This window comes from Hesperophylax consimilis, chromosome 4, assembly GCF_061612785.1.
Source record: "Hesperophylax consimilis isolate HC1 chromosome 4, BYU_Hcon_1.0, whole genome shotgun sequence".
Classification (NCBI taxonomy): Eukaryota; Metazoa; Arthropoda; class Insecta; order Trichoptera; family Limnephilidae; genus Hesperophylax; species Hesperophylax consimilis.
This window is the reverse complement of record NC_142839.1, coordinates 41,175,498-41,319,676: the sequence shown is the minus strand read 5'-3', so window position 1 is coordinate 41,319,676 and position 144,179 is coordinate 41,175,498. Positions and strand designations below refer to the sequence as shown.

The following is a 144,179-nucleotide window of genomic DNA, read 5'->3' as shown; positions in this document are numbered from 1 at the left end:
GTCGGCAATATCCTCCCAGGCTTTGTTTCTTGCATCTTTATTTTTGTAGAGTGGATCGGATGCATCCCACAATTTCTTCCTCAGGCGAACCTCATCGATAACTCGACCTGTATCCACTTCTCGATTCGCCATGACTGTACACGCGATGACGTCTGCTCCGCTCGACACTAGAACGCTCACTGACGCTCACTGAAAGCAGAGGCGCTCGTGCGATCGTCAGCGCCGACAGCTACGCGGCGCTGACGCGCGACGCGTACGGCCGCGTAGCTATCAGCGCTGACCACCTTGCGCGTTGATAGCTACGCGTCATTCAAATACGCTTCCTAGAAGTTCATATATCTCGACCATCAGCGCCAACGGTGCGCGTGCAGTTGGCGTGACACTAAAATCAGCCTTAATCTGGTACCTACCAGTAAACTTCAGCTGCGGCTGATAGTTAGTAATTTTAGATTTATATATATATATATATTTTTTTTAATTTTCTTTATTCATAAAAATATATTAGGATACAGGTTTTTTACATGCTTTTCGACTACCACACTAGACACATGTCCGTATTATGGTAGTCGAAATTTGTGTATAATTATATACATGTAATACATGATTCATTCAGTAGTAAAATAGGTAGGTATAGGTTAAATAGGTTTAACTGAAAATAAGAAAGCGATGAAAATAAAAGATAAATTAAATAATTATTTTAAAAAGAAATTTTAAACAGAATTGAAATGAAAAAAAAGAATAATAAAGCAAATGAACTTATTTAATGATGTCAGGTATTCTTTAAAATAGTTCTTTCCCTTCATAAATAACCAATACTGAATATATAATATTATGTACATGATCACATACAGGAAAGGAATTGGAGTAGGTGAATCTTGTAAACATAAAGATAAAAATAAAAATAAGATAGGATACAAATAAAAATAATAGATAATGCTAGGGATAATAGAAAATAAAAATAAAAATAATCGCATCAGCGTAATATAAAGTTTTTGTTGAAAGTTAAATTAGAGATAAAATTTTTACTCGAAAAATAGGAACACTATTAAGTTGTAAGGCATTCTTTATAATATTTCCTTCCTTGAGCAAATAACCAGTTCTGTACACTAATGGCATAAAGATCATCAGTTTTCGATGTCTAAATATCAATACTCAGTAAGTTAAACATTTTAGGCGCTATATAAGAGAACTGTCGCTGGGCGAAGGCTGTTTTTGTTGGAGGAATTTTACATTTTTCGTGTGTTGAGTAGCGGGTGCAAATATTGTGTTGAGTTTTGAGTGTTAAATCATTTTTCCTTATGTGTATAAGAATTGTCTTAACGTATAATTGTCTAATGTCTAGGATTGCGAATTTTTTAAAAAGTGGGTCTGAAGGGTGAGATGGGTGACATTTTAATATAATCCTTAGTAGCAGTTTTTGAATTAAGATCATGGGATTAATAATTGAAGCTGCACAGCCTCCCCATCCCACGATACCGTATGTAGCTATTGATTGGAAAAGTGCAAAATATATACATCTCATTGTTTGAAGGTTCAGGATTGATCTGAGAGAGAGAAATATATAGCACAATTTGCGGAGTCTTTTCGTTGTGAAATTGACATGATCCTCCCAACGTAGTTGATCATCTATAACAACCCGTAGATATTTAATTTGGTCGGATTTTTTGAGGTTGGTGCATGAGCAATTATTGAGGAGAGGCGTAGGGGTAATATGGTTTTGTGGGCATGAGTGACTGATAAGATTAGGACAGTTTTGAGGAGTAGTGACTTTGCGTATGGATAAAAGTAAGTATTTTGTTTTGTCAATATTAAGAGTCAGAAGGTTGTCGTCTAACCAATGTTTTACTTTATTTAGGCCCTTATTTGCTTTTTCCATAGTTGAGTTCCAATTATTAGATTCAAAGATGATTACCGTATCATCAGCAGAAGAAATTATAGTTCCATCAATTGCCAAGTTACATAAAGTGTTTATATATATTAGAAAGAGAAGTGGGCCTAATACACTGCCTTGAGGCACACCGTACGTGATTGGTAAACTTGTACTTCTATATTCTTTAGCAGAATTTATAAGAGACGATTGCGATCTATTTGTTAAATAGTTCTCAAACCATTTAAGGGGAGTACCTTTTATTCCTACCTGAAGGAGTTTCTTCAAAAGTATGCGGTGAGAGACAGTATCAAAGGCTTTGGCTAGATCCAAGAAAACAGCAAGGGGCTTGCGGCCTTTATCAAGGTTATCAGAGACTACTTTTGTAAAATTTGCAATTGCATCTGCGGCACTACGACCTTTGCGGAAGCCATATTGATTTCCTGAAAGAATGTTATTGTCTTCAAAAAATTTGTATAGCCTTCGTTTTACCGTTTTTTCAATTATTTTTGATATCGGACTCAGCAAGGATATTGGTCTATAGTTATTCACTGATGATCTGTCCCCTGATTTATAGATAGGAATAATTGTTGAGTGTTTTAAAGAATTTGGGAAGAGGCCAGTTTGAAAGCTTAGATTTATTACATGTTCAAGGGGCTTAGTGATGATTGGTTTGAGGTGTTTGATCAATTTAGTGGATATATGGTCGATTCCAGTTGAATGTGTGTTTTTGAGTGATGAAATAATTTCAGTGATTTCTTGTTCTGTGGTAGGAGTGAGATTAAATGGATCATAACAAAGATTTTCAATCGATATATTATTTGCAAGGTTATATTCTGTCTTTCCGTTTTTATCTAATATATTATTTGCTAAGTCTGATCCGACTGTGGAAAAGAATTTATTGAAATGATTTGCGATTTTTTTTTCATGATTTGTTGTATCTAGTGTTTGGTCTGCAATGGTTATTTTATTTATAGGTGTGGTAATTTTGTTAGTAAAGCAGATCTCTTTGACAATATTCCAGATTTGTTTATTGTCATTGGCAGCTTCCTTGATCTGTTTTCTATAATATTCGTCTCTAGCTCTGCAGATTATTTTTTTACAAGCATTTCTGTATCGTTTGTAAAATAGGAGAGATTCGTGATTATTGGGGTTGTTTTTGCAAAATTTGTGAAGTTTATTACGCTTGTGAATACAGTGTAGGATGCCATTTGTTATCCAAGGCTTAAGTTTAATTTTGCGACTACTTTGTTTGTCGTTAGTGTTGGATGTGGAACTTTTCAAATGGTTATGTATGGTGTTGATAAGAAATTTGCACGCTATGTTTGAGTCGGTGAGTTTATAAAAATTTGACCAGTTTTCCTTGGAAACCAGTTTAAAAAGAGTGTCATAGCAAATTTTCTTCGTGGGTATTTTCGATGCAGGTAATTTTTTAATAGCATGTGAAAGGGAGGTGATAGTGGCGTAGTGGTCTGTAACCGTGCATTGGTATACGAGAAATTCGGTATTCAATTTACATTTAGCAAAAACATGGTCAATGCAACTGACGCATAATTCTGATACCCGAGTGGGGGCCGTAATAGCTGGAATAAAACCTTGTAGAGTTAGTAAGTTCATGTAGTCATTTGCTTGGGGATGCATCGTATTTATGATATTAATATTAAGGTCACCAATAATTAGAACATTTTCACGATCACTCATACACGATAAGGATTTGTTAAGTGAGTTTAGGAATGGTGTTATATTAGACGCACTCGGTGATCGGTATATACATAATATCGTTACACTATTTTCTATTTCGAGTTTAAGACAATTTGAATTTGTGATTGAGATTTCTTCAACAGTATGTGATTATTGATGTAAATGATTACGCCATCATTTTGAAATTTATTATTCTGTGTGCTGTATTGATTATAGTCTTTTATAGTTTTTGGGATAAAGTTATCTTTGATCCAGCATTCGGTCAGGATAAGTAAGTCAAAATCTGAATCAAGGTCTGTGAGTAGTATAAGGAGTTCATTGAAATTTTTATTAATTGATCTGATATTCATGGAAAATATTTTTAAGTTTGATTGATTTAAGATTTGTCAAACTTCTACAGCACTATTTGTTTCGGTACATGGAATATGTGAGATGTTATCTAATAAATTTTTTATGTCTTCCATTTTTTAAATAATGATTTTGAGATAAAAAAAATGTTTTTAGATAAAAAAAAATAACGCACGGTTAAGTAGTGCAAGAAAAAATATTTCCAAAAATTTTTATTGTCCGCAGAACTAAAAACAATATCATTTAAAAAGTTAATTTCACTTTTGTTAGTAATTAAAGTAATATTGCATTTAAGAATGATCGTATCAATATGTCGAATATTATTAAAATAAGTTGTACCACTGGTTTCTGTTGTTGGTAATAGTCGAGAAGGAGTTCGCCAGTTATTAAAAGCAATAACAAAATAAGCAATGACAGTGACCTTTATAGCGATTACAGATATATAATAAGCAATAACAGTGGCATTTATAATGATTATAATATAAAAATTCTGACACTTTTAGTCAATATCATAAATACAAGATTTATATGCAGTAAAACTATAGCTATATGCAATGTTTAAATGAATTTCAAGTAAAGATTTGGTGATAAGAGATAAGGTGAAGTTGATAAGAATAAAGTTGCTGGATAAAAATACAGTATGGTTAAGCAATGTGGGAAAAAAATATTTCCAAAACATAAGTATATAAAGAATAAGAAACGAGAACATAAGCATATAAAGTACATAAGATATATAAGTTAGTATAACCATATTAAGTAAGTAAGACATGAGCTTATAAAAATTATAAAACATAAGCATATAAAGAATATGAAACGAAAACATAAGCATGTAAAGTATACAACAGATATAAGAATTTGGTTGTTGTGAATGTTTTACATATCGATATAAAGTAAATATAACAAAATCATAAGTATAGAGAGTATATATATAGTTGTTAAAACACAACATATACTTCTTGATTCTGTGTTTTACATAGAGATTTATGTGAAAAAGTAAAAACATATGAGAGTAAGTTATATGAGTATATCTAAACGAGCTTTGATTATTGGTTATTGACTGAGGAAGACAAAATGTTTTTGTTTGTTTCGTTAATAATAATAGCAGGTGTTCCGTTGTCTTTGCGGACATATACTTGACCTCCCTTTGTCCAGGCGAACTTAAACCGATTTTCGTGTGTAGCTTTTCTCGCGAGAAACCATAAATGTTTTGCGCGAAAAGTCAGGTGTTCCGAGATGTAAATTTGCGATATATTATGAAAGTGTTTTGGTTTTCTCTTGTTCGGGTGTTTTCTTACAAAGATAGTAGAAACATATGCGTTGTCCTGGTAAGACAGAGATTCTGCGTTCAATTTGAAGTTGAGACCGTTAAATTTTTACTTTTGTGTTTATTTTTCTGTTTCATGTTACGTCTTGATATATTTGTACTATCTTATTCTTTAATAATATAATTATACTTTTAAGTTTTAATTTTATTCGTGATTTTATACTGACTTTTTTTATAATTATTTCAATTTAATGACATCGGACTAAATATAAGTGCGGTTAACTGTCTGGTAGCTATTTTATCCAACTAACCAATTATATTGATATTTCTAAGGTTTAATAAATTTAATTGGTTACCGCAGAAAAGCAGCTTGAAAATGCGGTCTAACCAAAATAAACAGACTTTCATAAAGGAGTAATTCACAGCAGTCGAGAAAAACAAATTTACTGAACTAGAATAATAAGAAAGGTTATTTTTCGGAGCGATTGTGACTACACTCAACCCGAAACGCTAAGCCCGCGAGAGTGTTGTAATTTACTTCAAAGCAAGAATATAACGGAGACGGGTCAAGAAAACATCAGGTTATATGTTATCAATGTAACAAAAACTGGTCCAAACATACTAGATACATAGCACGTAAAGACAACGTCAACTGCAATAAACTCCAAAACAAAAATGTATTGGAGTTCTATGTATAACTGAACAGAATAAACAATAAACTCATATTTTCCTTTGAGTATGCTGAGTTATGTGCGAAATATGATGTTACTATGCACAAAATATGAAACATTTGGAGCATATCCCCGTTTATGCAGTCAAACGCCTTTTGTAGGTACTCTGTGAAACGTAAAAGGACTGGAGAATTCAATTCTCAGATATTTTTAATATTTTGACGAAGATTCAAGTTCCTTTGACTTTGACGTCACCTCGCGTCAGTTGGTTCCGAGGGAATTTACCAATCCGAGAAACATTTTAGTCTATTGTTGGGGACTTGAAGCAAAATTCTCCCTGTTTATCCCCTATAAAGTATGAATATGTGTTCAGGTAGATTTTACCCAATCTTTTATTTTCAAAATATCCATCTTGAATTTTAATCGAGTTGATATTTATTTATTTAAAATTCACGCTTTAAATAAACCATACAAAATAATTGAATATTTAAGTTTACAAGCATAATTATATATTAAAAATATATATTTATTTATATATTTTTTTTAAATAACAATGAACTGTAGCATTTGAACGTAAAATGGCGATAGAAAGTGTAACACTAATACAAGCTCTAGAAGGGCATACAAGTAGTAGATACAATAACATACAGAATATAATGTAGAAGTAGAAGTAGACTAAAGTTAGATTAATATTGATTCTAAAGATACAATAATATTATAGCCTTCTTGTAACTACTAACCGTGCACTTCAATATATCCGCCACACCTGCGTATCTATTACAAAATTCATGTAATCTAGGTACAAGCAAGTGTTTGAAATGCTCATTCCTGGTATTGTTACATTTAAACAGGATTTTGGAACGAGTAGCTCTCGTAGGTGTGTGAAAATCAATTAGGTTAATAAAATCGGGGCTGTCCATGCTACCATTTATACCATAAAGCAGTCTTATTCCATTAACTAAATTAAAAAGTAAACTAACAAAATAACCATCACGCCGTTTCACCGCAGAAGTAGACAGAGAGGACGGACTGCCAAACAACTTATACAATACAACTCATCAAACAACTTATGCATTCAATTCTTGCCTAATTTACATTCATACATCGTCTCACACATACTCTTCTATTGTTCTGACTCTTGACACGTCCCGACTCGAGTATCTGATTCACTTGATCGTGCCATGTCTTCCTCGGGCGTCCCCGACTTCTGCTACGATTCGCATTCGCTCCATATATTCTCCTTTCTTCTAAAAGTAAATTTACTTACAATATTTGAAGGACTTGTATCTAGGGGATACGACAAACGCGTTCCTAACACTTGTTTACAAGCATTTAGCACATTGCAACGTGTTTAAATATATTTTAATATTATTCAACAGTTTAACTTTGAACTTTACATACGTATATATTTTATTTCTCCTACAGCTATTCTCTTCTAGACCCAGGTTTTTTTCTTTAATTCTCTTAAAAATACCATCAACAGAATATTTCCAAAACGAATAACTTCTGTGTAGCAATTTAAATAATTTTAAAACGAGAAGAAAAAAATATATTGTAATTTCATCAAGATTATAATCAGTACACAGGAAGGGTTATTTTATTTTGTAGTTTGTGGAAGTACACTGCTGACGGAGCGGAGTTTAATATTTATTCAGGAAATAAAAAATAGAGCGGGGCTTACGTCAGCCGGATATCGTAGCCGTGACGTCACGACTTCTTGCCGATATTTTAATTCCGAGCTAAATATTTTATCCTCACGTAAATGGATACTACAAATAACATACAGGGTGTTCTTTAACCGGTGATTTCTCAGATTTTTGGAATAATTAATGTACGAGGTGTTATTTTTATTTACGGTTATATATATATATACATATATATATATATATATATATACATATATATATACTACGTATATATTTGTATCAAAATTCTTTCACATGTCGCCATTGGCAATAACCTAAAGCTAGCGTTCATTTGCTACGTGATATAATGTACTAACTAACCGTCACGCCGTTTCCCCGCAGGGGTAGACAGAGAGAACGGACCGCCCAAACAACTCGGTCTTGGCACACGCTTCTTGCCTCATTCATATTCATACATACTATTCTATTATTCTGACTCTTGACATGGACAGACTCGAGTATCTGATTCACTTGATCGTGCCATGTCTTCCTCGGGCGTCTCCGACTTCATCATTCGCATTTGCATCATGTATCCTCCTTACACTCCTATCTACGCGCATTTGCTTTACATGCCCAAAACATCTGAGCTTCCATTTCACAATCTTACTCATTACGCTTATATCAGCCTTGCGCTCTTTGCGGATCTCCACATTTCTCACACGATCATACATGGTTTCACCACACATACGCCTCAGAGATCTAATTTCAATAGCATTCAATCTACTTTCATCCTTTCTCTCCCAGTTATATACCTTTTTTTTACTATCCAATGGTTTGAGAAAGGGACGGTGAATATCTCGTGGTACAAGCGGGTTCGCTTAGGTTTTGTCAATGGCGACAAGTGAAATAAATATATATAATGATATTTTCCTTGTGATTTGAACGACACAGTCAATTAAAACACAATTGAGTTCTCTGTAAGGAAAATGGAGGTTTATTTTGTTAATCTCACAAGATTTACATAAAGAAAAGCATTCAGTAACAAAACATTACCTGTAAGGAAAGAAATGACATTTAATGTTACTAATTGTTATGTCAATTCCTTAATCACAATCACGATAGCAATTACAGATTATTGAAATTATTCCCATCAATCTGCTTTGTCACAACCCATAGATTACTTTTACCTTGTCTTAAACCATAGATTACGAAATATCGATTCGACTGTGTAGGTACTGTGGAGCACATCCAGCCAGTGACAGTCCACGACACACACAGCTAAAATGACGAGACAAGCTCGGCATTGCCTTGAATTAAAGAAAATTATATTTTTCTTTACATATATTTAATTTTTTATACGTAGCAATTTGTGGATATACATGACGTAGACTTGCTTTATTTGTGTAAAATTATGTTAACCTACCGGTTTCAATTCGACCTCAACATTCATCAGAATTTTAAAAAACATTACACGTCATTTCTGTAGAAGAAACTCTCAGTATCACCCTGTTATAAGACTGCCATACAGTATTGAAACGTTGTTTTAAATGGCTTTAGCCGTGTTTGGTGACCAGATCTGAAAAACCAGGTACTTCCACACCTTCCTCTTTCCTTTCTCTTTCCACCAATTTGGGATGCCACAATCTCATTGGCTTCAGATGGTTAGAGCTACTTTCATATTTTCATGGAAATCTACCGGCTAATGTTTGAACGTACAGTTCCGTAAATAAGGTACCAACAAGATTGTATACTGAAGTTTGTTACAATTATTTGTAACAAACGCTGACGACTGACCGGTCAGTGTCTGAGTTGGCATCGCGTCGGTTTCTCACCCAGGCATCAATTAAATTCAATTTCTCGGCTGGCTAAGTCCTTCATTTTTATAGAAAGGAGAAAACACAGGATTGCCGGATTTGACGAGTCCTAGAAACGATCCATTATTATGTGACATATATACAAATGTTGGGTGTGCGTTAGGCGTGTTTGTTTATTTTTATTTTATTTTTTATTTGAGACACAAACAGGATATTTAAAGTACATTCTTGTATAGTATAAAATAAATTTATATACAAATATAAATGTCCTTAGACTAATGTGTCTGCACCAATCACATTTGCACATTCACTCTCAAAACAATATCATTATTTTTTTAATACAAAGCTTAAAAATGACATAATAATTTTGAAAATATGTTTAAATTAGGTATATAATAGAAAATATCAATCCATCAAAAATCAACAAAAAAATATTTTTTAATTTTTTTTAGGTTCAGTATCTCATGAAACAAGTTATATTATTTACAAAAATATCTATGTAAGCATGTGTTTTAGCAATATCGTTGTATGATTGAGAAATTCTAGAGATAGGATTAAAATAACCAGTGTTATTGGTAAAAATTTTGGTCCAAAATATGTTAAGGTTTCTAGTGAATTTGGGCCTGGCGTTTAACTTGATTAGATGGACTATGTTACTATCTACTTGATTATTCCCAATTTTGTAAAAAATTAAGAGGTACCTAATTTATGTTTTGTCTTTTAACTAGACTCTCTAATTTGAAATATGTAAGCCTTTTTTCGTAACCGTCTAGTATATGGATCGATAAGACAAAATCCGTGTAAATTTTCTTTGGACAGATTCAAGTCTAGACACCTGTGTGATACGTGGATTCCAGACTGTTGACCCGTACTCAAGAACACTACAAATTAACGAATTGAATAGAATTATTAGGCTTTTAGAATTCTTGAACAGTGTAGTTGTTCTTAGAATAAAACCAAGTAATTTATTTGTCTTACTTACAATATATTCAATGTGTTGGTTGAACGTTAGTTTGTTGTCGAATATAATTCCTAAATCTTTGATCGATTCAACTGTTTCCAGATTGTGACCACATATGCTATATGAAAATAGGGTTTTGTTGGTGTTCTTAGTGAAATTTATAACTTTTCACTTAGCTATATTCAGTTCCATTTCGTTGTCAACACACCAAACAGATAAAGTGTCTTGTTGTAAGAGTTCAAAATCTTCCATAGTTTTAATTGCTTTATATAACTTAAAGTCGTCAGCATATAGAGAAAAGTTCCAGCGGAGTTTAAATTTAAGGTCGTTTATAAAAATTAAGAAAAACAAAGGTCCAAGGTGTGATCCTTGTGGTACGCCCGACGTAACAAAGATTGGGAAAGAGTTAAAACCGTTAACAGCATCTAATTGACTTCTATGTGATAAACATGATTCTAACCATATGAATATTAGTAGACCTGCCCTAAGTGATTAAAAGCGTATTATCCCCACTCCCCATACCGGTTATGGAACCGAATGGTGGAGCTGGCTGGGCTCGCGTATGGCCTCAAGTGAAATTTGAAAACGTGACGTCATCATTCTTGTGCGAACTATGGTCGAGGCATCATCGGTTCATTTTACGAAATAACACGGCAAAATGTTGACTTGTGATATGAAAACTTGTAAAAATAGATGTGAAAAAGAGAATAAACCCAATTGTCGTATTACATTCCATAATTAAGCATTATTTTACTTTATTTTAAGCTTATTCACACCGTATTATATGGATCAGTTTTAGAAACATATACTATCACATCACAATGTAGCGATTCTCAAGTGTGCTCATCGTTGTTTACTGGGGTAAGTAAATTATGAAACATTTGTAAAAGTGTCTTAACTAAATACTCTGAAACTAAATACGACTCTGCAAACAGAAGAAATTTACTTTGCCGAATTTGGACTTCGCAAATTAGTTCATAACGTGGCGAGTAATTTGCGCTCCCATGTAAAAATGTCTATTCATTCAAAAGCAGATTTTACTTCTAAGAACTAAATGGTGATATTATAATGCGAGATGCCTATTTACTGTCAGATTGATTTATTGACGAATCACAGTCAGCTTAACCCCCTTCGTTCTTCAACAGTTGATTTTACCCCTCGCCATTATCTTCTCGTCTATTAATTCCTATGTCTGTGATTCTAACCAACGAAGCAGATTTCCGTGTATGCCGATTTTATCCAGCTTATTCATTAAGATAGGGTGACTAACTTTGTTACTGAAATCAGTGTATACGGCATCTAATTGTGTTTTTTTATTCATTTTTTTACACAGAAAGTCCATATACTCGAGTAAATTAGTGTTTGTGGATCGTTTAGCTACAAAGCCATGTTGGAAAGGGTTAAGATATGTATTACATGGTTAAATATGGTTTTATATACAATGAACTCGAATATTTTGCCAATAAAAGATAAAAGGCTGATTGGACGGTAATTTGCTACATCATTTTTATTACCAGACTATGCATCAATGGATTATGTCGAAGGGTTCAATGACAATAGTTCCTCAGAGAATCTTCCATTGTAACACTGGTAGAACAATGACAGCATACCCACCTGACGCCTGTGCTCTAAACATTGCAATCCGCATATTAAGATCTGCGGGTCCTGTACAGTATAGCTAACTTCTATGAGGCTAGCTTGACGCTGGTTTCGATAGAACCTTCGTGCTTTTGTTATTTATAAAAAAAATACAACGAAATATTTTTGATAATTTGATAAAATGGACCTTTTAAGTACATGTTTAATTTAAGATTTAAACCAGAATTCGTCGGTTTGATGATATCTCTTTATAAGTATCTTTAGTATTAATAATTGTCCTCATATATATATATATTATTTCTAATGTAAATTTATGAATTTATTACGATGAAGGCCTTCTTTGAAATAACCACGTGGTATTTTAATTTCACTTTGAGTTTTTTGCCATTGATATAAATACGTCTGATATGGAAAAATAATGTTATGAGAAAGAAATCTCCATTATTTTCTTTTCGACCTAATTAGATTTAGTCAACATTAAACATAACATAAATGGTGAATTTTTCTGCACTCATCTTCCTTATTAAGTAATTGATGCTTTTTGGGCTATTTGCGTTTTTGTCACTGGGGGCGGTTTTCTCGGCTACTCGCACGTTGCAAATCATAACATTTTTGGTTTTATCGACAAGAACTGAGTGTTGTTTTGAAGTAACCATTTTAAGGAGATCTAACTACAATCATGTTTCAAAATGAAAAAGAATTATTTTCTAACATGACTCATTGATATAATTATTCAAAAGTAGCTACCTCGCATTCGTACCGATGATGAGGTAATTTTACATTTAACATCTGTGGTAGAAATCCTAAACTTATTGAACCTGTAATTGGTTTGAAACCTTGCTACTTATTAATTATCAGATAATTAATATGCTTTACATAAAATGCTAGCTATATATCATTATCAATTCAGCCAGTAATCAAAACTTTATCTTTAATAAATTAAGAGAGAAAATAGCCAAAGTTAGATAGGTACATTGGTTTGAAAGCTGCAAAAGGCCAAATTTATTTATGCGAACATCCCTCAATTAAAATGTCGCCAGGGGCAACACACCCCCGTCCTGTAGCCTTCTTGCCCGCCACCTGACAACACCCTGACACCCCAACTACCTTTACCTAAATACGTATTTCCTTTTACCCTCCCCTACCTCCCTCTTCCCACTTGCTCCCACCGCCCCATTTCATCCCTGCCATTTTATAACAATAAAGAATATCATAATGAAGCAAAATTTCAATCAAATTTTTTGTCAAGTTTATTAAATTTAAAATACAATTTAAGTAATAATAATACTATGAAATTTATTTTAAGAATTTATGATTACGGTCACCTTTGTTGGTGCGCTAAGCTAAAAGTTATTCAAATATTTAATCAGATTGGCAAAGTTAATTTCATCTGTCAGAGAGTAATTAGTTCAAAATGAGTCCAACACCTCTTAGTGAAAATTGTTCACGGCGTTAAAATTTCAAGCTAAGCTAGTTTAAAATAAATAAAAAATACAACGAGGAAAATATCAGCACTTAGTTCAATAGCACTTTTTTGTTTGGTTGCAGGAATTGTTTCATTTAATTTTGTTTAACGAAAAACAATTTCTGTTAGGGTTTGCATTTTCAATCAGTTTTAAATTTGATACATTTCACTGCAATATTGAAAGATGAATTTACAAATAATCCCAAAATGAATTCACTTGAAAAATTCATTTCTTTCGAACTCACGAACGGCGCCATGTGTGACGTCATGCACATGAGGCGCCTGAATGATTTTAACGGATGCAATGTAAAAAAGAAACTTCATTAAATAAATACCATTCTTCAAATAACACAAATTATTAAAATAAATATACTTGCGCACGGCGAGTTTTGAACACGCGACCTCGAAATTTCTAGTCAAAATACGGGCGTTGTTAATTAAAAGAAAAAGTAATTAAAATATACTGTTGAAACAAAAAAATATGTTTGTAATACGGATGCTGGATTCCAATTTTCGCATAGCGGATGCCGTAAATTCCAAAGCCCGATTTCCACCCGAGGACGGAGGAATGCGGATTTTCTTGGAAACTTAGTCTATGATTTCGTCAAACTTCTTGGTATTTATGGTGAAATTATAACGTCCCTTTTGTTCTATTGTTGACTATAATGGGTAATATATCCTCGTTAAAATTCTCCGATAGTCATCTCAACATTCCGAAGATTCATCATTGATCGATGAGTACTTTTTAAAAAATATCTACACCAAAAAAAAATACTGGCAAATTATAAAATTATTATCATTTGGAATAATTAAAAGGTCCAATACAGATTTAGATAACTTAGAACGATTAATTATAACTACGCTAACAAAGCTTAATTGCTTTCATCCAAATTCAGCTATAGAATGAATTAATTTACCTAGAAATTTAGGAGGTAGAGGTATAGTCAAAATAACTTCTTTGAAACATAATCAGGTAGATATGCTAAGAACTTTTTTCCATAGGAAATCTCATAGCTCAGAAATGCACAAAATAATTTGCAAGGCAGATAGAAACATAACACCTTTAAATTTATACGACGAGAATGCCAAAATTTTTATAAATCCCAACCAGGAATTATTAGATTCTTGGTCAAATAAAATTTTACACGCCAAACACTTCAATTATCTCAACCAAATATGTTGACAAATTTTTGTCAAGCAAATGGTTGAGTATTGGAGAGTTGTCATGCCATTGTTGTTTGTGCTTGCCATTCAGGATAGAGTCATTAATACTAAAAATCATAGGGAGCATATAATCAAAGATACAAATCAAATTGATGATTTATGTAGAAATCTTTTGGGTTTTCCAGAAAATATAGAACATATTATATCGGGATGTTCTGTATTAGCACCGTCCGAGTATACATTTAGGTAAAATCAAGTTTTAAAAATAATTCAATAAAGTTTGATAATTCAACATAACTTGATTAATTGCCGTAATATAATACCATATTATGAATACGAACCAAATTCATTTTTTAGGAAACGAATTTTATAAAATATATTATGATAAAACTATACTAACAGACCGAACGATTAGTCATAATAGACCCGATATAGTTTTACATGACAAAATTAAAAAAAAATACTTATATCATTGTCGTCGCTATTCCAAATTCCTGTAATATTGAAAAATCTGTTAATGAAAAAATAAGAAAATACATAGATTTAGGAAATGAGATAAAAAGAATTTGGCATTCTCAGACTATAAAAATATTACCATTTGTTATTTCGGCTACTGGCATTATACCTAGCTCTCTCATTAAAAATTTAGGCGTATTAGATCAAAAAATTTATATATAAAAATTCAAAAATCAGTCATTGTAAATTCATGTAGGATTACGAACGATTTTTTTAAATATTTATGTTGAGGGATCAGTAGGATTTATAGGCCCTGTTAGGAGTTCTACCGAGCCGAACCCTCTGACATGAAAATATCTGGAGTCGGTGAATTATTTTCCCATTTGATCTGTGATGAGTTGACGTGTTGTTCTTGTATTGTTTTGTATTTATTTTGCTTATATAATGCACTTTCATAATGTTGATTGACTAGATGATCATATGTAGAAAAGTGTGTGGAAGGGTTTAGTTTTTCCTATGGAGAAGATTTAACCCGGACATAAAGTTGGAAATTTAGTAAAAAAAATACATTATCTCAGTTTTGGGAAGAAAATTAGCATAATAAAAAAATATAACTTTTCCAAATTTTCAGCTATAATGTTTTGATAGCTACTTGTTATTTAAAAAAAAGTTTGCATTTGTTCAGTTGCAAGTTATTAATTTAATTAAATGTATCACGTATTCAACCCATTAGATATTCATACATTAAAGTCAACATTACAGTGTTTATTATTTAATCCAAAGAGGATCGATTAATTCATGAATGTACAATACACTTTTAGAATTCCAAGTAAAACATTATTATTAATTTTTATATCTAATACTCGGTAAAATATTAAAATGTAAGTACCGGTAAAATTATGAAAATTTACCAACTTGATATTTACCCGGAATATAAAATAATTATAATTATAAATACTTCGTTTTTGCTACTAAAATAATTCAACGTATATTTTTAATTTGTTTTTATCCTTGGAACTCGCTAAAATTGTGCTAGAGTATATATTTTCACAGCCCATTCTAAAATGATATTATTTTAATTCAGATAAAGGCAACCATATTCCGTTGTGGTAATCCATCTAGACTCGCATTTCAAGAGGAAATGATAAATTGGTTACTTAACAGCACGTGTCGCCTCTTTTTGGATTATGGCAATGGAAAAATCCAGATTTATTGAAATAAAACCTTTCGAAAAATGGTCCCCTAAAAAACATCATTTTAATTTTTGGTAGCGCTTTTACCAAACCTTTCTTTGCAGGGGCAGAACTATCGGAGATAACATAAGCGATCTGCCTTATTATGTGTTTGCGGAACTTTTTCAGGATTTTTTCGTTCAATAGAAATATCGTATTTTTATACATTCTCGTTCATACCACTTTTCCAAGACTGCAGATGTTTTCCTCCTAGTTGTTTTGCCCAAACTTTAACATTTTTTCATTAAAAATTTTTGTTTAATTTCGTGTAGCATAAGTAAGTACTAGTACATTAACCTAGGAATAAGATAGAAAAATCACCACAAGTGTGTATTAAGGAGAGAGAGAGAGGAAGGAGAAATTATATTTTTAAAGTTAATATTTAAGTTAAAATGATATTTTGCTTTTCAACAATCACTTTTAATTGCTTGGAATTAGTATTGAATCGAGATTCGACATTCTAAGTTTCAAATATCTACTGCGTGTTAGGTAACTGTAAAGGAGTTTTAAATATGTACTGCGTGTTAGGAAATTGCAAGGGAGTTTCAAATATATGGTGTGTGTTGGGCAACTGCAAAGGTGTTTCAAATATCTACTGCGTGTTAAGAAAATGCAAGGGAGTTTCAAATATCTGGTCTGTGTTAGGCAACTGCAAGGAAATTTCAAATATCTGGTGTTCGTTAAGCAACTGCAAAGGAGGTAAGTTTTTAGATTCTCACGGCCAAAAGCATTTTTGTTGTTTGTTTTTGGGGTGTTATGCCGTGTTGCGCTAACTCCTTCTTTAGCCGACGTTTCGGACAGCGTTGCAGTGTCCATCATCAGGGCAGATCTGCCCTGATGATGGACACTGCAACGCTGTCCGAAACGTCGGCTAAAGAAGGAGTTAGCGCAACACGGCATAACACCCCAAAAACAAACAACAAAAAAAAACTGCAAAGGAGTTTCGGGCAGGCTAAGATAATTAAGGCATGATTCATCTAAAGCTATTCTCCTATTTTATAAAGATTTTATCTACAAAGTTGCATTTAGATGAGATAAAGCTAAAAAATGTCTCCATATCGGATACTAACAGATTTATTTACTACATCACACATACCTACACATACAAATCGAAGATCACCATCCGCAGAAGAAGAGTTCGAAAACCTGAATGCATTACACAAATGTATAGATAAATGTGTGAAACCGATACAAAGTATTACTAAGGAAAATAATTACTTTTCATGGTTTTAAGATAGTGTATTTATGTTTAAAGTCAGAACGCTGCTCTAAATAATCCGGAGAAGAAGTATTAAATTCCATTCGCCGATTGTAAATTCGACTTAACGACATTTTTAAAGAATACTTCTGCAAGTTTTCCTCCAGAAAGGAAAGCACACTGCAGCGGATGAACCGAAGAAACGGAATTCTGCGTTTAATGGACCGAAAATTCTTGGATATATTCCCGGGACTCCTTCAAAAGGTGAAAATCAACAATCGCGCTTAATATTTATGAATGCAAAGTGATTTCACAAAAGTTACTTGCTTCTGGAGACTAGAGTGGTATTCTTCTGATACAGAGGCAAAAAGTTGAGGATTATTTTCATCTAAAAAAACGTGACCGAGAAAGTTTGGCGTTACGTTGCAAAATTGATGTGAGTACACAAAGAGAAATGTAATATTCATTTATTTGGAATTATCACCAAATTGTTCGTAATTGCGGTTAAAACGGGATTGAAAGCATTGCGAATTAATTAACGGAAAGCGGCGGCTTTATAAATGTCAGGACGCGGTTTATTGCAATTTCCTAAAAAAACTTTTATTCAATTACGGATATATTAGGAATCAGTGTATCGTTAACTATAAATAGATTATTTTATTTTAGATTAGAAAGATTAGAAGTAGTTATTTGTAAAATATTATTTTGTAATGTGAGCCTCACTGGGTGCTTTATCCGCGCTGTGATCCCAATTTAAGAATATTATGAGACTAATTATGTATGTATGTAAATAAAAACTGTATTGAAATTATGTTAACTATGCAAATTTAATTAAAATAAATTAAAGGAAATAAAAAAAAATATAAAGCAGTTTTAGAAACTAAGCAATATGTATATAAGTGTTGATTTATTATGTTAAATATGTGTAGTTATATTTTTTTATATTTTACCCACATATTGTAATATAACCTCTTTTCTTTAATCCATTTCTTAATTTTGTTTGTGAAATGTGTTTTGCTTCCCTGATTTTTTGTGTTGAGTGTAAGATGGTTAATGCTTTTATTGCCTGGTATTTGTGGTTTCTTCGTCCAAAGCTTGTGTTTATCGACGCAGTTTTTATGTTTGTACATATGTATGTTCATCTAACTGATCTATTAATGTCAGATTTGCGTTTATTGAAATTTAGTTTTTTAGTAAAAAATGTACTTGCGTTTTTATTTTTTATATTATTCAAGGAGAATTTTTAAAGGAAAACATAGTATGCTAAACCAGTTATTATCAGAATACAAGGAACAAACAAGTATCTGGCCTGTTTGCTTGGAGATTTTTGTAATATACTGTCAGAGTAGATGCGATTATGGTAAACAGATGGGTGGAAACTTTCCCCAACATCTTATTCTTGCTGTTTCCCCGATACCATATTCTCATAGTTGCAGTTTTACACGGAGAATACAACATGCCTGTTTGATTCACCTCATCATCTTTATTTTAAAGGTACAACCTTATTTTAACTATTACCGAGAATTTTTTTCTTTTCTGCGAATATGTAATTTTATCCACAATGATTATTAAAAAAACACTGTAACAAATTAAGAACAATTAACAACAAATTAACAAAATTTTATTTAGCGACTTTGAAACCATAATTTTTCGTTAACAAGTTAATAGAATGACAACTAATAACTAATACTCATAATTCTTATGTATTAGAGTAAATAAATAAAGTTTTGAATTACCCTTCATTGCTTACCATAGTTTTTAGCCATGTGGTTTGAACTGCTCAACGAGTCTGCATTGACCATCGACATTTTTAACGTAACCTACAGGCAGTTTAACAATTATCTTTTGACGTATGTCACAAAGTAGTGAAACTGACCTTTTTATGTGTTTTGCTATACTTTTTGTCTAATTTGTAATCTTCTCCATAATGTATTGGTGAATAACCGTTTTACGGAGAACATGAAAAATAAATAAATAAATAAATAAATAATAAATAAATAAATGTTGCCTTCCGACTTTTACAAGTATATAAAAGGAATAAAAATAGTCATATTTTCTTCAAACCATACGTACCTACCTATTCATAAATATACATTATTGTACTTTGTCTAGAAGTCTAGACTTCATACAGGGGTTACATTCTGAGAAATACAAGTAATTCTCCTTAGCTGAGTCTCCTTATCTGCATTCTCATTGTTTAATTCTAAGAAAAGGTCTTTTCTAAAAGAAAAATACTACTTTTCATTTTTTCCCTAACTACGTAAGTATAATCCAACGTAATACCTTTTAAAATTTTTACCTCAATCCCAACCGTTATTTATCGACGGTTGTTTGGTATAAAATACCACCGCGCCATACGCCTTCTTATAATAAAACTATTATGCGTATAATACAATATAATACTCATATATATATATATATATATTGTCTATTAACAGGTTTCAATTAATTGCATTATAATGCAAAAAGAGAAGGATCACTTCGTACCATAGACAAAACAGAAATAAACCACTCCATCTATGAAGATGTGAGAATTTATATAATATTATTTGTGGCAGTATCAGTCTCAAAATTGATTTAATAATCGAATCGAGGGCAATTTCTTTCCAGGAGATAATATTTATTCATCACACACGCTCCCTCGTGCTTGAGTCAGATCCATCGAGGACACTGCAGAGATGAAAAGATCGACATGTGTCTGTGGGCGTGTTTTTGTGCCCGAAGTAAGATCAATTTAAAGAAATAGGTAAAACAAACTATCATGTACTTATCAAAATTCTTTCTTTTTATTTAGTTATAGCATCGCATTTCTATATCAAAGTTTTGTGATATTTCAGCTACAGTACGCTTTACTGTAATAAACTTAAATTTGAGTGATTTTGTAATTTTCTTTAAATTACTCCAAAATTACTCCTTACACAATAGTAAAATAACAACAAAAAACTCAAATGACAGCTAAAATATTAATCCTAAAGTGAAAATATTAACCAATCATGAAACACAAAATTGAGATAGATTTTGCTAAAACATATTATATATAAAATATTTATATGAATAACATGTCATGTCATGAAAATATTAATCAAGAACAATAAACTACATTTAAATTAAAAAGAATAGGTAAGTTTTTAGATTCTCACGGCCAAAAGCATTTTTATTGTTTGTTTTTGGGGTGATACGCCGTGTTGCGCTAACTCCTTCTTTAGCCGACGTTTCGGACAGCATTGTTCGGATCTACCGGATCTGCCCTGATGATGGACACTGCAACGCTGTCCGAAACGTCGGCTAAAGAAGGAGTTAGCGCAACACGGCATAACACCCCAAAAACAAACAATAAAAATAAAAAGAATAGCTTTAAATATCGTTTGGTACAATTATTGTATTTGAACCAATTATATGTATGTATGGATTCATAAAAATTATTGAATTTTCTGTATATTATAAACTTTTTTAACAAAAATTAAGTTGTGCAAACTTTCAGCTTTACAGTTTCTGGAATTATAATTTAAGGATTATATGATCAGACTCAGGACCGGTCGGTGGCTGAGTTGATATCGCGTTGGCTGGCGAGTCCTCCATCACAACACAGGCAACATTTTCCGCGTTCTGTGGTGGTAATTGGAGATTTTCAAATATTGTCAGGTTATTTGTAACCCCTTTAAAAAATAATTATAATATAACAATAAATAAATATTCTACCAAATCGAAGATACTTCTAGCGATTTTCGGTTCGGAGATCGAGGTCTTCCTGTCGCCTTTATTGAAAGCCTCTCAGTGAGTCCGGGGGGTGGTGTGTGGTGGGTGGCAATGCCTCAGCACCTCAGTACGCGGCACCTCAGTTGACCAGCGCTGTTCACACTTGTCGCCCTGAATAACGTATGAGGCCACTGACGACGCTTCTCCATTACACACACTTCCCAACTTTCCCCATATCTTTTGCCGTCTTGGCAGGGAGCACGTAGCAGTACGGCTAGCAAAATGAGAATTAAAGCTTTTATTTTAGCTTGGAGCATTAATTTTTATGCAATCTCTTTATTTTATAAAGCTTTACTGTACACCAACTTCCAAAAAATAACAATTAAAACATTTTCTTCAAAACGTGACATTTTTTTTCTTTATTCAGTGTATTATTATTACGTTTGTTACAAAATTTTGAGACCACCATATCAGGCACATGCCCGTGATGTGGCGAGAAGATTTTTATGTAGTGCACAAAAATAAAGAACAAGTAAATAAATTTAAAATAAATTAAATTTAATAATGTTATAATTATGTGTGACACAGTTTGATAATGGCATCAAAAGCCGAAACAGCTGTCACATTAAAAACTGTAAAAATAACAGAAATACTTGCAATTCTTGCAGAACTTAATAATTATTATATCATTATTAAATTTGGATTATTTTTAATTTATTTAAAAAAATTAAATGGAGTTCTACGAATTAAACACCAAAACAATAAATAAAAAATAACAAGTACCTACGTAATACTTATTAGAAATAATAGTAAAATAAAAGTGTTTAAGTATAAACATATTATTGAATAAGAAAATAAGACCAATAAATCTAAACGAAACTTGAAACAGAACATGACACTGAAAATAAAAAAAAGAGATAACGGTCACAACTAGAAAACGCACCCAGGATCTCTTGTTTTACCGGGGTAGCGACTTAATCACTCGATAATTGAGACCTAGTTATTAAACGTCATATTTGTTGATCTAATGTTTCAAATTCAGAATTGACAATATCATCTTGCAATTATTTTTTTCCGATATTTTTGGCGGCTACTTTTTTAAATGATCACAGCGTTCTAATTAATTGGTTTGTAACCTAGATACTGTCTCGGATAAACAAATCCGATTTTTTTTTTTTTTTTTTTTTTTTTTTTTTTTTTTTTTTTATTTATTGTTATTAAGTTTAATTTGTAGAACTCCATTTTATTTTTTTTTTTTTTTTTTTTTTTTTTTTAATTTAATTTTTTATTTTAAATAAAAAAAAAAAAAAAAAAAAAAAAAAAAAAAAAAAAAAAAAAAAAAAAAAAAAAAAAAATCCGATTTTTTTTTGTATTAATATATCATTGAAGAAGAAGATCATGCATTGATGAGTATAACCTTAAAAAAATTAAAGAAAAGGTTGATACTGAATATTAATTTAGACTTATTTTAAACTCAATATGTAACCAATTTAAATAAAAATCGGATATGTTTGTCCAAGACGCTATCTAGGTTCAAACCAATCCATTAGAATGTTCTGTGAATGACTTTACAGAATTTGAACATTTTTTTAAGTTTCTGTAAAGTTTTATTCAAGTTCTAATATTATTTCATCGAGAACTGGCTGTTTCAAAGTACTTGGATAGTAACATAACTTTAATAGAACTTGAATCTTATCTTTTAAAGTTCACGAATTGTTCAAATTCTGTGAAACAACCCATCCTTGAACTCATTAAAATTTTTCAAAATAGCGTCATTTTATGCTGTCTAATTTCTTCCATTAGTAATTCCTTCTGTGTGTACTTCTTACAGTGTAATTAATATTGGTACATAAAATTCACGCCTGGGTAATTTCGTCTCGACACTGGGATGGATACAACAATGAACAAAAAGCGAAGGAGAAAATTTGGGAAATGTAGAACAGATGTACAGTTAGTACATCGCAAGGAATGCAAATCATGTCTTCTGCAATGTACACATTGGAATCAAGTACTCTACTAGGGTGTAGTACTCGTAGGTGCCACCCTACTGGAGCACCTCCACCCTGTTGTGGACGACAGTCACTTGAGTTGCGTGGTGCTGGCACCTTGCCTAGGGTGGATTGATTCACTCTATTATTTGTTCCTCTTCTGGAAAGATATTTTGTTTTCCTAGAATTCTCAATCTTAAAGTTTGGATACTTCCAACGGGAAGTTATAATGAAGACCCGATACATTATTGCATTGTTCAAGTTATATTGCCAGCCTGAATAAATTGCACGCAGTTAGCTTGAATTTATGAACATCGGAAAACGCATTAAAAATAATGAAGCTTTTTATTTCAATTTCCTTTTTTTTTTCTCTCAGATCGAAGAATTATATCGGACTTAATATTTATGTTGAAAATTGTAAACGGTAGTTTAGACAGCCTTGATTTAATTAACCTCATTGAATTTATTATACCCATAAGAGCTACTCGTTCTAAAACCCTATTTAATTGTAACAGTTCCAGGACTGAGCATTTCAAAAACCTAGATTAAAAAGTTAGTAATATGTACGCAGATGTACCGGATCTGTTTAACTGCAAAGAAGTTAGGTACAAAAAGGTTATACTATCATATCTTTTAAATAGTTATTAATTAAACCAAGTCTACTCATACTTGTTCATAACATTTTGTATGTAATTGTATCTCTTTCTAGAGCTTGTATTAATTTTATACTATCCGTCGTCTTTTTATGATCAAATGCCACAGTTAATTGTTATACTGTGACTTGTAATTATTGTGTATTTATAGTTTATTTATAGTGTTGATATTAAAAACATTTTAAATATTCTTCAAACAAATTACCTAAATACTTCTATATTTACAATTAAGTTAATAGAATATTGATTAAAAAACTATAACTTTTCTTACATTAAAAAAGTTTTTCAATAAGTTAAAATAATCTCACGGGTAAATTTAGAAAGAGTTTCTGTTGTTTTTGGTATTACTTGAAACGTTGTTTAGGCGTAACAACTGATTATATTTTGTGGTTGAAGCAGAATAAGCTGAAATGAAAACGGTTCTGAGGTAACGACTTTTTGTTTCGAAAAGTGTAGATATTAAAATAATAAATAAAATCGTCTAAAAAGTTCCCTCAACTTGTTTTGTTTCCTCCTCTAGCTTATGATTTTCTTTGCGTGATGATATTGTGTGGATGAAAGTTGGAGCTTTAATTTGGTCTAAAAACCAGATTACTTAATCAGTATCTGAACTTGCCTACAGGGTTCGATCTCGGGTCTAGTGAAGATAATGAAAGGTTTCTTTTAGAGCAACTTTCGGATAGTTTTCTACTGAATTTTGACTAAAAATAATCCAATCTGTATTAATTTTAATCTTCGAAATTAGGCATTTTTATCAGCCATCCTAATAAATTATGAAAATATATTGATTTCTAATAAGTTTTGTAAATATACTGATCTCCAATAAATAACGTAAATATGTACTGATTTCTAACAAATTACGTAAATATATACTGATTTCTAATAAATTACGTAAATACATACCGATTTCTAATAAATTATGTAAATATACTGAATTTTAATCAATATTGATAATCGTGAACTTATATTTTTTCACCACAACAAATACAATATAGTATAAATAATAATAAATAGTAGCATTAATTTATTTACTAAGAATTATAAATATTACTTTAATTCAATATTAACAAAACATATTTAAATTAATTTTATTAATTAAGTTAATAAATAACAAAACTTGTTTATATATTTTTTCTTTCATTTCAAGAAAAACGTTGACGACTGAATTTTTGAAAACGTATGAAATTTACAAAAAAAATATGTATCACGCTAACGAATATGGGGTCGCTAAAAACACGCTTTGTTGAAATTAATTAGTCAAACTTTTGTGTTTGCGGTATGTAACATTTATGTTCCGGGAAATTGCAGTTTCCATTGAATTTATAATGCGTTTTTTTTTCGCCGCCACTTCGCGTTCAGAGACAAATGGAAAATTTTATTATTGTTCCTTTCATGATAAACGTGCCGACTGCACCCTTTGAGCCAGCGAGGGTAAATTTTTATTTTTCGCAATAAATTTCGGTTTCAAATTTGAAACACGCAGCCAACGATGAATATCAAAGTGGAATCTGGTTATTTTAAAATGCACTTCTTTCACAAATATTATCTATTAGAATTCTCCCTGGATCCAATTTTTGTACGTGGAAATGTTGTTTGATTATTTGCTGAATACCAACAATATATTTTGGTACACATTTTATTTAATTTTGAAGGCTACTTGTGATGTTTTGAATATCCACAAAAATAAACGATAAATAATAAACGAACGTGCTCAAAAAAATTTTGTTTAGACAACGACGGAAGATTTATTGACAGACAGGCCTGGAGTAAACAGATTCCCACGGGAAAGGAGAGACCGGAGGGACAGTCGAGTCTCAAACTTGGGTGCATTGACAGCCCCGAGAAATGGATACAAATCAGAAGTGTTGTTTGAAATTACAGTTAATTATTGAATTCAAATGGTATTAGAGAATATTGCGGAATATTGAATTAAAGTGAAAGATTATTGATCCGGTGTTTGTGTGAAGTGAAAGTGGTTCGACTCAGTGAGAAAACAATTAATAATAATGACAATAATAATAATTGGATAATTTGTAGAGCGCCGTTTTGTAAAAACCCACCTCAGGGGCGCCAGGTGTTGTGCAATCGCGATTGTGTTATAAAGTTGTGTTGATTTAAACGTGATTTCGTATACAGTTCGAACTAGATTGCTTGTCTTAAAAACATGAAAATAATAAAAATAATGATTGCGTTTTTAAAACAGAGTGAATGTACTTAAAGGCGGGAAGTGTTTAATCGGGCTAGGTTATTGATTTGGCGAGATGGCATTCTATCCACGGAGACCGAAAACCAGAGAAAAAAATAAATTATTAACTGTGGGTTCGAATCCTGACAGATTAGGGAGGTACAATTTTATTTACAGGAATATTTAATTACCCTTTTATAAGCGTAGGGAGGAGGTCGAAAATTAAAGTGATTTAGCTATATAGTGTAACCAGGTAAGCTTCACGCTGAGAATGAGAGGTGACTAACTGGGTGAGTTTTTTTATATTATTTATTAAATTCCAGAGGACCCCTTTTAAAAGACGGATACAACTAAGTTTACGACACCTGCCGCCCAAACAATGTTATCATTAAAAGGAATACCCTAGACGGATTGTTAATCAGCTGTGAGTGAGAGACAGGCCAATGACCTTTTCATATATAGGCCGAGAGGCGCGGTGTACAGTCAGTCAAAGGGGGAAGTTTTGCTAGCGTATGCCGTCCCGAATTGAAAGCGATCGGATGCAACCAGACGGAACAAAATGAAAACTTTTCTTCTGTTATTTGACTTTCTAATTTAATACTTTTCATCTATTGTTTGACTTTCTAAGTTACGAATTGGGATGCACAAAAACAAATCTAAAGTCGAAAGAGGGAGATGGTAATCTCCGAAATAAAACTACCAACCGAACAACTTTTCTCAACAGGTACCTTTCGAGAGGTAGGCAGCCTCTTTAAATTAAATGCAAAAATCAAACCAATTATCCGTTTATACCTACCTGAGAGGATAGGTATTCAGTAGGAGTTACCCATACCTAATACACGAGGATGCTAGTAACCTCATAAAATAATTACTAGAACCGAATATTAAAATACAGACAGTCCTCATCCTAAATTTGGCATTTCGAGTAGACCTTACATATATCTCACATGATAATTGGCTGAATGGGTAGGCACACAACCTATCGTTAAAAAGCAGGCTAAATGTCGACAAGATCGTCGTGTGTTATCTATGTATTGACCTAGAAAGGGATGTAAATCCCCGACGGCGTGGGAGTTACAACGTTTTCTAGAGGTGGCATGTAACTTAGGACCTTGCGTGTCACATTTTCGCGACTAGATTCGTGACAAGGGATGTCATGGTTTTCCCCTTCTACACTCAGTAAAGTAGATTTTCCTGGAGGTGTTTGAGATTGGGGCAATTCTGAAATTGGTGATGAGACCTGGTTTTCTTTATTCTGGCGTGAAGGTTGCCGATTTGGAACAAGGGGAGACCCGGCCGGTTGTGATATCCAGACACGCAGATATCGATCGCCTTGCTCAAATTATCATCCATCAGTTTTGTTTGGTAAGAGGAGGAGTCAATCTTAGCTTGAAAAAAATTCATTTCCTTTCCTCTCCTTCCCCTCCCAAAATATATACATGGATGGCGCCGACAACTAACACCATAAACTTATCGTATGTATATCACATATATAAAATCTAACACTTTATTATATTCACATTACCCTACGATAGGTAGAATCGAGTAGCTAGTGGGGGGGGAGCAGGCGACTTAGAAGATAAGGTTTATAAAATGGTTTTAAAACACAGCGGTAATGGATTCAACTCACTCTATCTCAAAAGAACCAAGGGATACCACACATACATAGATAACTAGGTTTCTAAACCGAGAAACAAAAACCCAACACAACGTTCGGTGAAGCCTTTTTATACTGAACCGTCACGTGAAATGAGTACGTTCAAGGTCGTACGTCACGTAGACAAACTAGGATGTACACACTTGAAGGGGTGTGTAATAAAGAAAAGACGGCAGGGAGGACCTTCCTACCCCGGATATATATATAACCAAAGCCTTATGGAAAAGTTACCTACGGGACTTAAGGAAAATTAATCGTAGAAAGAAGAGAAGGAAAAGTTTGAAGTAAAAAGGGTAGATCATTACATACTTCAATGTAGAAAATGCTGGTTGAACACCGATTGATTGTATACGTCAATTTGCTAATTAGAAGTTTTACAACGGGTACAACAAGTTATATTTTCAATAAATGTCAACAGTGTGAGGTTAAAATAATCTATAAATGAAGCATACTGTATTATGTACAAACCAATCATTTTCATCGGCTTTCATTCATTTCGGAAATTACTGCGACAAAGTTCATCCAGTTATTGTCGTACGTTAGTTCCGTGATCTCACCTATTTCAGGGTTCCTGTATTCAAAGTTCTTGCTGCGAATCGAAAAAATCTAATTGTATACGAACTGAAAAAAATCATGTCTAAAATGGCAATGAGTCGAATTTCTTTCATTTTCTTACCGAATATACCTTTACTAAACATAAAAACTAATTTTTGCTTACTGATTCAAATTTCGTTCCAGTTGGTAATATTTTCAAATAGAAAATTGACCATCAGATCTAAAAACGAAGAGTTTACTGAGTGAAAAACATTACAGATATTGGGAATAGAAGACATGTTTGATAAATTTTCTTCTCCCTGTAATGTTATTCAGTCTGAAAGAATCAGTTGAAAAAAACTTCGAACCCAATACAACGACTGTTAAAAATCTTGAACCCAATACAATGACTATTAAAAATCTTGAACCCAATAAAACGACCATTATATTTGAAAATCCTATATATTGGAACTCAATACAACGACTATTAAAAATCCTGGAACTCAATACAACGACTATTAAAAATCTTGAACCCAATACAACGACTATTAAAAATATGGGAAACCCATTACAATGATTATTAAAAACATCCGCAGAAACAATATAATCTTAAATAAAATTAAAACAAAGGGAAGGGGAACATTATTTTTCTAAGAATTCATCAAGTCAGAGAATTGACAAAAAAATGCTGTTTAAAATCCAAAAGATAATCACGTGTAACAAAATATCACAATGTATTTCGTCAATAGTATATACTATAAAGTAAAAATTACTGTTTAAAATTATAGATAGCGCGCTGTATTGTGAATCAGATATTTTTAGATTGACATTTGACAAACTAATGGGACCATTAAATAAGTTTAGTGAGCTGTGTATTATTCGATTTACTTTTGTCATTCAATTTATTTATTTCTAAAAAGAAAGTCAAACATTGCCGGATTACGAATAACCTGACAATCTCCTACCACCACCACAGTAAGCGGAAAATATTGCTTGTGTTGTGATGGAGGACTAAGCCAGCCGAGGAATTGAACACACCACGCCTAGGTGGAACCCTAATGCGATGCCAACTCAGCCACTGACCGGTCACACTTTTACAAATTAAATTACGTCTCTAAATACCGCGTATGTCTTTTTTGAGAAAACATAGATTTTTTAACATAGTTCCACACAGGAAACTCTGAGAAAAATAATTCCCGTCAGGGCCTATGTCATCTTTGGGGATGCTGTGCGGAAGGTGTTTTTTATTTTTATATAAATATATTATATATTTTTAGAAGGAAAGGATGTCAAGGGTAGTGAAAAAGAAAGAAAAAATACATAAAAATGTTTTTTCGTAGGTCGTCTTTTCTACGACGATCTTGACTATTTGTCACCACTTATGCGCAGTAAACACTTTCCTTCTTCCCAATAAGCATTTTTAAAATTTTACACAACTGATAAACATCTATTTACGCTACATTAATGGTAGTTTATCAGTTATGTTTTTTGAAACACGTTTTTAGTATGGCCCTTTATAATTAGGACGTCAACATATTAAAGCTACGACCTACGGATGAATCACTGTGCACCGCAAAGATAAGGATAAACCTAACCACATGAACCCGGGCATCCCTGCTAAGTCAACAAACGTAGCGAACCACTTGGGGTGATCTATGACAGAAGTGTTGAATATCCAATAAATGGTTCCCGGTGCGGCGGTACCCACACCCACATCGAAAATTATAATACTGCTGCATGCACATTTTAACACACTGATTGCTTACTTGGTTTCATCAACAAGTGAAATTTCCGATGCTAATATTCTTTTATTAAAATGTAATATAAAGCAAGAATTAAAAGAAAAAAATAACATATTAGTAGTGATATTGAAAATTTAATATATTTTCTCCATTCTTCTAGTTTCTAAGAAACACCAATTACAAGAAATTTAAATTAAATAAAAATATGAAATCGCAATACGTAAAAATAATACGTATTCGTGTCTTAAAACTTCAGATATATTTGTCACCACGACTGATTCAAGATACCACACGGCAGAACAGATGTTTTAGAACAGAATAGCAATACAAGAGGAATGAAAATTTTCAGAAAACGGCGAGAAACGCCACTTGCGGTTACTTCGTTCCTTTCCCATAATTCCTGTTTCCGCCGTTTGTATAGGATTGGATTTTATTTTAATTTATTAAGTGTTTAAGCAAATGATACGGTATCTGGGTATTCAAAGGGTAATATATATTTGTATATCGCAAAATATGAAAAGAGGGACAAAAATACATTAACTTTGAATAGAAAACGGGATTGATGGCTGTCAGATACTACTTCTACTAGTTCTACTCGCCTACTATTCCCGATTTATTGAATGATTGTTTTGCTAGAACAAGCGCATGTTAGGCTGGTTTATAGGTTGTATACGTCGCGTGTTGTTGGGGTGTTCCATAAATCACGTCGAGTGGGAAACTACCCATCTACTTTAGCAGACCGCCCCGTTTGGACCAGTGCGGTTCACTCTCTAGAATCCACTGTAATGGATACGAAATGTGTTTGTTTTATTACAGGAACAAATGACGGCTAAAACACACCAATAAATAAAATTAATTGCGGGAGGTAAGAGGTTCATATATTAACACTTTTCGGTGTTAATGTTTATTAAGTGACCATAAAAATTACATCTTCAAAAATCCTTAATAACTCCAACGAACGTACACAGGTACTTGTGTAAATTATTTTGAAATTTTATCTAAACATGTAATTGGTTATAATAAAATGACCAACAATAATCTGCTCATAAGTTAACTTTTTATAATTTTGAAAAAGTTCATAAATTTAAAACTTATGATACTTATTTAAAATTCAAAAGTTCACATATTTCTTGTTAATGTTATTTTTGTAAATGTTTTTAGTAAAATAAAGTGACATTTAAAGTTCAGCACCAAACCAAAATGAAAGATTTAAAAAAAAATTCTAATGAAAATATATTTTATGATAATAAAACTGTGTAACGAGAAATCAGGCCTGCAGAATACTGCAACATAAGGAAGGCTAGAGACATCTCTCAAAAGCAACGTAAGAAAAGGGAATTTAATAATGCAAAAAAACTTTTTACGATTTTATTTCAGCCCATCAAAATCATTTTTTATTCAAAAACACTTCTATCAACACAAATTTTATTTTACAAACAAAAAATGCAAAACTCAGTAATTTCTCAAAGGATTATAGTAGCACTCAATAGTAGGAAACGAATAATTATTTGATTTCGTGTTTTATTATTTCATCAATAAAAATAATAAAGTTTGCTTTGAAATCAGAATTATAATTGAGTCTAAAAAAACTTCAGCGTTTTTTAAAGAAACAATAGAAGTTTCTCCCACTGGTCCGGTTGCAATACAACGGGGAATGGGAGGTGGGTGATTATTTCCGACAGAGCTTATTGACTATCGATCCGTTAGCAAGTAATATCTGGGTGCTTTTATTGGGCGGTGACTAAATGTTTTGCTGAACTTTCACCGCAGTTAAAAGTTGAGAATGAAAATATATTGTGCAAAGCATATTTTTTGTTGTTAGTATTATTGAACCGTAATATAATACCATTCAAACATTACTTACTTAGGATCATTAAATGGAATCTGGATAAATTATTAAACGAAATATTTTCAATTTGTTTTGGTTCACTATCTCAATTTGAACCATTTATTAGAAAACCAACACCCCTGCCAGCGGTCACACCTAGTGGCTAGCTACGTTTGGTGACTTAGCAGGGGTGCCCGGGTTCATGGGGTGAGATTTGTCTGGGCGTGCGTTGCGGGTCGGATCGGGAGAGACTAGTTGAGGGAGACCCTTTGACCTCTCCAGGCGGACCTTTTCTCGACACATCGCCTTGCAAAGCAGTGGTAGGGATGAATGTATACGTCCGTCACCCCTGGACGCATTGACCCCCAGATTCCTACCCACCCCTCATACCTTTTACCTTCCCAAAACTTTCTCTCCTTCCTTTCCATAAAATAACCCTTTACATAGCATCCCCAAAGATGTCAAAGGGCCTCTTGTATGTAGCTAATGTAAAAAAAATCTCTCTCTTATTTAATAAATCAATTCCAAAGTGTTCTGCGGAAATAATAAGATTTGTAAGTAGGTTATTAAATATGTAGCAACTTAATTATATTGTACCATATATTTTATGAAAGATTTTCTATTTATTTCAAGTAACGAATTACACAATTTGACTAAAAAAAGGACATTATCCCAATGACAATTCGTTTTTCAGGTAGACAGGTACCATGATGTTAACAAAATTCTAACAATATAGTTCAAATAAATTCGACAATTTTACGTTGAAAAAGATTCTATTCTCAACCATTAAAATGCAAAACGGTCGAGTTATAACAGAACTTGGCATAATCAAAAACTTGATAATCATCATTTGACCACTTGATTTCCCCCAACAAACAAAAAAATATTCGACCCCATCAAGAATAACTTAACGTGAGGTTTTTATCTATCCGTCAAAATGTAAAAAGTGTTCTTGCCAATCCATTTTTTTCAAATTTGGACTCATTCATTTTATATTCTAGAAACGTATCCCCTTTCCCGACCCCTTCCTTCCACTTCCTCCCCCCCCCCTGCCCGGGTATTCACGTGTACGTGTACGGAGACACTGACCGGACTGGAAACTGGCTTTATTTATTGCATCTGAGATAAAATGCTAACTAAATTGGGTGCTTTATTCTCCAGTACCTACAAGAGTGGATTCCATACAAATAATATACTGAATACTGTTTTCCCTGCCAAAGAGTTTTTTTTCCAAATAATAATACGTAACTGTAGTACATAGATATATTACTTTGCTTTTGTTCCAGATCTTTATTTTTGTTTGTGAATACCGCACAAAAGTGCCAACTGCTCCCAATCGTCTGATCCAAGTGAGCCTATGGCATCCCAAATTATTTAGGTATGTTCGGTGGCTAAGGGTAGTGTGGTGGGGAAGGAGATGAGAGGGAGGAAAGTGGGAAAGTATCTGGCTATTTAATCTGGTCAGCAAACACGGTTAAAGCCATTTCAACTCTGAATGGTGGTCTTTCATCTGGGCGAAACTGAGAGTATCTTCCACCATGAAACGTGCCGCAAAAATACCACCTAAACATATATTATTTTAAAGGAATAAGTTGTGAAAATTCACTTGACTTACCCTTAAAATGAATGAACTACCTTTATCAAATAAGATGAACGTTTAACTTTTGTTTTTGTAAATGAGATAATTTTATCGATGTGCTAAAGAATTTTTTTTCTGACCGCACTGGTATCTTAAACACAACTTTCAACATTGTTGACACAATAAAGATGCACAAAATTTGCATTTCTTTAGAAAAACCATAAAAAACGTACACAAAATATATCACACTAGATGCCACAGCGCATAGGCAAATATTGCTGTGTTTTTTGAATGCTTGTTAAGCAGAGAAAACCCTGAACCTTAGGGCAATATGCGAGTACATCTTTTATTTTATTTATTAATTTTATCCAGTTTATCTCAGTATGATTTATGACAAACTAGATAATATTTATCTGCTTCTAAAGATAACGCACAGAATGAGCTATAAAAAGAATTTTAATATCCATCTGATTAATCATTTTCTGCGGAAAATATTATGGAGACCATGTTAATCAAAGTGCTTAAAATTTAACGTAATTTAAATAACCTTCCGTTTGAAATGCTTTTGGTAGTTTTAAGCGGCATCAATGAAACGGAGTCAGTTCAGGAATCTGTTAGCCATAAGTTATTTTACTAATTTGTCTAGTCTATAGTTAGTAATAAGATTCAATATATATTTCCACAGTGCTCTTGAATTGATTTTTCACCAAAGCGGGGATATATAAATCAACCAACTATTATTAATAAATATTTTTTCAGGTTTCGTGTGCTTTTAAAATAAAGATGAAATGGAAAAAATCATCTTTCACCATTTTTCTTGATTTGTAAGTAGAGATTTTTTTCGAATCGGTCAGAATTAGGTCGACCAGACGTTTTTAGATTTCATGCAATTTTCAATCTAGATTTACACATTTTTTTAAATTTGATAACTGCACATAACGTGCTCCCGACAGGTCATAACTCATTTGATTAAGAGCGGGAGCCACGGTACCAGCTCAATATTTAAGCACGGCTGAAAGAGTCAACAAAATTGAATGACAGCATTGAACGGGAGCCATGATTTCAGGGCGTATGAGCAATGAAAATACTGTGCTCGCCCGATATGGTTCCCCGGTAAGGCTCCCCGGTACGACTCCCCCAATGCGGCTGCTAGCTCCCAGCTCCCAGTTTCCAGTTCCCAGCGTATGAATAATCGTTACACTATTGGTACCGGTACGCCACCTCGTATCACGAGAAAAATAAGATGGTACGTAATTAGTAGGTGTAGGTATATATATCCAAGTACATATGTCGAACTTTCGGACTCCGTTCACGTCTCTGAGTAACCAATAACAATAACCAATAAAATTAATAATTGAGCCGTTCATACGAATACGGCCCAGCAAAAAGAGCTAGCTCGATAGTACGGCTCGCTCATGAACCACTGAACCCAACCGTCCAGAGCCAGTGGTACCTGGTCCCTGGCAACTCCAAAAAGGAAATGAGTAAAAAATATTTTGAATTTTGAAAAATATGGTTACTCGTATAATTGTTTTTTTATTCTCAGAATAAATAAATGCTCCATGATTGGTCGAACGAAATCTGACGTTCAATAAACTCCGTGATATGTTTGTACAGTGTAATGACTAAACATCTCTGTACATCTCTTTCTGTTACGTGGCGTACTTTGCAAATAAGATGGATAGATCGCCACAGTTTTGTGTTGTATAGTTTTGTATGCAGGTCTGAGGTTCTGAGATGATTTGTGGCTGTATTTTTAGTTTTATCGATGTTTTAACGTAAATTAGTGGACTGTGATCTTCATGAGAGATAATTAATTTAACAATGAAAAAAACTTCAAAAAAATACTGGTTTATAAGTATTTTTTTAAAGTTTTTTTTTTTAAATACTTAAATATTTAAAAAAAAAAAACCTAAAAATAATATTCTAAAATATATATATTTTTTAAATATACTTAACGGTATTTTTTTTTAAATATATCAAAGTATATTTTTTTAAGTATGAATGTGGACACTGAAAAAAAATAAATAATCGACTCGAATTCCTTAATACGGTATATTGTGCTGATAAAAGGAGTTGGGAGATGGGAAAGGAATGCGAAAGAGGAAGGTAGGGTAGTACCTGGCTATTCAAACAGTGCCTAAAGCCAGTTCAAGCAACGTTTTAAAGTTTCAATTCTGAACGGTGGTGTTTCACTAGAGTGATACTGAGACCATCAAACATTGCAACGTAACTGTATTCTATTATTCAACTTGAATTTAATGTGATATAACTCAAAAATTTATATAAAAATTATTTTTGACCACGGAGGTTATCAAATACCGGCAACTAGTTTTTGTTGTTTTTTTCACATAATATATAACACTAAAATACTAATATTCTGACAGCCAAAGGCTAAATATTGCTTAGAAGATAATTTCCACCTTAAATGCGTAGGCGGATTGCTCAAGGATTGCTCACTAAATGTTTAAGGTTAAAAGCTTATGTCTTGTGCCCTTAAATATTTTAGTACGCCGAGGTTTTGAAGAGTAAAAATTATAACCATAATTATTCTTCTCGGGACACGAATTTGTGGCAAAGGCTATGTTGATGCCTCAGGCATTTTGTTTCAACCGCCTTGGAAGACACAAATTATTGGTCTCTAGAGGTCCTCAAAGTACGAGCAGATCTGCCTGAGGCCGGAATGGTTTTAATCTGCCACTAGTTGCAAGTGCTTTTGCAAGTTTAAACACCTTATGGCATTTCTAATTTAACAGTGAAAATAAAATTGGAGAATTTTTTTAACGTTGAATTGTTAATTATATTGCGTTTACACTTTTGGAAGGTATATTGCACGATCTTTTCTTTAAGCTCCATGCAGGTAATCCAAATAATTTCTCTCAAGGCCTATGTCATCTTTGGGAATGCTGTGTGGTGGGGTTTTTAAGGAAAGATCTTGGTAGGAAAAAAACTATTATAGGGTTGGTAAGAACTAAGAATCTTGGGGTCAGTGTATCCAGGAGTAACGGACTTTTGAATTCATCCCTCCCATTGCACTACTAGGCGATGGATGAGTCCTGCTGGAGATGTAAAAAGAGCTCCATCAACCAGTCTCCAAACCCGTCGCCAAGACATAACCTAACCTAACCTGATCTAACCCCATAAACCAGGGCACTCCTTCTAAGTCACTAAACGTAACGAATCACTTGAAGTGACCAATAGCAGAAGTGTTGCCAACCCATGAATGGTTCCCATACCCGCCTCAAAAATTAAAAAATTTGTTTTTTTGCATCGATATTTTTTATGTAGTAGTTAGTGTTGCTCCTTGTACGTGTTATTAAATTCCTCAAATAATATAATAAGTATGTCAATTTCAATGTTATAACATGTGAAATTCCCAACTTCCTACAGTCATTGTAACTATGACATCTTAACATATATTTATTTATTTCATTTAAACGCCCATAGGGCTTATATTGTGAGGCTAAAGAGAATGGAGAAGAGAAGGAGATGGGGAAGAGCCGGGTTTAGGAATATTTGGCTATTCAGATTCAGTCACTAAACACGCCTTAAACCATTTCAAACAACTTTATTCTGAATGGTGGTTTTTCACAACAGTGACAATGAGAGGAAAATAGGAATTTAACACCCTTAATTGAACTTCTTATGTACATAAAATCAATTCCACCAGCCAAGAGTTAATTGATAGAAGAATATTATTAATTACGTCTGTACAAACGCGGACATTTACCTCTTCACAATTTACGGTTTACGACAAAATCATAATTTAACAACTTCATTACTCATCCACTTTTAAAAATAATATAATTTTGATGAAAACCACTTTACTGAGAAGATATAATATTAACAAACACCAAACGGTTCCGGTACAGCCTGAACCTTCCTTGGAGCTATAGATAAACATACAAATATGTATATATTATAATTCATAACATGTTGAAAAGCTGATGGAGTTATTGAAAGAATATAAAAAGCAGGAAACTTCATGGAAATCCATCTGGAAGCTAGCAGTTTTCTAGCGAGTTCCGGTACCTACATGAGGCATGGAACTGGCAAACGAACGATGGAAGTAGACTAAATGGTGTAGAATGATAAGATACCTGAGGCGTACGTGTGGTAAAACCAGATTTGATTTTGTGAAAAGTGTGGAGATTTGCAAAGGATGCAAGCCTGATGTAATGAAATGAAAGCATAAATAAAAGCAGAAATGGAAGCATAAATGGTTTGGGCATGTAGAGCGAATAAACGGAGAAAGAAGTGAAGGCGAATAAGACAAGACACGATTAAGTGAACCAGATTCTTGTTCGGGTTAATTTAAGAGACAGAATAACAGAAGAGTATGCATGAGACGAAATACGAATGTCAATGAGACAAGGAGTGTATGCCAATATTGAATTATTTGGTTGTTCTTCTTCTCTGCCTACCCCTTCGGAGAAGTGGCGTGAGAGTTAGTTAGTTGGTTGGTTAGGTAAGGTAAGGTTATATAATACAATACAAAAATAACACATCATATGAAAAAATGCAGTTTTTAATGAAATTCTGCATGAAAATAAAATATCATGAATTTTCTCTTGGAATTTATCAAATATTAAATTTATGTCACCTCATTCAACAGAATCGCTTTAAGCTCAACACTCAAATAATGCAATTAGAAATCGGAGTGCTAATAAATTGAATGATCAATAATACTTACCAGTGCTCTCGTAATCTCCAAATTCTGAACTTAGCAGACTTGCTCCCAGGCCGATTGAAACTTTTACTTTGTCGTTCGGTTTTCGGTGACGTAGTTATACAGGTTGTTAAGGGACGTACTTGACTTACTTTAACCAGTGATTTTGAACATTATTTTGAGTGAATGAATTTGGAATCCGGTGACTTTCTTAATGTCTTTTTTTATTCGAAAATATTTTTTAAAAAATAGACAAAAACACCCACATCTCACGTCACTCACCCTGTTCCTAACTGTCCAATAATAACAGACTTTAAAAAAAATGATAAAATGAAAGACACCGGAGCTGGAGACCGAATTTAATTATCACTTTTACTTCAAATAACTTAAGCAATCATTGGTAAAAGTCTCTTTTTTTCTTTTTTGTATTAGGCAATTCACCCTAAAAAGAGTGCTTTGTATTGGTTAAGGTCTCTTATCACCCTGAATAGTAGAAGCTATATCCTACCATGAATTAAGCATGTACGTTAATGTAATACCTAATAGTAGGTTATCACGTTATAGGTATGATAGGTACTATCGTGTGATATTTATGTGTATAAAATGGGTTAATTTTGTATTAATTGTACAATTTTAGTTCACTTTTGGTAAGTGAGGTAGTTGTCCACGTACTATGTTTGTATAACCATATGCAAATACAAGATACTGGCATTCGTCAAATCCTAATTGGAGAACGGATTATGGAAATGTATCGAATTAATATGTTAATGAAATAATACACACTAGAAATGCCTTCCATCGTGTGGTTTGGAATGGAAACCAATGTCTCTACAAACATAATATTGCCTTTTTTATCTTAGCCCATGTTAATGCTTTCTGTCTCTCTTATACTCGCCTGATATAGTAGGTATATAGCCATTCCATTTGAATTTCATAATGATAATGAAACAGAGATTAGTTTCGAAAATTAAGGCCCGATTGGCCACAATTTTTAATTGCGAAACACGCCCACATAACAATTTTGTCTTCTTTTTTTCTCTATGGAATGAATCCAGGAAGACATTATACGTATTCACTAAGATTGTATAAGATTATAATATATTATTTTAATTGTTGCAAAATCAAGTTAACATTATTTTTTTGTTATATCATGTATAGTACCTGCAATGTGGGTAACGGAGCAAAGGGGAAGTGAAGGAGATAATGATGGATACGGTTACTAAAAAAATTGGCTTGCTGAAGGTTGTGAGTGGGTGATAGGGACGACAATGGTTGGGAGGAACTTGACTTTTCAGATCTGGTTACTTTTCTTCCTACATAAGTTGCCATCAATTATAACTATTTCTTAGTAATTAGAAAACCAACAGTTATTATATTTTATAATGGAAAGCAAAATATGCTCAATTGTTCAATAATAATAGATTTCGCTGGTGTATCTTCATTTAGTGAATTTAAAAGAGAAAAGAGTTACATTAGCCGACAGGGATGAGATGTTGGGAGGGAGGGGAAGGGGATGGATCTTGACTGCGTAGAGTATGTATTGTGTGAATGTTATTTATAGATCATAGGTTTGAAAATTTGAGGTATTGTATTGATTTAGTGTTGCATTGAGGGTTGTTAAATGTGTGGTTTTATTCTTGTTTGTCCGATGGATTTGATTCACTTTATTGAATTCTTTCAAGTAGACGTGTTCCTAAAAATCCTATATAAACGCGGCTGACTCCTCATGACACAGATTAGGACGATAGCCCCAAAAATCAATTATTCTTCTTCTTCTTTATGTGCCGTATCAGGTCCCCCCGACGTTGGCGATCACTCTTGAAAATGTCTCTTTGTCTTGCGCTGCCCGGAATAGCTCCTCCACACTTCTAATGCCGGTCCACTCTCGTATGTTTCGCAGCCAAGACATTTGTCTCCTACCAGGCCCTCTGCGACCCTCTATCTTGCCTTTCAAAATTAACTGGAGCAAGTGATACTTCTCCCCTCGAAGTACATGACCCAGATATGAAATTTTCCTGATTTTTATTAATCTAAGCAGTTCTCTCTCTGCTCTAGCCCGCCTGAGAATTTCTGTGTTGGTGATCATGTCGGTCCATGGTACTTTGAGTATTCTCCGGTGAAGCCACATTTCAAAAGCCTCTAACCTGTTCATGGTATTTACTTTCAAGGTCCATGTTTCACATCCATACAACAAGACCGACCACACATAACATTTTAGCATTCTCTGCCTTAGTTTTAAGCTGATATTATCATTGCAGAAGAGGGATTTCATTTTAATGAACGCAGTTCTTGCTGCTTCAATTCTGCACCTAACCTCTACATCTGGGTCAAGAGTCTCCGTGAGAATACTGCCGAGGTATCTAAATCTTTCGACCTTTTCGACATTGCAACCATTTAACTGTATCACTGATTCAGAGTGATCTAGTCGTCCAAAAGTCATCCATTTTGTTTTATTGACGTTGATTGTTAGGCCCAGTTGCTCACCAGCATTATTAACAAGATTTAATAGGTCTTGGAGGTCATCGATACAGTCAGCTAGTTATTCTTAATGATTTTGAACTTTCTCAATATTTTTATTGTGTGATACGTACCTGGAATTCCAGACGTACAGTACAGCTCAATATCCTCGTATGTACAGATGTGTTATCATGATTTCATTTATCACTTTTTTGTTAAAGATTTTTCTGGCGTATAAATAATCCTGTCAGAAAAATTGAAAACGCTAAGCCATGGGTATGAAACAGTTTTATTGTGTGTTTATAGTAATTACAGAGTTTTATTCGTAAAATAATGATGATAGTAATAACTAACTTTATACATCATCGAAAGTCACAAATTTGGTTAAATTCCTTTAAAATTCGTCCTAATGCACTGTGAAAAGTTACATAATATGATTTTTCAAACTACATAATGATGATGTAAATGTATAATACACGTAGCATTTTTCATATAAAATCACATGGAGACATTATTTGTAAATTTCATTTACATAATCTATTATTTATATCACAAGAAATACTCCAAAGAGAGATTAATTCCTCACAAATCAAAGTTAGTATTTTGAAACATTCATAAACTATTTATTTTAAAGTATGCATTTGGATAGATCTAACAGAAAATGTTATTTTATTATTTCTAACATTGTAAATAATATCACTTAATCTATGTGTTATGAACGATTGATCAATAAATGCATGTTTTTATTTTTGAAGATTAAAAATTATTGTGTAATTTTTTGTCGTTTTTAGACAGATATTTCTTGAATTTGTACCCTTTTTTTCTGGGGGCGAAGAGTACTAGTTCCATCTCCTGTGTTAATCTAAACAAAAAAACAACTTATTAAAAAAAATGCCCAAACAAGAAATTTCAATTTAATAGGTAAACCACCTGTATATTACAACAAGTACACCACTTTCATACTACATTTCAGTCCAAGAGATAAAAATATTTGGATTTGGCACGATTTGAAATTGTAAAAATACAAATATTTCGTTTTTTACTGTCCGCCATAACATAGGAACATTCCCATCATGGCGAGTGAAAACATGTTAAACAACCTTAAAATGTATTTTGTACTACTTATTTCTCTAATGAAATACTCAATTGGTCTCAACCTGGCAAACTCACTTTCAAGTAATGAAAAAACATAATAAAGTCGATAATCTAAGCATTTTCACAAAAAAATGTGTATATATACATCAGTGGGTACTCAGAGCCGGCCATGTGCAGGCTCAAATGCCAAGACGTCAAGGAGCCAACATGCTTATAATACGTTACACCTAATTCGATGCCCTTGGGGTTTTTACTGGGGCCAAGCGGCGTTTTGCTCAGGGCCGGCCATGGGTACTCAAAGTATCACGATGCTGTAGAACAACTTTGGATAATATGATATTATTAAGTCATTCTCAAATAAATTATATTATTTTAACAAATTATTACAAGCAATAATTAGTCGTCTGAAATATCAATACAAATTGAAAATATCTCCCGAGAAAAAGTAAATACCACCGGAGGGAATTGAACCTGTGCCTTCTGGTGTCCGGTCAGGTGCTCATCAGAAGGTGCCGGTTCAATTCCCATCGGCGGTATTCATTTTTACTCTGAAGATATTTTCAATTTGTATTGATATTTCGGGCGACAAATTATTGCTTAAAATAATTTCTTAAACTTCGTGCTATTCATAAAACCTTGTCTTATAAACATCAGTTTATCATAAAAAAAAAAAACATTTTTTAACTCTGTACTTAAAAATGAATCAATATACAGGGGGTATATTGAAGAGATAATTAAACAATTTACTGGGGGTAAAATGCGCTAACTTTGGGAGGTGATTCTACATGAGGGTAGTAGTAAAAAAGGTGAAAACCTTTTTTTCGAAATTGTAATGCTTATTTTCCCACACAAAAATATTTTGCCAAAAACCACCTTAACATTGGACTTTCAAAAATGGGAAAAAAAAAGTTGAGTCACTTTACTCCTGCAAACGATTGTCAAGTGAAAGCAATACTGTTCTAACCGCAAAGAACGAAACCGAATCGAAAAGTATCAGAATTTATTCAATGAATGTGAATTTGAAACCCGCTGTCAATTGAATAACAACCAATAATTTATTTTTTTTACTTTAAAGTATGTCAACTCTGACAAAACGCATTCATTTAATGATGAACTATTGATTACGATATGTTATAAAATCGTAAAATGTTTTAAATGTGACAACAGAAAGAACGGACAAATCTTCAATATTGTCATACCATCTTATTAGCTATCTAAGGAAACAATATTTAGTAAATTTAAGAAATGCTCGGTAAGCGGAAGTTTTGATTTACGATCGCACCATAATCTTTTTATTTTATATTCTGCAAAACATTTAGTTTACCATACGCTGTAAATATTGTTTGATATTTACAACGTAATTAATCAGTGTGACTTTAAATATAATTATGCAGGATTAGTGTGAAATTTATTACGGAGAACTGATAGTTGGGTCGATGAAGCAGTTAGCTGCATTATCGGCCATCTACTCGGCAGTTGAATCCAGGGGCGCGCGGGAGAATTTACAGGAAGTGGGCTAACGATCGGACGTCCCGGCGCCCGTTTCCGCGGCGCCCCGCGCTCTGCCTATTACTTCGGCAGCCGGAAATCATTTCATTGCTTTAGGATTTTTTTATTTTCACGGTTAATTTTGGTGTTGATAAAATTTATCATTTCGTAAAGATTTTTAAATATTTAAAAAATTAAAATCTTGAAATTCTATGTTCTGTTGTAAAAAAGAAAGGCTTACATTCCCAGGTAACAATTATCTCGCCAATTGAGATTTTCACCTACGACCATCTTAATATACGGAAAAAGTTTTTGAAGGACAAGCTAGAAGGTGAATGATCACGCTATGCCAGGGTGGGGACCTTATGTTTTTGCCAGTCGGCCACTGACCAGTTAACATTGATACGCTTAAATTGTTAGTATAAAAAGATAAAAAATATAGGGAGATGACAAAATACATCATCATAAAATATGTCATGACTGTCCAGAAATTTATTTAATTTAATTGGTTTTACGCCCAGCATGGCATTTGCACGGACTGTAAGAACATAATATACCTAGTGAGCTATCAAAGATTATACACAAAAAAAGATTATACACATGAAATGTTATACATTAGTAAAACAACAACAGTAACATTAAATAAAATAGAAACAAAAATAATACCAGATTACGACAAATCAGTAAAACTGCAATACCTAAGCTACTATAATTATTAGGATAGAACAAAGTGCTAAACGGAGTTAAAAATATATCAATAGTACCCCCAATAAATATATCAATAGTACTACCAATAAATATATCAATAGTACCCCCAGTAAATATATCAATATATTTCAATAGGGAACTAAGTAAATATATTAATAGTACCCCCAATGAATATATCAATAGTGCCCCCAAACTCGTTGCCGAGATCACGCTTCCTATTGTTAGTGAGTGTGTTTGATAGAACATTGAACGACAATAAATTTAAATTTTTCCGATTAGAGGACTAGAGGCCTCAGCAAAGCACGAATATGTTATGAGGAAGTCGGAAAACGTGTTCTTAAAAATAATAATATTTTCACATCTGGGCCATTATACTTATCCGAACAAGGCCAAGCTTGTTCAGATATCTTCTGAATGACTAATGTTTTATTAGGAAATCATCATTCAGTCACATTATTAAAAAAAATCCACAGTCACTTTTCTCTGTGTAGTGTGGTGTAATGGTCATATTTGGATTCCAAGCAGTCGATTTTGGGCCAGGGCAATTATATATATTTTTTAATTTAATCCTTTTTATCATCGATCCGTTGGAAGAGGTTAAATCAGCTAATTTTAGCTCTTTAAATCCTACAATTATAATATCCCGTGATTTTTCTGCTTTAGCATCTAATAATTAATAATATGTAATTTGGCTCTTGACGTTTTGATTATTATTATGGTAATTATTGAATTTAATAAGAAAAATGACCGAGATACTAATCTTCTGTTGCAAAGCTTTACTAATTTTAAAATTTTCACTAGACAGTTATAGTTGGTTGATGTTTTAAAATTATTTTTTAAAAAATTGTTATGTATATTAGGTCCACAAAGGAGGCCCTAAGGAAAAAATCTCTTTAGGGCCTATGTCATCAGGGGGATGCTGTGTGGAGGGTATTTTTAGGGAAAATAAGTTCTGGGAAGGAAAAAGCATGAAAGATGGGTAGGAATTTTGGGGTCAATGTGTCTAGGAGTGACGGACGTATGAATCTATCCTCTCACTGCGGTGCAAGGCGATGGGTCGAGAGAGTCCGGCTGGAGAAGTCAAAGAATTTTCATTAACCAGTATTTTCCGATCCGGCCCGCCACGCAGTATGTAGATGAATACATCTACCGCCAAGACTTAGACAAACCTTTCCCTATGAACCCGGGCACTCCTCCAAAACCACCAGTCACCAAACGTAGTAAACCACTTTTGCTGTATTTTTTCAATAAAATCTGAGTAATCCTTATAATTAGGTGACCAAATAGGTGAATAATGTAAACTCAATGGTTGTGAAAAATTTAAAGCACGTTAGTAAGGGCAATAATGTTAAACAATAGAACAAGTATACCTACATAATTTGGTTTCAAGTGGTGGAATAGACTTCTGTTTACAGAAAGTGTTACCTGTTGTTACAAATAAAACGACCCAGAATACTATTAGTGTTTTAAAATACGAAATGTAATAACATATCCTAACCATCAACGTAGTATGAAAATTTTCTAATTCAACACTATTAAATAAAATTATTAGAATATTGTCATCAAACTTGCACAAAAATACACTACGCTACCATCTCTTACCTTACAACTTTCCCTTCTCTTTTCATGATAATAATAAGATTCGGTACAGAGTATGATATTGTAAATATGAGTAGCTCATAACGGAATATATATATTTTCATGGAACATATTCCAACATCTAAGCGGTGACACGGTTGAAACTCTAGCAAAAGTTTTACAACTCGGCGATGAAATATGTTACTGAAATGTGACAGCTTTTATGTGGATTATTACATTACACAGGGTGCTTCGTTTTAACCGCAACATTGTAGTATGCGAACTGCTTGAATAAATAAACTCTCACAACTAATAAAATAAACTTATTTCACTTTTGCCACACTCCTCTTTTAAATCAAAAGCTCTGTAATGTGGCTTGTTGATTTTGATTATGTTTAGCATTGCTTAATATTAATATTTGCGTGGAAGAAAATATCGCTTAACATTATGTTCATAATAAAACAATGCTTACAGTACCGGGAGCTAAAATGACTATGATATTTTTAATAAGGAAATGATGCCAGACAAAAAAATGGGTGGGACAGAACAAGGAAGATTTCATTACCTTTGTCAGTACCTAGATTTGGAACTTAGACTTTGTGTGGCAATAGAGTTCTGTGTACACTATACCAAAAGAAATTATTGCTCTGGAAGGTCAAACCTCAATAAATCATAGTAATATTTGGATGATTTGCATAGCGCCGTTTTTATCCAAAATCACCTCAAGGGCGCTCTCAATCGAAAATGTTACCTTCGTATGAAATATAATTGATGTCTAGTAAAGGAACATGGCGGATTACTTGCCCGTACTTATTATATTATGTACACATCACTTACATTTTGTGGTAGATTTTGGGTGAAGAGTGGATTTGTGATCGCACTATGTCAATGGTGCATCACAATGCATTTTGAATTTTTTCTTTAAATTATCTCTGTGCCTATATAATCTTTGGGTTTTAATGTGAGGAAAGTATTTTTATGGAAAGGAAGGAGAGGAAGTGCTGGGAAAGAAAAAGGTATGAGAAATGTGTAGGAATCATAAGCTTAGTATGTCTAGGAATAACGGACGTTATCCAATCCATCACTCCCACTGCGGTGCGAGGAGATGCGTCAAGAGAATCCTCCTTCAGCCAGTCTCTACCGATCCGGCCCGCCACGCGACTGGTGGGCAGAAATACCCGCTGCCAAGACTTAGACAAGCCCCGTGAACCTGCGCACTCCTGCTAAGTCACCAAAAGTAGCGAACCTTTGGATATCCAGTTTTTTTAATTTTTTATTTTGGAAAATTTGATATAATAATAGAATTTGAATAATATTTTCACAGAACGTTGAAATTTGATGAATTGTTCAAACTCTCCGAATAAACCCGTCCTTAGAGTATTTTCCACTCTGGAACATACCCCAAATATACTCTACACATATATATTTGTATCAGAACTCCATAGTAAACTACTCGCTGCTACACTTCCTTTTTGAATTATTCTGGTAAACATTCGAAATATCTTACATTTTCATTTCAGTGATACACATTATTATCATTCTGGGGGTCGTTTAATCTGTTCACCCTGTACACAGTGATGAGTTGATATCTACATGTAGAAAACCTTCCAATATGAAGTAAATTTTTTTATTATTTAAATACTGAATAGATCGTCGAGCTCGAATGACTGATTTGATGGATATACGAGTATTGTAGTGGTGGATTGGGCGATGAAAAATCGGGAAAAGGCTTTTCATTTTTTCCGAAATATTGAATATTTTTGTAATGGTTCCATGTAATCTAAAACCGAATTTTAATGCACTTACAATGTGCAACTGGCTCAAATGGAATACGACACAAATCCGTTTTTATTGTTTCGAACTTTCAATTTATACATGGATTATGATAGATGGTGCCTGGTAAAGGATTTTAAAAATATCAAAAGAATATGGCCCGGTTTCGACAAAGTTGAGAGGAATAAAGGGATCATTTAAAAATATTTTTTTTCCTGTTTTTTTTTCAGCGTTCAAATTGGAAATAGTGTTTATATTCGTATTTCGTTTTGCTTTTCAGTGAAAATACACAAATTAATTAAAAAAACTACCCTGTCTTTAAATTTTTATGTTCGATATAATTCTGTTTAGTATTTGACATATTTTTTTTTATTTTTTTTACTCCACACAAGGGGGCCAGAGGAAAAAAATCCCTCAGGACCTTTGTCATCTTTGGGGCTGCTGTGCATTTTTATGGAAAGAATGGAGAGAATGATCTGTGAAGGAAAGAAGTATGAAGATTGGGTAGGAATCTAAGGGTAAATGTGTCCAGGAGTGACGGACGTATGAATTCATCCCTTCCATTGAAGTGCAAGGCGATGAGTCGAGAGTTCTTCTGGGGAGGTCAAAAGGTCTCTCAACCAATCTCTCCCGATTTGGCCCTCCACGCATTAGGTGGGCGAGCGTAAACGCCCCATTTGAACCTGGACACCCTTGCTAAGTCACCGAGTGTTGCAAACCACTCGGGTGGCCTACGGCGGGGGGTTTTTTGTAACCTAATTGATTATCGGGGCGGCGGTACCCATACCCGCTTCCCGAATTATTTTTAACTAAAAAAAAATCCTAAATGAATTCAAATGGGAATCAAAATTTTCAGAAAATAAAGTGGTGACCAATATACGGTCGCCATTTTGTCAAATGTCGGTGGTCGCCACTTTAAATGATGGTCGTCAAATAGTCCTTGTAATGTAGTATATATATGTTATTCGAATACGTCCAGAATCTCTTAACGCAACAATTTCCTTCTGAAATAAGGTACACAAAATTAAGGCATGAAAACGTTAAAAGTACAACATTAACTCTAATATAATATATTATGAAAGTTAAACAAAACGGTGTAAATGTACACTTAACGACAACCTCAAAGCTAAAAAGCTCAGTTATTTGCTAAAAACGTGTAGGTAAAACTATAGTTTTTTTAATGAATAAATTAGGAATCTAATTACTTTTGAGAGCCCCTTTGGCTTGGACGATGTATATTTTAAAATGATCCCGAAAAGGCTGAAATAGCTTTGTCGTGTCTCGAAATACGTTCAAAATTTTTGCCACACACCTTTTTTTGTTACTCTTAAGTGCTATTCTGAATTACTTTCCGATCAGAATTTGAAAAGTAACAATTTTATTCACGTTTGAAAAAATGAACAACTAAAATGAAGCACGGATTTCGAAATTCAAAGGAACTTTTACAGGCCTAAGAAAACAAAAGAAATACAAAAGTTGGCACATTCGAATCTAGGTCAAGAATAAATTTCAAAGAATATTTAAAAAATTCTATGTTCTTTTTCAAATAATCAAAAATTGCAGTAAACATTTATAATTGTAAATAAATTGTAAGAGCTTTAGCATATTTTTTTAAATTATCAGTGTGTTATTATTTCACCATGAGCCATTGTTTCACGGTACTAGGATAGTAACAAAACTTGAAATATTAACTTTGAATGTCGACGAATTGTTCAAATTCTTTGAAATAACCCGTCCTAAGTATTATGTTTTCATATATGATTTGAATACAACTAAAACAGAAAATTCTCTTAGGTATATTTTTCACACTTTCCTTTAAACGAAAACGTCTAAAACTAAGAATCGAGTGCGGAATCATTTATTTGTGAATCAACCTCAAATTGTTAACCATAAATCGTCGACTAGTTGTGAAATGGTTTTCAAGTTAGCCGTAAAAATCTTTGCCAATTTCCCGTAGGAAACTTCGATACGGATAGAATTTATTCCATAAATCAGGCGTGATAAAAATCTCGTATACCAAATACTCATTCGACAACGATTTCAGGAAAATTTAACCGCCATACGTAGGTAAACGATTTCATATTCTGTTAATAAAACGTATGTTATTTAAATGTGTATGTTTGATACGGAAATAAAGACACATTATATTATTCGTATTAAATATCGTATTTAAAACATAAAATTAATAAAATTGGTTAAAATTCAACCTAACTCCACGAGTTCTACGTAAGTAACCATGTATTTTAATCCTGGCTCAGCAAAACTTAAAGTTCACTTAAAAAGTATTTGAATTAATTGATTATTTAATTATTGAAAACAATATTAGCGATTCTTAAACGAAAATTTGAAACAGAAAAATCAGAAAGCAGATACGGTCACATAGGTCTTGAAACCAGAGCGCTTGAAATTAAAAATTCTAATATTTTCGCTTCATTATTATTGTTGTTCCTATATGTTATTAATGTACTAATAATTTATCAGTAAATGTCACCCTATCACATTTTTAACAGGATTTAAATAAATCAGCAAAAAAAAATTTCTCCCGGCAAACACAATTGTGTGATGACTTTAATTAATCAGTAAGTTTAAAATCGATTATGTGTTTCAAATCTTTTGTTTTTTGGCGGTTATTTTTTTGTTAATACAGATTTTCTCTGTTTAATCTGAGTATTTCTTTAGTGGTGAAAATTCCCTTATTTTCCTTGATTAGCTTATCTTTTCATTCTATGTGTTAAATTTAATTTTTTTAGTAGTTCATTATAGATTTGTTTTTTTAACATATCACTGCAGTCTAAGATCAACATCAGTAATTCAATAGGTTTTCGTATGTCGTCATTTTTCTTCAGCATGATTCTTTGTATTTCAATAGATGTTTCTAGAGAACTCTGCTGGACTTGGTTAACAGATAATTTAATTTTTTTCTTCTATTTCTTACTTTTTTGTATATTTGCATGAATGGTCTAGGTTCCGGTATGGATGTATTTTCACTTTATTAAGTGATCGCTCAGTTTTCATTGGAGAAAGTGATCGTTAATATGATTTATCGAGTCCTTAAAAATTTTACGTATTGTAAAATAAAATTTATAGCATACTTTCTCTTGTAAGCATAAAAAAAACAACAGGTGTATTGATAATAAAACGCATTTATGAATTTTCGTTATGAAAGCTGTAAAACCATTTTATAAGGTCCATCAAACACCCCAATAATTAACGTCTCAACTGACACATATGTTGGCAGCGTCCCTCAAATATTCAGAAAAAACATACATTTTGCTGAAACTTAATTACTATCGAACGGAATGCATTCACAAGGCTTATTTTAGCAGATTTATCTTAACGTAACTAAATGTAATAAACTGAAAATGCTATAGCAGGACTTAGCCGTTCTGGTTTATAATAATCAGTGCAATAAAATCACTGTTTTTAAATGTATTTTTGATTATTAGCTTTTGTTTCGTTACGTCGCGACGTTTGGTCATTTTTGTAGTTACCAGTGTGACATGGTAGCTTCGTTTGGCCACGTGATGCCAACATGGTTTCTGACCGGGTATAGCTATACCTAACATTAAAAATAAAATGTATGTACCTATACGCCACTGGCCAATTCAAAGCAGATTCTAGCCAGAATTCGTTGAAATTTCTTACTTTGAAAGGTATGGATACCGTGCCGCCGACACACTGCGCCTAGTTTAATTCGAAATTACCCCTGTGATAATTTTTTCATAAACAATGAAATCTCTTTTATATCTTGTACATTTCTCCAGCGGCAGTAAAATAAAAAATAAAATTATTTTAGATATACTGCCAATGGGGAGATATTAAATTGTTTATATCAATTAAAATACATGTTTTTTATATTCTTATTTTTATGTTGTAAATTTTAAATTTTTGCCCGTACAAAAATCCAAGAACCTCGTAGCGTAGTGAAATAAAAAAGATTTCAAAGCGCCTCACTACGGCAAACTTCAAAAAATAACAACTGTCAGATTTTATACATTTTATCGTTTGAGGATCAAATTTCTTATAATTTTTTACAAATTTTCTTAAATGTTCTTTTTTTCTGTAGTACTAAAAATCTGGTTAACATGTCTTACTTCTTAGCTCATACAACGTAATAAATAAATACCTGTATTTGTTCACCTGTGTATTTATTATTGTAAACCCATTTTAAGCGACTGCCTTTGAGGAATATTTCGTAAAATGACAAAGTAACATTTTTGATCAGCTTATAAAGCATTCCAAAGCATTAGCAGATTGCCCCACTCTTTTTCAACCGATATGCAAATGTCGCTATCCTAATTAAATATAAGCGCCACATATTGACAAAATAAATCTGTTCAACTTTACCATCCAACAAGTGTTTTACTAACTTACAAGTTACTCTGGAGCATCAGCTGCCTTTCCTCGCCCGTTTCTGCTTGGATCCATCTGGTGCTCTATCTTATCAGCCGGCCCTGTTAGACACACCCACAGTGCCAGAAGCAAGCAGAGGCAAATAACATCCAGTATCCAATACCTACCCAGCGACAGATGCGGAAGGTAGTCAATCGTCATTATCATCTTTGTAATCAGCATCGTATCGTAATCAGCATCCTTTGTAATCAGCATCCTCAACCGGTTGAAGATACGGTTTTGGACTTAAATCTATAGTCTTGTACCAACGCACTACTATTACACTACCCTTAAATGGCAAGTACTCATTTTTGACCTAAACAAGGGTAAAAACACTTGAACACCTAGCCTATAACCTTTCGTAATTATTAAACTACCTGATTTTGGTTTGGTGGTACCTTTGGTCTATACAAAGGGGGTAGTTCCTGTGTCGGAGTCGTTGACATTAAAGTATTTTCTGAAGACCTATCCCGCAAATGGATGCTGGCTGAAAAAAAAGCGGGAATTAAAATCTTTTTTTTTCATATGCACAAATATGGAATCAGCATTTACGTAATATTGTTAGGCTAAAAAAAATGGGAGGTGAAAGAAAAAATCAGGATTGGAATGTCACTAAGCTGCTCACTAAAGTCGTTCAATACCAAGTAACTAAAGAGTGATCTGAGGTATGTTACTTTATTATAGGAAGATATTCAGAATGGCACTGCTAAGAAATTACCTTATAATGATTAATTTAATTACCATCATAATGATTCTGAAAACTGTAAGGTATGTTATATGGCTGTAACAGCTATACAAGTTATCAGATCTGAATAGTTTGTCACTATTATACACGATACTGAGTATCCACCACTCTGGAATGAAATTAAAGTTTAATGAATATTTTGAAATTTTTAGGTGTTACGACAGTTTTGTTTATTCCACACCGGGTGTCGTGTGAGCTCTAATCTGGAATAAAGCAGCTTATTCCTATGCCGTGAAGGTTATCATAAGAGTAATAAACAAAAGAGAGAGCCTGTAGCAGAAATGAATTTGACGGCCGGCATAGTCCAGTGGTAATGCATTGGACTGCCATTCCGAAGGTCGCGGGTTCGAACCCGGCGTGCGCAAATAAATTTTATTTGATTAATTTGTGTTATTTCACAATTAATTATTTAAAATAATATATAGTATATTTGTGGCACGTTCCAGAGTGGAAGTTACTACCAGTATCGCCCTGGTGTAAGACCACCATTCAGAATTGAAACGTTGCTCCAAATGGCTTTAGCCGTGTTTAATGACTAGATCTGAATAGCCAGGTACTTCCCCACCTTCCTCTTTCCCTTCTCCACTTACCTTCAGCCTCACAACATCCCCCAATTGGGGATGCCATAGTCTCACTGGCTCCAGACGGGAGCAGTTGGGACTCTTGTGAGGTATTCACTATAAAAAAAAAAGAAATATCTCTATATCAATTCATTCTGGAGCATAGTAAAAAATAAATTAAAACAATAAATCAAAGTCAATTAATTTCAAATGGATCGTTTATAGAACAAGAGAGTCACTTACTGTCAGAGGCGTTCGAGGCACTCGAGTGCGGCGGGGAGCTGCAGCCCGCCCTGGTTCGGGCTACACCCGCCCCCGCTCCCGACTGCCGCCCCCGCCCGCGCTGGTAGTATATACCGGCAAAGATGATCATGTTGAGCACGAGCAGGAAGCAGCCGATGCCGACGGTGATGCCGAGGGCGGCGGTGTAGCTGGGGGAAAAAACATGTGTTTAGTCGGTTATGATGATATCGAGTTATAATTTAATTGTACTAGGATACTAGTGGTAGGCCAGATTTGAATACTGGTTGAAGGAGATCTTTTTACCTCTATAGCAGAACTTTTGACCCATTGCCTTGCACCACAATAGAAGAAACGAATTCAAACGTCCGTCAGTTCTGAACACATTGACCACCAGATTCTTACCCACCCCTCATACCTTTTTCCTTGCCAGGTCTTTCTCTCCTTCCTTTCTATAAAAAAAGCCTTCACACAGCATCCCCAAAGATGACATTGATCCTTAGGAAAATTCTTTTCCTCGGGACCTCCTGTGTGGAGCTACTTCAATAAAACAATACATGATTTTATTAATTCAATTTGATGTATCTCAAGAGTTCCACCAGGAGAAAATTACATTTTGTAATCACCTTTAATAAATACGTTAAAAAAGAGGAATTGGAAGGAAAATTAAATGCATTTGTTCCGGTTACTGAAATACTTGTATTCAGATAAATTGGTTCTACGCAATGCGATATGTATATTGTGAGACGGCATTAGGTCTAAATTCCATATTAAACAACTTTTATTATGACATTTAAATTATTTTTATTCCATTAAACAAAATAATTAACTTTTTAGCGCTCAAAAATGAAATGATAATTTGATACATTTGCGCTATGCGAGAGTCAAACCCGCGATCTTCCGACTCGAAGCAAAATGATAATTATTTGGTTGAATTGCTTCGTTATGTACCTATACCATAACGGTAATTAAACCTGACAGTTTATTTGCGTTATTTTCAAAGTGAATTATATCTGACCCTTCCTGCCGGTGCAACAAAAACCAATCTGCAGCGGTTTCAGTAACGATACATAATGCACCGACCAATTCCGCCTTTGTGATATTAATAAACACCGTGTTCCGCCCAGGAGCCAAACTAACTTTACAACCCTGTTTCAACGCCGAAACACCTCAGTGAATCTCGGTTCTCCTCATCAACCCTTCATGGGGCAAGTGGTAGTAGGAGAGGAGAGAATAGTGGGAAACAGAGGGAAACAGAGGGGTGCGGAGTAGTGGCGCCTGCAATGAAAGTTCACCCCTGCGATGCAAGTGTAATATCCTGTTCGGAAACGGAAGAACAAGAACTAAACAAATGTTACTAGTGGAACACTTCATGAGACTAGGAAACCAGGCTGCATAGCGCACAAACACGGAAGAGGAACGCTGAATTAACAGAGCAACGCTGTGATTGAGTTCAAATTGTGTATATACTCCAGCAATTTTTGGTATATTATGGCAAGTTTGCAAAAACGTTTTGAGCGATCGTTCATCGAGCGGTTCAGGAGCAATTATTTAATACACTCAATTTATAAAACTTAAAAATATGGGATTAACGGCTAAATCTAGGTGGATTCATTGGCTTTAAAACGCAGTATTTTGAGGTATGATATTAATTAAATAATATGGTAAATGTAAACCAAGAAGTTTGAGTAAATAAATAAACATATATGTAAGGGTTTTGTAAGGTATATACGAAGTCGCTTTATTACATCAACAATATGGATCCTCTTCAATGGGTTTAGCTTCCAAAGTTTTCCTATTTCTTACAACTTACTAAGACGATAAATAAAAACTCTAATCAACAATAATGAGTTAATATTACCTTTGTAAATAAAATTTAGTAGAAATAGATAGATAGCGCTATTTTAATTATTTTACGTAAGTACACTTTTTGTAAATAATGCTTCAAAATATTAGGATGAATTGTTTGTTTACTCCTGTACATGGTAAAGGAACATGAGTAAATAGTTTTGTCCGTATGAAAACTCAATTCTCTCAAGAAAGGCATCCAAATAGATTAATATTCCGTGTATACTAGCGGAAACAAAATTCGTTTTAATATCATAAAGCATAACTTGCAAAACTTATTTTTTTCCTAAAATAATTAAATTAGTGCCATCCATGAACGAATAGTTCATGAATAATTTTAAGTTTACCCTTGAACAATATAATTTTGGATGTGATATATCTAGATGTTCTAATAATTTATGCCGCCGTTCTTACATTAGTAGATGGTTTAAAAATGATCAGCTTAGATGCCTTCCAAACAGTTGATCGGAGTTCAATTGTCGGCCGTAGAAGTTTTTTACTATTGTATTTTTCATTTATGCCTATATTTTTCCAAGCTTAATTATTTTTAATTCGTTAGTTCATACTGAAGAAAGGTTCAAAAATTTTCCTCTCAAAAGTCCAAAAAAATAGGTACGTCCATCATTCACCCATAATCCCCACTTTCATCGCAGTAGAACTCCTTAAAAATTAATGTAGTAATTTAAGTAATTCAATATGATATAAAAATAGTCAAGAAACGCAAATAGAAATCATGCAGCGGTAAAACACTGCACGGAAAATAAAGCAATCCCTTATTGAAAACAAATTGATTTTTAAGCCGACAGATTGTGCTTGGTCCCCCTGTAGCGACGGAGGCTGTGGTTACATAATACCCAATTACGAATGTTCACAGGGTGTATCAGGGGAAACAACGAATCATGTCATTCGCCGGCCATATTATTTTATATACAGGGGGTGCGGAAAACAAACAAGCCGGAATACACCAGGGGTAGAGAAAGTGTAGCTCTAAAAAGAGGTACTATTATCTTTTTAGGTCAGCGACGATACACGGCATAATCGGCCTCTGATCTCGAAAAAACATTACGTGGTTTTCATTTATTTTCAAAGAAAAAGTAAATTTTAAATTACCAACGAAATTTAATTTACGAAGTAACAACGTACATATAGGTAACGAGGATGTGATGTCATGCATATTATTTGCCCCAGTTTTGTTATAAATTTCCAGTATTATTTATACCTGTAGTAGAAGTGTATTTAGTAAATAGGTAGATATCTACGAGAAGCTTATAACAATTCACAAAATTTTATCAAAATGTGCATTCAATCGATTCTCTTGCGTGGTTTAAAAAAATTAAAACTATATTAGAAATAATTTTTTGTAAAAATACTAAACAAGTAAAAGCTCCATTGGTAATATTTAATCATTGAAGACATTATTAGCGAGTCTCAATCGAAAATAAAACTCTTCGTAGATGTGACAGAATCTTTTCATATTTTTCTGTTTCAAATTTTTGTTTGACAGTTGCTAATATTTTCTTCAACGTATGATTATAATAGTAAATAAAAAGTGTATTTCTAGATTTTATTATTTGGTATTTTTGTGTTTCCACAAACAGTTCTCCAAATCCTCGCGGAAGGAGATTTTAGAGAATAAGTTCTTTATTTTGAATCAGAGAATTATTCCATACTTTGCGTATTACAAGAGTGACTTCGATGGTCGACCTAACTAGGTGCTGACTAAATGAGATCTGCACACACAATGTTTTTCTGGAAGCAGCCTAACTGGCCCTAGCGACTACAAACTACTAGCTGCCATCTTGCGGACTTCACAAGCAAGCTCTTTGCACTGCCCTCTATGAGTGCATCTGTGAGGCTCTTAGCTAACTCACTTCCCGACAGGTATATAAAAATAAACAGTCTTTTTTGGCAACTTCTGTTTAAGTCAAGTATGTTCTGACCTCTCTAACTAGTCTCTCCTGACCCATCGCCTTGCACGAAAGAGCAAGAGATAGATTCATAATCCGTCACTCCTGGATACACTGATCGCACTAATACCCACCCCTCATACTTTTTTCATTATCAGAACTTCATCAAATTCCTATCATTAAAAAAAGCCTCCACACAGCATTCCGAAAAAATCCTGTGTGGGGTTAGTGTAAAAAGAAATTATGTATTTTGTATACTGTGTGTTAAATTGTTAATAATAACATATCACTCATGAAACTATTGGAGACACCAGAACAATACTATCTAGCAAAATGAGATCGGAAAACAAGAGGGAAGCTTCTCAAAGAGACAATAACGCATAAGACTCCCGGACAAAGTCAAACAAAACAAGACAAAGCGAACTAGGAATACATCTCGGATACATCCATATGCAATTGAATATAGTGAATTCAAGATGCTTTTAATTATGACTCAAGACAGAAACTGCAGATGTAGTGTAGCAGTAGTATTTTGAAATATGTTATTAGTTCAAAAACACTTTTTTGAGACCGTAGTTTAGTAAATATAAACGGTTTAAATTAAACAGTTGAATAATTTCAGAATAAATTTTTCACCCGTCGTGAATAATTCATAAAACATACAGATTGATTCAAAACTTGCAAAAAGATCTTTGCGTTAAAATTTTCTATAAAAAAATTGGAACAAACCTCCATCAAGTAAAAACGTTTCAATAAGTAACTGGAGAAACTGCCAGCTTGTAACTAGGTGGATTTAGCTATCTATTCATCTGTCCACCCATATTTTTACTTACCCACTATTACTCTCTACATAAAAAAAAATATAGCAAAACGGTGTTTTTTATCAATCGAAAAATTCACACCAGAAAAGGGTGTGCTTTTCACAAAAATGTTAATCATCGTAAGTTAAAAGCCTCAGATTTAAAAAAAATCATCCTTAAAAAACAAAGTTTTTCTTCTATAAATCATTTTTTTTAAATACATAACTTTTTTTCTGGTTTGACTGAGGATTGAACCTTTCTCCCGGGGGGCTGATTAAAATGAGTGAACCGCTTAATCCAATTCCTGATAGGATGTTACCGAGATTTATTTCGTGTATTTTCTGGTGTAAATTTTAATCCAATTCAATCAAATTTCAGAGAAATGCGTGTCGTTGCCGAGTTTCAGTTCGATCGTATGTCGGGAAGTTGGTTAATTTCCACTTCCAAGATTTCATTTCATTCATTAATTTATTTATTTTTCGTTCACGAAAACAAAATTGAAATTCAAGTAGATTAATTAAAAAATAATATCCTTTTCTGAGTTCAAAAATAACCTTTACTATAAAAAGGGTAAGGTAAGTGATTACTGACTTTTTGGAAAAAAAAATCAAAATGCCATGGAAATGGGCGTGACACGAATAATTAACTAAACAATTTACAGTCATAAGCGCGAGTCCCGCGAAACACAAGTATATGGTTAGGAACGGCAAATTCATTTCGCGGTAGTCACATGTGTGTGCGATTGACCAGCTACCAGGGTTAAAAAAAATCTTTAGATCAATCTTCATCTAAAAATATTTTTTTATCAAACACGATAAAACACAATGATAAACAAAAACTGTGAAGCTGCTCAGGGTAGCATTAAAATTTAAGCAAAAAAAGGGTTAACCAAAACGAGCAAAGCTAGATAAAATTCTATAAGTTTTGTACCAAATTTTTTTGGCGCGTGTAAATCAACTAATTGCATTCTATTCCACTCGTATTTAAGTAAATATAATAAAATAAATAAATTCACCCTAAGTAAAATAGTACACAACTTAACTCAAAGTCTTACAGGTACATTTTAAAAAGGACGAGAAGGTTTTTCACGTACGTGGAAGTGACATTCAATATTCTAAAATTCCTATTTTGTCATAAAACTACCAAGTAAGCGTTCCGAGCACCGGGGTCTATTATTATTCCAAAAGCAACCCTTAAATAAAGCCATTAGTCATTCATACGGACAGGAGATTGCTCTCTCTGTGCTGCAGAAGAATGCAATGCGCGGTACATGGGTTTTGCATTGTTTTGGCTTGTTTTGCCGCTTGCCGCATATAGCGATGTTGCATGTTTACTGGTTTGTTCCTCGGGCACTAGGAGCGGAGAAGAGGGAACAGTGCCCCGGGGGATATGATGGAACGTGCTGGCTGTGCCGGGCATGGGAGGAACGCGCTGTTGGAAACAACGAACAGCGGGTAACGAATAACGGTTCCGGCAGCAACAGTACCGCTGCCAAAATAAACAAGTTTCCACGTGTTCGATTGTTATTAGTGCCAGTTTATTTATTTTGGAATAGGAAACACTGATTTCGAATTTCAGATGAAATATTTTCAGTTTTTAATGGAGATGAAGATAAACTAACAATTTTTTTATTTATTGTTATTAAGTTTAATTTGTAGAACTCCATTTTAATTTTTATTTTTTATATATTCAATAATATTGTTATTGGGTTTATAAAAACAGTTTATTTTTAAACAAGTTCTGCTGTGTAATTATTATTACGCGTGACAGCTGTTTCGCCCTCTGAAGGCATTATCAAACTGTGGGTAGCCCACTTACAGACGATACATTTATATTATTTCTAGGTAGGTATTTTAATTTCAATTACTGATTTCTTAATTGATTTTTGAGTAAAATATTAGAAATTATTAATGGTTATTACCCCAGCAAAGTTTCCCTAATTAGTGTAATGTTTAAATTTGACTGAATGTCTTAATGTTAGTTATTCCCAAACGATGACTCATAGGGTTATTTTAATAGCATAATTAAGTACTTCATAGTGTACTCATATTTGCCCTAGGTTTGAAGATATCTAGTAGGGGTGAACGAATTATATTTGTTTGTTCATTAATTAGAATAGCTTTCGGATTATTAGAGTTTTTGTTAATTTCTAACTGTTCTAAAAGATTCAGTTTACGGCCTTTTTTTTGTACGTGTAACGGAGTTGGTTTATTATTATCATTAAGTGAGTGATTTTCATCTAGGAGATGTTTGGCAAATTGAGATTGCATTTTATTATTATTTTTAAAAGATCTTATATGTTCTTTGAACCTAGTGTTAAAGGACCGGCCCGTTTGTCCAACATAAACAGCGTTGCATTCGTCACACTGGAGTTTATAAATGCCACTATTTTGTAATTTGAGTACCTTACTTTTTGAGTTTTTAAGAGATGATCCTAAGTTATTATTTGTGCGGAAGGCAATATCTAAGCCACACTTTTTGAGGACTTTGGCAATTTTATTAGATGTCTGTCCGATGAATTCTAAACACCCGAATTTATTATTCGTCTTATTATTAGTCGCTGGGTAAATTAATTTAAGGTTATTTTTGTGTGACAAGAAAGCATACGAGAAAGAAAAAAATACAATCCTAACTATTGCTAAAAATAATGGCTTCAAGGGTAGAGACATTGAAAAAATAATTAATAATAACAAACACAAAAATAACCTTAAATTAATTTACCCAGCGAATAAATTCGGGTGTTTAGAATTCATCGGACAGACATTATTCGTCTTATTATTAGTCGCTGGGTAAATTAATTTAAGGTTATTTTTGTGTGACAAGAAAGCATACGAGAAAGAAAAAAATACAATCCTAACTATTGCTAAAAATAATGGCTTCAAGGGTAGAGACATTGAAAAAATAATTAATAATAACAAACACAAAAATAACCTTAAATTAATTTACCCAGCGAATAAATTCGGGTGTTTAGAATTCATCGGACAGACATCTAATAAAATTGCCAAAGTCCTCAAAAAGTGTGGCTTAGATATTGCCTTCCGCACAAATAATAACTTAGGATCATCTCTTAAAAACTCAAAAAGTAAGGTACTCAAATTACAAAATAGTGGCATTTATAAACTCCAGTGTGACGAATGCAACGCTGTTTATGTTGGACAAACGGGCCGGTCCTTTAACACTAGGTTCAAAGAACATATAAGATCTTTTAAAAATAATAATAAAATGCAATCTCAATTTGCCAAACATCTCCTAGATGAAAATCACTCACTTAATGATAATAATAAACCAACTCCGTTACACGTACAAAAAAAGGCCGTAAACTGAATCTTTTAGAACAGTTAGAAATTAACAAAAACTCTAATAATCCGAAAGCTATTCTAATTAATGAACAAACAAATATAATTCGTTCGCCCCTACTAGATATCTTCAAACCTAGGGCAAATATGAGTACACTATGAAGTACTTAATTATGCTATTAAAATAACCCTATGAGTCATCGTTTGGGAATAACTAACATTAAGACATTCAGTCAAATTTAAACATTACACTAATTAGGGAAACTTTGCTGGGGTAATAACCATTAATAATTTCTAATATTTTACTCAAAAATCAATTAAGAAATCAGTAATTGAAATTAAAATACCTACCTAGAAATAATATAAATGTATCGTCTGTAAGTGGGCTACCCACAGTTTGATAATGCCTTCAGAGGGCGAAACAGCTGTCACGCGTAATAATAATTACACAGCAGAACTTGTTTAAAAATAAACTGTTTTTATAAACCCAATAACAATATTATTGAATATATAAAAAAAAAAAAAAAAAAAAAAAACTAATAAATCTAAACGTAACATGAAACAGAACAGGAAAAGAAACATAAAGAAAATAATAAAAAATAGCGGTCTCAATTATCTAGGTTATAAAACAATTCTTAAATACTTAGTAATTATTCAAAAATATGTAAAAATTGTTTGCAAGATAACATTTTAAATTCTGAATTTGAAATATGAGATTGTCAAATATTACGTATAATAGTTAGGTCCCAATGATCAAGTTGATAAAGCCGTTGTCCCGGCAAGACAGATATCCTAGGTTCGCTTCCCAGCTAAGACCGTTACCTTTTTATGTACTCTCTCATGTTATGTTTCATGTTTCGTTTAGATTTGTTAGTATTATCTTCTTCTTTAATGATATTATATTTACGGGAATAATATTTAAGAAATATTCAGGATAATAATAGAGGTAACTCTGGCAATACTGATAGACATTTTAAAGTTGTAGTAGCGTACGTAGTTCACTCTCTCTCGCCTACTAACTGTTAACGAGTAAAGACGTCCCGTAATCCTTGTATTCACTGTAATAAATATATGTATTTTATATCGGAGTAATAATTCAAACTACCTCGTCATCCATACAAAATATATATTTAACATTAGCGCAGCCGGTAGAATTATATACCAGCTTTATTACTAATCGGAAGAAATGTTAGATCTGTTTAAGACTCGTTTATTCCTAGAAATGTAGTGAAAGAAAACAATGATATAGTTTTTTCACAAAATTTTAAAGAATGTAAAGCAAAGTTAAACAACATGAGGGTAGAAATAAAATTTGTTTAAATATTGGCCAGAAAGTAATGCCTAGAGATTTCAGATCTCAGGGAAACAGGTTATGGGTTCCTGGGGTAATTGTTAGTAAAATATATTGAATTAAAATTAATAATTCAAACGTGGTTTGGAAAAGACACTAGAATCAAGTGAAAGAATTGCATATTTCTTGACATAAGGAAAATAGCCCAAACTTCAACGCCTCTAATTCAAAGGAACTGGATTCAAACAAGTTGAATCTCGCAGGGATGCTGCGCAACTGAGGTACCTCAAATCCGATTTCTCACTGTTTCAGGTTGTTCCAAGCTAATTGATGGGCGGTTACGTCTGAGAAACAGAAGAAGGAAGCGAACCAGGGAATCCATGTGTATACTATTGTGAATTGAATTATATTATGCACGTAATGTAAAATATTTAAATATTGGTATGTAGATAGGGTACCTTTAATTTGAGTAAAGGAAGATGTAAGAAAACAATAATGGTAAAACTGGCAATACAATTACAGTACAAAATTGTAGTAGCGCAGGTTTTTGCTCTCTCATCTAATAATTGTTAATTTGTTAATTTTTTTAAATTTATTTCAGAGTCATAATTGAAGCTGATCAATTATTGCTGAACCTGAACGCAAAACATATATTCATTAAGTTAAAGAAAAGTTGTTCCAATAAAAATAGTTTTCAATTATGCAAATATATGCATTAAAAATTTGTTTGTTATTTATTCCATCCTCTCTTTTAAAAAAATAACAACGTATTAGCTCACAACTGCTGAAGTAAAAGCACAATTTATTTATGTTTGCGTTGCATTTTCAGATGTTTGCTGGAAACAGTACCTACCTAAAAGTTGTCGCAAAAAAGTTATTTCAACCGCAATCTTCGAAGATTCCTATTAAATAGGCCGACTTTATACCTAATGATGACACATTTTTGTAAACTTATATCATATGCACACTGTATAGAATCTGATGTCAGATAACATTGACTATTCTACAAATATGTCAACACATGCTTGATCGAATATCGAAAGATCTCGGGCACAGATAGTTCTAAAGTTCAGTTGTAGGGAAATATTTTTGAGGTGAAACTTCTTTACGCGCGTTATGCAATTTCGAGGACCGGAGTAAAACCAATTCATGACCGTCATGAAAAACCGTGATCATTTCGCTATAGAAGCCTAGCCAATATTATATACCTACTTTAGGTCACTCTCCAAGCTCAGCTTCGCGGTCTAGAGGCAGAGCGACCGATTGTCGTCGTGAAGAACCGAGGTTCGATCCCCGCTTTAACTATTTTTTTTTTCTTTTTGTGATTTTTTTAATAATGATTTTTTTTAAAGTGATAAAATGCTCTCGTGCTGCGACTTTTAGATATTTTGAATATATGATATTTTGGTCGAATACGTAATAACCGCGGTCTAGAAGCAGAGCGTTCGACACTCGTTATGCAGGACCCGGTTTCGAATCCCATATTTTTATAATTTTTAATTTTTTTTATCAACGATTTGTATTAATGTAGTAAAAAATAAGATAAATTTGTTAATTTAAACTTAATTTACTCTACGGTACCTATATGATATTTTGGTCGAAATATAGCTTACAAATCGAGCCGGTAGAGTCACTCGGTATTTTGATAAATTATTTTTATTTATCAACGATTTGTAATAATGTAGTAAAAAATTACATAAATTTGTTAATTTATCTTTACTTTAATTTACGGTACCTATATGATATTTTGGTCGAAATATAGCTTAAAAATTGAGCCGGTAGAGTCGCTCGTTATTTTGATTAATTATTTTTATTTCGAATCATTAAAATTACTAATCAAGGCCGATAACGCCGCGTCGCGCGAAATATCTCTCCTCGCGGTCTAGAGGCAGAGCGTTCGACACTCGTTATGCAAGACCCGGGTTCGAATCCAATATTTTTATAACTTTTAAATTTTTTTTTATCATATGCTTCTTATAAATATGTCAATAAACAGAAAAAAGAGAGAATGAAATGAAAAGAGAGAGAGAAGAATAATAAAAGTTTCACTTTCGTCGTGCGTAGGCTTGCCACACACTGTATTTTTTTTATTCTAATCATTCTTATATTTTGATTTGAGAATTTGATTTTTTTCCGCGCGCTATAAGTTAAGTAATTTTTGTACCATTATAGATTTGTTGCACCTCACAAATATAATAATATGAAATATTAGATATGTAATATCAATCGTAAATGGAAATAATTTATTTAATTACCTAATCTTGAACGCAATTGCAGAAGGTATTTTAAGTTTACAAAATCCAACGTAAGAGATTATGAAAAATATCGTCGCAGATTTTCAACAGGGTCTTGATTAATTAGATAGGGCGGAGTAAAGGTGTCGTAGTTGCGGGTAGAATCTTCACCTAATTTGGAGTCACAAAGTTCGTGAAAGTTGGAAGAAGGTTTTGACCTTTGGTTCCTACCCTCTGCTTCTAATAACTTCCGTCAGATTTCCAATTAAACGAGAATATACCTCTTCAGAGTGCTCGGTAGGTACTTACCCACTTTATTTACGTAAATCACGATTTAATTAAGGCACGACCATAATTTTTAGATACCTACCTATAAAGGCATTTTTTATTTATGAAAAATTTAAAAAATAATATTATAATTAAAGTCTAAAATACATTTTTTATTTACCCAGTTTTTGGCATACTATGGCAAGTTTGCAAAAACTGAGTGTTTGCCTGCTATAATGTGCCTAACAAAACCTAAAAATACGGGATAAATGGTGAAATCTAGAAATCGTTGACTTTAAGCCCCAGTAACTAGTTTGTATACGTTCCCGATTTGGGAGGCGGAAAAAAATTATTGGATAACCAACACTTCTCGGCATAGTCCAGTGGTAACGCATTGGACTGCCATTCCGAAGGTCGCGGGTTCGAACCCGGCGTGCGCAAATAAATTTTATTTGATTAATTTGTGTTATTTCACAATTAATTAATTAAAATAATATATAGTATATTTGCGGCACGTTCCAGAGTGGAAGATACTACCAGTATCGCCCTGGTGTAAGACCACCATTCAGAATTGAAACGTTGCTCCAAATGGCTTAAGCCGTGTTTAGTGACTAGATCTGAATAGCCAGGTACTTCTCCACCTTCCTCTTTCCCTTCCCCACTTACCTTCAGCCTCACAACATCCCCCAATTGGGGATGCCATAGTCTCACTGGCTCCAGACGGGAGCAGTTGGGACTCTTGTGAGGTATTCACTATAAATAAAAAAAAAACTTCTGCCATAGGTCACCCCAAGTGGTTTGGTACGTTTGGTGATTTAGCAGAGGTGCCCGTGTTTATTGGGTGGAATGTGGTCAGCTGCGTGGCGTGCCGGATCGGGATAGGCTGGTTTACGGAGACCATTTGACCTCTTCAACTGGTTTCTCGACTCATCGCCTTGCGCCGCAGTAGGAGGGATATATTCAAATGCCCGTCACTCCTGGACACACTGATCCCTAGATTCCGACCCAATACTCACACTTTTAACTTTCCAGAACTTCCTCTTGTTCATTTCCTTAAAAAAAGCCCTCCACAAAGCATCCTTACATATGACATGGGCCCTGATTTTTCTCAAGGTCTCCTTTGTAGGGTTAATGAAAAAACAGGGACAAGGGAAGAAAAAATACAGAACGAGGTTCAGTAACACTTTGAAAAAATGAATATGGCATTTATCAGTTTAATGTGTGCTAAATGTCTTCGTGGGATATTATGTGTATCTGTAGCCAGTGATTTTGATTTTCATTTATTACTTATTTTATTTATTTATTTATTAATTTAAACGCCCTGATGGGCTTTTATTTTTATACATAATTTACTGAAATATGATTTAAGATTTTCACGGCCAAAAGTATTTTTGTTATTTGTTTTTGGGGTGTTATGCCGTGTTGCGCTAACTCCTTCTTTAGCCAACGTTTCGGACAGCATTGCAGTGTCCATCATCAGGGCAGATGTGTCACATCACATCACATCTGCCCTGATAATGGACACTGCAATGCTGTCCGAAACGTTGACTAAAGAAGGAGTTAGCGCAACACGACATAACACTCCAAAAACAAATAACAAAAATAATTTACTGCATAATACAGTGACAACAGAAAGTTTTTAATTTATAAAACATCAACACAAAAATAACGTATATTATAAAATATTTCTTTCTATCAACTCTATTACTGAATGTTATAAACTGCAACAAGATCTTAATAGGCTTAATGATTATTGTACTGTCAACTATCTCCACATGAATACTGCCAAATGTTATGTAATAACCTTTACAAAAAATAAAAATAAAATTGAATATAATTACCATATTACAAACAGTCAACCACTCAAAAAAGTCAATCAAATTCGAGACCTCGGTGTACTGATTGACGACAAACTTTCATTCAAGGCACATGTGGATAAGATTGTCAAGAAATCATTGAGCATGTTAGGATTTTTATTCCGTATTGGAAAGGAATTCAACAATATCCATACACTCAAAATTTTGTATTACTCCTACGTCCGTAGTCATCTTGAGTACGCTTCTGCCATATGGAATCCTTTTTATAACATTCACACAAAACGCATTGAAGCTGTTCAAAGAAAGTTTGTACATCACTTGAACCTCAGGAGACAATTACATTATTACGATATGGAAAGCTCTATCAAGCACTGCGGACTTAAAACATTAGAAAGCAGGAGAGACACTGCGGACATGATTTACTTACACAAAGTGTTGAGTGGTCATATTGACTGTCCAGCCCTTTTGTCATCAATCAATATTAGAGTCCCAAGTAAGAAAACTAGAGACAAATCATTGTTTCATATCGAAATTGCTTCAACGAGTCTCAGGCAAAATTCTTTCTTACTAAGAACTTGCAATCATTATAATAAAACTTATTTTGATGCTGATATCCTGTCGTGTACCTTAGGAGCTTTTAAAAAAATTGTTAACAGAGTATCGTAATAATTAACCCTTTTCTAAATTTAATAGATTACATTCATCATTTATTCATTATCACTCTTACATATTATTTGTATTTAATATCAAATGTACGTGTGTGTATGTATGTATGTATGCATGTATGTATGCGTATGTATGTATGCAACTATGTATATGTAGGTGTGTACGTATGTATTTATATGTGTATATGCATGTGTATGTATATATATGTATGTATGTGTTTATACGTGTATATATTTCTTAAGTAACGAATTAGAGTTAAATATTAAAATTCAAGAATACGAATGTATATGTACCGATTCGTGTAACAAAATTATTTCTAAAAACATCAATGATATAATTATTATGCACATAAACATCCGTAGCGCTCAAAAAAAATTAGATGAATTAATTCTAAAAATAAATAATTTAATTAAAAAACCGGACTTTATAGTGTTATCCGAAACATTTACGAACGCTGAATCACCGTCTTATCACTTACCTGAGTACAACTATATTTCTACCAAAGTAGACATCAATAAAAATTCGGGAATAATAATATTTGCAAGCAATAAATTTAGTATTGTTAACATAATAGAACATCCAATACACTTAGTAAACTGCATCGAAGTACATTTCAAACTCGGCAAATCAATATACTATCTAATAGCTATCTATAGAACGCATGGCTCGAGTATTATTACGTTTATAAATGACCTCAAATACATATTATTAAAATTAAAAAATAAACTTTGCTTCGTCGTAGGAGATTTTAACGTTAATATTAATGAAAAAATAGAAAATAATAACAAAAATGAATACATCAATTGCATGACTGAACAAAATTTTATATCTTGCATAAATAAAAATACTAGGGAAATAAAAGAACATACTCCATCTTGTTTAGACCACATTTGGACAAATGTAAACATTAAAGATCTTCACAAAATAAAATCAATTGTTTGGAAAACTAACATAACTGATCATCACTCATGCTTACTTCTGTATAATAATAATATTAAACATAAAAAACATAATTTAATAACCAAAAAATCAACAATAGATATGACTATTCTCTCTGAAAAATTAAAAAAGGAGGATTGGAATAATGTTTTAAACAGTGATGATACTGAAATTTGTTCAACTAACTTCGAAAATATTATGTCACAACACATTAAAAATTCGACAACTGAGATAACAACACACATAAAATCAAAATTAAGATATTTAAAGCCTTGGATTACCAAAGGACTTATTATATTTATCAGAAATAAAGAAAAACTTTACAAAATAACTTTAAAAAATCCCCAAGATGAAAAAGCATATATTTTCTATAAAAAATATAAAAATAAATTAACATCTTATATTAAAAAAAGTAAAGAAGACTATTTTAAAAATAAAATATTATCTTCAGAAAATAACCATAAACAAATGTGGAAAACTGTTAATTTCGCCATAGAAAATACAAAAAAAACACAACACATTAAGTACATTGAACATGATAAAAAAATTATAGATGCCAATATACAGCCTAAACAATGTGCAAACATATTTAATTCGTTCTTTGCAAATGTTGGGAAAAATCTTGCGAAAAATATTCATAAGCCTTCAAACCAAGAAAACCATAAAAATAAAAATATACAGAAACGTAATATACTTTCAATGTTTGAAACAACAACAGAATGTGAAATTTCGAAAATAATAGAAAATATGAAAGGAGGTTCGTCTCCCGGTTTTGATTCTATTACAACACACATGTTAAAAACTATGAAACCTCACTTAATAAAACCTATCACTCATTTAATAAACTTAAGTTTAACAACTGGAATTTTTCCAATGAACTACAAAACCACAATAATCTCACCTATTTACAAATCTGGAGATCCACATCAAGCAACGAATTATCGCCCAATATGTCTAATTTCTAATATAGGAAAGATCTTTGAAAAAATAGTAAAAAAAACAATTGGTAAATTTTCTAGATAATAATAAAATATTACACAAAAACCAGTTTGGCTTTATAAAATCTCTCAGCACACAAGATGCTATTGCTAACGTAACTTCATACATTTCTGAATCATTAGATAAAAGTAAAAAATGTGCGGGTATATTTATTGACCTTAGAAAGGCATTCGATAGCATATCCCATGAGATGCTATTAAAAAAATTGAATAATATCGGCATAAAAGGCAACGCGATTAAATGGATCACCGACTACTTAAAAAACCGTCCTCAAGTAGTAAAAATCAATCGTGTTAATAGTGATCAAGAGATTACAAGCTTTGGAATCCCCCAAGGTACAGTGCTTGGACCAATTCTATTTACTATATATGTAAACGATATTTTTTTTCAACCTTTACATGGTCAAATTACGTCATACGCTGATGATACAGTATTAATAATAAGTGATAAGACTTGGGAAAAAGTAGAGTTAAAGGCCACAGAAGACATCAACACGCTCAAGAATTTTTTCGACATTAATTTACTGTCACTTAATAATGAAAAGACATTTGTAATTCCATTTGCAATCCATACAAATGATACTCCTAAAAATTTTAACATTGTCATACATAATAATACTAAAATTCACAGCCAAAACTATTGCAAATCAAACTGTACAGTACTAAAAACAACAAATAAAATTAAATATCTAGGAGTAATTATTGATAAAAATCTGAAATGGAAGGAACAAATATGTCAAGTAGTAAACAAAATTAGAAAATTAATATATATATTTTTAAGAATTAGAAACTTTCTGTCGATAAAAAATCTATATATAATTTACTATGCCTTAGTTCAATCCACTTTACAATACGCTATTATTAGTTGGGGATCCGCGTATAAATGTAACCTTCTTCCAATTGAAATTATACAAAGAACAATTATTAAAATTATATTAAAAAAAACCCTTTGACTACCCAACAGAACGCATGTTTGAAGAATTTCAAGTACCTACATTTAAAGACCTATATATTAAAAACTCACTAATCCACATTATAAAAGAAAAAGATAAATATCAATTTTTAAATGAAAACAGAACGCGACTTAGACATGTTTTTCTATGCCCAAAACTAAATACGTCTTTTGCACAACATCATTATACTTACCAGGGAAGAACCTTTTTCAATCGTCTACCAGAAGAAATCAGAAGCATTAATGATAAAACCCAAATACTGCTCTCTGTCAAGAGACACTTTAAAAATATTCTGAAAAAAAAACTACTGTCACTTAATTAATCTCACAAATATCCTTAGTTTTCCATAACTTTCTTTCTTTTTTTAAATTTATTATATTAATATATTATCCTTCACTACTATAAAAAAAAATACTACAGCAAACATACATTTATATACAATGAATTATTTAAGTACTAACAGAATGTACACTCCCCTTCCATACACAAGCAAATGCTTTCAATGGAAGAGTAGTAAAAAGACCCAAGATGTAAAATGAATTATGTACCATATATATTATTAAAAATAATAAATAATTATTAAAAAAAAAAAAAAAAAAATATATATATATATATACATTTTCTCTTATTATTTCCTTGTTTTTAACATTTCTTTGTTTGTTTATTGCTTTTTAACCTTCTTTATCTTTATTGCACGATGTGAACATTGGTTATTGGGTTGTAACCTAATTCTTCTACTTATTTTTTCTCTCTCTCTATGCATGTTATGTTATAAACCTGTTAATGTTCCTAATAAAATAAAATAACATTTTTTTAAGTTCACAACATATCTACAAGAAAACAACAAATATACCCAATCGCTCTTTAAATATGCTAAATAAAAATGTCATTCAGGTATCTCTTGAACACAGGCAAACTTATATTAAATATGTCAATATTTGAGGTGAATTTGTTTCTAAGTGTGTGAAAGCAAGAAATAGGTGCATGTATGTGATAATTGGTAAAAGAATTATTGTTGCAGAATAATATATTTTGCCTAGTTGCTCGAGTAGGTACTCTGAAATCTATGAATTGCAGGAGTTCACAACAGTCTAATTTGGAGTTAATTATCTTAAATAAAAAAGTTAGGTCATTTATTTTTCTTCTGTTTTCTAGGGAATGCATTTTAAGTGTATTTAGTAAGAATTTATAGTTTATGTGTTGAATAGGTATGTGTAATTTGAAGTTAATAAATCGTAAACTTTGAATATTGATGGATAAATTATATCGAGAATAAGGGATTCAAAATTTTTTGGAAGTGTTGATTGTATACATATAGGACGGCAGTTTTTTATGTCTGTGTCATCACTTTTTTTGAAAATAGGGGTAATAAAACTAGATTTCCAACGGGTTGGAAAATGTCCAGAATAAAGGAAGTGGTTGAATAGTGCGGCGAGTAGACCTGATATTGCATGTGCGCATTGTTTGAGAAATATTGGCGGTATGTTATCTGGGCCCGCAGATTTGTTAGAGTCGAGGGAAAGGATTTTGTTAAGACATGATTCCCGTGTAATGCGGTAGTTCTGTAACTGTATTGTATTTTGATATACATACGATGGTACGTTGTTATCTGATATTTCGTTTTCGTATACTCTTTGGAAATGATCAGCGAACAGATTTACATTATTAATGGTGCTATTTGCTATTTTACTATCGTAATGCAATGTGGGATGGTAGTCGGTACTTTCATTGTTTATTTTTTTAACAAATTTTCACAGGTTTTTTGATCCTAGGGCTTTTTTTTCAATGGAGGTGATGGGATAGCACAGTTTGGATAGTGATTTGCATTTTTTTCTCGTTTCTGAAAAGTTTAAGTAGTCATCGGTTTAGTGAGTAAGTTAAAAAAATTTATGTAACTGTTTTTTTGTTGTTTGAGTAATAGTAAAAGATCTTTGGAGAACCAAATTAGATATGTTCAGTGTTTTGGTATATACGAGGGGACTTTATAGTCAAAAAGGTCCAATCTGTATTAGTGAGTTGATGGTTATTAGAATCGTAATCGGCGTTTTTGAAGTTGAGCGTTGTTTTTTTCAATGGGGGTTTGTTTGTGTACATATTTACTACAATGTGTAAGGGAGGATGATAATTATCTACTGGTACTCGTTTGACATTTCAACACATAGTTTAGAGCAGTTTGAAAGGGCTAGATCTAGAAGGCGATCACATTCATTGTATACAAAATATATTGGTGTTGATTTAAATAGTTGATCATATCTATCACTTCACGTGCTGGGTCATTAGAAGATTCATTAGTAATGTAGCCACTGTCACTGGAGTTCCATTTCAAATTGGAAAGATTATAATTGCCGATTATAATAATTATTTTCGACATAGGATTTTTTGACATAAGGAATTTAATGTCTTCACAATGTTTCTTGTAAGTTTGAATGTCGGAGTTTGGCGTTATGTTTATAGTTCCAATGATGATTTTTTTTCCATGGGGGTAACAATTTGTAAAAATAATTGTTCTAGTGAAGTATTTTGCGTGTTTAGTTTTTTCGCTGATAAATTTTCCTTTATTGCTATCAGAACTCCACCTTATCTGGATTTAGAACTAGATTTTGAATTTCTGTCACGTCGAATTATCTTATGGTTTGTAAAACCAAGTTCTGGAGATTTTATTTCTGGAACAAGCCATGTTTCGGTAAGTGTGACGGACGTAGTTGGCCACATTATTTTATTTCATAACAAAATGTTTTACATTTATAAAATGTGCCTACCCCACGCCACTGGCAAAATCACCACTCCCCGCCACTGGTCATTTTGTTTCAATTTTCGGCCCAGGCGGCCTGAAAACTTTGACCCCGAACGGCATTGATAACGCATCGCGCGTCTACCATTGCCGAGCGGATCGATGTTACATTTTTTCTATGTAAAATTTACTAGGAAAAATCAATTTTTAAATGTTGCAAATGTCTGTATTTTACTTGTACATCCCCTTGGCGGTAGTTAAATAAACACTATTTGCTATGTATTACCGCTGAGGAGATACTAAAAAAGCTGTTTTTCACATATATGTATAACCATTTTTGAACAATATTTTTTACCTTTTTTGCGTGTACAAAAATCCAGGAACCTCGTAGCATAGTGAAACTTATCTCTTTCTGAGCTATGTTACGGGGGACCTGGGATAAATGCTAACTTAACAATATTTTACAAATTTGATCGCTTTAAGATCATTTTTACACATTTATTTACAAATATTTCTTATTTTTTATCGTATCTTGACAAACAAAAAATCTAGTTGTCAAGATACACATTCTTATAACTACTATGCATTTAAACAATGTAATTGTTATTCATGTAAGCCTTCAAAATCTTTTCTAACTCGCAAATTCAAGCGACTACCTTCGACCATGCTGCCGGCAAAATGAATATGCAACATTTTGCCGGGGCATATAAACACATTACTGGCGCGGATAGAATCCCCCACCACTTTTCTACTCATCGCCCAATGTCGGGTGCGAGTCATGCTTATTGCATATAAGCAGCCACATAATAAAATAAAATTAGTTCATCTTTTCCACCGAAACCAAGCGTTTTATTATCTACAAGTGACTCCTGCCCAACATCTGCATCACCTCGCCAAGTCTTCTGCTCCAAACCTTCTGGTGTTACCTCTTCAAGACCAGCCGGCCCTCCTCTGGAAAACCACCAACGCCAGAAGCGAGCAGAGACGACAGCACACCCAGTGCCCAACATTCACCAAGCCTGGGTGCGGGAGGCAGATTTCATCATCAAATATTTCTACTATCATCATCATCGACCGTAAAGGAGCATTCTCATCGGTTGAAGACACGGTTTGGACCCGGCGCCTAAATCTATAGTCTTGTGCGGACTCCCGTCCAGTACAGTAAGGATAAATATATCGTGTCCATGTATCCACCTTATCTGGATTTAGAACTACATTTTGAATTTCTGTCACGTCGAAATATCTAATGGTTTGTAAAACCAAGTTCTGGAGATTTTATTTCTGGGACAAGCCATGTTTCGGTAAGGATAAATATATCGTGTCCATGTAAAGATACTGTTGTTTTTAGTTCGTGTAGTTTTGTACGAAGTCCTCGAGTATTTTGTAATAGTCCTGGTTGGATAACAGTAAGACCACGTCTCTCCAATAGAAGGGAATGTTGAGAAGCACAAGTATTAGGGACAAATTAAGAAAAAAAATATAGAAAGAGGCTAAATAAAACATGGAATAAAAAAAAATTTTTAGAAAGTCAACTATTAATTACATCGTCTTTGTTTTATTCGCTGAAAAATACAATAATTAATAACTCCGAGACGATAAGAATATTGTTTATAAAGCACAACTGGTAAGACGACCAAAATGGAAACAGGTCGACAATACGCGTGCGAGCCTTTTATACCTTCCTTTGGGTCGTAAATTCTTCAGAGACATACGTTCACTATTATTCCATAGTCTCTGACCTACGATCATAACGTTAATTTAATCTCGCTGGTATTGAAATATTTAAAAGTACCTACTACGGCAGTTAGGCCAACTCCATATCATCAATAAATAATTCCGTTAACGATACGAAACAAAATTAATGCTCTCTTTATAATCTTATTGATTTACATATTTTTAGAAAATTTAATCTAAAATATAGTTTTTTTTTCTAAAATAAAAAGTTGAAAAAAGCTTTTTTTTTAGATATGTCAAACTAATCAAATATGCTGACAAGACTTGCAGACCTCTTTATATAATGTGATATAAAAAATACAAGAATACGTTACGAAGGTCGCAATAAAGAGTTTTTAATAAACCTTACCTAACTATAATAAATCAAAATCAGCAAATGAAAAATCTTAATAAGAAGGTAGTCAAAGTATCATTATTTTTAGCTTTAGTTTTTTTCAGAAGCAATTAAGTTGAATTAATAGATACGTTAGAAAATAAAGTCAACCTATTTATTAGTGAAAGTTAAACATTTGAGCTTATCTCAGCATACAAACTTCAAGGACAATTTTTTTTTCTCAAGCTATAACTTTTCAAATTTAGCAGTGTGAAAATAGAATGGTATTGCACATTTGAGCGTTTTAATAGATGCATCAATTTACAGACTCTGTATAACAAATTATTATAAGCAATAATTTTCGCCTGAAATATCCATGCAAATTAAAAAAATATATCTCCCGACTAAAAATAAATGCCGCCAACGGGAATTGAACCCGCACTTTCTAATGTCTCGTCAGGTTCTCTGGACCACTGAGCTACGTCGGCATATTCTTAACATGGCAAATAATTCAATATGTTTTACTTGTACTTCAATTAACAATTTCTGCTTATTCTGTTTTTTCACCTGTAAACAACGAACTTTATTTTTATCGACGCTATCTTGTGGGAAATTCAGCACTAACAAAGCCTTTCCTACATTTTAGATATTTTAGATTTATATGGATATTTCAGGCGAGTAATTACTGCTTATGATAATTTGTAATTCTTTGTGCTATGCATAAAATATATCGTCTTACAAACATTAGTTTATCGTTAAAAATAATAATACCCTCTATTATTTATAAGTGTCCTACTGTGATCAGAGAGCACCTTACTTTGACACATAATTAATGTGTATTGACTTTGAAATGGTCAGACCCTTTTTTCAATTACGGTTTCCTTCACGCCAGTAGGAGCTTGTTTATTACTTATTGACCCACTAAAGTCATTCATTAATGTAATCACCTGTTTTAAAAGCCCGACAAGGGTCATACCAATAATAAGTTTCTACGCGTCTTTTCACCCTCTCAACATCCTGCGAATTGAGGTAAATAATACGATTTCCTCTGTTTTTATCAGCGAGAAGAAATTACAGAAGGAAAATCCTATTCACTTTTGAATCTTTCGTCATTTACGAAACCTCCAGAAATGCTGAAAATTTTTCTAAAAAAAAATATAAATCTAATCTCTATAAATCTTTAAAACTTTTGAAAATCTTATAAAGGGTGGATTTATGCTCTATACGCATCACGGCTTGGCCTATTTCAGCAAATTTCTCGCCATATATTTCCCATTGGTAGTGCTGATACGCTGAAATAGACACGAGAATATAGCGCGCTTATTGCGTGGACTGTCACAGGCTTAAAACTTTATTGTGTTGTGTTAGGTAAATTTAAAATATTTTTTATATCACAATTTAAATATGTTCATGACGAAACACTGTTTTTCAATTTTTGAAGTGATTATTAATCAAGGAAGAAGAAGGTGTAAGTAAATTCAAAAGACACAAAAAACAAAAACAAAAGTTATGGTATTTGTTGGTATATTGTATATTTAAAATGGCAATAATGAAGTAATACATTTAGAAATGAGATCGATAAAGATGACGGAAAATAAGTAGGTCCCAAAAACTCAATGGTAAGTGTTCTCTCGGTATGACAGAGGTCCTAGGTTATTATCCCCAATTGCGATTTTTACCTATGTATTTTGTGCGTCTTTTCCGTTTCGATAATTTGGGAGGCGGGTACGGGTACCGCCACCCCGGAAATCTTTTATTGGATAATCAACACCTTTGCCATTCATCATTCCAAGTGGTTTGGTGACTTAACAGAAGTGCACGGGATAATGGGGTGAGGTCTGTCTAGGCCTTGATGACGTATGTGTCTGCCTACCTACTGCGTGGCAGGCCCGATGGAGAGACACTGGTTGAGGGAGACCTTTCGACTTCTCCAACATGAATAATAAATGGATTCATACTGACCCCCAGATTCCTACCGACCCCTCATACCCTGTTTACTTCAAATATCTTCCTCGCTTTTAAATTATTTTCTTTGGGACTCCTATGTAGAGCTAATGCAAAAAAAATTTCATTTCAAATCAATGTTATTTTTTTCAATTATTATATATTACATAAATGTATAGACTATTTAGTTGTTCCACTAAATTTAACTATGTCAAATCTCTTAATATTGTGGATTTGTTACTTTCCACAAATTAGTTTCAGCAATATATTAAATAAATAATACCAACATTTATTTGATTTGCGTCTTCCAAACAAAGCCTTCAACACTGATATCGAGTTTTTTGTTTGTTTTCTTTGGTGCGAGAGAGCCTCAGGACAAATTAATGGTTCCCTCAGCCTAAAAGCTTTCAGGTAATTTGTATATGGCACTTACTAACCGCCGACTGCTGCGAGCTGTAAGCACCTTATCCCAGCAAGAAAGAAGCCTTCCTTTCATTTAAAAGCATTACAAATCAAGTGGTTAGACAGAAATAAAGATGAAAAGGATTACAAAAATCTCAATCATGATGATTGAAGTGAATCTTCAAATTTCATAAATTTATCTCTTTTCAATATCTGATATTTTATTAATATTTCAAAAACGTACATATTTTTTTTAAATTTTAGAATTAACCGCATCTCCGGGACCCGGTGTGAGCATTTGGGTATGATTTTTTTTCATAAGTAGATTCAAATTTAAATAAAATACAATATATTTGCATCTCGTTCTAGGAGGAAGGTAAGGTAGCCGTGGTGAAATACCGCTCAGCATAATCTAATATTGAGTACATTACTTTAGATGGCATTATTGCTAGAGACTATCTAATGTAAATCTTTTTCTCCTAGGTCTGAGCAACAAGGAAGATCCCAATGTTTTCTACTTGTAATCCTTTCTCCTTTGATTTCCATATTTCCTTCTTAATTACAAATACTCCAAATTGACCTTTACCTACATTAAGGTAAAAATTACATGCAACCCGAAGGAGAGGTCACTAGGGACCACGAAAAATCGCAAAACGACCCTGTCTCTTAATATTCCTTTCTCAATTTGCATCAATACTCAGATATTATTAACTACTACATACATTCAATTTGGGAGACGACAATGGGTACCCTTGCTCGGGGAACCATTTATTGGATAACGAAAAACCCTGTCATAAGTCGCCTTTCGAAAGTGGTTTTCTATTTCTAGTTTACGCCGGGGTGCCCGGGTTCATGGGGTGAGGTTTGTCTAGTTCTTGGGAGTGGATGCGTTTGATCACCTACTGCGTGGCGGGTCAGATCGAGAGAGACTAGTTGAGGAAGACTATTTACCGCCTTACACCGTGGTGGGAGAGATGTATTCATACGTCTGTCACTCTTGGAAACATTTCCCCCAGATTCCTACCCACCCCTCATACCTTTTGCTTCCCAGAACTTTCTCTCCATCTTTTCCCTAAAAATACCCTCTACACATCATCCCCAAAGATGACATAGTGCTTGAAGAATTTCTTACCCTCAGGTCCTCCTATATGGAGCTAATGTAAAAAATATCGTTTTAACCAGATATCTCTCATCTTCGCCCAACAGTCAATCATTAAGTAACGCAAAACGATTATAGAGAGTACGAAATCGAGCGTAACTCAAGTACAACTGCACTCGTGACTTGTTTGCGAAGAGGAATTTTTTAATAGCGATTTCGGGGGGGGGGAGGTAGTACGGTATTTGATATATATAAATATATTATTTAATTTCTTATCGATCGATTACCGTCTAGCTCTTTATCTAGAATTACCAAAATTACAGTGAATGTGATGAAAAAAATAATTAAGACATCGCACCAAATTCTCGTTTGTGGGAAGTGTAGTACCCCATTTCAGAGCGGGAGCGTTAAATGAATTCCCAATATTCTTACCTGTAATAATGCTTGTTCGCCAGTTTCATGAGCAGCTCCGCTTCGCGCTCCGCCTGCGTGGCCCCGGCTCCATCCCGCCGCGGGGGCAGCTCCCCATCCTCGCCACCCACGGCCTGGTCCACCGCCTCTTCCTGCTCGCCAGCATCGCCGCCTAACGCCAGATCCTCAGCCGTGGGCTGGCACGAAGTGGGCGAGGGGCGGCGGGCGGCGCTCACGCGGTCACCGTACATCTGAGTGAAGGATTCTGGCCGGACAGGACCTGAGAACAAAACAAATATTAATGTAGAAAAAATTGAAGACTGGAAATAGTACAACGCGTATGGTCCGCCGACCGACAAGCTTTGACAAGCTGGACCGATGGTCTTCGTATGAAGCACGTGGCACTACAGTTCTTCATTCATTCACATACTTCATCTTCCAATCACTAAATTTATTTAATTTAACAAAACATAAATCAGTAACGAGTATCAACAACAATTGCCATCTGAAAATTGTCGTTACTTGATGGCACTGACTTGATCACATGGCACAAATTCCGTTCAACATGCATCCCTGTACTTTTGGCACTAATGACGTAATGACCATTCTTAAGAAAGTGATACGTATAGGTGTAACATGACGCCACTATATTTGACTTTTACCAATATTAGATTATTGAAGTGAAACTTCTTTAGGCGCGTAATGAATTTTCTGGGACGGAGTAAAACCGAGTCAGGATCGACACGAAAATGCGGGTACCCCCACCACCGCTCACCGTTCACTGTCCCTCTCTCACCATATGCGCTTGTTGAGGTGGGGGAGCCGCTCACGAACGTTCTCTCCCGACACGGGACAACAATCGATGCAGTTTTTGCACGATTCATTTAGGATTTAAGTGCTCATGTATATATCTCGCACTTTAGTTACCATAACCCAATTATCACGACATTAGGAAATGATATTCATGAAATTGACAATGAAAATGGCACATGATTGGTAAATTGTCATTGTAATTTCTTTGTAATTTTTAATTGTAATATTGTTATTTATGTAATATTGTATACTTGTGAATAAATTGAAAATTTTTGGAACTATACATTAATCGAACGTCATTCATCTATAAGAAAATATTAGAAAAAGCAAATCCATGCTTCGTCGTTGAATTATTTAACCTCTAATTTTCAAACTAACCTAAGAGAGAAAATAGAGATGATGAAATGAAAATAGAGAGAGAGGAATACTAGAAGTTTCACTTCTGTCTTGCGTAGGCTTGACACACCCACTTTCTTACAACAGTGTTGAAAAAAATTTAAAACATCAGTCGATTAGTGGAGTTTAATCCTGGTAATTGGATACTCTAACTTTGGTGTTTTGTTGTCGTAAGTAGCGTTGGTGCAACATCAAGTTATGCGTTTGAGAGTGTTTTTGTCCAATCTAAAGATAAACGGCCACTTTGAACAACAGCCGTTAGATGGTTTGGACACTTAGAGCGAATGGACGGAAAAATATCAAAATATTGTACCAGGGGCAAGAGGATGGAAGACGACGTCGGAGATGTCCCTGTGATCAAGGGAATCTGAAAATCTCAGATAACATTCTATAAATACGATCTTGTAAATTGTAATCGTGGTATGTGGTTAATGAAGGAGTGGGTGTAAAGACAGAGCAGTGTAATATTACATCCTCTCTTCGTTATATGACGTAGTGGTTAATATAGGTTCAATGCTTTTTCTGTTTGCCTACATTGTTATCTGTCTGTATAAACCTCATATATAAGTATACCATTCGAGTCGTACGAACATAGAAGCTATTCGTATTCGATTGTTATATGGGTTTCCTTAGGTTTCCATCTGAAATATACTTAACCCGTAGTTGAAAAAAATATTTAAATACGGTAATTTCGAAAATAAAAAGTCTCTCTAAAAGCAAAGTGTTGCGTAATTAATTTGTCATTTATAGTATGTATGTTTTGAATATTTCGGTCAGAGCATTAACGTACAACTAGATACATTATTTTTATTAACCACCATTGAACTTTGACCACATTTCAGATGATGTGAGAAATTAAAGCTACTTACATATATACAGCGTGTCCTTAATGTAAAAAAGTTATCCAATGGAGAACTGACGAACCATAATGACCACATATATTTATGTCAGTGATTGGACTATTTTACAGTGAAGTTTCGTTTTTTTGCTGACTTTGTAATTTGCCGGTAGCGAGCCCAGGCCTGTACCTAGTCGACCTTATCATTATGCTTACATCATCCCTAAAGTTTTTTCAGATCTCCTCGTTTGCAATAAGATTGATTATACATTGTCGAATCGCTGCCGTATCTTTAGTATCCAAATATGATTCTACAGGCGTCATTATATTGAATTTGGAGTCGTTTCATCGAGCAAGTTTGGTAGTGACACCATGTCTCACATGTATACAGGCCAATACAGAATGCGTTGAAGAGTATTTTTTAACGGTATTGCTGCATTTGCAAAATCTGCGGGCAATCATATTATACACTATGCTTAGGCTTCTCCTTTGTCGTTCGATATCGCCATTGTCCGATAGGTCTTGATTAATAATGTGCCTATTATTTATTCTTGCCTCGTTAAGGTATACGGGGAGCATCTTACTCGTATCTGGATTTTTTCCGTGGTGGAACGCAATCAATTTCGTCTTCTTCGGGTTATGCATCATATTATGCTATTTTCCATATTCTTCACAAATGTTTAAAAGTAATCTTAATCCCTTGATCGACGGAGCCAGGAGGATCATGTCGTCAGCGTAGCTTATATGGTTTATACATACATTTTTCACGATAGCCCGCCCTGATGTCCAGGCGAGTTGACAACTCGTCCATGTATACATTAAATATGATGGGGGACATACGCCCTCCTTGCCTTACTCCTGACCACAAATATATCGGCTGGGAGTGCGTGCTTGCCCACCGTACAATATTTTCCTGCTGGGAGTGCCATCGGGATAGTGTGTTTATATATATGGTAGGTATATTCCTAGCTTTCAATTTATCCCATGACGTTTTATGACAGACCCTGTCGAAGGCTTTACTTAGGTCTAAGAATCACCCGTATTCGGTAGTTTTTTGTTTCTTGTAAAATTCTATTATTTGATTTGCAGTGTATATTGCCGTATTAGTGGATAATCTACATTTAAAGCCTATCTGGTTGTCTTTAGACATTAATTTATCATGTATATCATTTAATATTAACCTTTCAAATAATCTTGCAGTTATAGTTGTTAAGGATATTGGCCGGTAATTGCTGTAGTTATTCATGTCAGGCTGTCCCGATTTCAGGATAGGAGTTGTTTTCGTCATTACGCTCGGTAAATAGTTGTGTTTAAGTATTGCGTTGAACAGTATATTTAGTAGTTTGGGTATGTACCTACCTCCGTATTTTATATGTTCAATACTTAGATTATCATGCCCCGGAGATTTACCAGCCTTAGTGCCTGTTATGGATTTCATTATATTACTTTCAGAGAGGTGAACGTTTTGTCCATTATATTCCATAATATCAGGGACAGACGGTACTTCATTTCCGAAAATATCTGCAAAGGTTTTTCTAAAAGAATTAGAAGTTTCCTCCTCGTTTGTGGATCCATCAATTTGGCTGGCGATTCGAGTTTTTGGTTTGATCAGGTTATTACTTTTCTTCCAGAATTGGGAGAACTACTTTTTTTCAAGTGATTTTACAATATCATCCATCTTTGTTTGTTCAGAATAGCTTTGGCAGTGTTTAAGAGCTATTTTGAATTCCTTCCTTTTTTTCTTTTGTCCGCAATGGGACCATGCAATGGTCTCCCATTTTTAATCTACTCCATCAACGCCAATCTGGAATTTTTTATTGTTCTTTAACTTGTTGATTCCACCCAGCAATGTCACAATGTGTTTTTGGTTTGCTTTGATCGTTCTCCCGATAAAATACAATATTGGCAGCCTTACTGAGGGCTTCAACGATGTCTGTGTATATATTGTCCATGTTGTGTATATGGTCGCATTTGTCACATATATAATCCGAATTACAAATGGATTCGGAGTGTCTTTGATAGATTACACTAAGTAATGCTTCTGCTACAGACGTATATTCACTGATTTTCTTATTATTATTCCTTCTCTGTATTATTTTATTAGGCTATTGCGGAATATTAAAAATGGTTGCCGGTAATTTTTCTTTATTAATAGTGATCGGACAAGTGGGTATCATTGTTTATTTTCAGACTATCTATTTTTTTGATTATTAGTGCATATACAGTGATCCAGCCAGAAAGTGGTATTGTGTGCATCGTTTATATATGTATATATATAAACGATGACACACATATATATATATATATATATATACCAACTGACACATATATATATATATGTGTCAGTCGTTATACTTTCAATATCGATGAAACTGTATTTATTTTCGGTGTAGAAATGAGAGAGTTCTTTCCCGAATATGGAGGATAGGTGTTCATTATCTTGAATGATCGCATGTATTTTGGAAAGGTAGTTGGTGAAGTCGGTAAGGTGGTCCGCGTGACACACCCGCATGTTATCTACTTATATACGGTTATCTGAATACCAGCGATGCGGTCATCTCCACACGGTATTATTGAAGCTTGCAGATCGTTCCTCCAAAGTACTGCGACTCCTCCGTAGGGTCGGCCCCGTAGCGGTCCGTTTGATAAATCTTCAGCAGAGGTACCCCATCCCTGGAAGTTCGGATGAAGTTTGGATAGATTCGCTGTTTCGTTTTGTAATAACCACGTTTCTTGCAAAAGTATTCCATCGTAGAAATCAAAAAATAAAACGAAGTTGACGTTTCGTCTAAAACTTTTGCAGTTAATCGAAATTATCTCAATTTCGTTCTTTTCGATTGTATTTTTTTTCAAAAAAATTACGGAAAACAGTACCAGTCGGCCAAAATTCCAAAATTCTTTGTTCATGTACGTTTTGAAATCCGTACTCGCTATAGTATACTTGAAAGATCTAAACTGCGTGGGATTTCGTTGCATTATTTTTTCCACTTGGATATTACATCCTTTTATTTTGCTATTGATAAAGTTTCAAATATTGTCTTCAGTTACACAGTTAAAGTTGCGTTGTTTTTAACTCAGCTATTTTGAGGGAGTTCTCCATTGCTGTCCCAGTTGCAATAATATTTCTCGAACTCCTTAGTTTTCTTGTAACGGTTTTATAACCATCCGTACTAAAATTAGTTGTCTCTGGTTTAAATGTATTTTTGTGAGATTGTGTGAGTAGAATTTTAGCTGATTCATCCATACCCGGTTGATTTACCTGTGATGTCTGCAGTACGACTTGTTGCTGTTATGTGAGAGAGCTAGACGCTGCTACTTTATTCCATAATTGAGGAGAGTGCATGACAGGTGGGGCAGCTAATGCAAGGGGCGCATTTTTGTCCAAATTTAATTCATTAGTTGGCGACCGTGAGCATGAGCGGTTCTTATCTACCGCTATCGGAATAGAGACCTTCAATTTTTTCAAGGACGGCGATGTGTTTACGTCTTGATTTGGAATACGGTCATTATTTTATTTTTTCATATATACGGCATAACGTTGCCATCAACAAAAGTAGGAATAGTGAAAGTACAAAAACTCAAACAAAAGTATTAAGTAACAAGCATAAAATGTAAAAGTACAACAACTCAAAGAAAAGTATAAAGTAACAAGTATAAAATGTTAAAATATCAAAAAGTATAAAATGTACAAAAAATATTATTTATTTAAAAAGGTTTTAAAAAGTGAGTACTGCTAAGTATGAGCAATGAAGAAGAACAAGAAGGTTATGATATTTTTGTTATTTGTTTTTGGGGTGTTATGCCGTGTTGCGCTAACTCCTTCTTTAGCCAACGTTTCGGACAGCATTGCAGTGTCCATCATCAGGGCAGATGTGTTATTTGAGGTTGTGTTAAAATGTGAGCTTAAGTATGAGGTTGTGATACCGTGTTGCCAGCTCCAACCCTCTGAGCTAACATTAACGTATCATTTTTTTAATTTTTTTATTTAAAGTGGTTTTTCTTCGTTTAGCTCTGGTGTAGCCGTCAATTACCGGATACCAAGAACTATTGAGCTTAGCTCCATCGTCTCTATTAATGTTTACGGGATTTTTATGAATTTCAATGGCTTCCGTAATCAGCCGTGCTCTATAAGTTTTGGGTCTCCCCAGGATTTCAGGAACAAATCCAAAGTAATGCCCGGTGTCAATCAAATGCTCGGCAATTGCCGATTTGTCAGGGTGGCCGAGTTTACAAGCTCTGAAGTGTTCTGAAATCCTTTTGGAGATAGTCCGCTCTGTTTGGCCTATATAGACTTTGTCACATCCGGAACAGCTGAGTTTATACACCCCATCTGTTTCCAGAGGAAACTTAGTCTTTGCAGACCTCAGTAAGTCCTGTATCTTTGTTGTTGTTCCGAAGACAGTCTTGATATTTTCCTTTCTCAATAGCCTGGCAATTCTGTCTGTCACATTGTGTACATAAGGCAGGAAGGCAGATGATGGACACTGCAATGCTGTCCGAAACGTTGGCTAAAGAAGGAGTTAGCGCAACACGGCATAACACCCCAAAAACAAATAACAAAAATACTTTTGGCCGTGAAAATCTTAAATCATATTTAAGGTTATGATAATTTATTTTCAGTTCATTCCTTAGGAGAACCATTTCAGAGCGCAACACTTCCAGATCGCTTCGTTTGGACATTTGTGACTGAATTGTGGTTAGTTCACACTTTAATGCCATGATATTTGTTGGGAGAGAAGTGACTTCTACTTGATCGAAATTGATAGGCGGAAGTTTGTGTAGATTCTGAGCCATAAAGGTTGGTATAGCTTCATTCTCTGTTTCCTTCAGTATTTTAATAATATTATATAAATTCTTACATTTCCTACCTTCACCTTTCCTCATAATCCTGCGTTCAACTGTTTCATTACACAGAATGTCTTTCGCAGCCTCCACTTTGTCTTCTGAGAAATTATTGGAGCATATTTGGATAGCGGTTAGTTCATCTAAGACATCGATTTTGTTTTGAAAAAACGTTAGAAGTTCATTAATAATTAATTTATCACTTTTTTTCGTAATATTCATATTGTTTTCGTAATTGGCGGCAGCGTATGCAATTCGATCCTGCGCACTAGCAGTATCGATCCTGCGCACGAGCAGACCTTTACAGAAAAAATCGCAAATGTTTATCCAATAGACTAGCTAGGTTACAAACCAATTCTTCAGAACTTTGTGATTATTCAAAAAGATATCTGTCAAAATTTGGGAAAAAATAGTTGTGAGATGATGGTGTTAATTCTGAATTTAAAATATGAGATCGACAAAAATGTCGTTAAATAATTAGCTCACAATAGTCACGTGGATAAATAGGTCGTCCCGGTAAGACAGAGATTCTGGGTTTGATTCCCAGTTGAGACCGTTGTCTTATTTTTTCTGTGTCTTATTCAGGAGTTCTGTATCATGTTGTATAGATTACTGCTCTTCCATTTTCATGCACCACTGGCAAAAATCCGAGTTGCCATCAGAACTTCATCAAAGAGTCTCAATTAGCCTCGCTTCCAAATGAGAAAAAAAACAGACATAATAGATCAAAAAGGTAACGTAGATAAATATTATGCGTGGTCTTACCTGTGTAGAAGTGAGGGTCCTTCTCCCTGAAGTGATGATGCCTCGTGGACACGTCTGAAGACCCTGGTTTGTGCAATTGGGGAATCAAGTTCAACCACAGCGCCATCTTGTGACCACGATAGTGACTCTTCATTTTCGGCTTTAGACCTGTCAAAACACCAGATTCAAAATAATCTTGGAAATTTCAGGAGAATCGAAGACGAAGCTCTCAGTGAAATCACTAATGTCGATTAATCTTTCCTAAGAAAGGTTTTACTTTACGAATAACAAATAATATAATCATCAATTTTAATTCTAGTTTTTCCTACAGTTTCGCTTGAGTACAAATATATTGAAATTATAATTTACGTTACAAAAAACAACTTTGTTATTTAGAAAAAATAAATAAATTAATTAATTAATGTATAATTATTTTTTTTTGGTTTGAGTAAGGATCGAACCTTCCTCCCCAGGGACTGCTGTGCACTACACAGAAACTGGAGTCGAAAACTTGGTCTTATCGATATACGAAATGTTGGTCTTATCAAATTCCAGTTTGATAAGACCAACATTTAATGCGTATATTAACTGTTGTAATGTCATCAAATTTTAGACGAATGCGTACGTGTCCGCGTGTGTGTACGTAATTGACACCAATATTTAAAAGAATGTCTTTCTGCTGAGTTTCAGCTAGAACTGATCTCGGGAAGTGGGTTCATCTCTGCCTCCAAAATTTGAATTCTTTCAATACCGAAAACAAAAGTTGAATTCAAATGGATGTATTTAAAAATACGGTTTTATGACAGCGATTATTTTTTGAAAGTTTTCCTTGATGACAGTTATTAAAAAAAAAATCACAAAATAAATATATTAAAAAAAACATATTACTCTTAAATCAAAGATTTCTAGACAGTGCTTATTACCTTTATTTGTGGTGATATATGATATATTTTTGACTTATATACTCCTCTTGAATTCTATTTTAGTATAAAAAATTATCCCACCTCAAAATATTCTTCACAGATTGGGTGAATGAACAATCTACAGGTTCTTCATATCAAATTCTTGAAAACGCAATATCTACAACTTTTGCAAAAAAGAGAGAAAACTCGCATGACTTGGTCGTGTCATTAGGATCGAATAATTGTTCAATATCTTCATAGTCTTGTTAAAATTTTGCCACAAAATGATATGGTATTGTTCGTAAGACACGTTTAGGGTACGTTCTACATTCAGTCAAAGGTAATAAAATACATGAAGAAAACCAACATTAAACATAAAACGAAGTTATCGGAAATAAAATTTATGGTCCGAAATGCTTCCATTTGCAAATCAAATACCTAATTATTTCCTAACTCCAAGAGTATTAAATTCTACCATTTCAACAACTCAAACAATACGCTATGTTTCCTCGGATATGAGATTTAACAATGTGCTGCAATACACGCAGAACAGTGGTGCATTTATTCGTTAATACTCAATAAATTTTTTGCTTGAATTCTGCAACTGAAGCCATTCGACATAATCCTAACAGACTTTCACAAATAGGTACGAGAATTAGTCCCAAAAATGAATGTTTCCCATCTCTTTCGGCAGTTAATAAAATACGCTGCTAGTAGATTAAATAGATTATTTGCTAATTCTGCAGCTGCAGCATTTGACATAATCCTAACTGGCTTTCACAAATAGGTACGAGGATTAGTCACAAAAATTAACGTTTTCCATTTCTATCGGCAGTTAATAAAATACACTGCTAATAGAGTTAACAGATTATTTATATCCTTGCAAAAAGGTTGAATTATTTTTATATCCGATAAGATTTCATCAAATCTTTTAAAAATCATTAAAGTATACATAGCCATACCGATTGCGTTCATTGCGAATCTAAGCTTTAATTCAGGGAAATTCCCTAACCATTTAAAACAGTCAATCGTCATTTTACTGCATAAAAGTGGGGACAAATCACTGATACATAATTACCGGCCTGTTTCCTTGCTCAACTCTGTCTCTAAAATTATGGAGAAAATTGTAAAGAACCGTCTCATCCTTTATCTCGAAAATAACAACATCCTTTCTAGTAGACAATTCGGCTTTCGCAAAGGTTTAAGCACTGAAAACGCCATCGCTAATTTGACAAAAATCATCTCTAATAATCTAGATAAAGGTAGTAAATGCATTGCACTTTTTTTAGATCTAGCTAAAGCGTTCGACACTATCTCGCACAAAATTCTGCTGAATAAACTACAGCGAATTGGGATACAGGGTCAAATTTTCAAGTGGTTTGTTAGTTACCTAGAAAACAGGAGCCAAAGAGTGGATATTAACTGTACTCTAAGTGATCCAGCCAATATTAAATATGGCGTACCGCAAGGAAGTACACTAGGTCCCATATTGTTTAATGTTTATATAAATGACTTATGTAATACTTCATTTGCAGACCACATTATTACATTTGCTGACGATACAGTACTTTTATTCGAAGGCAAAACCTGGAATGAGTCTTGCATTAAAGCTGAATTTGGCATAAACAAAGTTAAACAGTGGCTAGATAGTAATCTCCTCACTCTAAACTCGGATAAAACGAAATTCATCTGCTTCAGTTCAACTCAAGCGGGTCAACCATAAGAAATTATTAACATTAGAATACACCATTGTTACGACACTATTACATGTAAATGCAATACCTTAGAATGTGTGGACAATATAAGATACCTAGGAATTATCATTGATAAATTTCTGAGATGGGACAAACACATAGCCTTTACTTCCACAAAGGTCAGGAAACTTACACATCTGTTTATAGCAATTAGAAATATTCTATGTCTAAATGATTTGAAACGAATTTACTTTGCAATGTGCAATTCCATACTAGACTATGCTTCCTTAGGTTGGGGAGGTTGTGCTAAAACCATACTCGATCCCTTAGCTAAATCCCAGAAATCGCTTATAAGAGTCATACTGAAAAAACCTTTCAGGTACCCCAGCGATTCATTGTTTGCAGAGTTTCGTGTTCTTGATGTAAGACAATTATACATGAGGAAAATCATTTAACATACTCAAAAACAGAGGCACTACTTAGCTTCCGTAAACCACTGTCATAATACAAGACATGCAAAAAAAACCCAACAGTTCCGCCCACCACTTCCTCATCTTTAGCACAGAGACAATTCTCATACTTAGGCCCTAAACTGCTCAATCTCATACCTGATGCATGGAAGGCAAAGAGTACTAATATTCTGCGTATGCAGGTAAACAATTGGCTTCTGGTCTTGGGGAGAGTTGAATGCGAGAATATGCTAAAAAACAGTAATTAAATTGTAAATTTTGTTTTTCTTTACATTCTTCTTTACATTTTAACTTATATTGGTATTATATTAGCATTACAGGAACTGTATTTTTACATAAAGAAAGTTCGAAAATTGTTCAATTCTTCGTGATATTTTTCCTTAAATGAAAAGTTCCTTCTTTACTTTCATTTTTTATTTTTTGTTATTTTTCATTTCCTTGTTTTATATATTAATATTTCTTAAGTTTATTATATCAGCTAAACAATAGTAAAAAAAAATGAATATACATTTGTATTACTTTACCAACAGAATTTCTTCAATTCAGTTTCATTTTCAAATTCATTTTCTTGTTTTTATCTATTAATTCAGCATATGTTATGTTAATTCAGTTATTATGTCAGCTAAACAATAGTAAAATATGTCGTGATATAACTGGAAGTATTCTAGAATATGAATATACATATGTATTTTTTTTAACAACAGAATAGTCAACACTATAATGTACCATAATTTACATGTAAAAACATTATCATATTGGAATGTCCTAAAACGGGCAATCGCCTAGTTGGACATTTTAAGTTAATTAATTGTATTATGTAATATTTACAAACAAACAATAAATAAATAAAAATAAATAAATAAATTTATTAAATTCACAAATTTAATTTCCTGTAATAAGAATAATCAAACAAAAGCGTGGGTTGGAAATTCACAGACAATTTATATTATTATTCAATTTCTAATTTGTAGTATAATCAGTGTGTGTGATTAGTAAAAGGCTTCCCAAGGGTAAATATAAACCCCATTTGTTTACAAGCCTTTTCTAAAAAAAAGCAACAGTATCCTAGTGTTCACGTAGTATTTTTTTTAATCTAGTATAACTCTAGCATAGTGTAGATGGAGTGGGAAACTGCGCCTACCATCATCAGCTATCATCCAAATGAGATCCGGATTTTGCTTACTGAGGCTCCGATTATTCCAAGGCAAACAATGCTGCGAATTATTCATGGAGCCATTGAAAACTCGCGGACGCAATCCGATGATCCTATGGAGCTCAGATTTTTAATTTGAATCTTTGATCAAGAAAACTTCAAACAAATGTCATTTTAAGATAGCGAATACTTATTTCGCTGAAAACTTCGTGTACCAAATTCTTCTATCCAATTGCAAATTTTTTAAAGTTCAAAACAATTTCCATAATTAACTACGAAGTGGGGTCCATGCTAAAACTTTCATAAATGTGTATGGCGATAAATATTAACACATGTCGCAAACAAATCATTTTTAACGAAATAATTTCTAAAGTAAACCAATTAAAATGGTGCTGATTTAACTCACAACGAGCAATTTTACCACCATTAACGGGTCGTCTAGTCCAATGAAATCATCGAAGAAAGCAAACACTTTGTGGCTTGACATTATACAAAATGAAACAAACACTTAGTTTTAAACCACTTTATTTTGAGGTATATTCGTCGACCGGTTTTGATTGTACTCAATCTTCTTCGGGACAATAAAATATAATACTAAATTATAATACAGAGCAAGGAATAAGGTAAACATAAAAGAATAAATTTCGCTAAAAGAAACTATGTAGTAGAGGGAGAGAACATCAGAGACTGGTTGGCGGAGGGGGAGGGGGAGGGGTAGGGGGAAGTGTGTGATGAAAGGCTTTAAATCACAGTGAAAAAAACAGATAAACCATAGCTGCAAAAAAATATACAAATTATTTATGAAAACGGACATGCTAACGACATCTGGCGGAGAAAGAATTGATTCAGCTTGCTTGCAGTAGACACCTGTAATAGTTGGAATTAAATCAAGGTTCCGGGACGAAAGCAGAGAGGTCGTAAAATCGTCTAGCACGAGAAAGAAAACCCCCTTTCTAGGCCTAAAAATAAATATTGAATTTTGTCAACCAATAGATCTGAACAAAGAGCTATAAAATTTTGAGTAACCAATCAGTGAACGGAGGGGCGTGTGTCTACGAAAGACAAAGGAATGAACTATGGACCCGACATTAAAATAGATAATTAACGACATTTCGATTCCCACAGAAATTAGAGGTGAACGCACTTTAGGGTAAGCATCGACTTTCAAGGTGACAAACTCCTGGGAATGTTTACAATAACTGAGAAATTTAGGAGGTAGCGAACCATTGTAATCGAGTGCTTTGAAGTTTTCATGTTGGAAAAACACACACACGAAAATGCAATGAAAAAAATTATAAACGCGATAGTATAAAAAAAGGACGGGAAAGGCGAAGGAAAGTTACTGGCGGAATTTTCAACTGTAGTACAATTATTTATGATAGAAGGAGGGTGTCATGTTCGATAAAAATCGTACTAAAGAGAGGTGAGAGTTTTGGAAACGATGGAAATTAATCGTTATCAATTTAAGATGAAACGGACATATTGGTAAATCAATTTTGAATGAAAATCTCGCAAAAAAATAGACATTTTAGAAAAGTGCGGCGACCGAATGGAAGGATAATACAGAGATTTTTGAGCTGCTACAAAGGTCCTAGGGACATGAAAATTGAGTATCAGAAGAAGACAGTAAAACTAAACATATAACGATAGATTGGATTCAGGAAAAGTAGACATTTTACATAATTATTAGGTTAGATAGATATTAGAGCTACACAAGATTACAGAGGGATCGAAACAAGATAAAAGGTTGACAGTCTCATGTGTATTTTGGAATATAAACAATCGAAATCCGAACATGATTTTTATTTACGTTAAGGTAATAAACGATTGGAGAGACGATTAATTTTAACGTGGACCTTATGGAATGTTTATTTAAAGCAAAATAGATTAAAACTAATGGCTGTAAAATTAAACTAAATTTACGGCCGTAGTACATAAAATCTGAGACGTAAACATATGTCCAGACGTATAATTTATGTGAAATCTTGTAAGTGAGGGATGGAGAATGGGCGGAGATTGGGTCAGACAATAAAAGTGACAGATATCCCAGAGTCAAATTAGGTATATCTCCCATAGAAGTGTGGAAAACTATATATTAATTAATAATAAATGAAGTATGAAATTTTCCTGGAGACCACACACATCGGGAAAAGTGAGAGAAAGATAAAAGAAAGGGTAAAGAACGGAGATAAAGAATAATCCAAGTGGAGAAAAGTGATACAATTCAAATTTATCCGTGAAATAAATAAATACGACTTGGAAAATAATTAGTTATAGAGTTGTGAGAAATAACAAAAGAATAAAGAAGACATTGTGCAAGAAAACGTCGCGGATAAAAGAAAATCCAAAAAGATAAGGAAAAACTCAAATCTGCGACATAAAGATAGAAAGTACGGGTGGAAATGGAAAAGCTCATATAAGTGACAATAAAATTAAGTAGAATTTAAACAAATCGAAATTCAAAAATGCGTAGTAAAGATTTCGACATGGATTTAAACAATTTTCGCACGAGATGCATGAAATTGAGATCTATATATATGTTATTGAGGACGGACCTATCGCGAATTGAGAAAAAAAAGGAACGCAAAATCATGAGATTTTAACTACATTTTGTATGAACAGAGGACAAAGGAAGCTTGGGCGATTAACGCAGGCTTACCCGATTTGGACCCTATCGATTTAGAGTCGTGAGATAAAAATTAACCACCGCCCAGAGCCGGAAAACAGAAGATCGTATGTAGGAACAAGTGAAATTAGGGGGAGATTTGTTCGGATTTGCGAGTTGTTAAAAGACAGAATTGATTATCAAAGAAAATTCAGATACGTCTTTTGGAACCTGAGAAGGGTATAAAATGGCGGTGCAGACCAGTTTTCGGACAATCAGTCGAGATTTTGAAAACGGAGTTTACGTCGCAGTACTACGTCTATTGGTAAAATTCTAGTGAAATAATCTAAGTGTTAAATTTTGAAAAAGTCTAAGTTTAAATTCTGAACAAGTCCCTGGACTTAGGAAGTTTTGTGAAAAGTTAGAAATTTTAAATTCAGTTTAAATTCCTTTGAAAATCCCATCAGTGAAGTTTTGTTGAGTCAGTTTAATTTGGTTAAACAGTGAAAATAAATATAATTTAAACTCAGTGCTTAAAAAGTGTTTAGTGAAGTGCAAAAAAGTGATTATTGAATTAAAAATTAAATCAAAATTTAAAAATAATTATTTCATTCAAAGTGAAGTTTAAAATTCGATTGAGAGTTTTGTCGTTCATTTAGAGTGGATGTGCTCGTGAATTGAAATTTAAAAATAGATTATAATTTAACATCAATTTGAAAGAAAATAAAATAATAATAGTAATAAACATTTACATCTTAGTTTAAAATAAACACAATTTAAACAGTTCGAAAAAGAAATAACAACAAATGCTCAAACCTTTGTTCTAAAAGTAAAAGTTCGAAAAAAATCTAATTTATTAAGAATCGAGTTAATTAAAAGGTTGCGCAATTCGGAAAAATTTTCGTATAAATTTATATAAAAGAAATTTAGAATCAATAAATTGATCGATTAAAACCCATCGTGCGCATAGCGACCGTGTTAAAAGTGTTTGTCGTTCTAATCGGAATTTTAAACATCAAGCCATTATTTCAAAAAAGAATTTGAGATAGCTATCACTCAAAGCCTAAACTAGAAAGGTGTTATTAAATCAACGGGTTTTCTGGATTAGGATTTCGTTCGGAAGAAAAATCAATTATCAGCAAATTTATATGATTCAAGCAAGAATAAAATATTAAATAGGAATAAATAGTCGAAAAGATTTATTTTGAAATTAGTTGGAAAATTCAGTTAATTAGGTAGGATTTTCTTCGGCAAGATTTGTTGTGTGGCACCCAACCGGAAAAATCTTGTAGAGGGTGAGTTTTCCTTTGATAAATGATTTTCAGGCCCAAGGAGTGAGGAGGCACAGCTGATCAATGGTATATCATTTAAATTATTAAAACAACAAAACAAAGAATTACACATTAAAATATGTATATTGTGTATTTGTGTATATATATATAAATATAAAATAATATATTGTATATCAAGAATATATATATGAGTAATGTAATTATATATATGTATTTTATTTATTAATCGAAGCATCGAAATGGTAGCGATTTTTAATACCTACCCGAGGACATATCTATATTATTGAAAAAGAAAATATGTATTTATTAATATTCCAGACTATGTAGAATCATATATTTTATATTTATTTATTAATATATGTACTCTTTTTTTAACATATTTTGACAATCGAGATATGTGTACTGATATATATATATATATATTTTTTCTTCAATTAAACTCTAGTAAATTTACTAAATTCGGAAAATGAAAAATAGTTTAACTTCAATAAAGGAATTAAAAATATTTAAATTAACTATGCACAGTGAACGGTGGCATAACTGAATCACAAGGAGAGCGCGAGATATTTTAAAATAAACAATCTCACATCTGGGTTAGTGGGTCAGATGAGATGTTTACATTGTTCAATTTGTTGATAAAACAAAGCATACACTGAAGAATTGGGTCAGTCAACTGCATAGTTTGAAAACGACCTTGGCCATAACTAGATAATTTTTCAGGGTTATAAGGATAATTACCAGGATGTCATTGTACAATGTGCAGCAATTTTTGCGTATTCACAAATACCTATCATTCACAAACAACAATTGAAAATCACGGGTTAGCAAGATTTATATCGAAAAATTACATGAAACATTTAAATATCATTGATTAGATAGTCGCATAGATTTTTATTAGTTACCTGAAACAGCTGGAAGCTGCGTGCTTACAAATACTTATCATTCACAATCGACAATTGAAAAATCACGGGTTAGTAAGATTTATATCGAATAATTATACAAAACATTTGAATGTTATTGATTGGGTGTTCATACAAAACCCCATCAGTTGCCTGAGACATTTGAGAGTCGAGTACTCTCTAATGTGGCAACCAACTACTTGAAACAATTGGAAAATCACGGGATAGGATGAACAAAATTAATGTTGAAACCTGGAGGTAAAATTTAAAACAAATACAGTTCATCAGATAGGAGGCAGTGGTCGCTCCTACAACAAGACCATTAACCAAACCAAATAGAGATGGCGATTCTCTTAAATAAAAACGTCAAAACCAAACAAACAAAAAGCCTGGAGTTCGATAGCTCTCCAAAACAAACTATCGTAAGATCTTATTTTACTAGTATTTATTAGTATAACCTTATTCTTACGTATATATTCGGTTACCAAGCTAAGAATTGTGCAGAATTCTTTGTGCGAGATCCGAGCTTGGAATGCGAGGTAGATAGCCTCGTATTGCGAGTTATAAACCTTTCCCAAACTGTATGTATACATATATTTATTCGTATGTACTGTTTACTGGAGGATGCGGACCTGCATACAGCTTGCATTTTAGGTCTTCCGGACCACTCTTGCATCCTCTCTTAAACGTGGAATGAGGATTCACGACCCGTAAGTCCACACCAACCGTGAGTATATGATTGTATATAGGACGAAACCGGTTCGCCCTAAGTAAATTGTAGTCCAAGGAGGGGTCGGAATTTGGGGGTATCGGGACTCGAGGGGAAACTTGAAGGCAGTGCATGATGACGTGGAAGGCTTTTTGGGACGCGATAACTTAGGTATCAATCAAAGAGCCGTGTCAAAGGATTGTGCGAATTTCTTGTTGACTCACAATCATCTCGTTTACTTGCAGGAGGATTTGGAGCCAAATTATGCCAGCAAATGGGCTATTCCGAGTTCGTCAAATTTGCAATTAACTAATTACATTAACCTACTAAATCAATCTTTACATGTACCTTATAGCAGCAGAATCATTAAGGAGTGGCGCCAAACTGACACAAGAGTTTACCAAAATCAAATTTACTAACAATTAACCATTTGAGTTATATTTAATTACCTGTCCAAATAAACATGTATAATATCTTTTATCAGCGTTTAACTACGACTTTGTTAGGGTGCAGGGAATCAGAATAATTACAATAGGAAAGTTAGCTCATTCAGGGAATTCATTTAAGTCTAGGTTTGCAATGGAAAGACCAATTAAATTGTGAAACTCGACGCCTCGATCAGAACCAAGGGGGTTACCACAAAAATGAAAGTCATTAAAATCCTATATCATAAATCAAAAAATTACACAACGTTTGATGGAATTTAATTACAATATAAATACGGAAATATTTGCGTTCAAGTTCGTAAATAACGTATTAATTAGTTAAGTACATATGTCTATAAAGATATATAGTACAAGAGAGCTTTAAGTAGCTTTCTGTAGATATCAAAGAAAAGGGTCCAATTTTCATGGAGGCTTATGTGTTGTAGGGGAGGAATTTTCCATCCCCGCGAACACATATGCAAAGCCTTAGAAAAAAAATTAAATATCGGCCATAGCCAAGAGAGAAGAAAATTTTATATTGTTTTAAACAAATAAAAGAATGGCGAAAAGAGGCGAAAATATTACAAGTGTTGGGGCAGGACCAAAGGAAGGGTGGGGGTTACGGGTTAGGTTGGAGCAAGGAAACAACTTTAAAATCGGGCTGTTGGTTAGTTCTATCTGTTTATTTAAAATTTGGGAATTATTTTTCGTTGATTTAGAAATTTCCAAAGCTTCTAAGTTATTCAGGCGTATTCCTATTTTATTTTTATGAATTATTTGGACTCACGTATTTTTATTAAATGTGTGGTTAGTATTGATTAAATGTTCGGCAAATTCTGAGAAACCTATGTTTCTTAAGCACCTGATATGTTTTTTAACTCTAATATTTATATTTCGCGCGGTTTTTCCTATATAGGTTGCTGGGCAATCGTTGCAATTTAGTCTATAGATGCCAGAGTGGCTTAATTGATCCTCTGTGTCTTTAGAATTAATTAAAAATTTTGCTAAGTTATTGTTCAAGCTCTGGAAATATCCTCACTACGGAAGCCCGCCTCACTCCATCCTCCAGCATTGGCGCACACTTGAGAAAAATACTAGCGCCTAATATAGTCACGGCTCCCTAAAGGCTTCAACTTTCTATTATTCTATTAATTTTATTCTATTTTATTTTCAATTTATTCTGTTTTTTTTCTGTTCTATCTTTTTGTTTTTGATCATATATTTTATGAATCTCTATATGGAATGTGTGGGACTACACTAACCTCCCCACATACCGGAATAAATAGTTTATTATTATTATAGAAAAACGTTAAAAAGTTCTAAAGCTCTTCAAGTTACGGTGACCTACTAATAAAGTAATCGCGTTCTCGGATCTCCCCTTTTTACCGAGCAGTTTTCCAACCGTCAGCGCTTTCGTTCCGGGATTAAAATTCCTCAAATATCCCAAGAAAATGGATTAAGTACACAATTTTCGATAAATCAGGAGCCGATGAAATTGGAATTTTATATGAAAACAAATCTTTGGAAGAAGAAAACATTGTTAGAGATTTTATCGTCAGAGTAGACGGTTGAATTTATTACCCGTTGAGCAAATACATTCGATTGATTAATGTTTTATTAGGCAGATTAATAAACTGGTCCATTTGAATATTACATAAATTGAAATCGATTTAAAAATCAACGGCAATCCCTCAATCAGGAATATTTAAATAGGAGGAGAGAATGGTAATCTCACAACTTTTCAATCCCATGGCTAAAAACATAGGCTTCTTTGCAATCCATCTATGAATACCAGTTTTGCACAACACTACTCCAGGTGCACTGGAGTCTAGCTACAAAGCTGAGATTTAAACATTATTATAATTAATTTAAAAATAAAATAACAATATAACCTTAAATAACTTAGCTTTACTTTATATCAAACCAGTTTGCTTTACTACTATTTAGTATCTTAGTACGATATTATATTAAACTTATATTATTATATTTGTTTTTTTTCTCTGTTTGACTTCACTTTATACGTACGACTAATTATTTTTTTTCGAGTATTTGGTTAAAATTTCATTTCCTCTTCACACACAAGTAGTTACACTCGGGGTAAATATGTTTTATTTATAATCTGAGCATTGTTTTATTGTATAAACTTAGCTTAGCTTTTTTAACATTTTAACGAATTTATCTATAGACAGAATAATATTTTGTCTATATATTATGCAGTTAATGAATTTCAATATTCAATCAACGGTTTATATTTTAAAATAGTTAATGACATTGTTTGTCAGTTGTGAGTCGTTAAGATTTTTTTCTGCTCAAAAATCCAAAATGCTACTCCAAAAGCAACGTCAAACTTACTTAGCTTGTATCAGAAAGCTCCCAGCGCTCGCGTGATTAGTCGTTTTTAGTAACTTGGAAAAGGGCTGTAGAGTTCCATCGTAAATAATTAATAAAAATAACTCGCTGAGGGATTTAGTTATAAAAAAGTTAGTTTCAAACGACATTGTTTTAAACGTAATTATTTTAGAATTTATCATAGCTAATTCATACATAATTTTTTATTCAACGCTGCACAACGGTTTTTTTTATGATAGTAGGAATGAAAGTTTCATGTTTAAAGATATTATATGTTAGGTTCTCTTTCCTGGACTGAAATCGTAGCATTATTCGTATTTTAAAATAGCCGAAAAGGTAGAAAATAGAAACATGGCGTGTTGAAATAATTGAAAGAATATTTTTTTCGAAAAACTTTGACATGTAAAAAAAAATAGGTAGAAAAATTGTTCAAATGTGATAGCAGCATAAAATTATTATACGCCATACCTAAGAGTGGCTTAAGGTTTGAACATGAAAATACAATTACTCAGCGACTGGGAGTTTAGCATAACGTTAATATTTCAAGGCTTTGTAAACTAAAAAAAACCTTTATAATAGGGGTGAGAATTGAAATCGCAATTGGAGCCCGAAAAGTCACAATATAAAACTCATCGTAAAGTTGTCCTAGTTTACAAGGAATAACGTCATAGTACAAGTTGTTGCGTAAAATAGTCGTACCTCGAAATTCAAATAAAATATTCAATTCATTCTAATTCTCTATTTTGCTTCCTATTATATAATAACAAAATTAAAATCGTAGTGGAAATTATTTTTTTTTTTTTAAATAAATAGAAAACAAAAAAGGGGAATTAAGTAATGCGGGTTTTTAAACATTTAGAAATCTGCAATTTTTTGGCACGAGAAAATTGAGTGCTCTATCAAATATGAAGTCCGCTAGAGTAACATACATACTTCGTCTTGCAATGTTTTGTGTTAGGGGTTGGCAATCATCACGACAACATTAAAAATGGTATCGGGATGCTCGTGAACTAAAATTAACAAATTCTTCGGATTCATTGTTTTCTTTAATTAACATTTCTTCAATATCCTAACAAAAAAAAACACGATTAAAACATGATAGCTACTTACAAAATACTACTTAGTATGCCTTATAGGGTATGTTGGACCCACGCAGACGTTAACGACTTATGTTTCCTAGTTCCTAGGGCAACATGGGGAAAACTAACTTCTCTTCACGTAATGCTAGCGTGACTCATTAGCGGCTGCTAGTGAAACGCATGACATTCGCGCAAAATATTTTTTAAAGTTGCAGCTTTGAAAATGTCCTGGGTCTGTCAGACCCTACCAGGTATGCGGAGGGTTAAATAAATGACAACGTGTTGATTTTTATATGAATTTATGAATTATTAGCGACAAAACAAATAAATTGTCAGAATTTATTTTTGAAGGATTGATCTATTTATTTATTGATAAAAAAAATCGTAGTTAAAAAATCTTTAACACAAAAGCACACAAGCGCCCGGGTGGGACTCAAACGCGATGCCAACTTAGCCACTTACCGGTCAAACGATGCAGTGTGCAATGTACATAGGATAATATCTGTATTATATAGGAAATATTAGCAGTATGTAGATGTAATCCATCATAAAATGGTTGCAAAATAGATCTTTGAATACACAAATATAATCTTGTGATTACAAATAATGAAAAATATATTTTTTTAATACTAAATATGAAACCATATTAGTAAACTTAACAGTAACATTAAATAAAATAGAAACTAGAACATATTACATATAAAACAAGTCACTAAAACTACATTAAAAAAAGCTTCCAAGGTACTTGGCTTTGTACTTAGAACCTGCAAAAATTTTAAAAAAGTAAATACCATGAAAATGCTGTACTTTGCGTATGTGCGCAGTTCTCTGGAGTACGCCTCTCAAGTCTGGAATCCCATGTATAAGTCACACATAGAAAGGATTGAGAAAGTGCAATATCGTTTTCTACGATACCTTGATTTTCGGGCCTATCGTCCTCATCTGAGTCACGAGGAGTCAGCAGCGTTTTTCAGGATTTCGTCACTGGAAAGTCGTAGAAACTCCGCAGACGTACTATTTTTACAAAAAATTGCCACCTCTTTGATTGCCCGGAATTACTAGAAAGAATTCAATTAAGAGTACCCATCAGACAAACCAGACAAAATCACACATTAAACATCCCTCAATGTAACACGAACTCAAAACAAAATGCTTTTATTCACCGTGCTTCATACAATTTTAACACTTCATACAGTGAATTAGACTTATTTAACTCAGCACCCCACAATTTCAAACCTAAAATCAATAAATAATTATACTATCATTTTTATTTTTTATTAATACACACACGTACATGCTACACATTACACAGACTAGATCCATCCCATACCCCTCCCTTCCCCATCCCATCCCTATAGGCTAATGTAACTTTTTTCTTACATAAATATTATATATATATTCACTAAATAATTAAAATACCTAAGTGAAAACCTATTATTGGTTAAATAACTAACACTTACTACACCATACCTTGTATAACCGGTCAGTGGTTGAGTTTCCATAGCGCTTGGGTCTCACCCGAGCGTCGCGTGTTCGATTCCTCGGCTGGCTAAGTCCTCCACCACAACACAAGCAACATTTTCGGCTTTCTGTGGTGGTAGTAGGAGATTTTCAAACATTGTTGGGTTATATTCGTAACCTGGGAATGTTTGTCTTTCTTTTAAAAAAAAAAAAAAAAAAAAAAAAAATTATTATAACTGTTGGTTTTCCAAAAAAAAAAAAAAAATAAATAAAAAAATAAAAAATTACCAACGCAATATAATTTGTAGTATTGAACAAAGTTCTGGATAGATTACGCTTAATTCTAAATATAGTGTCACTAAATATATCAATAGTGCCCCCAAACTTGTTGCCTTGATCATACACGGCCGGCGTGGTCTAGTGGTATACGCTTTTGACTACAGATCCGAAGGTCGCGGGTTCGAACCCGGCGTGCGCAAATAAATTTTATTTGATTAATTTGTGTTATTTCACAATTAATTAATTAAAAATTAATTAAAAATAATATATAGAATATTTGCGGCACGTTCCAGAGTGGAAGATACTCTCAGTATCGCCCTGGTGTAAGACCACCATTCAGAATTGAAACGTTGCTTGAAATGGCTTTAGCCGTGTTTGGTGACCAGATCTGAATAGCCAGGTACTTCCCCACCTTCCTCTTCCCCATCTCCCTCCCCTCCCCAATACCCTCAGCCTCACAACATACCCCAATTGGGGATGCCATAGTCTCACTGGCTCCAGACGGGAGCAGTTGGGACTCTTGTGCGGTATTACTGTAAAAAAAAAAAAAAAAAAAAAAAAAAAAAAAAAAAAAAAAAAAAAAAAAAAAAAAAAAAAAAAAAAAAAAAAAAAAAAAAAAAACAATACACCCTATTAGTTAGTGAGTGTGTCTGATATTTGGTTGTGTATGTATTACAGAAGAATGATACATTTTGTCTTGTGTTCCTTAATCGGTACATGGAATTTTATAATGGTGACAATCGCAGGGTTGTCAATTAAGTTATTAATAACTCTGTGTAAAACCAGGTCGGATATAATTCTCCACCACAATGTCCATCTATCATAAAAATTCTACACCAATGGCCGAAGGCAACTCGTACAGCCGTGTATTCGCGTGAAATTGTGAAAACATTCATTTTCTAGTAAAATTATCCCATAAAACCGTTATGAACAGCGAAGTTTTTTCTGGCAAAAATCTCGCAGGCTATGTTTTTTCGTAAAACCGTCATAGATCGTTTTCATTCGCATGCTGTGAATGATAGACATCTGTATTAACCAATAGACGTGTGTGTTTTGTGTTGAACGCCGTTTTCAGCAAGGGTTTATTCGTCTGGACTAATCTAACTTCTGTAACTCTCCGTGTGGATGCTATTCTGCTGGGTATTTACTGTTTGTGTTTAGTATTGGCCATGCGGGCCACCTTTGTTTTGGCTGATCACTTTTGAGAGGATTGCTCTATTCGCAGCGGCCAGGGAACACTTTGAATAGGATTTACGGCCTAAAGCAAGTACTTTTAGAATTTCGTTAAATGTTTCAGTGTTTTTCGGAGCTGAGACATCAAAACAAAATGGCTTAGAGTTTTTATTTTTTTTTTCAATTGAAAAAAATAAAGGAAATACATATTTTCCGTTAAATGGTCTTCACCTGAGCTTAAACTCTTCTTTCATATTGTGAAATTAAAGTATATGAAAAAAAAAATATTTATGGATAAAAAAAAGGTTTTCAGGAAAACATTTAACTATCCATCTTTAGATGTGATTACAATTAATTTAAATTACTGATTCGTGTGTTCTTTAATTTTCCACTTTCACGTGTTTAGAATTTGTTGTGTTTGTACAAACAAGTCTCCAACTCGTCGTGGAAGGAGTTTATAATAAAAAAAGTTCTTTTAGATTAATCAGGGATTTATTAATATTCCACGTATTATAATGGTGACTCGATAGTCGACCTAACTAGTAGCTGGCTAATTGGAATCTGAGACAGTAAGTTTCTCTGAGAGCCTTATCACTGGCCCCGGCGACTACAGGCCACTGGCTCCATCTTGCGGACTTCCACGCAAGCTCCATGCACTGCCATCTGTGCGTGCATCTATGAAGCTCTTACTTCCCAACAAAATGCTATTATATAGTATTTTAATAAATCGCATCAAACAGTATCGACATAATGCTTTCTTCTTTAATGATTTATTTAAAGAAGAAAGCAATTTATAATAACAAATCAGTGTCATCAGCACAGGAGCCAATAACACATTATTGTTCAGTTTGTAAACGTTTCTCTTTTATGTATTCAATAATCTTATTATTCAATTTATTAAAAAAAAACAGTTTATTTACAAAAAATTATAATTACGCTTGACATCTGTTTCGTATTCTTAAGGCATAATCAAGCTGTGGCTAGGCCACATACAGATGATGTATTTACTATTTCCAATTAGAATAATATAATGAAAAACAATTTGCCTTTTAATTTGATTACTTATCTTATGCCATTATTGATTTCAGAGTAGAATGTCGAAAATCATTGAAGTTTTTTTTTACGGTGTGTTTAAATTTGACTCGACTTCGCAAGGCGAAACGGCTGCCACGCGTAATGTAAACGTAAATTACATAGCAAATCTTGTTTAAAAAAAAACTTTTTTTTTCACAAATTGAATATTTAAAAAAAAAACTCAGAATCAAAATGGAGTTCTACAATTGAAACTTTATAACAATAAATATTTGTGCATTTATGTATTCTACTTTTACCATTTAACTTGTTTTTCATATATATTTTTTGGTGTAAGTTATTGTTCAATTTAATATTTTGGTTATCGGAACACTCGTCAAAATTACAATTCAACACATTTTTTAAAAGTGATATAAAGTCATGAAAGTGATGAAACGAAAACCATATTAAATAGGTTAGGTTCAAATGTTTGAACTTCAATTTTTGAAAGCGTGTTGAATTGTCCTCGTGTTAAGTAATCATGCAAACATAATTAATAATTATCAGATACTTTTTAAACGTTCACGTATGTAAGTTATGGACATCTTTCCTGTACAAAAATAAAATAATACAATAAAAGGTACTCACCAAAGGACAGATATCTCTGCGAGCTGGGTACATATGGCTCCCACGGCACACCCTTATACCTCGTGCTCTCCCGGCCATAGTCCGCGTACTGCGGTGGAGCGGGGTCGCCCGGCCGCGTGTTGGGGTCACCCGTCTTGGCGTAGGTGACCAGCAGCGAGACCAGCGCCTCGGACACGGCTCCGTCCTGCCGGCTGTAGTTGGCGGGGAAGTAGGGCAGCCCGCTCACCAGGGGCAAGCCCAGCGCGTAGGGGATCTGCTCGCCGCGCACACTGCCGAGACGCTGGAAGAATAAGCTCGTTGAATTCTTCGTTCGAATGATGAAAGAGTCGGTGGCTATTTTTGATTAGGTGGGACGAAAAAAACAATTCATCGAATATCGAATTCTAATACAAAAAGCCCATGCATAATAACATACTAAATACGATGAATTGAAAGTAAAACTTACCTGCGGGTAGTCGCCATCTTTGGATTGGTATTGAAAGTGCAAGAGATATGTGGTGGCTCCTCTCCGCGCGTGCAGTCCAGCCACCCTCAGAAGCGGGGCAGCCGTATGGCCGTCACTCAACGCTTCCATGGTGGAATCCCGTATATTAATGGGATGCTGAATAGGTTTCTCCCAGTCCGTGTATTCGTTCCTTACAGCAGCGTAGATCTCATTCAGGTGATACACGAACGCGTTCCGCACAAAAGTTCTCAACACCCTATTTCTGTAATCTTCCTCAAACCCGTATTGAATGTCCGAAGCACTGAAATCGTAATAACTTTCCGTAGTCGTTACGCCTAAGATTAAACTACACGTTATAAAACTATCACTCTCCACTTCCATTGCGTACACCGGGTCAGGCATGTCTTGCTCGATGGGGTGGAACGGTCCCCATCGAGGTATGAAACTTGCTTCTTCGATTCTTACATCTAATAATGCTTCTAACGGTTTATCTTGAAGGCATGTAGTGATATCCTCGTCCTCGGGCGTCGATCCTTTGGCTTCTATTTCTATATTGCAGCCCAGTTGTTCAGCGACCGCTGATCTCAAGGAGTCGGGGTCGTGGACAAGTGCCCATGGACTGAGAGCACTCCCGCTCAGTAGAACTAGACGGTGGAAGAGCCCTGCAATAAATAAGAAATTATTAAAAAATACTAATTTCGGTGCATGGATGGGTGATTTGAAATTGTACTCATTACTGTAATTATTATTTATATTTTTTAAAAGAAATCAAACATTCCCGGGTTACGAATACCCTAACAGTTATTTTAAAATCTCCTACTACCATCACAGTTAGCGGAAATTATGTTGTAACTTGATGAAGGACTTAGCCAGCCGAAGATTTGAACTCACGATGCCTGGGTGGGGATCCAGACGCAATGCCAACTCTACGACTGATCAGTTCAAGTTTAATGAACTTTTATTTTTCTAATGTATAAATCACATAAAATAAGCGTGAAATATTTTTTTTATTTGAAATGTGTATTTCTTTTGTTTAAATATTTGTCAGATTTGGAAAGAGGTCGTAATTTTTAAGATTCAAAGGGTAAATTTATTCCGATTAAAAAGGCGATGATCATTGGACAAATATTATTTTTTGTAAATACTTTTGGCTTAACAAATCCAACAGTTATAATATCTCGTGGTATGCGTGAGATATTTATATTTATAAAACGATTAATTCGTGGAGGAATTTTAGCATATTGAATATTATAAAACAATTAAAAACTTCATTCTACTTTTAGCGGACTGCTTTCGATGTGCTACGTCACCGTCATCTTTTTATTAATATCAAATTTGGAATGTTGTGATTGGCGATAAATGAAAAAGTTTGTCAAGATTTGCAAATCATTTAAGGTATAATAGGGAATTCTCGTGCATTTTGTAAATAATTTATTTCAATAAAGATAATTATTTTATTATGTGCCTCTTTTTTTCTTTTTATTTTAATGCATTTTCAATTTTTTGTAGTTGTTTTAAAAATTGCGTGCTATTTCGGCTCTGAAAACGGTCATGCGCCATTTTGACCGCTACGTCACAAGTGCTACGTCACACCTTTGCCGCTGCCGCCGCCATCGGTTTGCAGGATCTACTCGGGCCGGTCAACAGTGACGTCATCGTTCGCCCTTGAACGCTTGATCAATCACCGGGCGTTTTTAGCTGCATTGAAATATTTCGTTCGCGCCTGTTTTTAAAGTCATTATAACTTTAATAAATGATTTTTGAAAATTATAAAAACTATGTATTCTTGTGTCTGAAGTGTTTCTACATGTGAATAATTAATAATAAGTGATTTTTTGGTGTGAAGAGAATTCCCTACTGGCATAGAAATACTCAACAACCAAGGCTACCCACATTCCTATAACAATTTCCAGATCTGAATAATCATTGGAATTCAAGAGTAAATGTCAAGTCAGGGTACACAACTGTTAAAAATTGAAAAACTGAAGAAATGTTATGCAGGTCTATATTATTCAAAAGCTATTATTATAAATACTGACCTCTGGCTTCATTCATTAGCAGCAATAGATTTGCGAGCGCAGCCCCATGAGCGTGCCCCAGTAGCGTGAGGCGGGAAGGATCGCCCCCGAAGCTCTCCAGGTTGTGCTTTACCCAGCGCAGCGCGGCGCACAGATCGCGTAACGCAAGGTTGCCCCCAGTGCTGCCAGGTCGAGTTCCCGGGCGGGTTTTTAAAAATCCTAAAAAAACAAAATAGATTAGAAAATATTGTCATTTTTTTTAAATTTAAACATATTCAATCTACTGCCTACTTGAATCTTTCATCAGTATTATTGGAATAAACATAGGCGATACGCGTAAAACTGTTGATATCTCACCTAATAATCCTAGCCTAAAATTAAGTGTGAGAACGATGACGTGACCATGCGAGGCCAATACGGAGCCGTCGTAGGGGTTCCCTGAGCCCCACTCGTAGGAGTCTCCGTGGACCCACACCAACACTGCGTATGGGGCCTCCACACCACGATTTCCTGCAAGAAACAAATGGGTGTCATCACTCCAATAATAATAATAACCTACGTGCTGTCAGCACAAAGCCAACTATTTGACAAACATCGCAAATTGAACTAAATATGAGGGAATGTTATCTATTCAATTCTGAATCCCTTTTAATAATTAAAATAGTTGTGTAAAATTTATTTTAGTGTGAACAATACCCATAAAGTTCACAATTCACAACAACTGTGGTAATACTAAGAAATAAAACAGTATACCAAGTTTCAAAAGCAAAAACATAGTGTTACAGGTATAGAGGTATGTATCAAATTTTTTTCGTATTTTGATTACTACTTAATCATTATTACCATTATTATATTTTACCTATTACTGTGTTTTCAACAAATAGCATGTTTCGCATTCTGTGGGAAGTAAGGAATTTTAATTTTCTTATAACTTATCGTGAAATAATTATTAATAAAAAATTTAATGACTTATTTTTTAGAGCATCATTTTTTTACAATTTTTTTTAAAGTTATGTATTATAATTTATAAAGATAGAATATATTTAAAAAAAAATCTAATGCAAGAATACGACACTGATAACTAAACCTTTAAAACATATATTTGTTCTCCGTTAGCACTTGGTCATGTATGTGAAAGCTATCAGGGCGTGGATAATTCATAAATAAATAAATATTGTGTGTTTTCTTTTTTATGAAATGAAAGAAAAAAACAGGTATTTTTAATATTTAATGATTGTACGTGTAATGTATTGCTTTAATACTGTGGAGAATTGTATTATCCAATAACGAAACATAGTCCGAAAAATTCATCCAAATAAGTCTATTTTTCATCAAATGTATTAGGTTCATAAACGTGAAAAGCCTCGTCTGACAGTATAATTTTTGTAAATAACGGTAATTTTTTTTTTTTTTTTGACGTACATCAATATATTATTCATATCAATTTCGCGTTTCTAAAGATAGTGGACTTAAAATATTTTCAATATATTTCTCCTTGTTTGAGTTCTGCTAAACTGTCACAGTGAGATCTAACAACTAGATTTCAATATTTTTGATAATGTCGGCGGCAGGTTTTACTCATTCCTAAAATAAATTAAGTTTTTTTCCTAAAGATTTATTCCTCTAATAAGCATGTGTGTGGTGGCGTTAGTTGTGAAATAATAAAAAAATATTATTATTTTATTAGATACAATACTTTACATATTTCAACACATTATTTTGTAATGTGGGCCTCCCCGGGTAATTTTCTCGGGCTGAGGCCCCCATTTCACAGTTTTATATTATTAAATAGAAAAATAAATCATATAATAAATTGATATAAAATAAAATACATGAGGAAATACACAAAAGACAGTCGGTAATGAAAAAAAAAGTAATTATGCTACCTACCTTTTATGAGGCACGGTTGTACATAATGATGTATATATTGGTGTTTCGTATTATATATATATATATATATATGTTGTATAATTTTATTTTATTTTTGTAATAATAATAATTAAGGAAATGAATATTTATCTGTTATTACATATTTTACGACGCCGAATCCTTTATAAGGCTTATCACCGGACACGTTTCATGTGTCAAATGAGATTTAACCGTAGTAATTAAATTTCGGTTATTTTTCTTGGTTCCTTAATGCACTCATGCTTCCTGTTAAGAGATAAGAACAATTGCTGCACATTAAAACTTGTAGAAACTGTTGAATTTAACCCAATAAATATTCAAACAACTGGCCCAATCAGTCAGTTGTCCGACGACATTCGCGAAGTCCTTTTTCAATTGAAAATCCTTACCCAAGGTACCTCCAAGAGGAAACCGGCATTTTACAGTCAATGTCACTAGCGTAGGCGTCCAGTACCTACAGCCTGTTTTGTTCATTTATCCATCTTTAATTTTGTATCTGTAAGGGTTTTTTCCTCGCTTTTTATATCGAGTGAAAGATTATTTAATGCTTTTATTGCTTAGATTTGTTGTGTCTTGTCCAAAGCTTGTGTTTACCGTTAGAGTTTTTTTTGTTTGATGCTTGCCTAATTATTCTATTTACGATATTTTGTTGTTGTACAAATATATATTTTTTGTAAAAAAATATATTTGTTTTGTTTTTGTGTAAAATTGGCGTATATCTATAATTGAGGTCTGTGTCAGTCATTCTATGTTTCTTATACGTTAGCTTTAAGTTGGTTTTCTGTGCGATTTCCATCTGACCGATAGCTGAGTTTGTTGTTTCTCCCCACACGATGATTCCATATTCCATAATTATGGATTGACAGGGTGCTAAGTATATGTACAAAACCAAACCCATAAGTAGGTAGAAATTTAAGGATTTTTTTATATAATGTACGCAAAACTTCGTTATTTAATATTAGGGCAAAGTTTTATTACATTTAAATTTGTACCTTAGAAATGATTGTAATCGTGACATTAAATGGATTTTCAAATAATTCGTGTTTCGATTCATTGGATTTCAGTGGAGGTGAAGTTACTCCATTCACCAAGTTTCGTCGTTAGGGATTGAAAAGCAACTTATCACACGACCGAGTTCGATTGATTCATAGCTCATAGCAGACGAGTTTACTAAACCTCCTTCTATATATTCAGTATAATGGCCCGTCCACAAACTTCACGCGAGGACACAAAACATATAAAATACAAGTGGTATCTACGTTTCTAAATCCTTTGAAAACGTGTGAGATTTCTAACACCCAGATATGAAACCATACGTGAACCCTAAAGCTCCAGCAAACTCCAACGAACTGTTAACAGACACATACATGGGTATAATCCTTTAGTATCAAAATGTCAAAACAGGATTCTTCTAATATGATTTAAGAATTTCATATCCAAAAGTATTTTTTTTATTTGTTTTTAGGCTGTTATGCCGTGTTGCGCTAAGTCCTTCTTTAGCCAACGTTTCGGACAGCGTTACAGTTTCCATCATCAGGCCATATGTGCCCTGATGATAGACAATGTAACGTTGTCCAAAACGTTGGCTAAAGAAAGAGTTAGTGCAACACGGCATAACACCCCAAAAACAAATAATAAAAAAATGATTCCTCTATCTTTCAAAACTATTGAAACGAGTGAGAAGGGTGCCAAAAATGCGTGTAAAATTATTGTTTAGTCTGAAGATGTTTTTAAATCATATTTGAGAATTGCCCCGTTTTATAGCCGTTCGGTGCGTCGAGAATCTTCAGGCGTGTAAGTATGCGCCGAATGCTAGCATCGTATCTAGAGAGTTCTGGCTACGATGCGTTTTGCACGGGCGAACGTTCCTAAATATTCTAGTAGCATCGCTGCATATGTATTTCATTACCACTTCCAGGAACATAAATGTTGAGATAAAGGCAGTCTTCGCTCTGGTTGGTCAGTAACGGCACCATTCTCCTGAGTTGCTGATAGCGACCTTTGGGCATCCTTAACAGCGCGGCAGTTCTGAAAGAGTTATAATTCAGCTATAAATAGGTTCAAACATTACCCGAGACAAAAGCAGGGTCATCATGATATTTGTATTAAAAATTAATCTAGATAAGCTAATGGATAAGTCAATAGGATATGCATTGGGCAAGGCCATCTGGAAATACCAAGATACAGGCCATAAGTATATTCTTTTAGGTTAGTTTCACCTGTTGGAGACATCGGGGTACCGCTGCGGGCAGACAGGGCCGAAGGAGTCGGCTAGGCGGGTGCCGTGCCAGGGCGGCGGGGCGTGCGGAGGCTGTAGGCGGCCGGCGGCACCGTATGGCACTCCCAGGAAGGCTTCTACAGGCTCCAGGTGCCGAGAGTGGGGCTCCAGTATTATGCCGCGGATAGCTCCTGCAAAATTAAAGAAATGTCAATTCGATGCAAGAACATACACGGAGAAAATTTATTGATAAAAATATTGCTAATTCACTAAAAATCTCTTAAAATTATTCGTTTTCCTGTTAAAAACGGGATTGTAGGTCATCAACGAACGAATTGATAGGTATCCTAAAAAACTTTAAGTAAAACACCAATGTTTTGTCACGATGTCCGAACACGTGTTCGTAAAAGTCCTCAAATTTTTGCATTTGGTCCTGATATATTATTTAGACCAACCGCAGGTGGATTCCGATATTATTAAGAATTTACCAACACTTTATGAGGAAGCAGCTTACAGTCCCGTTTTTAACGGAAAGACTAATAATTTGAAGAGTTTTTTAATAAATCAGCAATACTTTTTTTTCTCCATGTAATAGAACTTGCCCGGCCTATACATAAGTAGTTATGCAATTGGTTGTGGTTAAAAAGGCGTCATATCTGACCAAATAAAATAACATGTATTTTTATTAGTTTGTAAAATAAAAAAGGCACTTTATCCGTAGATTATTTCACATCCGTCATGGGTATTTTTAAAACGGACGTGAAATTTGCATAAATTTATTTATTGTGCTACAAAAAATTGCCATTTGCCGGTTGATTTCGGGAATTACGGTATTTATCCAGGTTTATTTACACTTCATTTGTAGGATGGTGTGCTTTTGAATATTTTTACAGAGCTTTTGATATGCAAATGTTAAAATAAATTTAGGAAAATGAATAATGAACGTGGTGTAAAATTGTGATGTTTATTTTCATGAAAAGTTTTTGGAAAGGAGAAATAATGTGGAGTGTTGATCGTAAATGTGTTAAAGTAATCAAATTGAAATGTCAAATTGCTGAATCGTTACATTTATCTGTTTGTTGGTCGAATAGGTGTTTATTTCTTTTCTGTCAAATGAAAAAACCGCCTTTCCTAGATATAGAGGTAAAACTAAAATGAAAATGGATCTCGGACAATATTATCGACTTTATATCTAAGGATATGTATTAACGAACACACACCACCTTATACTACGGATACCAGGGTTGAAACGTAATGTTGATCCGAGAGACTAGGACAGGCTGAAAATTAGCCATGAACAGAAAATTCAACTGTATTAAGCTTAATTACTGTCAAAAGATCTCAATCAACCCTATCTGAAGAATTATTAGAATTCATGAAAGATTTCTTGCCACTCGGACGATTTCTAAAAGTGTCTCCGAACATGCTCTTATTTTGCATGGGTCTTGGAACTATTTTATCCTTGCTGATTATTTCGTGGATATTGGACATTATTGTGAGTTTGATTTTGAGGTTCTGTGGAAGCTGAAAGCTAATCAGGTTCTTCTAAATTCAGAAGAGATTTAAATTCGCAAGCCTCCAACTAACATTAATTGGGACGATGGGCTTAACTCTAAACTTCATAATAATGGGATAGCAAGTGCCATGTATTGTATGTTTATCATTTACGAGGTTTGAATACATACGACTGAATTATTAACCATCTATAAAGAAGATATATTATTTCTAGATAAAGATCAAAATATTGTAAAATGGTCTAACTAAAAATGAGAAGGGATCGAAACATGTCACAAAACTCGAAAAGCGTCGAAGGTCATAAAATCATACAAGGTGTTACTTCGGCTGCTCTCAGATTATTGGAAGTCATCTGTCATTGGAAACATCTTCAACTGCAGTATAAACTGCAGCACAGAACAATAAGAGTCACACTAGTAACAGTACTTTAATTTTGACCTCACGATGTGTCATGTCATCCTGTACTAGTCAATTAAAAATGATAAATTCATATCAAGATACGTTTCAATTTTGACTGATGACGTTCAAAAACGAGAGTCATCAGTCAAAAAGGATTCAACGAGTACAAATAAAAATATGGAGTCTCATATATGTTATCATTCGTAAACGAACAAAATTGACTCATATAACGACCGTATCCGAAGTGAAGCATGTGATATGTTTAGGTCTATTAAGATTTTGTGGTAAGAAAATTGTTTATTTTATACCGGTATAAGGGTCATGTTGTATGTCTTCATAAACATTAATATTGAGGATTCAATTTGAATAATTATGAAACACGACCACCGGCAGATAGTTTGCAAAACCACAAGTTTATTGCTTTATTGGAATATATGGAAGGGATATTTATGGAAGGAGCATGAATCAGAATATTAAATGGGGGGTTTATGTGACAAACAATACGAATACATCATGTCCCCTTTGTAGGTCTGCCTTAAGAGCTTAGTTTACAGACAAATCGTTGGGTTATATAATGTTTGAACGAAAATGCGAATAGGTAGAGAATAATAATTATTAATGCTTCAGAAATTGGGTAAAATTTGTGGAGATACTCGTATTTTATTGTAGGCCTCGACTAACACTGTAAACCAGCGGCCCGCGAGCACTTTCGGTGCGGCCTGCTTATCACAAAAAAGTATAAAAAATTAACTTTTAGAACTAGAGAACAGTTTTCTTTCACGGTGTTTCAAATACATTTTTAAGACTTTATAACAAAACCCAGAGAAAGGTATAACATAGCTGACAGGTACTTATTTATGTATATACCTACGTTACTAGAAAGCAGTTTAGTCACAAATAAATCCAATTCCCATTTTTAATTTAATTTATAACTTTACTATTTTGGAAGGAAAAAATAAGAAATTATGACTTTTAATTAAACTGGGGACTCTCTTACAAATAAAATAACAGTTATTGAACCAATGGATTCTGACTATCAAAATAATAAAAATCTATAGCATTTATTGGTTCGCACTTTCACTCCCTTCACTCACACCACAAGCCTACTTCAATTGGGAATACCATAGAAAAAATACACCTGCGGAAATTTTTCCGTGGGTAAAATTCTAGTTGCCGACCATGTACTGCAAAAATGGGAAGAAACCATTTTTGTGTTCTGAGTGTAATTTAAAATTAATTTGTGGGTTCGTCTGCTGACGCATTCTGTAGGGGAGCATTATAGTGTTCGAAGTGCAGTTATAAAAGGAGATGAAGGAAACCATTTTCATGTGCTGAGTGTAGTATTAATCAAAGCTTGAACTCGCGCAAAGATTCAATTTTAAGTAAAAAGCAGTTTTGCATTCCGAATGACTTTTTGAAATTGGTTATAGATTCAAATTTATATTCAGTTTATTAACATAGAGATTTCTGACACCCCTCCCCCTCCGCCTAAAAAAGTTTGGTATGGCCCACGGGTGATACTGCAAACATTCAAATGGGCCCCGATGGAGAAAAGGTTACCCACCCATGCTGTAGAGTGTAGGTACCTACTATGAGAAAACATCATAATTTTTTCAGGAACTTTCTCTAACATTTTATAATACTATCGCGTCACAGGAAAAATGTATTTTTATTATAAAAATGGTTTTCTCGATATATAATTTTCATCAATTCATTCAATCGACAACTGTCTCTGAGCTAGATATGTTTCTAATAAAAACCAATCATTATATTATCACCAATAGTTCTGTGCTTCTTATATTTATTCTTGCAGTCAGTTGAACGTTTTGTAGATTATTATTATTTTGTGGATGTTGTAATTGAGACATTAGCGCATCTGCGGAAATAAATACAAATCGAACTATGAAATTTCTGTGTTCCTGGTATTTTGTTCCTGCCGACAGGCTAACGCTTTGATATTCATTATTTATATATCTATCGCAGACCTGTAAAAATCACGAATAGCCGGAATAGTCGACAAATCAGTTCCAATTTTCAAAATGACAAATAAATATATTTTTGGTTAAAAGAATTATGTTATAGGTTACTACTTACTTTATCATCAATCCTTCTCACAATCAGTTCCCATTTTGAAAATGACGCTTAAATTCAAAGCAAATCCGAGTTCAACGAATCCAATTTAGCATCACAGACACACAACCAAAATTAGTAATTGATGATCGAAAATATAATTAAAACATAATCTAGGCATGTACCTACCCACCAGCGCTTTTACAGATTGTTATTGGTAATATTTCCTATTTACTAAGGCATATCATCTGACGTTCTGGCAACATCGTTTATGCCTCAATTAATTATATCATGTTAGATGTATTATTGCTTTCCGTCTCTAAGAGCGGAAACATAGTACCTATCATGTTTATTCGTGATTGGTTTAACCTCCTTGATCCATCGTGGTAGGTAGTCAGGCAAGGATGTGGCTAGACACATGCAATTATACACGATATCCAGAAAATTACGATGCATTTCAAAAGGCATTAAAGAGCTGATATTGACCGCACAGCAACCGATTTCCTCTAATTGGACGTAAAAAATAACTTTAACTCGATTTATTAAAAAAAAAGCTTAAATAAATTATGTATAATACATGTTCGGGGATAGAGAGCAATAACTTCGAGAGGGAAAAAAGTTATTGTCTTAGTCTTTTTACTTAATGTAGGTAATAATAGTCAAATCACGAAGTTAAACACAATTTACTCCTGGAAACCCCATTTTTTATCGAAATTAAAAAGCTAAGATACAAATTTGTAATACGTTACATAATTTTAACGTTCTTAACTTACTAATTTAATTATATAATACTGATAAATATTCTCAGGCCTTACTAAAGACTGGGGAGCTAGTATTTTTACTAATACTTGAAAATAATAACGCTACAACATTATTGCTTAAAAATGGAAGGTAAAGTTGCAAAAAAAAGTCGCTAACTGTTACAAATAATGGATTGAAATGATTAAGTGATATTACACTGAAAAGAGCTACAGAATATATCTGAAAATAATCGGTAAATATCAACCAGTCTGTTGGTTGAAAATGCAACATAATTTATTGAAATAGTTTTTCTCATATTTACTCTGGGCCTCAGTATTCATGATGGAGTTGTGCAGATATTGGATTGCACCTAGGTATATATATTTTAGTCCCAGATGTTAACTTTATGTTGTGTTTATAGAAAGGCTATTTCAAAAGTTTGTAACTAAACATAAGTTATATTAAATATTTTCATCGTAACTATGTAATTTGTAGGTAGGTATCTAGCAGGCGCGATCCGTCCATACATGCTGTGGATGCTCCGCATCCTTTGCATTTTAGAGTAAAAAGATTTGGATTTTTAGCCGTAAACAGCAACACTACAATTTTAATATACCTAATATAGTGTGATTTTTAAAAATGTAAAAACTATACAAATATTATTATTATAAGACATCGTGCATATTATCGTCCCGTTTTTGTGTACGCACAACGAACGACACGATAAAAATAGCGCGGGCGAGTCTAAATACACATACATTCTCAAATACTGTGAAACGCGTAAAACACACGTATACAAACAATGTGGTGTGGAATCGATCTGTAAACCGTATCCAAAATGCTAGAACTTACGTTCTTTCCGCGCATGTGCACTGAGACCCGCAAGCCAATATCTTCGTCAACTTTATACGATATTAATGACAGAATCCAACGTACCAAAACCGTATTTAATGCTCATATGCATAATGCACAGAATCGTATACTCTATTACTGTTCGATTGGATTGTATACGCGCGCTGCTTTGACAGTTTGCTTTGAGCTTGAATTACTGAAATTCCAATTTTTATTGAATATTATTAACCTACGATTTACTTTTTAATCATAATTTAAATAAATAAATGAATTCCCAAAATAAGATGGATTTTTAGCCAACGTGTTCTAAATGATAATAGTGAATTGTGTGATTGTATAATTGAATAATTAATGCGAAAAAGTTTTGTGTCTCGGCCATTTGCGGTAAAACAACTTATACTGGATACTGGAAATATTAAGTTATATATTATTATTATTAAATTCTCAACTCCGTGCTTAACGTATTTTCAAATTGATTTAAGAATTTTATCGCGATTAAATTATTTGTCTTTTATTCTACCCGGCAAACAGTTTTGACGATTCAATATTTACTGACATTTAATTAAATTGCTTAATGTAATTTTGTCACTTATAAACTCGAGTTTGTTTCATTTAGGGAAACTAATTTTGTCATTGTTCGACAGTGAAAAAACATAGGCTCCACAAAACTATTTCATGTTCATTATGTTGCCTCCATGGTTATAAATAATTTCTTCATTATAGTGTATTTTGTTGCGCAGCCCAAAAAGCTTAACATTTATTAAAAGAAAAATTAAAGCCTATGTATGTACTCACTTATTAGAAGGACGTATTATAAACAAATTATAAAGTAAAATAATTTAAATTATACGTGATACCAACACACAACAAACACACGTCATAATATATCCTAATAATAAATGTCGATTTTTTTTTCACCACCTTATTATTTATTTTATTTCATCTAAGGTTTATTTAAACATATAAATTCATATTATTTTTTATTATTATACCTTTATAGGCTCACATCATCAAACAATGTTTTAAGATATTTTATCTAATAAAAATAAAAAATAACGTATTCAAAAAAATTGTCAAAATCGATGACTTTATTTGGTTATGCCATTTACACACCAACCCTCTCTTTTATATATACATACAAAGCCGCAGTACTTATTGTTGTAATCCAAAATATCTTGTCTCCTATCTACTTAATCGCTGCTAGCTAGTATGGCAGATTTTTCGGCCGCTTTCCTTAGAAATAAAGGTACTGTTGAACCACTCCGTTAACTCGCCGCCTTTCTGCAGAAATAAAACGCCTAATGAAGTTTCCCACCCGCTTTCGCTGCTCGTTACTATAACCGAGTGCCGCTCGCGCCAATACACAGTGAATCATAGTTCTGCTATTCACAAATGAAGGCTGTGAAGATCAACTGGATAAAGAACGGGGCTTCAAAAACCCGGTTAATCCTTTCTTTTTCCCATGCGACATATTTTTTCCTTGGTGCAGTGGTTATTTACGCACAAACTTTCATAATCAACGTTCCTTTGATTACACAAAATTACACAGCATTATTTAAATTATTTTTTTTTTAATTTTTATTTTATTATTTATTGAGTTAGTTTATACATTTGAATATAAACTAATATAAACAAGATCATTGTATCGAACGTCATCAGCATCATCAATATAAAATGTACATCAATTATAAAAAATACAACAAAATGACATCATATTTACCACTGTCGAAAACTATGTAAAAACCTTCCATAAAACTAATGTTGATAAACCTGCCCTACATATAGGTAACTCATGTTTAAAAACATGCCCTGCCGTTTAACCCTTGAGACGTTGTTGATTTGCACGGATCGAACCTTCTACAAGCTTCCATTTTTTCAAAGACAATAACAAGCACTATTTCGTTCTCTTTCTGACATAAAAGAAATAATTATTTTTTAGATGAGAGGAAGAGAGATATATGCATTTTAATAATGTGCGGTCGTTCTGGGACAAATATGGTCTTAGGAGAGTATAATGCGCGCACGGCATTTGGGACTGTTTGGGTCTTAGAAGGTCCCAAGGGTTAACGGTAAATTTTATCGCTCGGACCTAAAAGGCAGTTGTCTCGCTTCAACTCAAGCAACCATCTTACTCTGGCTAGGCAGCCGCTGATTGGCTAAGCACAAAACCTGCTTGAGCGGCCCACGTGTATCCAAGAGATTTGTAAAAAATACAAATTTGCAAGCCTTTCCTGTAATAATAGGAAACAATGTTAACTAAATAGTTTTGTACAAAGATACTTGCATGTTAATTAAATAAGCTCGAATAGAAATAAAATATGTTACACGTAAGATAATTATGTACTCGGCGAAACTCTGAAAATGTAATAGAGATTTGGCCATTTTTCTTGTAGAATATGTCTTATTATAACCAAATAAAGAATATTGCGACGACGTGGTTTTGGCAGGGCGACAGAGGCAGATAAGGCATAATATTGTAAAATATTCATTTGTTTCTGAGATAAACTTGGTCCATGTAATAACACGGCTAAACTCACGCCAGAAAAATAAGTTCCTAAAACACAAAACGAGCCAGCGACGAACCTCGCCGGCCACGCGGTCTTGTAGCGCGTTATAAATATAGCGCTCACATTTGTACCGGCCTCTTTCGCTTCAGACCCTGGAACCGTCAACACCTGCTGTCCGCTCTGCCTGACCCGCTTCGCTACCTGGGACCAACACACTGTGTTTGATTTCAACCCGGTTCCCCCCCCGCTCCACTTCCGCTGTCTACTGCAACTGCCTGCTGCTGAGCTCGCTGCTCACCGACAAGCCAACGACGCCCCGACGTCGCGGCGCCCCTGCCTCGGGCTTCACTGAGCCTTCCCAACAGCCAGCCTCGGAGAGGGGATCTGTCATTGCCTACTGAACCAGCCAGCGCCCCGCAGAGCCGTTACCGACTGAGCCTGGAGGGATACAAGAAGTTGCACCCGCAATAAAACCAACCGCTTTTATAAAGGCGTTCTTGTCAAAATGCAAATTACAAATGTCGAATATATCGTCTTTCTCAAGAAGCATTCATTTATGCAAACATACAAGAGTCGATATTCCATGGATCGAGGGGACTGAACGTTGCCGACTGAGCCAGCCCGCCTGCCAGCCAGTCCCGGAGAGCCTTCCCTCCAGCGTGCGGTCCTGCTCACTGGCCCCGATGTCACAGAGCCGTTACTGACTGACTGACCTTGGACGAATACAAGGAGTTTTACCCGCAATAAAAACCAACCGCCTTTATAAAGGCGTTCTTTTGTTTATGCAAACATATTACAATGGTCGATATTCCCTGCATTTTTATGATATTTTAAATAACTCTGTAATGGTTCAAATGAAATACCTCAAGTGCTTTATTTGAATCATCACACAGGACAAAGGTAAATGTGTGCCGGTGCTTATATTTTACAGTTTTTTCTTGTGCAGGCGAACACGTCCCGTACAATCATATTTCATTTTGTAATTTTACATATTTTTACAATAAATATAACATTTCTTTTTAAATACATTCATTCTTCCTTCATTCTTCAGACTTTCAGGCATTTCATCATACATTTTTAGTGCTGGTAAAAATGATAACAACTGACTTCAATTGTTATCATTTTTACCAGCATTGCATAATGCTGGCCGCATACATACGTTTTTTGTATTCGATTTCCGAATTCGTTTTCCGTATTCGGACTTCCAAATGCACGGAATCAGTAGAAAATACATACGTTCGTTTTAGTTCCGAACGGAACAAATTCCTTACGCACGTTCCGAATGCGAGCCGACGCGTTCGGAGAAACCGAATGGAAAAAACCTAATGACGTCATTTGGAACGCAGCTATTGCATACAGTTTGTTTGTGCCGACGCAAACGTACGGAAATTTCCGTTCGTAATTCAGTGTTGCCAACGGATATTGACCTAATATCGCCGTTTCTCATACATAAGGTAGCGCAAAGTAGCCGAATTTGCTGTTAGGTGGGACATGTTTAAAATTGATGTTTTTACGTGAAAATAAAAATTTCGTGGGGGGGGGGGGGTTTGGAATTTCAAAAAAATAAAATTTGTTCCCAGAAAATAAAAAAAAATCATGGGGAGGGTGGTTAGAGAATTTCAAGAAAATATAAAATTTGTCCCCAGAAAAATAAATTTCATGGGGGGGGGAGGGTGGCTAGAGAATTTCGGGACATGTTTAAAATTGATGTTTTTGAAGTAGCTTAATTGGCGACCAGTCGCCTTTTAGATTTTTTCGGCGCCGATTCTCGCTCTGAGTAGCCTAAATGGCGATATATCGCCCTTGTTGGCAACACTGGTACTGACGTTTATACATTCCGAATGAAGAAAAACGAACGTTTGCGCTAGTCTAACGGAATTCCGAATACGGAAAACGAATTCGGAAATCGAATACGGAAAACGTATGTATCCGGCCAGCCTAAAAAAGTAAAATATCAGCAAACAAAAACAACGGTCAAATGCTTATGCATTTGATGAAAAGCTAAAATGTACCGAGAATTTTCGTTTAATAGAGACTATTCGTAAGTAACAAAATCAAAATTGATTTGTTGAACATCAAATGTTATGAAGTTTGGATGACCTTAAAGTGTAAGAGTAAGTGCATAAATAAGTAGGATAGTACTAAATAGTATTATTATTATATTACATATCTACTCGTACTAGCAGATATAAACCCACTGCCGTGGTTTGAAAACTTCAACGTTTCTTTTTTAAAATAACAGAGGGCGCCACTTCCGTTAATAACAATCCTAAACTATACAATCATTAAGGTAAAAATACCATCAGATCAATAATTATCTTTTTTTATACATTATTTTATATATTTATTTATTTATTACAAGTTCTAGTGGGCTTTTCTTAAAAAAAATACAAGCATATTGTTCAGAGTAAACACTTAAAAATTAATACAATAGTTATAAATATAAGAATTTTCTTGATCGTTTTGTAGTCGTATCGACTCCTGTACTTGCAACATATTGCACAATACTCGTATTAATCAAGTGCGTCAAGTCGCTGGCATCCTCAATCGGAGGCAATGGCGTAATTATTAATTAATAACCGACAAACGGTAATAGCAATATCTACACTAACATAATGAACTAACCGTCTGGCCGGATGCCGGACCTCAATTACTGGGCTGTCGATATGAAGTATGGAAGTACAGAGGATAGACGAGGATTCTGGAGCAATCAAATTGACACGTGGCAGGATGTTATACTTGCGTCAAATGCGTGGCGATCGGAAGATTAACAGCGTAGAAAATGATGAGGAACTTCGTGTTAAACAATGTATTATCATGTAACAATCAACGGTGCATTATAATATTAGAAATACTTTGTGTGATCCACTATTTTATATCACTAACTCCTATACTTCTCGAGTTGCTCTCTGAAAAACAGGAACTTTTAATTTTAATGGCACTTTTTACATAGTTCAAATTAACGATTTTCTCAATCTTTTGATTTTAGAATGTTTCTACAAATAAAAAATAGACATAATAATGATTGTATTTTTGCTCTTAATACGCATCGGTGAAATTAAATCATTACCCAACAAACAAACTATTTTCATTCCTAATTTCGCAATTAAATTGAACTGAAAAAAAACAACTGTTTTATCATGGTAAAATTGAGGCGCTTAGCGAAAAAGTGGCCCAACAAAAAAATCAATCAGCAAAAACATCATATGATTAAGATAATTAAAGTAACTGGTAATGGAATAGGCAATAATCATCAATGATCTGTTATGGTTCAAATATTGTTACAACTGTCAAATTACCCATCTGGTAACTGATCTAATAAATATTTTTATTTATTTTTTGTAATATTTTGTGTTTGTATGTAGTATTACTTTATGTTTGTGATTACTCTATGTTTGTAATTACTCTATGTTTGCTGCACTCAAATATAAATTGTTAACCTCGACACAGGCTTAGTCCTAGCGAGGTTGATTATTTTGATAAAAACATGATTTATGTTTAGTGAGATGCAATAAATACATAATATATAGAGCCATCTTTTGAAATAAGTGACAACTAAAATTGGGCCACCGTTTCTTCACAGATATGATAAAAATATTTAACAATCTTATGTTTTCGCTGATACATTATTTGTTGGTTGGACTACTCTTCCGCTGAGCGCTTCGGTTAGAAAGGTAACGACGTGATTATAGATGAAGGACGTCCTATCGAAATAACCCCTGAGAATGGCACAGCTGTAATACTCGTACAATTAGGTTGTTTTCAGCTACCACATTAATTCCACATAATGGGGCAGTCATAACCACTGTGCGCACATGATGCACAAATGAAGACTTAATTACTGCATTGTATGAACAATTTTCAAATTACAACGTACCTTGTTGAAGAATTTCCACTCCCCTGTTCCCGTGGGGCAAATTTGTGTTTCATAAAGCGAAGCCTGATATCGTCATATGACTGGAAAATCCAAACATACTAATAGTATCATAACTTTTAGAATATTATGAAGATCATTTTGATCGGTTGCTACTAGACCTACTAAATTATATTTTGGTTGTCTTTATGGCGGTAATATTTTAGGCAGAAGTGTGGAAGTACACGAAGAAAACAAACTGACAATTTTTTTTGCTAAATTATTAAGAATCTCTTCAAATAATACGTTATCCGATTACAAACAAGATTGCAGGCCCTGAACGAATGAATTGATAGATTTCCTGAAACTATTAGTTAAATACCAATGGATTTTTGTTTTGTTTTGAACATTTTCGCATTTTGTCATTATATACTATTTAGATAAACACATTTACATTAACTAATGTGCCGATTTTATTACGAATTTTATTAAAGTTTATCAGGAAAAATTTATACTCAAGGTTGGTCACACTTGAGTCATCTAACTGTAAACTAGTAAACCTTACAAACATTTTTTACTAGGACTGCATTTAGTAAACACAATCTTTTCTTATTTTTTAAAAGGTTTATACCCACACACTAAGAACTAATTTATTAATGTTACCTTTCTAACCACATTTCCGAGTGGTGGAGAGCAGCATTAACGTAATGTATCATTATTAACCCTCGATAGTTTGTTAAAGGGTTGCACACGATAAGATGAACTACCATATTAAATTTATGGCTCCCCTTTCCGATCTTTATAATCCGTTTCGGATCATTTATCAGGTTGAAAAAGCTCGTGAAATTAATCGCATTAAAGCGTTTTACAGTCCATGGAGGTGATTTGTTGCCCTGGTCTTATTTCACTAGGATCATGAGGGTCATAAACTCAATTACTTCGGAGCCTCTTCCCGGTATTGTTATGGCATAACAAGGACTTACGTCCTACACCCTATCCCCTTCCTACACCCTTTATAACTTTGTACAATTCCAATACTTCCTTATCTCGGGGAGAAGTTTGGAAAGCGCCTTGAAACTCAATGTATTAACACTATTGAGTGCTGCTGCTATTTCGTTGACTCTTCAAGAAATACAAGTAGATGTAGATATTAAAAAAGTTGTAAATGCTCGCCTTTTCATGTTTCAATAATTTGAACAAAATTAACTCTTCAACTACAAGAATAATTCAAGCCCGTGAATTTTTTGTTATTTTTAAATAATATATTTTCATCAAACAAATGATTTAATGGCCAAATATTTTTAGCTTGATTTAATTTTAATCTTTATTAACGTACTTTTTAGGGGCCTATACTTAGTTAAAATTATATATTAACTTAGTACCTACATCAGTATTATACTTTTTTTTTTATTTTATTTATTTATTTATTTATTGTTTGTTTGTAAATATTACATAATACAATTAATGAACTTAAAATGTCCAACTAGGCGATTGCCCGTTTTAGGACATTCCAATATGATAATGTTTTTACATGTAAATTATGGTACATTATAGTGTTGACTATTCTGTTGTTAAAAAAAATACATATGTATTCATATTCTAGAATACTTCCAGTTATATCACGACATATTTTACTATTATTTAGCTGACATAATAACTGAATTAACATAACATAAGCTGAATTAATAGATAAAAACAAGAAAATGAATTTGAAAATGAAACTGAATTGAAGAAATTCTGTTGGTAAAGTAATACAAATGTATATTCATTTTTTTTTTTACTATTGTTTAGCTGATATATTAAACTAAAGAAATATTAATATATAAAAAAAGGAAATGAAAAATAACAAAAAATAAAAAATTAAAGTAAAGAAGGAACTTTTCCTTTAAGGAGAAATATCACGAAGAATTGAACAATTTTTGAACTTTCTTTATGTAAAAATACAGTTCCTGTAATGCTAATATAATACCAATATAAGTTAAAATGTAAAGAAGAATGTAAAGAAAAACAAAATTTACAATTTAATTACTGTTTTTTAGCATATTCTCGCATTCAACTCTCCCCAAGACCAGAAGCCAATTGTTTACCTGCATACGCAGAATATTAGTACTCTTTGCCTTCCATGCATCAGGTATGAGATTGAGCAGTTTAGGGCCTAAGTATGAGAATTGTCTCTGTGCTAAAGATGAGGAAGTGGTGGGCGGAACTGTTGGGTTTTTTTTTTGCATGTCTTGTATTATGACAGTGGTTTACGGAAGCTAAGTAGTGCCTCTGTTTTTGAGTATGTAAAATGATTTTCCTCATGTATAATTGTCTTACATCAAGAACACGAAACTCTGCGAACAATGAATCGCTGGGGTACCTGAAAGGTTTTTTCAGTATGACTCTTATAAGCGATTTCTGGGATTTAGCTAAGGGATCGAGTATGGTTTTAGCACAACCTCCCCAACCTAAGGAAGCATAGTCTAGTATGGAATTGCACATTGCAAAGTAAATTCGTTTCAAATCATTTAGACAAAGAATATTTCTTATTGCTATAAACAGATGTGTAAGTTTCCTGACCTTTGTGGAAGTAAAGGCTATGTGTTTGTCCCATCTCAGAAATTTATCAATGATAATTCCTAGGTATCTTATATTGTCCACACATTCTAAGGTATTGCATTTACATGTAATAGTGTCGTAACAATGGTGTATTCTAATGTTAATAATTTCTTGTGGTTGACCCGCTTGAGTTGAACTAAAGCAGATGAATTTCGTTTTATCCGAATTTAGTGTGAGGAGATTACTATCTAGCCACTGTTTAACTTTGTTTATGCCAAATTCAGCTTTAATGCAAGACTCATTCCAGGTTTTGCCTTCGAATAAAAGTACTGTATCGTCAGCAAATGTAATAATGTGGTCTGCAAATGAAGTATTACATAAGTCATTTATATAAACATTAAACAATATGGGACCTAGTGTACTTCCTTGCGGTACGCCATATTTAATATTGGCTGGATCACTTAGAGTACCGTTAATATCCACTCTTTGGCTCCTGTTTTCTAGGTAACTAACAAACCACTTGAAAATTTGACCCTGTATCCCAATTCGCTGTAGTTTATTCAGCAGAATTTTGTGCGAGATAGTGTCAAACGCTTTAGCTAGATCTAAAAAAAGTGCAATGCATTTACTACCTTTATCTAGATTATTAGAGATGATTTTTGTCAAATTAGCGATGGCGTTTTCAGTGCTTAAACCTTTGCGAAAGCCGAATTGTCTACTAGAAAGGATGTTGTTATTTTCGAGATAAAGGATGAGACGGTTCTTTACAATTTTCTCCATAATTTTAGAGACAGAGTTGAGCAAGGAAACAGGCCGGTAATTATGTATCAGTGATTTGTCCCCACTTTTATGCAGTAAAATGACGATTGACTGTTTTAAATGGTTAGGGAATTTCCCTGAATTAAAGCTTAGATTCGCAATGAACGCAATCGGTATGGCTATGTATACTTTAATGATTTTTAGAAGATTTGATGAAATCTTATCGGGACCACATGCTTTTGATGACTTAAGGTCGTCAATTATCTTCATGACTTCTTTAGTTGAAGTTGTGATTGAGTCTATTTTGTGACCTATCCTAGGGATAGTTAAATTGGCGAGAGCGGTTTCTGATTTCTTACACTCATCGAGAATTTTTTTCGCAAGTGTGTCACCCACAGATGAAAAGTAACTGTTTGCAAAGTTTGCCATATCTTTGGGGACTTCAGAGTTTGATGTGTTAATGTATAGCGATTTTATTTCAGAAGATTTATTGATTTTGGATTTGGTTATGTTGCGAAAGGTATCCCAAAAACGTTTTGGATTGCAGTTGTTTTCGTAAATGAGTTTTTTATAATAATTTTCTTTCGCCGATGTAATTAATTTCTTAGACAAATTCCTATATTTTTTATAATAACATTATAATACCAAATTCTCAGGATATGTTTTTGCCTTTTCATGAAGATGATTTCTTCTGTGAATCGATTTAACTAGCCCCAGGGTGATCCATGGTGTGAATTTAATTTGTTTATTAGATACGGTTGTATTACTTGTGTGTTTTGATATATACTCGTGTAGTTTGATAATAAATTCTTTCATTGCTAAGTCAGTATCTGATTTATCTAGAACATTTAGCCAGTTTTCTGCGCTCAAGTCCTCAATTAACTTGTTGAAATTAGTTTTAGTTTTACTTAACTACACTGTCTCAGTAACAATACTTTGAATTTTTACAATGATAAATTAAAGATTTCCATTGGCTTGGTATAATTATTTGCCTCCATAATTATTCTAGGCAATGAGGAATACATAATAAAGTAGTTAGCATCAGAATTTCTGCAATGATATAAATCTCGACTTCTAGTATTACGCAGTGGAATACGAAAGTTTATCAATGCAAGCAATTCTGGACCACTACATAAATGCAACATTTACAATTTTTTATGGAAATACTATATTTAATGAGTAAGTGAAAATGCTTCGGTCAGATAATTTAAGCATATTCATTTCATTTAAGTAAGTGTTGTTGTTAAACCAAATTGCTGGAATACCCATTTTAAAAATGAAAACGTAAGAATTTATTCTTTCAATGAATATTGTAAGGTAGGTTCCAAGCAGGAGAATTGTAATCAAGTTGACCTCTAACAAAGGCATAATATAACAGTTTAACAAACTTAATACTGTTGAAATTTCTAGTTAACCTAGGTAATAATCCCAAAATTTGTAAACCTTTTCTAGAGATTTCTTATTTTAAAGATGTGGTTAACGGAATAAAGATTTGATTGAAAAGTTATGTCAAAGTCTTTAATTTGTGTGATTTTCTTAATAGTTTTGTTATCAATGTTGTAATTAAAGATCACTGGATTTTTTTATTTGAAAAAAATCTTACTATTCGACATTTTGAGATATTTAAGTAAAATCTGTTTTCATTGAACCAAATGTTGATATTATTCTGATGAATATTACAATGATAAATATTTTGAACAATTCTAAAAATGTTGAGATCAGTAAAAGTACATATAAGATAAATACTTTATGATATATTTTTTGTGAGAACAATATTGGACCAAGCTGTGAACCCTGTGGGATTCCACTTGTTACATTTTTTTTCCTGAATGGGCATGAACCAGCAAGATAGCTCTTAAACCAGGCTAACATGCTGCCCCGTTTATTAAGCTTTTCCAATTTATGTGAAGATATGAAATAGGTAAAGATATTTTTTTAAGCTTTCTATGCCTTCACTTGTAAATCCTGTACTGAGATGGACAAAGTAATTTTAATTAATGTTAATATATGCATCTTCTGTGTCGTATTCTGTGCTGTTTTTAAGATTAATTCATTAACTCCTGACTAAAAAAAACTAAGAAATCATTAAGCTCTTCTATTCGATTTATTAATCTGCATATATTCTGTTCCCATCATCTTAAAACTCCGTTTCTAACGCTTGTTTAAATTTGTGAAACTTGATCGGAAAAATGCTGCATGATTTTACCCCAATATCGGAAGAAATTAATTGTTACCAAGAAATAAAATTTTAATAATAACTGAAAAAATATGCCATATAAAATAAAAAGAATTTAATAACATAATGAATTTGTCATTTCGTGATAATTTATATGACTTCAAAACTTACTAATACTATTTTTGTCTTCAAACAGTTTTGCCGAATATGGGGTTTTTGTGTAAAGTAGATTCTATTTAATTTCGAGGTACTAAATTCATGTTTAAAACGTATGTAAATTTCGTTAAATTCCACTTCAGATCAACTCACTTGAAAAAAATAGGAACATTACAATGAATAATGAACATGTACACATATTAAATATAATGGTAATAATTCCAGATGTTCCTACTAATGCACCAAATAAATGTAAAAACGCGTTTTTTATGCTTTCCGACGGGTATCAAACCAACTAAAACAAGAACTAAGGTAGTTCTGTTAGAAAATCGTCAACAAAACCTTATTGTAAATATTCTGATGCCTTTAGCCGATATTGGAACTTTTATTTGTTCGGCACGTTAGTTCCTTACTATCAACTTACATCTGGGTATCAAAGTTTACCTTCACTGTAGTCTATTTCTCTGTATTGGTGTAGTTTAGTGAATAGTATAGGTACAGTGTCAGCACAGCTGGTTCGGCAGGGGGTTGAATCAATAATAGGCCGGTAATAGCCATGTCGGGATGCCAGGATAAACATTATAATACATTGTTATTATCCATTAACAGTAAGTGTGTGCGGTGGCCGACATGTGTATACACTACACTCTGCAAACTTCCCGGCTTGGGTAGCGAGTAGAGAATACAAAAGGGGAAAAGGAGGATATAGGCCAATTTGCAATTGTGATTTATTTGATACGAGTGTGAAAAAAATGTTACATTTATCAATGTTTTCCATTCAAACTTAATTTATCTCGAGTAATTACATTTTAGCTATGCAACAAAAACTCGGATAATAGCAAATATGAGCACAGAAAATCGTTTGCAAACATTTCACGGGTTCTTCAGAAAGATTTTTTTCTCTTATGGCGAATCAAACATACATTTTTAATAATAAGAATAATTTTCAGATTAATTAACTGATCACAATCGATGTTAGCTACTGTTAAACATAATGTATATCTAAAGATTTGATGAATATTCCTTAATATATTCAAAATGCGTGAATTCTTTTTTAAACCAATATATTTTGTATATCTCGAGAGAGTTCTGCATAGCAACTTAAATAGCTTATTATCTGATATGATAGAAATACATAAAAATACACCGGTATGTTTATATAGTGACAGTCAAAGTTCTATTAATTTGCCTGTTCATCCATTGTTTCATAAACGCACCAAGCACATTGATACACGACATCACTTTGTCAGAGAATGTGTAGATATATGATATTAAAGTTAAGCGGAGAATTACTTGTGACTGAGAATGGCGCTATATCAACTACTAATATAAAGAACTTAATTACTACTTCTTCTAACACATTATTAATAGAAAATAATAATATTTTGAAAATAATTGTGAAAGTAATTTTTTTTCTCTGCATGGATTGTTTATCTGAAGTGACTTAACAGATAAGTATGTGTTCTGTATATATTTTTTACATGATTAGATAGAACCAATAAATCATAATTGTACAGCGATTTTTTTCAAAAAACGGCGCTACACAAATTATCTTATTATTATTTCATTGGTAGGATAGGCAATAAAAACTGTAATCTATGCGTGTATTAATGGAGCCAAATGCTATGAAAATCATAATTACTAAAAATTAAAGTTTATTGAATTACAAATTACTATAAAACCGGTAGTCCACTTCTGCATCATTAAATAAAACTGGCCGACTGCAATTTAGCGACATCCTTGAATTAGTGGGATAACTAAGTGGAGTTAGCCTTTTTCACCATAGTCCCCTGATACTTGACGATGCTGTCCACATCTGCACGGGATCTGGGTTGTACCGGTTCTGAGACCATCTCACTTTTATCCTGGTTGATTAATAGCCCACATCCTGACATACATAGTGCTGTTGACCATCTTGTTTACATATCTCTCATTTACTAATTAAAAATTAAAGATGTACTGTCGACGCAACTATTAATCTTCCATTAACATTGTCTTTGCAATTTGTCCATCCCATTTTGACCTACAAGTACATATCATTATCTGGCTATACTCACGTGTTTGTGTGACATTTTACAACAATAAAAGTAAATGTCAAAGCAGTTTATTGATGGAGCCTATTTTCTGAACATCTATTTGTATTCAGTGCTGTTATTGATATCAATTCAGGGTAGAAGGCCTGTGCAGTGAATATATTCGGTTCCCTCAGTGTCTTTCGTATCCAACCTGGATGTTATGGAAGCTTGTGATTGAACCAACCAAGGCAAGTTCGAACAACTAGCCTGTGCGCGCAAATCTGCAGAGTTTGCTAAAGCAGAGACAAACTGCCGATAATAAATAAATTGTATTATCACTATACTAGCTATAATTTGGTTTTAATACATACGAAAATAGTTTATTTACTAATAAATACTTAAATAACTAACTAATGATAAAAAAATATTTTGTAATAATCCGTGTAATCGCAAGGCGAATCAAGAATGGACTGTAAAATTAATTGTGAACTTGAAGTTGACACAACGATGGTTAGAGATGGTGAACAGGGAATAAGGAAGGAATCCGACTTACCCCTTTTATGTTCGTCAACGATGTTGATGTTGGTTCACTCACAGGAGATGATCACAAAGAGATGTTCATCACACTGGCTTCATCACTAAACTGATTTGACAGTTAAGTTTATTGTTGTAAATGTCACACAAACGTGGGTATTGTCGGATAATGACAGGTATTTGTAGGTAATAGGATGGGAAAATATCGAGGACAATTTTAAAGGAAGATTGTTGCGTCAACAATCCGTAAAGCGAAAAATTTACATTAAAAAACGTAATGTTGCCAAATAAAGCCATCGGTATAATTGTATGAACCAGGCAAATTGCCTTTTCTGGGAGTCCCGTAACCGATCCCCACAAAAAACTTGATTATAACTTGTTTGAATGAAACGGTCTATATACCCTTCTCCCGGTGGGAATCCGACCAATATTATTGGTAATGGAAATTAATTTGGGCACGTGATCTCAACGCCTATTTACCCAACCACTTGATAGGTTACGGGAAGTACGCGTTACGGCGGCCGCGCCGGTCAGTAATACGGAAGGTGAATTATGTGTCGGACGGAGGCAAATAATTATTAACAGCAATCTGGCCGCAAACTTTGCCACTCATGAACAAAGTGCTTTCCGTGGCCATTATTTTATTTTAAGCGAAACCATTCTAGCGGTCATTAGATTTATTAAGGTTCACGACGTTTAATAAAAAATATATATTCATATTTTCCCAGCTTTACTCGCAGATTTCGCCGGAACTCCAAATATTATGATATTATGTCTTATTTAGTGACTTACAGCATCTCAAGTATCTTTCTTTTAACCTCGGAATATGCTCAACCGACTGATTTAATAAATTTTTAAAAAGTATTTTTACATTAGTAACCATGCTGAAAACCATAATATGAGCTTAAAACACCTGCTTTGATCTTGAATTTTTACAATGTGTGTGAAACAGGTGTCCTTGCTTACTACTCATAGTTAGTGTAAGAGAGTTGTTCGTAGAAAGGAAGACATTAGAATAGTTTTCTATCTCAGTAGAACCGTATTTATTTCAACTAAAGACAACCATGCAGGTTGAAAGATCTCATTCACAATAATCCATTTTATCGGAAATTTCATCTGTAAAAATGTTTAAATTACTATTGAAGACTGTCTGACTGACTGACTGAATGTCTGACTTACTGACGGATTACCTGACTGCCCAACTTACTGAACTGACTACGTATCGACGATGCGCGAGCTGTAGCGGGGCCCTGCCGCGGCGGGAATACCATCACCAGCAGTAGCGGCCACAGCGCGCCCGCCATGCCGCCATCCTAACGACTCTGACCTCCCCTCACCCGCCCACTATCTAATTGAATGACTGACTGTCTGACTGACTGACTGACCTGACTGCGTGTCGACAATGCGCGAGCTGTAGCGGGGCCCTGCAGCGGCGGGAAGCACCAGCACCAGCAGCAGCGGCCACAGCAGCCTGCACAGTGCGCCCGCCATGCCGCCATCCTCACGCCTCCTGACCTCCCCTCGCCCGCCCGCTGTCTAATTGACTGACTGACTGACTGACCTGACTGCGTGTCGACAATGCGCGAGCTGTAGCGGGGCCCTGCAGCGGCGGGAAGCACCAGCACCAGCAGCAGCGGCCACAGCAGCCTGCACAGTGCGCCCGCCATGCCGCCATCCTCACGCCTCCTGACTTCCCCTCATCTGCCCATCTGGAACAAATAAAACCATAGTTATCATCACCGTAAAAAATAATTTTTCAATATACATGTTTGAGAAAGTGACTGAATCACTTAAAAGAGTTTAGAACATTCACATTTTACCCATCGTTTGACCTTTAAAAGCCGGCCCCTTACACCATTCGATAACTTTCCAAAGCCGTGGGAACGAGACGGTTTGTATTACGAGCTACAAGTGTTAGCACTGGAAGATATCCAGCTGGTCTCCCCATACAAAGCAAAGGAAACGAATCATAAAGAAGCAGTGTGAGAAGAGACTGAGCTTTTAATGAACCGAGCTCTCAGTACAATAGTTCAAGTACAGTAAAGTTTACACCTTTTCTAAGCGATGTGTTATTGACACTTAGTAAGTAATAAGGAAACTATAATTAACGTTTTATAATAACATAATGTTTATTAGTGTTGAGCCTTTTTTTCATTATACTAAGAATACCGTTGTTTACTAACAGCGTGCATTTAACCATCTATTCATGCAGGACTTAACTGCTCAGGCTAATTTGTTCGGTTTTGCGAACAAAACAGCTTTATTACCCTTAAATACAATTTGTTCGCTTTTTGGAACAGCTCATGAGGTTTCATAGAAATTATTATGTCTCCCTTACTGTCCATCTGTTAGAAATATGTTCTGAATGGTATTAGAACGAGAAAATACTTCACTTTACATTCAAATCTGAAAAATAATATTATCATAAGTTCTCTCATCTCACATCGTCGTGTGCTAATAATTTAAGAAACACGTATAAAAAAATTAAAATTATTTGGCAAACATAATATATCTTTAAACCCAAAGCTCCGAAAAACAAAGCAATTTATGAAAAAATACAATAAACACCTCTATGAAACCGAAGGATCCGACCGCAATTTGAGAAAAAATAAAATGTGCACATCTATGAAACCGAAGGAACCGTCCGCAATTTGAGAAAAAAATCGTTAATTTTTATATTTTATTTATTTACATTAAACGATAAAAAAGTGAGGTGACAGTAATTTTTAAAATATATTTGTCTTACAAAACTTGTTTTTTCCGTTATCCGTAATTTTAGTTCAGTGTTCAAACCACAGACATAGGAATTAATAGACGAGAAGCTAATGGCGAGGGGTAAAATCAACTGTTGAAGAACGAAGGGAGTAAGGCTGACTGTGATTCGTCAATAAATAAATCTGACAGTAAATAGGCATCTCGCATTATAATATCACCATTTAGTTCTTAAAAGTAAAATCTGCTTTTGAATGAATAGACATTTCTACATGGGAGCGCAAATTACTCGCCACGTTATGAACTAATTTGCGAAGTCCAAATTCGGCAAAGTAAGGCAGCTTCTATTTTCAGAGTCGTAGTTAGTTTCAGAGTATTAAGTTAAGACAATTTTACAAATGTTTCATAATTTACCTACCCCAGTAAACAACCATGAGCACACTTGAGAATCGCTACATTGAGATGTGATAGTATATGTTTCTAAAACTGATCCATATAATACGGTGTGAATAAGCTTAAAATAAAGTAAAATAATGCTTACTTATGGAATGTAATACGACAATTGGGTTTATTCTCTTTTTCACATCTATTTTTACAAGTTTTCATATCACAAGTCAACATTTTGCCGTTTTATTTCGTAAAATGAACCGATGATGCCTCGACCATAGTTCGCACAAGAATGATGACGTCACGTTTTCAAATTTCACTTGAGGCCATATGCGAGCCCAGCCGGCTCAATGGAACCGGTATGGGGAGTGGGGATAATACGCTTTTAATCACTTAGGGCAGGTCTACTAATATTCATATGTCTATGGTTCAAACGATCAAACCTAGAGTCAGCCATTTTTGAACGTTTTTTTTTTATGTTTGCATTTAAAATGAAAATTATTTGTTTAATTCTGACAATAAAATTTGAAAGTTTTTTTCTACACCTTTCAAAACAGTTTTTCGTTTTATGATAAGTTAAGAAATATTCAATTTCTTTTGATTTTATTGCAAAATGGAAATAATCTCGAATTCTCCTACCCTCTGACAACATCTTATAAAGATGTCAGATCAGAAAGATCAGAAATATAATGGTCAATATACGAGAGGCCGGAGAGGTTAAACCTACACACGATAACAAGATCAACACAACTATACATGTGTGAACATATCGGCCAAATATAAAGACAAAATTTAAATTTGGAAACGTTGTTATCTGACACCTATATTCAAAAAGGGCAATAAATGTGATATAACCAACTATAGACCAATATGTAAGCTATCCGTAATACCGAAACTTTTTGAAAAACTATTACTTGATAAAATTTCACCTTATATTAACCACCTCACTGTTCCGAATCAACATGGATTTTTGTCGGGCAGATCAACTTTGACAAATCTCTCATTATATGAAAACTATATATCCAACGCATTAGCTAATAGAACTCAAGTCGATTCCATATATACGGACTTTATTAAGGCATTTGACAAAGTTTGCCATAAAATTCTCCTCGTCAAACTATGTAAGCTCGGTATCGATGGAAAACTTTTAGACTGGTTCGCAAGCTATCTAACTGATAGAGTTCTACTAGTAAAAATCAATTCATTCCTTTCCAACCAATTTATAGCTACAAGTGGTGTACCGCAGGGGTCTCATTTAGGCCCAATATTGTTTTTACTGTTTATAAACGATATTGTTAATATATTTGATAACGATATAAATGTATTACTTTTTGCAGACGATTTAAAAATATTTAAAAAAGTAAAAACCGTAGAAGATTGTATCAGTCTACAAAATAACTTAAACAGGTTAGTTAATTGGTGCACTCTAAATAAACTATATCTCAATATAAATAAGTGCCATTCAATAAGATTTTACAAAATAAGTCAACCAATTATTTATTCATATGAACTTAATAACTCAACCCTTACCTTTGTTGAAGAAATTAATGACCTGGGCATCATTTTCGACTCTAAGTTAAACTTTATATCTCACATAAACTCAATTAACAATAAGGGAATGAAAATGCTTGGATTCATTCTTCGAAACTCCAGAGGCTTCAGAAATATTTCAACCTTGAAAATTTTGTATACATCTTTAGTTCGAAGTCAAGTCGAATATAACTCCTCGATCTGGTCCCCACATTATAAAATACATTCAGATTCAATAGAAAAAATTCAACACAAATTCTTAAGACACATTAACTTTAAACTCGGTATTCCCATTGAAATTATAAACTATAATTACTTAATGAAAAAATTAAATTTATTAAAACTCTCAGATCGAAGAATTATATCCGACTTAATACTTATGTTCAAAATTGTAAATGGTAGTGTAGACAGCCTTGATTTAATTAACCTCATTGAATTTCATGTACCCATAAGAGCTACTCGCTCTAAAACCCTCTTTAATTGTAACAATTCTAAGACTGAACATTTCAAACACTCGCTTGTACCTAGATTACATGAAATTAGTAATAGGTACGCAGATGTAGCGGATCTGTTTAACTGCACAGAAGCTAGGTACAAAAAAGTCTTAATATCATATCTTTTAAATCATGGCCAATAAAATGTAAGTCTACTCATACTTACGTAAAAAGTCAAATAAATATGTATATAAATGAACTGTCTGGGGCAACTGAGGAAACTTGGGTCAATAAAAATAGTCAATAAGGTGAACCAACGGCTTGATTGGCACTTAACTACTTTCAACCAAAACCTGAATATAAATGCAAACATTTTAGCTATTGTAATATATTATATCATGTATCTATACTATCATATATTTCAATCAATACTAATCTAACCTAGTCTACCTATAAGTTTTGCATGTACTTGTGTCTCTAACTTTTTATATCCATCTAGAGTTTCTGTTAATTGTATATTTTCTGATGTCACTGTTTATAATCTACTGTATATGGTATATTTTATACCGTTGATATTAAAATAAATAAATAAATAAATAAATAAATAAATAAACAAAATAAATTATTTTTAGTAAAGTAATTTGTGTTATTTCATAAAACCAAAACTTTCACTTCAATTATTGTGTTCTGTCGTCTTAGAAAATACAAAATTTAAATAATAATAATTTATTGGTATTTGGATATGTATTTTTGAGATCCCTTTTGTATCTTAAGTCAAATGCTTTGAGGCCCATCCTAATTAATATGTAGAGAAATATAAACAGAACATATATTACGTTTTGCTTTTCTTTTTACCTTGTGGGTGTTAGTTCCAAAGCTTAATGCGGAAATAAATAATGTAGAACATATCCAATAAGTTAATTCCTCTCGCTCCACCATGATTGATCGCGGTATCATTCATCTTGGTAAAACCAACAGATTTATAAGCTTTACTTTTTCACGTGTTTATAGCGAAAAATTCGTAAAATGATTAAATTGAATTTCCGCCAAGCGATATTTACTCAAATATTTCGTACAAAAAGTTTTCATTTTTCACCTCTTTTCTGCTGTTTTTAAAATCTTTTTAAAAAGATTTTTTTTTCACAGCAAGGTTTTTATAAATTAATTGAAAGAGCAAGGATTCATTTCGGTAAAACAAAGGGTAGGCTAATCTGATATCTCCCTTAATGAAAATGTCGAACCCTCGAAGGCTTTTTTCTTTGTTTAGATTGAAGGTAGGTAATATAGCAAAGATCCAGAATAACTGATGGATGCAGATCCAGAAGGACTGATTGAAAATTCTAACGACTAAAGTTTGCATCGAGACGCAATAACAACCCCATAACTCGAAATGGATATTTTATTTATAACAGCCAAAATATTTTTGAAAATACGGAGATAAAGGCAAACTCGAAATTGTCAAACATAACGGATTATCTGTCAAACTTTGTGTATTTATTAAAAATGTTTTTTTTTATACTAGGAACGTGATGAAAATTTTTCAGCATAACATTTTTCCTATTGACATAATATTATTATCAAGTTTCATGATTTCGTCGTTTCTTTCAACTAAAAAAAATGTGTTTTATTCTTTCATGTATTGCTAGAGTTTTGAAATATTTTAGAGATCTTTATTCTTTTGAACAAATGAAAAAAAAATATTTATATGTTTTGCGTCTTGTATTAGGTATTACGACGTATATTAGGTATTACGACGTGTATTAGTAGGCTTTGCCCGGAATAATGTTACAACCACCAAAACTATCAATGTAGAGATGTAATGTTGGGTAAGCAATTATGCATCTTTTAAGGTTGGGATAAAGGTAATGAATATATATTTAGGCCTCTTTTGGAGAAAACGGACATATTATTTTTAATTAAACTAGAAAAAAAGCCAAGAAGCTGATGAATGTAGGAAACTGGTATTTTTCCAGAAAAACTATTATTACTTACCCTTTGAGACAGTTTTGTGGAATAATGTTGTAAGTTGATCTTATTGTGATTTATAAAACGTTCGACTTAGTCATATTGTTATTTACTACTAATCTCAAATATTTCAATGACATATGAATTTTCGATTGAATAGAAAATTACTTTCTAAAAGGCGTAGGTGAGTAAAAAAATTATTTCTTGAAATAATGTTATACGTGAAATTTTCTTTTTCAACATTTTTCCACTAATTAAGCATCAATTCTAATTTAATTTCTTTTCTTCACCACTTTTCATTTAAAACGATTAAGAATTTTATTTTAATTTATTTTAAACATAAAATGTAATGAAACGTAACTGATTCCTTTTTTTCATTTAACTCAAAACCAACATATTATTGAATACAATGTCACACATATTAAAACCGAATAGAGTTGCGTTTACACTCATGTGAAAAACTGTCCAAATGTCATAATACTCTGATTCTATAAACAGTTCACACTAAGTTATGATAGTCACTATTTTAAAAAGTAAGTACTAGTATTGTATAAAAGATTTAGTTCAAACTTCAGTTTGTGTCATGTTTCACGTGGAAATCTATTATCATGCTACACTCGAAATCAGCTTGAACATGTTATATCAAATACGATTAACTCATTCCAACCTGAGTGAAAAATAGAAAAGATTTTCGTTTTTCACGGATATAGTCCTTCAAATTCGATACGTCTGATTTCCTCGCTGTCTTTATGTGTTTATCTCACTCCAAGGTATTCAGAAAATCTAAGATCATAAAGAACGCCTGTGTCACTTTATTTTCCTGAGGGTATGACGAAGTTCCTACATGGATATATGCTGGTTAGGAAATAAGTTATTTACTCAAATTTTTCGGTTAGAATTTCGTTCCCTGAGGAACCTGCTAGTCATTATTCAAAAGTTTTTCACTCGAGCAGGAGCTGATCTTGGGAGCAGTATTTGATGAAAAAACGAGCTCCTTTTTATTACTGTTACAGAGTTGATAAATTTATATTTGTAATATTTTACTCTTACGAGGTGATTTTATAAATTACACTCGTTCCCACGTGCTTCTTTGCATAATGCTTTTCTAGTAATTTGTTTATCATCAAGTTTCTAAATCATTTCCTGAACTTTTGCCCCTTTTAAACGAGAAGAATTTTAATAGCCGGTTATTTATTGCACCATGAACCTCTAAAAGACAAAGTTCATATTTTTATAGCGAGATTAAAAGAGTTTATAAACCCAGTTTGCACGATTAAGTAAGATTCTTGGATAAAGGGTTTTTAGCTGAGCCGTAGATAATTCCAAGTTTTGATTTGATTAATGCTTACTGGTTTTCCAAATAAAATACTGCATCTGAAAGCGATCGAATAAAGGATTATCAACCGATTTTATCAAATGCATTCAATCATTTGCTTAAATTCTGCCCCCCTTCATAAAAAGCAAACCAAATGTTCGGCTTTTTTACCTTTAACTGAGCTCCAACTCTCCCTACGCTCTAACTAAAACTACCGAATCCGGTCTATGCGCACCGCTTATCGCGTTCTAATAGTGGACGTTTTAAATGAGATATTAGTATGCAGTAGCACCTCTATTTGTAGCACTTTTTGTAGTTTTTTTCCCGGATTCTGATAAGTGCTTTAAAAGTGATAAAATCTCTTTAATTTTTTTTCGCTATGGATGCCATTTGTCATTGACTCGGACAGTTAAAAAGAGGATTCAATTGTTTTATTTGAATTCGAGTTAAAATTCACAAAACTATTATTATTGGAAGAAATCAATAATTCTTATAAATGGACTTGGCCAAGTGTGTTTGGATTTTAGAAATCTACAAAATTTACAAAAATGGTAATCCAGTGGAGGAATAGTGAAAACATTTTAAAGTAAGCAACTACAATAGACATCGTCGTGCAATTAAAATGAACTAAATTTACCTACATAATGATTTTGTGCAATGTTTATTAAATTTAAGAAATATTATAGGACCTGAAGACAATCCGCCTTGTGGCAGCTTTACGTGACAATTTTTTTGTCATTATTAAAATTCTAGTAATATCAATGTTTTGCAATAAAAATAATAAGTTTAATCAAACTTTAAAATATTTTTTATTACTAGGTATGTTATGGTATTATCGTGATTCATTTTTGATGAATTATGCATTGCGACGGCCTTCGTGTAAGGCACTCGGCTAGCAAGCTGGATTCGAATTGGTCGCGTGTTTGAATACAAGCCTGGAAAGTAAATTTTATTTTATTTTATTTTTTTTTTTTTTTTAAAAGAAAGACAAACATTCCCGGGTCACGGATAACCCAACAATGTTTGAAAATCTCCTACTACCACCACAGAAAGCCGAAAATGTTGCTTGTGTTGTGATGGAGGACTTAGCCAGCCGAGGAATCGAACACGCGACGCTCGGGTGAGACCCAAGCGCTATGCCCACTCAACCACCGACCGGTCATTTATTTAGGTTACTTCAAAATTTAATATAATAAAATATATTTTGTATATTTGCGGCACGTACCAGAGTAAAAGATGCTTCCAATGTCGCCTTGGTGTAAGACCACCATTCAGAATTGAAACATTGCTTGAAATGGCTTTGGCCGTGTTTAGTAACCAGATCTGAATAGCCGGGTACTTCCCAATATTTCTTTTCCCTATCTCCTTCTTCCCTGTACTACCTTCAGCCCCACAACAAACCCCAATTGGGGTTACCATCGTCTCACTGACTCTCAGACGGTTGGGAGTAGATGAGACTCTTGTGTGATTCGCGCTACCTCCGTCTTTATTCAACGTTTTCGACAACATTAGTCACCATCATCAGGACAGATGTGTAATCGAGGATTGTGGTGAAGCGTGTGTTTATAAAAAAATAATAGTTATAATAATATTATTCTGATTTATGTAGCGCTGTTTTCATGAAAATTCCCTCCAAGGGCGCTATACAACTATATGTCTTGAATAATAAATATAACCTGCTTACAACTATGTTTCATAATAACTAGTGACTTAAATCTGAGACTTATATATGTTTAAAGATCCGATACCGTGTTCTCGGCTCCAACCCTATGAGATAAAATCAATTAAAAAACATCTCGGCAAACAAGAACGGAATACCTGTCAAATTTTGATTTCAGAACCATGAAAAATATAATTTTAATACTTTGATCATTTTGCTGATTCAAATGTGATGAGCTAATTTACTAATAATTCCAACCATGTATGTTTATAATATAAAACATATCACTTTCAAATTAGATTGACTTATATTGAAATGAGCCAGGAAGGGTGTTTGTCTGCTATTTTTTTTTCACAGAATGTGATGTACCTTATTTTCAGAGATATATGATAGCTGCAAAGTAAACATTTTCCTTGTTGATGCCAGTCTTCGCTGATAAAAATATGGTATGTTTTTGTATAATATTACAGCTTTGGCCGTAAGAAGCCTGACTTTAGTCACATAAGCCATTGATAAAGGTGCAACAACATTATTTTCCCCCTTATATATTTTATACGTTTTCGCCGATGGCAATTTCACAAAGAATCACATAAAAACATTAAGCTATGTTGATTTAACGAGACAGAGGATTCTTGTAATTTACTTTACTTTAGGAAAGGGGTTTAATTTCTTTTATGCAATTTTATTAGTGGTAGTATACGAAATATCTTAATAATCTTTGTTTCCGAATAATTTTCATTGGTAATCGAATGATGTTTGAGGTTAATCGTTCACATGATATTTTAATATCTTAAATAAACGACAATCACTGAATTTCGGAAAAAGTGCTCCCAACCGTGAGTAGACTATGGCATACACAAATGGAATATGTTTTGAGGCTGAAGAATAGTAGGGATGTGAATAGGATAGGAAAGAGGAAGATGAGGGAGTACCTGGCTATTCAGATCTCGTCACCAAACACGACAGAAGCCATTTCAAGCAACGTTTCAATTCTGAAAGGTTGTCTTTCACCAAGGCGATACTGAGAGAATCTGTTTTATGACTACCAATTGTGTTAATTACCTATTTGAAGGTTTTATCATAATTAAATCAATTTCGTCCACTATTCTTAGGTACTCACACTTTTAAATGTTTTTTTAGAGGATCCATTTGGGGGTCTTAGGATCACAGGGGTCTAACTACAAACTGGTGCTTTGAGTTAAGCTTGGTTTCGGTAATGTCATAATCACATATATATTATGACATCTCTCTCTTGTAAATACAGCTGTTAAAAAAATATAGTTGGGCATATCAGTTGTGCATTCCAATCTTTATTTGCGGTTATCTCAAAACTGTTTTTGTAGATATGGCCTGTGATCCTAAACCCTGATTTGTTCTGAATAATAACTAAGTTAACGTAAAAGTGATTTCAAATAAATTTTATTATAAAACGAGTCCGAAAACCACGTATGATTTTCAGTGAGATATTTCTTTCTTCTTAATTATGCCAATCGCGGTTTCATGCTAACTCAACACAGTGACTATTTAACACACTTTTAAAAAGTGATATAAAGTCATTAAAAACGATGAAAAAAAATTAACCTAACCTTGCCTAACTTACTTAACCCAGGTAAAATAAACTTTTTGTTTCATCACTTTTCATGACTTTATGTTACTTATTAAAGATGTGATGAATTACCATTTTGATGATTTATCAATCGCAATACGTTTAAGCTACTAACCCTCTATTTTAAAACAAACACGATTTGTTTTAAAAAGTGTTGATTAGTTAAAAACATGATTTCTCGAAAGATACTAACTAACTAACTAACTAACCATCACGCCGTTTCCCCGCAGGGGTAAGCAGAGAGGACGGACCACCAAACAACTCGGTCTTGGCACACACTTCTTGCCTCATTCACATTTATACTCTTATATTATTCTGACTCTTGACATGGCCCGACTCGAGTATCTGATTCACTTCCTAGGGCATCCCCGACTTCTGTTATCATTCGAATTTGCATAATATATCCTCCTTACATTCCTTTCTTTGCTCATTCGCTCTAGATACCCAAACCATCTAAGCGTCCCTTTCTCAAGCTTACTCATTACGCTTACATCAGCCTTGCACTCTTTGCGGATCTCCACATTTCTCACACGATCATACATGGTTTTACCACATATACGCCTCAGGGATCTCATTTCAACAGCATTCAATCCACTTTCATCCTTTCTCTGCCAGTTTCATGCTTTACTTCAATACATCAGGGTAGGTACCAGAACTCTTTTGTGGACATCGCTTCTTTGGGACAATTTTTTGCAAGCGCCAACTGCGTTCAGTCCTCCATTCATGGAGTTACCTGCGTCCTGCATATACCCTTCTTTCAACATCACTTTCTCTAAAGATAACATATTGAAGTGACCAATCTACTAGATTAAGAAAATGTTTGATGTTACCAGATGCGATTTTCTATTGCTGGATGAACATCAACACGGCCAAGAAAATTTGTACGTCCTTAAATTGTTTCCTACTTAGGAGAATGAAATCATCAAAGATATTTATAATTTAAGAACAAACAAAAAATTATAAAAAATAATGTCTATTTTGTTTCAGTTCTCAGTTTTTCGCCTCAAAATCAAAAGAACGGTGAAATTTTGCTGAATCCACCAAAAATAATTACCAGTCAAACATGACAAATTGAAAACAATATTATAGGCTTACTGCCAACAAGTCAAATGATCCCGTGGATGCCATCCCACGCTAAAACGAAATCACCATTCGGAATTGGCAAGAATCCTGAAGATTATAATCTAAACAACGCGAAATATTCTGCGAAACGGGGTCAATTTATCTGATTTACTAAATTGCTTAATCACGCCTGGAGCTTTGTGGGTTAAGTTGGGTTATTGATGTTTTCTTTAACAATCTGAGCGCATCTGGCGCACTGCGATTCCTGGTTGGAAAAGGGGACCGCTAACACTCTATAAAGCCTTAACACACTTAATGCTGGCGAAAACAAGGGTCCCATTCGAGGAAATGGGTTTAATACATATATTTTGATGAAATTTTTACTTCTCCAACTACAAAAAAACAAACAAAAAAAACCGGAGACCAAAATTTTAATA

The 144,179-nt window shown here is 33.5% G+C and overlaps 1 protein-coding gene across 1 annotated transcript; it reads right to left on the bottom strand.

Annotated features, from left to right (window-relative positions):
• Positions 1–40,947: 40,947 nt before the first annotated feature.
• LOC149424727 (neuroligin-4, Y-linked-like) lies at positions 40,948–132,586 on the bottom strand. The gene is made up of 12 exons (XM_089631482.1): positions 132,457–132,586; positions 110,955–111,144; positions 110,645–110,763; positions 107,185–107,337; positions 106,849–107,046; positions 104,810–105,471; positions 104,365–104,644; positions 86,237–86,383; positions 78,604–78,862; positions 52,936–53,123; positions 51,765–51,874; positions 40,948–41,215 (listed from the first exon to the last, which is right to left on the bottom strand). Exons 1-12 carry the CDS (start codon positions 132,560–132,562, stop codon positions 41,141–41,143), a joined length of 2,487 nt encoding a protein of 828 aa, XP_089487608.1. The 5' UTR covers positions 132,563–132,586; the 3' UTR covers positions 40,948–41,140.
• Positions 132,587–144,179: the final 11,593 nt, after the last annotated feature.

Excerpts from the sequence above, each read along its gene's own strand:
- LOC149424727 (XM_089631482.1), bottom strand. The coding sequence starts at position 132,562 with ATGGCGGGCGCACTGTGCAGGCTGCTGTGGCCGCTGCTGCTGGTGCTG. Across the intron at positions 107,338-110,644 it reads CATTTATGTTCCTGGAAGTG|GAAATCGTGGTGTGGAGGCC; the intron begins GTAATGAAATAC and ends TGTTTCTTGCAG. Across the intron at positions 78,863-86,236 it reads GGACCCTCACTTCTACACAG|GTCCTGTCCGGCCAGAATCC; the intron begins GTAAGACCACGC and ends TTTTGTTCTCAG.